The 143,855-nt window shown below is 38.6% G+C and overlaps 5 protein-coding genes across 8 annotated transcripts in view; 1 reads left to right on the forward strand and 4 right to left on the reverse strand.

Moving 5' to 3' along the window:
- Positions 1-11,277: 11,277 nt before the first annotated feature.
- On the reverse strand, positions 11,278-18,908 carry SLC30A10 (solute carrier family 30 member 10). The gene is made up of 4 exons (XM_042894148.1): positions 18,369-18,908; positions 18,079-18,162; positions 14,674-14,913; positions 11,278-13,950 (listed from the first exon to the last, which is right to left on the reverse strand). The coding sequence occupies exons 1-4, from the start codon at positions 18,859-18,861 to the stop codon at positions 13,475-13,477; spliced, it is 1,293 nt and encodes a 430-aa protein (XP_042750082.1). The 5' UTR covers positions 18,862-18,908; the 3' UTR covers positions 11,278-13,474.
- A 14,003-nt stretch (positions 18,909-32,911) lies between these two features.
- On the reverse strand, positions 32,912-71,313 carry EPRS1 (glutamyl-prolyl-tRNA synthetase 1). 2 transcript variants are annotated; one of them, XM_042885714.1, is made up of 34 exons: positions 71,209-71,313; positions 69,377-69,461; positions 66,696-66,795; positions 64,033-64,189; positions 62,789-62,928; positions 62,047-62,141; positions 60,561-60,687; positions 59,868-60,060; positions 58,948-59,119; positions 57,973-58,206; positions 56,801-56,885; positions 56,394-56,453; positions 53,993-54,103; positions 52,476-52,612; positions 51,546-51,753; positions 51,020-51,132; positions 50,262-50,379; positions 49,825-50,181; positions 48,776-49,006; positions 47,858-48,106; positions 46,849-47,079; positions 46,238-46,503; positions 44,803-44,854; positions 43,738-43,947; positions 43,542-43,614; positions 42,680-42,759; positions 42,213-42,314; positions 41,418-41,573; positions 41,098-41,295; positions 40,553-40,726; positions 37,634-37,794; positions 36,658-36,736; positions 33,560-33,624; positions 32,912-33,294 (listed from the first exon to the last, which is right to left on the reverse strand). In XM_042885714.1, the coding sequence occupies exons 1-34, from the start codon at positions 71,252-71,254 to the stop codon at positions 33,144-33,146; spliced, it is 5,016 nt and encodes a 1,671-aa protein (XP_042741648.1). In that variant the 5' UTR covers positions 71,255-71,313; the 3' UTR covers positions 32,912-33,143. The 2 variants fall into 2 exon arrangements, with proteins under 2 accessions (XP_042741648.1, XP_042741656.1); XM_042885722.1 differs by lacking the exon at positions 48,776-49,006.
- Positions 71,314-74,669: 3,356 nt separating this feature from the next.
- Positions 74,670-84,998, reverse strand: BPNT1 (3'(2'), 5'-bisphosphate nucleotidase 1). 2 transcript variants are annotated; one of them, XM_042883450.1, is made up of 10 exons: positions 84,853-84,998; positions 84,008-84,089; positions 82,495-82,619; positions 80,297-80,401; positions 79,945-80,052; positions 79,398-79,446; positions 78,287-78,378; positions 77,090-77,287; positions 76,248-76,353; positions 74,670-75,307 (listed from the first exon to the last, which is right to left on the reverse strand). In XM_042883450.1, exons 3-10 carry the CDS (start codon positions 82,609-82,611, stop codon positions 75,159-75,161), a joined length of 924 nt encoding a protein of 307 aa, XP_042739384.1. In that variant the 5' UTR covers positions 82,612-82,619; positions 84,008-84,089; positions 84,853-84,998; the 3' UTR covers positions 74,670-75,158. The 2 variants fall into 2 exon arrangements, with proteins under 2 accessions (XP_042739384.1, XP_042739379.1); XM_042883445.1 differs by lacking the exon at positions 84,008-84,089.
- A 92-nt stretch (positions 84,999-85,090) lies between these two features.
- IARS2 (isoleucyl-tRNA synthetase 2, mitochondrial) lies at positions 85,091-110,134 on the forward strand. The gene is made up of 23 exons (XM_042895234.1): positions 85,091-85,315; positions 85,463-85,585; positions 86,874-87,030; positions 88,063-88,211; positions 88,306-88,355; positions 88,454-88,563; positions 88,649-88,739; positions 89,074-89,189; positions 90,758-90,927; positions 91,443-91,533; positions 91,743-91,894; positions 93,085-93,245; positions 99,630-99,732; positions 100,297-100,390; positions 105,138-105,246; positions 105,412-105,514; positions 106,441-106,566; positions 106,955-107,086; positions 107,681-107,787; positions 108,639-108,784; positions 108,951-109,141; positions 109,470-109,614; positions 109,767-110,134. Exons 1-23 carry the CDS (start codon positions 85,091-85,093, stop codon positions 109,916-109,918), a joined length of 3,003 nt encoding a protein of 1,000 aa, XP_042751168.1. The 3' UTR covers positions 109,919-110,134.
- A 181-nt stretch (positions 110,135-110,315) lies between these two features.
- The window catches only part of RAB3GAP2 (RAB3 GTPase activating non-catalytic protein subunit 2), a 41,761-nt gene continuing 8,221 nt past the window's right edge, over positions 110,316-143,855 (reverse strand). For both annotated transcript variants that reach the window (XM_042895233.1, XM_042895232.1), the window contains exons 3-35: positions 142,220-142,343; positions 140,705-140,786; positions 138,627-138,674; positions 138,441-138,516; positions 138,192-138,293; positions 136,993-137,092; positions 135,745-135,843; positions 134,662-134,810; positions 133,646-133,725; positions 133,436-133,525; positions 132,524-132,663; positions 131,363-131,579; positions 130,922-131,065; positions 130,608-130,690; positions 130,011-130,075; positions 129,566-129,656; positions 127,341-127,468; positions 126,341-126,554; positions 124,739-124,836; positions 123,627-123,732; positions 122,436-122,596; positions 120,779-120,995; positions 120,252-120,425; positions 120,005-120,111; positions 118,973-119,039; positions 118,362-118,432; positions 116,609-116,644; positions 116,000-116,074; positions 115,541-115,759; positions 113,702-113,791; positions 113,406-113,621; positions 112,747-112,905; positions 110,316-112,207 (exon numbers count right to left, since the gene is read on the reverse strand). In XM_042895233.1, coding sequence (XP_042751167.1) covers positions 112,061-112,207; positions 112,747-112,905; positions 113,406-113,621; positions 113,702-113,791; positions 115,541-115,759; positions 116,000-116,074; positions 116,609-116,644; positions 118,362-118,432; positions 118,973-119,039; positions 120,005-120,111; positions 120,252-120,425; positions 120,779-120,995; positions 122,436-122,596; positions 123,627-123,732; positions 124,739-124,836; positions 126,341-126,554; positions 127,341-127,468; positions 129,566-129,656; positions 130,011-130,075; positions 130,608-130,690; positions 130,922-131,065; positions 131,363-131,579; positions 132,524-132,663; positions 133,436-133,525; positions 133,646-133,725; positions 134,662-134,810; positions 135,745-135,843; positions 136,993-137,092; positions 138,192-138,293; positions 138,441-138,516; positions 138,627-138,674; positions 140,705-140,786; positions 142,220-142,343 — 3,975 coding nt within the window. In that variant the 3' untranslated portion in view covers positions 110,316-112,060. The remainder of the gene's footprint in view (positions 112,208-112,746; positions 112,906-113,405; positions 113,622-113,701; positions 113,792-115,540; positions 115,760-115,999; positions 116,075-116,608; positions 116,645-118,361; positions 118,433-118,972; positions 119,040-120,004; positions 120,112-120,251; positions 120,426-120,778; positions 120,996-122,435; positions 122,597-123,626; positions 123,733-124,738; positions 124,837-126,340; positions 126,555-127,340; positions 127,469-129,565; positions 129,657-130,010; positions 130,076-130,607; positions 130,691-130,921; positions 131,066-131,362; positions 131,580-132,523; positions 132,664-133,435; positions 133,526-133,645; positions 133,726-134,661; positions 134,811-135,744; positions 135,844-136,992; positions 137,093-138,191; positions 138,294-138,440; positions 138,517-138,626; positions 138,675-140,704; positions 140,787-142,219; positions 142,344-143,855) is intronic.

The raw sequence follows: 143,855 nt of genomic DNA on the forward strand, positions 1-143,855 counted from the left end.
TGCACAAACGTTTAGAGCCATGGGTGTAGTTGAGGATGGCAATGGGGAGAAAAAATGTTGGCTTTGAAAAAGAGCAGGATGGTTTTGTTTGCAACCATTGACGGTTATTCATAGACAGGATGATTCACTTCACCTTTGACCACCAGCTTCTGCCTTCCTATGAATCATTATTATTAATTATTAGTGAATCAAGAACCAATCATCTGTTGATAACAAAGGTACATGAATCACTGCAAAACTTAACTTTGACCTGGTCCAAAGCCTAGTGAGATCAATGAGATTTAAAATCTGTTCTAATTCAGATTGAACGTCTACTGAGATTTCAAGATACAGTGGTACTGATTCTACTCTGATTTATGCCAGCATGAACCAAGATTGATTCCATTTATATCAGCAACACGAAGCCAATGCAAGTAAGAAAGGCTTAGCTCAGTACAGCAGTTAGTAGGCTTGCATCTCTGTTGCATATTAAGGCAAAGAGAGCAATACCAAGGGCCAGGCTCCTACATCGCACAGGAGATTTTGTTGATTGTTGAGTCTAAAGGTGGAAAAGTATGACTCAGCCTTCTCGTCCCACAGTTCAGGAACAATTCCTAATTAAATTCTATATTTTACCGGTATCTTACCTTTCCCCATGGCATTTGGTACATAGGTTTGGGTTGGGGAGGAAGGGTATCAGTCATCCACCATTCCCCAGAAATAAACTCGAGGTCTAAGCAAGCTGCTTGCAGTGTCTTAAAATGAGGTCTATGTTGGATCCTACTGGAGAGGTGTGTGATGACACAGCTTCCTTCTCTTTTTCACAGAAGCATATCTGGCAACATCCTATGGAAACAAGATTGTTGAGAGCCATGGTGAGATAAGTCCTGCTCCCCTACACAAGGGATGGAGCTGTGGGGTTCCCACCACAACGCTACTATGTTCCCTGAGCTAATTTGTAAATCAAAAGCTATCTGTGCTCCTCACAGTGACCGAGGAGACATGGTTCTAACTGTCAAGGCTGTGAACCCAGTACTGAAAACATTGCGGCCAAATCAGCTTAGAAGAGGGAGAGAGGGAAGGTGAAATGTAGGAAGTGGGAATGGAATGGGGAAACTGCAGAGGGAACAAGCCTTTCTGGTCTGTTTAACCTTAAAAGGTGGAGGGATGAAGTTTCGGACCTGATAGGGTCAAGGTGGAAGAAAAATTCAAAACAAAAAAAAAAGCATGGAAGAATTGTTAACAAGAGTTTATGTCCAACAGATATATTTATTTTCTCTCCTTAACCCTCACTAGCAAAAAAAGTCATCCTACTGCAGTGCAGCAAATCAGGTCTCTGTTCCATTGTTCCCCTTCAGACCTGAGGGCACTGCTATTTCACTTTGCTCCAATATAAATTTGAAAATCCCTCATAAATTCTGTAATAAAGTAAGTTAAAATAACAGGAAAAGCACTAGAAAAAGAAAGAAGTTCAACAAAAAGAGCTGGAAAAGATAAGAAAGAAGGAAAGTTAAAGTTTATTTGTATGAAAGAGAACGTTTTTAAACAGCAGACCCCATGTGCCATACTTTTTTCTGTTTATTTTCATCAGGCCCAAACAGCTGCATGTGTAACCAAAGACATCATTAAGATAATAATGATATCATGACCCATTCTGATTTTGTAAAAACTACAGTGTGGCTCAGTTCATATCAAATTAGTTTATTTCACTCAGGGTAACATAAACATCTGACTGAAACTATACAGCAGGTATGGGGCAGGCCACTTAGGAGCAGTTTTGAAATACCATCCAAGACTGGCACGGAATTCCCATACAAAGTCTATGCTTTCTTTACCACTAAGCAGCTTCTGATCAGGATAACAAGTCCAACAGGAATTGCTAAGTGCCAGTTGCTTCTCTCTGCCTCTGCAGTTTCTCTTGGTGTGAAGATCCAGCTCTCCAGGGGGCACCCTGTCTTCATGTCGATCAAGTGGGCCCAAACCAGAGAAATCCTCGTGCCCCCTTGCTAGTGGCTTATCAAGAAACCCCCACCATTTAAAATAAATGTGCAAGTTGTTTTGTGTGATGTGCAAGCTTTGCATATTTGCAGCTGCATGTGTAATGAGCAGACAAGAAAAAAGGGAACTGGTTCATGTGGACAATAAAATCATACAGAACATTGAGCCTATACTTCCAGACAACTGCGTTTTAGCCATCGCTAAAGGCTGTTTCCTGGCTGTTCATGTTTGTCTTTCACATGAGACTTCATGCAGTGTTTCCTGAAATACGTTAATTGAACTGTATAAACGAGCCAAATTCTACAGATGGGTGTTGTCCCTTGACTGTCAAAAGCCTTGGACTAGGGACTAAATAAATGACTTCCCAACCCCACAGGTGAGGCATGAAGCTGATACCCAAGGCATCTGCCAAGACTGAAAGCCTCCTCTGAGCACTCCAGTCTGCAAGCTGAAGATTGGACTCATGAACTTCTTAGTCTCTTTACTAATCCTAAGCTACTTGCACAATTACCAAAATCATTGAGTTCTGTGATTAAAATATACCTACACACATAGATTCTGATGTTGTAACTTGAATTTGACTCAATATCATGAAGATCGAAGTCAAGATGAAGCAATCAAAAAGTTACGCATGCTCCTTAGATCCCTTTCACCTAAGCTAGACTACCTGGATCACACCCTGCTAAATGCAAAACTCACATTAAAAAAACAATTAATTTATTAATTAATTGACAGGCAGTTTGAGAATATTGTCTACGTTCCAAACTCGTTAGCTCAAAAAACAGCATTCATGGCTTGTTTTTTTTATAGAATGTCTGGCAAAACAGGGCTCTGACCTTCGCTGATTCTCAGTTGCTTTCCTAATAAGAGAACAATTCACAATATTAAGTGCAATAAACTTTAGGACGTTTCTATAGAGATTAACATTTTTAAACATTTACTCTTCAGTATACATTCAAACAGCTTCAGAGAGTTTCTTTACAATGCTCAGCTGCACAAACAGAATTTGGCCTATTTCACAAAGTCTTATCAATGAAAGCCCAGAAGAAGGAAAAAAAAAAAACAACCTCAGAGGATAGAGGAATTGTATCAGTTGGATAAAATGAGCAGAAGTTGTGAGTGATACAGTAGAGGTTCATGTGGTTCATTTCCACATATCTTGCCATGTCCATGTTTTCAGAGACGGAAGAATCATCACTCTTACAGACCAGAAGAACTTCATTTTTAATTAATTGGAGTGAAAGGCTAAGTGCCTGGAATCTTTGCTCAAGATCTGTTTTATTTTAAAATGTATGCCAGCAGTTAAATTAGCCATAATTGTTTAACTATTCATACCAGAATAGTTACCTATCTTGAGAGAAGTGCCCTTGCAATCATTTCAGTAAATACAATTGTATTAATCAGGTTGAGGATAACAGGTTCAAAGTTGTAAATCCTGACAATCTTTTACCATACAAAATGTTATTATAAGCATTAACGCATTGTTAATGCTTGTTATCGAGACAACAGTGGTTCCTCAGGGGTCAGGAAGTTTATGTTAAGGCACATATCCTTAAGGGCACTGAGTAAAGAGCACAAATAAATCGCTTTTGTAACTCAACCCCAACACCTGCTTGCTTTCCTCTCCACTGACACAAGTAGTTGATATCAAGAGGCACACACAGATGCATCCTTAGAATCATAAAGTCACCAAGGTTGGAAAAGACCTCCAAAATCATCTAGCCCAACCATTCACCTACCACCAGTTCTACCAAAAACCATGTATTTTAGTACCACATCCAAATGTTTCTTGAATATCTCCAGGGACAATGACTCCTCCACCTCCCTTGGCAGCCCATTGCAGTGCCTTGCCACTCCTTCAGAAATTAAATTCTTCCTAATTTCCAACCTGAATCTTCCCTGGGTGAGCAAGAGTAGAGGACCCTCTCTAACTAGAAACAGGATGAGAGGGAACTCCTACCTCACCACAACCTCCTTTCAGGCAGTTGCAGAGAACGATATCTTCCTTCAGCCTCCTCTTCTCCAGACTGAAAAATCCCAGCTCCCTCAATCGCTCCACATAAGACTTGTGCTCCAGACCCCTCAACAGCTTTGTTGCCTTTCCCTGGACGTGCTCCAGGGCCTCGATGTCTTTCTTGCAGTGAGGAGTCTGGCACTGAATGGAGTACTCAAGGTGCAGCCTCACCAGAGCTGACTGCAGAGGGATGATCATCTCCCTGCTCCTGTTGGCTCCTCTATTTCTGATACCAGCCAGGATGCCACTGGCCTTCTTGGTCACTTGGGCACATTGCTGGCTCATGTTCAGCTGAGTGCTGGCCAACACCCCCATTTCTTCCACTCAGTCTTCCATTCACTCTGCCTCTAGTCTGTAGCATTGTCTGGGGTTGTTGTGGCATTCACATTGATTTACATTCACTCCAAGCTCTCCAGAATGGTTTTGATATCTGGAGACAATCAATGAGCCATAGAATGGCTTAGGTTGGAAGAGACCTTACAGCTCATCCAGTCCCACTCCCAGCCATGGGCAGGGCTGCCCCCACAAGTTCAGGCTGCCCAGGGCCCCATCCAACCTAGCCTTGAGCACCTGCAGGGATGGGACACCACAGCTGTCTGGACTTTTGGCTTCTTAGTGACTTTCTATGCTTGGTGTAGCACTGCTGCTGTGATGCAGCTGGCTGGTTGCAGGTCAGCTTCCTTGCAGCTCTCTCTGGGATGAAATTCTTCCTGCAGCCCTTAATTTGCCTGGTTCTTCACAAAATTTTTGAGACTTCACAAGTATTTCCTTAACGAACATTATTGCGGGCTCTTTGTATTGATCTCCTTCTCCAAATGGCTTGAAACTAATTACTCCTACCTTTTCTATTCATTGTTATTATTATTATTTTAAAACACACCTCTCCGCTGTAAGTTGTCTCAAATATCCCATCCAACTGACAGAACTGAAACCCAGCTCTGTCAAGAACGAGTTAGTGTTTGAGCAAAGTGCTCATTTCAGTCCTAGACTTGGCTGTGCTGAACTCTTTCCAACTTTCAACTTTTCCAAACTCCCTTAACACAGAGAGGAACAGCTGGAAAAATTGAAAAGGGCTCTGTATGGCATCTTTCCTGCTTATCCTTATCTAAGCTGTGGAGAACACAAAGCAGACAGACAACAAAAGCTGGGTGGTAAGCGGTGCAGGAACAAATACTGCAGTGTCAGCAATGAAAGAAGGGCAGCCCTGGATGAGTGGGCAAGGGAAAAAGGAGACTAGAGAGGGGAAGGAATCTGAGAAGAAAGAGCAGGGGGAAGGCAAATAATCGAAAGGGTCAGCTGAGCTGGAAGCCCCCAGATAGAGCCTGGGTGGAGCAGGGACTGATGGCTTGAGGAGAATGATAAGAGTGTGTTGTATTAAGGAGTGGTTGCCAGACAAGAAATGCGTTGCAGGAGCAGCAGCCTACTGGATCCCCCTGAACCAAGCTGCAGGAGGACTTCCCCTAGGCAACTGCCAACTACCTTCCACTGCCTCCTGCAGCCCTTTCGGTTTTCCCTCCCACGGAGACCTCACTAGCATTGAAAGTCCGCTTTTATGCCCTTCTCCACCCAGATCAATCAGAACAATGAAAATCAGCATGAACCTCATGAACCGACTGATCCAATTGGGTGATAAAACGGTGACAGCTATGTATGGCAGTATACGTGAAGTACGCTCATATATACACACATAAGCGCATGTGTGCTCTACAGAATAACAAGCTTTCTTCTCAGACTCTCCCTGCCATCTCCCTTTCAGTAGCACTTGCCACGGAAACAACATAAGCCTGCTCTCCTCTGTCACTTAGGGCAGCCTCCAGGCCACCTCCGCTTCAGCGGCTTTTTGCAGTGAGTGCACGTATCCCATCCCAAGAAGGCTTCCCTCAGCTATGTTAGCTCTGTGCATGGCATAGGCACACTGCCAAGCTCCCAGGCCCTCTGAAAGGGCTCTGCTTTGCACCCCATGGCCCCCCTCTGCCACTGCCTTACACCATTGCTCTTTGGCCAGGACACAGTGCTCGAGAGAGCCACTATTTGTCTTTCAGAAGGAAACATAAGTGCTCGTTGGGGGTTGCAAATATAATTAGGAGAAGCCTTTGACTTCAGCCAGAAATATATACTATTTAAGCAAATTTGAAAGAACGACCAGCACAGCAATGCTCAGCCTGCTGGAGGGCACAGTCTTGCTACCAAAATCACCAGTGTGTTTGCTGGAGAAGCAGAGCCCAGCATGGCTAGCAGGAGATGGGCGGACTTACTGGCATCATTAATGTAAGGAACTGCTTGGTTAAGATCAGATTTCATACAGTCATCATAGAACCATTTGGGCTGGAAGAGTCCCTTAAAGGCCATCTAGTCCAACTCCCTGCAGTGAACAGGGACACCTACAACTCCATCAGGTGTTCAGAGCCCCATGCAGACTGACCTTGAGTATCTCCAGGGACAGGGCATCCACCACCTCTCTGGGTAACCATTCATTTGACATTGTGGATACTAAAGAGTAAAGATGGCAGCAACAAACCACAGACAAAAATGCTCACATCTATAGACAACAGGTGTTAAGGGAAATAATAAAAAATTAAGGGAAATCATAAAAAAGCCTCAGCACATTGCAAGTTGCATCTTCATGCCTCAGTGCCCTTCCTTCCTGTCCCTTCCTTCAGCAGGACAACGTAAGTACCACCGCATTCTGCTGGATGGACCAAAAGGGAAAAGATCTGTGGGGCTTTGGCACGGAGCAGCTTGGGAGCAGCTTCTCAAGGTACCCCTCCCAAGCTCACAGTTATGCTGGGCATCCCAATTGTCTTCCTGCACCATGACTTATTAAGCTATATCCAGATAATTTAGGTCTGTCCAGTTTAAGTCTTAGAAATTACATGATGCTGGAGACATTCACAAGAGAAAGGTGATCCCCAGGCAGCAGTGTCCCAGAATCATTTGGGTGCAAATGCTGCACCTCTTTTTGAAGTACAAGAGCAGCAGGGATGGCCAGTGGGTAATTTGCCATGGGGTACATCCTGCATGCTGCTGGCCTCTTAAGGCAAACCATGCCATGAAAAAAATACTGCCTGTGAGCAATAAGGGCAAGCAAAGGATAACATCCCTAGTTCACAGCAATTTTAAAGAGAAATTGCTACTTAAAGCAATTTCTGTAAGATTTCATATTTGTTGTGCTCATCTGCAATAGCCTGGCGTGCTTCCTGTCTCAAGACTTGAGGGATCTGCTCATCTGCACCAGACACAAGATTAATTTCTAAGGTTTGAAAAAAAAAGAAAAAAAAAAGGGTTGTTTTCTTTCTCTTGAATTGTGTCATCCTTTAACCATCAAACTTACTGTACACTGTCTTGAGAGCCTCCTGAGTCATTTTGAAGACTTGTATAAGGTCTACATGAATTCATTTTTCCCTGTACATACTGCAAAGTCCTGTGCCATCGTTCCACTGCCATCTCCTCCCAAAAGGATGGGCAGCAATATGTGGTCAATCAAATACAGAGATTTATTAAAAATGGGTGAATGCCATAAAAATAAGTATAAAAAATTACTAGGACTGGTAGCAGGTAAAGCAAAGTGCAGTGCCATATCAACGTGACACTTGTCTTGCACTTCTTGTTTTCATGCAAGCTACCGCAGTGATAGCATTATCTGCATGCCATATGTGCATTGCTGATGCCAGCAGCCTTTCCCCTCCCAGTCCACCCTGCACTGATACAGCAAGGCATAGACGTAGGAGGAGAGCAATGCTTTTGGCCCCACTGGCTGCCAGATCTACTAACGTCCCAAGAAACCAGCACCAATCTCACCTCCTTTGCGGTCTGCAGCACTGCTACCTTAATTACACAGCAGAGGCTCAGTGTCTGAAGGCCACATATTGATTAAAAAATTAAACAGAGTCTGGGGACATTTCAGGCACTGAACCATGACCATATGCATTAGTAAGCTGTTTAAACATCTCACAGCCTGTGCCAACTAGCACTCTCCCAAACAGTTCCCGGGCACAGTCCAGAGTCAAGGACCCTCCTGCAATTGGCTGTTATCAGGCAGCCACCCTCTTTTGAAGTGGACAATATGCAAGCTGTACTATGCCAATGTATTTAATGTGCTACTACAGAAGTAGTTGATAATGCTCTACTATTATAGAAGTTGATACTGCTTCCCTATTAGACAAGTAATCAATAATGCTTAACTAAAATAGACAATAACACTTCACAGTTATTCAAATATCTGCTAAGTCTATAGACTAATATATGTGCTTTTTCCATCAGACAGTGCATTTGCTATCCCACAGAAGAAGAAACTCATCAGATCAAGGGACCACACTTCAAAGGCACTGCAACTTCCAGACTGCTCTGGAGAGCTCGTGCTGAGCATACAACTATGCTTGTACACCTAGATTTTACTGTGCCAGTAAAACTCAGTTAAGACTCAACAATAAATTTCATTTTTGTGCCAAAGGGCAAAGCTTGTGACCTCAAAGAGCCAGAGGCTGACTCCTTACCACAGGACACACCTCTCTCAACATTTTACCTCCTACCAACATTTTATCTCCTACCCTCAAGTTTACTGAATCTCCACTTTGTCCTAGAAGAATCACCAACTTCATCCTGGCTGTGCTCTAACTTTGACAGAGAATTTGACTGACCATTCATCACCCTTTTGTGACCACCAGCATTTCCCCACTTCCTACTACAATCTCAGAACAGGTTAGGCTCTCCACCACATCAGAAACAATTTCAAGATAGATACTGTGCACCCAGCTGTGGGGAATCCAAAGCAGTCTCCTAAAATATTCCTACAGACAGGCATGTGACTAAACCCACACATACAGCATGCAGCAACAACAACAAAAAAAAAAGTCTGCACAAGGAGGACACAGATATAGAGTAGGGGCCTCAGCGTGGAGGAGAAGACCTTGAATTCCAAGTACCTTATACCACATAGCTGACCAACAGAGAAAACAGGAGATCTGGGGAGAGGCTAAACACTGAATCAGAAGCATCAACTAGCAGAACTAGGTAGCAACACAGCACCTGTACTAGGTTGCAGCCAAGATACCCATTTAGAGAGTCTATTGTGAGCTAAAAACTCACTCCTTTGTTAGAAGAGGTTGGACTGCTCGCAAATGAAAAGTGTCTGGATATGTGTCCACTCTTCATCTAAATGCATAACAAAATTTACATTAGTAAGCTCCTGGGTTAGGGGGAAACTTTACTCAAAGGTCTCAAAGTAGTCCAAACTGACAGCAGCTCTCCATTGCTACCATACATTAAACAGAACAACGGGCAATTTATTTAAAAATGCACTTTATTTACAACACATTCAAACTTCATTTTGGAAAACAAATATAACTGTACATCAAACTTCCCATTTTTCTTTAACAGTGAATAAAACCATAGCAAGATTTACAACTCATTGGTTAGGCAATCAAGAAAATTACATTTTGGCACAGTATTTAAATCACATCATGAAAAGAAAAACTGGAAGAAGTTCTAAGCAACATAACTCCATACGTGTAACAACTTCATACAGTAACATCCTCAAACCAAAGCATCACTACTTAAATAAAGTATTTAACAAAAAGTGTTTCCATTGTACAGCAGAATAAGAGAAACCTATAGAAATTTTCATAGTGCTTGGATTATCTTTTCAGAATTGTCCCCTCTACTCATTTTTCTAATGAGAGATTCAGATTTTCTCCTAAAGTGTTAATGAAAGACTAACAAACATCTCTGATTTCATGATACCTTCGCAGGTTCAGAAATCAACTGTCTTGAAAAAGATGTTTCCAGTGGAGTGCAGGGGAATTTAAATACATATAATCTCAATCATATGACTCCTTAAACAGCAGACTTCTACACAGACCAAAGGACATTAAATGCTCCTTGGAACAACTGACGTCAAACTATCCATCCATCCACCTCGGATTCAGAATAAAAGGGAACATTCAGAAAGGAAAGTATTAAAGTAGAGCAGGAAAAAGGGAAAGTGTGAGAAGAACTAAGCAAGGTCAACAATCCGTTTGCAATGATAAAGTACCCTGTGCAGCAAAACCAAAGGGGGTGAACTTGCGTAATATGAAGTGCAAAAATTAAACCAATAAGTACACGAAAGAGGTATTCTAAATCATATTATAGGTACATGCTCATGACCAGAAGGATAGCAAAACTGATCTACTATTCTAAATGTTAAGAATAAATATGAACATTAAGAGGAAAAAAAATATAATGATTTAGTTACAGGTCAAAAAAAAAAAAAAAAGCCATGTTATTTTTTCTTGACACAGAAGAGCAAAGGCAAGATTTGCACTTTGGAGAGTTGTAATTGAATGTACGTGTTTGATGAAAGAACATATGACAAGGCGACAAAAAATTGAATTCCATTCAAACAAGGCTCATAATGATGAAAGCCAGCCAATTGCCTTTGCGTTCATTGCCATGTGAATTTGTTCCAGATTTAACTCTTTCTCCAGAACTATTGCTGAGGCTAGTAAATGTTCTGTTGCCCTACAAGTAGGTCACATGTATGGCTCATGGATCATGAGGACCACATGTTATAGATCAGAGGATCACATAACATGACTACATGTTTGAAAATTACCTCCTTACCTAAGAGCAGTGATGGATAGGTGGGAAGGAGAAAAAAAAAATCACTACAAGAGAAACTGAGTACTGCGATGGTGCACTCAGAAGGGTGTACTTGAAGAGAAAAGTTTGTGCAATCCATCCGCAGCAGTCAGAACTTTTCCATCACTGAATTGGAGGGAGAAATAAAGCAATTAAGTTTAACAGGACAGGAAGGAGAATTTATGACAATGCAATATGCTACAAAGCTGAATTTAGAACAAGTGCCCATAAGTAAGTGCAAATATTGAAGTATATTGTACTTCAAAATGAGGTAAGCATACTTCAAGAGCATTGGAACACCAAGAAATTAAGGGAAATTAGCCAAAACAAAATACACACTGATTGGAATGATGTCATCTATCAAAATAGAAAAGGACCACCCAGCAGAGCACACCACCCGCCACACGTTTGAAACAGGAGAAAAACATTTTGTTGCTGAGCTGAAAGGAAGGCAAGGATACTGGGTCAAAAACCTTTGCTGGGTACCCTGACAGGCCCTGCATGGAAAAAAAAGCAAGGTTCACCTCATCACTGACATAGCTCTGTTGGCTTTGCTTGCTAATAAAACTGCTTTGTTTTTTAATTTGCTCATTTTCTAGACCTGAAGATTTCTACAGTCCTTGGTATTTTCCTATTTATTCACAGTACATTCAACCAGACAAGAAAAATTGTTTATGTTACTTCATTGTATTTTCAAGTTACAACACTTCAAAAACTTAAAAAAATAGATAACCACTGTTTCAATAAACATTGGAAAGATGAAGATGGTGTATTTCATCAAATGCCCAACATTACACACACTCATTTTCTCTAATTCCAGAGTAAAACTATACTGACAGTCCAACCTTTAAACCATTTAATAAAATGCATATATAAAAAGATTACTTGATTTAAGAGACAAATGCATAATTAAGAAAGGTTGCTTGTTTTAGAGAGCATGTGAGCTGTAAATTCCTGCACAGATTTTGTTGATATTTTGGGAGCTTTCTGTTCCAGTTCACAGAAAATAAACCTATATATTTGTTATTGAAATCTAAGCCCCTTATTTAGATCTCATCACAGACAAAAATGAGGACAAGAAACCTGAAGTAAGGGCTGTCTTACTTCACATCCTCTCAAAGAGCAGGGCAGTTGTTGTAGTGCTTCCTGATTTTCATAATTTGTGCAAGAGCTGCAAACAGGATCAAACAGAATGGGAGGATGAAGGTTTTAATAGCATTAGGATACAGATCAATTTTTATATTTAAAACCCATCATAAAGGCTATGAATACTTTAATTCATCCAGGAACTGCTCAAGAAGGGTAAATACAAACTAGAAGTGTGCAATTTAAGCTGTTATCACACTGCTCGAGTAAACACAATTTTCCAAGCAGCAAAATACCCTGCTGTGTGTTTGAATATTCATTGATTTAATGTAATCATCCTTATTAAGGACTTGTCTGCTTCCAAGCCAGCCTTGCAAGGAAGCCCCAGTATTTCCCCAGCCCAGCAGGGGATTGATTTGCCCTTTCTACTGTTTTGTCCCTGAGTTAAAGATACCTCTATTTTACAAAGATGTCTTCAGGAATAGCTACCTAAATAGCCTGTCCAGGCCACAGGAGCACTGAAAAGCTGCTTTCAATTGCAAAAATGTATTTGAAAGCTTCTGGAGGCTAAGAACTACACTCAGCATAGATTAGGTAGTGGGACTCCCTCCCCCGAAAAGCTAGAGAGCAGAACCAAAATCCAACATTTGGTGACTGGGCATGCACAACTGGGCAGAGGGAGGGCTTAGATTTTTTTCAATAAATCAACAAATAATTAGGAATAAAATAGAAAAAGCTCCCAGATTTGTTCTTTTTTTAATATTAAAAAAGTTCCCTCTAAGTGATAACATTGTTTTATAAAGCTTCAAATGGAATTTCTCAGTGAATATAAAACTGTCTCAGTAATAGAATTGCAGAGTTTGCAACTACTCATAATAGACAGACTAGTTTATTTGTTCAGCAGGGATAAGGACAGATGCTAGAATTAAATATACTGCAATCGTTCCCCATGGTAATGAATTAACATTGTTTCTGTTTCAACTTCTGTTGTTCGGAAGGGAGGAGAAGGGTAAGAACTGAGTTGTGTAATCACAACAGTGAACCAGATCAAAAGTTAATTGGATGATTGCTTGCATTTTTATCTGTTAGAATCAATATAGACAAGGCTAAATAATTCCTTACTTTCATGACACAGTGCATGTTCTTAAGCATCGAGTATCTGTGATTAGGCTAAAGTTCCAGTATTACTAATAGAGAAGTAAGACCATTTCCTGCTCCACCCCCAAACACAGAAGTCAAGAAAATAATGCAAGCCAACTATTCCCGAGTGCTCTCCCATCATTCAGGCACCCTTAGTTTCGTTCACAAGCTTCAGAAGCACAAGTTACTGGATATGCAAAGTTGGTTCTGAGGATCAGTAAAACATCTCTGCTTAAGTCCATTATAAACACAGAGTACTTCAGCCCAGTACAATCATTAACTTGCTACAGAGCTCTCAGGCAGCAGCTCGTTTTCATTCCCAGTGGTACTGGCCATACACTGCAAGCATCAGGGTAGACAACAATACACCTTGCCCATTCAGGCAATAGGAACAAACACACAGTTTGATTAGGAACTGTGCTAGGCTGTATCAGAAAAAAATCTTAGATGAACGCAACACATTTTATGGAAATACTGAGCCTCATCTCAGATGCATGCTTTTTTTGGTGCATTTTGGTTTACAGCTACAGCACAGAAATCTTTTTGCCATACCACCTTCAGCTACAACCACTGCTGATACACTTCTCTGCCTGGCCATGTTTATTCTATGAAAATATTTTTCAGAGTAGACAGAACTGTTTAAAATCGTGTACTGCTCAACTGTGACTTATCATCAGACATTTCGCCATTTTTCATGTCTTTAACACCATTCTCTGCCAGTGGAGAGTCAACATGGATTTCAATATCACTTTTACTTGAACCATTTTCTTTACGCTGTGCAGAAAGGCAGCTATCATTTTTTTCAGTATAGCCATTAGTTTTAACCAGTGGTGCGTCCTGTTGACTGCAGCAGAGCTGAGAGTCACAAGCTTTTGAGATGCAAGGTGAGCTGCACAGGAGACTGGAGGTCTTGTGGTCAATGTACTCAGGTTGGATGGTCACAGAGTGAACCCCTGCTTCATGGAAAACCTTCCGTATTTTATAGGCAGCATCTTGGTAATCAGTAGGTGTTTGGCACTTGACATGAAGAGTAGCAATGCTCTTGCCACCTGCAAGCTCCCACACATGCACCTCATGAAGGCTGCTAACCCCTGGGATGCAAGCTAGCCTGTCAGCTGGAAAACATAAGAGAAAGGTGTTAGAATGTGTGGTGGTGTGCTGGTTAGTTCTCGTTGAGAACTACTCCAAAAGCAGCAGTCTCCAAGCAGTATTTTCTTAAGTACAGCTCTTACCCACTGCTTTTGGTTCACAAACACTATTCACCTAGTGTTATGAACACATAAGCAGGCCCTTGCCTTCTTTTTGGACGCATCTCTGCCCAAGGACCATTTATCTTCAGTTTGTAGCAACAATGCTGGAACAGCACTTTCTTGGCTAAGGCCCATATTTTCCGATTTGTTTAATCCTGAGCATGTGGAATTCCAGAAAGACCCACTACACTACAACTAACCAGTGCAAACAGTGCCAGAGAACTACAAATGTAAGCAGTCTTAATTCTAAGTTGTTTTGGAAGCCTTTCAAGAAGACCCTGCTGTACTGTTGAGAAATACTATAATTCAGTGCAGTTTCTTTCACAATCACTCCACACAAAGCATTAACAGCTCAAGACTGGGTATTTTTGATGTATTGTTGGAGTACCACATTCTCAAAATACATGCTTTCAGTAATCCAGAGAGATTTGAGTCATGTTGCTAGGATACAGGCATGCAACTATTTCACGGTTCTGGAGAATTTAGAACTATTATGAGTAAATAATCCAAACATGTCATTCAGAAATAACACACGCATTGAAATATATCATTAAAATTAATAGCATTTCAACAACAAATGTGACTTACTCAGTTGTTGCATATTAACACCTTTGGGAACCATCTGCAACAAAATAATTGAGGTCTCTTTGATGAGTGGGAACGCCGAAGACAAGATTATGAACACCATAATTATTGTCAGACTTGGATCAATGTAGCACTGCCAGTTACAGGGAGCACTAGCATCCAGAGGAAGCACTTGGAAGATTGTAGCAGCAATTACCACAACAACAGATCCAAGTGCATCTCCCATAACATGCAAAAGAACACCTGAAATAAATGACAGCTTCCGTTAGTCTTTTTCTCCGCCCACCCCCATAAAAAAAAAAAGGTGCAATATTCCAAACATTCACATCATAACTGGAGTTTTCAGTTACAGCTTTGAGAACAACATAGCAAAGAAAGTACTGACTCTGAAACACAGCTCTGTAAATAGGATGCATTACTAGGGCATGCTAGCAACTGTAATTCAACTGCAGTGCCATGGCAACAAAACGTGTCTTTGCCTAAATGCCCAGATTATGTAGAGATCCTGGCACATTCAATCTCAATTCTCAATTAAAAGTTGATGACTAAACCCTACCAATTCTACCCCAGAAGCTAAGTTAGTCAGAGAGACCATATCCAGGAACTTATAATTATTCTCCTCCATCAGTTTCTACCGCTCTGTTGAAACCCCCCCATAAACTACAAAAGTGAAAACTAAACAGTACCCATTCTTATGGTTTCAAGTGACTCCCACACTCCAGTTTTTTGGATCAAATTCAATTACTAGTTTAAAAACTTTTCCTACCAAAACTACTAGTCCTCAGACTCAAAAAAGATCAGAATCTGGTTCAACAGTTGGCTGTACTCAAGGTGAAGACAAACAAGCTCTTGTAATAGCACACTTTCAGCTGTGATTCAAGAGTAATGAAGTAGTGTTCTTGCTATAAATTTACAGTATTGTAAGTACAACTTTTGTTCTTAATTTCTTTCTCCACATAATCTTGCCTCTTCTTGTCATTACCACAAAATACCCAATTTTTCCTCAGTCGTTACTATTCAGACTCATGACTTAATTCCAACCCATGCCTAATCTGTAGCATCTCTAAATATGATGTTGATTTATTTGACTATACTTATTTTTCAGAGCAAGCGACAGAACAATACAGTTAAATTCCTTTTAATATCCCTTATACAAGCACTTTCCAAAGCTACTTCCAATGTACTATCCAATGTACTCCCTCCCTCCAGGCTAGAGAAACTGCTAAAAGTTTCTCTATGAAACTCCTCTAAAATACACCTTAGAGTTCAAGCTCTTAAAATGCTGGGCACTGGGATTTTTTTAGAGCTAGAACCACATCCACACTGCTGCTTCATGCTGGCTCTGGGCAGGAACATGGACCCTCTGCATGGGGAACGCAGGCAAAACTTACTGGAGTTCCTTGGAATCACTGGGATACACTACACACTGCACCCAGCTCTTTTTGCTGTAGTCAGGAGAGCTCTGTCCCATTTGGCAAACTCCCACAGGGTTTTATTGGCCGTAACAGTGATGCAGTGTTTCCTCTTTCATTTATAAAATAATCTGGATTCAGCGTGTGCCCTCGGTTGCTGCACTAACAAGAGGGATAGGCAGGATGCAATTTCTACAGTAACTAACAAGACAGCTGATTTCTAAAGAAATGTTTTAGGAAGACATTTTTTGAATTAAGAAATAAAGTAAGCACGTCAATTCTGATATATTAGAATTGAGCGTACTGAGTTTGGAAAATCCTTATTGAACTGACAGGCAGAGTTAACATGATTAATACAAATGGCTTGGTTATGTATCATATAATGAACCTATTTCCATAGGTCACCAAAGCTATGGCTATAAAAGAAAAGGGTTTTTTTTATTAAATAAAGCTGATACAATGAAATTATAGATAATATAGCTCCCAGCAGCTTGTGTGGCAAAGTCTGAGCTATTCTGCATGTGCTCAAGATGCAAAAAGGAATAATCTTAGACTACAGTAATTAATCTAGATATGCAGAATATCTGGATTCCTGTTCCTAACATTCTTACAGCCATGGAAGCTACTGTTCTACCAACCTTTCTGCCCAGCCATGCTTTTCAGGGTGGCCCTGACTCTGCAACATACAAACTTTTTACCAAGTGATTATAGCTATATAAGTAACTTACAGTAGCAAAACAAAAGCAGATTTTGAATAATTCTCTTTCTACAAATCAAACACTGGTATCTTAAAATAATTGATATAAACCCTCCTCATCCTACAGACATTTTTGACACTTTTCAGTATCAGAATACTGAAACACCATCGTTCAGACAAGCAAAGACTTCCCTAAAATATATTTGTTGGTTTCTTATTCTCCTTTTCTCCACCCCTGAAGATGACAGTTTGCTCCAGTACTTAGCACTCTAACACCATAAAATCCAGCAGTGCTTATGCCTAGCTATTCAGACAAACATTCCTCTAGCATGCGGTGTAGTTTGCAAGGTGTCCTCCCTTACACACGTTTGCATAACTCTGAAAACACATCTGAAGGGCAGACACGCACATCTAAAAGCTGGCTGCCTCACTGCGATGACAGCCTCTTAGGCTGAAATCATGTGACGCCAATCCACACAGCTCTAGAGGAACATCACATCTCCTCAGATGCTGATATGCAGCCATAGGAAATTTGTCCTCATCTTTGTAGCAATTCTCTCCTCAAAGGACAAGTCATTACGAAATACACTACTTTGGGTCCTGTGAGAAACAGGCAATATACATATAAACACAAAGGGACTTGGTTAATTTATCCCAAGAAATAACCATAACGTTTCTCTCTGCAGATAACAAGACAGCTGCCAAAGCAAGACACAGAGGGAGATGACTGCCCCAGCTTCTCTCAGGGAGAGGTTCATAGTTCAAGGACCTGGAAAAACACATGCAGAGCTACCAGTTTCAGCAACTTTCTGCTCATATTGACTGCAAACTTTGGGATTACTAACAATTTATTTAAATAAATTTAAATATATTTAAATTTAAATAAATTCTTTTTTCTGCCTAAAAGCATTTAGAAGTGGAAAACTGCTCAACTAGTCATGAAGTGACATCAAAGAAAAGCCTCACAGATGCCTGCTTAACCTTCCTATATGTTCTCTAGCAGCCTGTGCTCAGTGCAAGGAGCTTTGCCTCCTTTCCAAAAAGTCAGGATCACAGAACCATTGAATTTATCTTGAGCTAGAAGGGAACCACCAGGGTTATAAAGTTCAACTCCTGGCTCCACACAGCACCACCCAGAATGAAACCCCGCATCTGACAGAATTACAGCCCAGCTGCAGCCATCAAAAGAATCACAGCGCAATCACTCAGAGCTAAGGCAGCATCACAGCAACCGCTGTTACTCCGTTATCTCTCACAGCCTGCAAGTGCTGAACGTTAAGACAGCATTAGTTACCATACCTCTGATGTTCAAAGCTTCGGACTTTTTCTCTACTTTTCTCGCAGGCCCCTCCTCAGGGCTTTTTTGGTCATTAGGTGATTCACCTGCATTCAAAGAAGAAACGCTGTGTTGTGTATAAGTTCTACAAACAGAAAAAACATCAACCTCACAACCAAGTTCTTTTCAGAAGGGAACGACGAGCACAGCCCCAGCGCTCCCTCCCCCAGCACAAAGTACAAGGTGAGACGGCACGAAGACGGGGGAGAAGGGGACAGCGGGACGGGGAAAGCGGGGTGCAGCCGAGAGGCACCTGCTTCGGCGGTGCCATCCGACGGCCCGACCGCCCGCCCTGCAGGGGTCTCGGAGCGGTGGCAGCAGCGGCAGCAGGCGGCCCAGTTCTGGAAGACGAGCAGCCCCACTAGGTTGACGGCCAGCCCCAGGGCACCGACGATGAGCACCAGCTGGGCGTCGTCGATGCGCTCGGGCCGGGCGAGGCGCAGCACGGCTTCCACGAAGATGGTGAAGCAGAGGGCGGTGAGGAAGACGGCGTTGCTGAGGGCGCCCACCGCCTCGGCTCGGCTGTAGCCGTAGGTGGCGCGGGGGCCTCGGCGGGAGCGGCGGGCGATGCGCCCGGTGGACAGCCCCACGCAGAGCGAGATGAGGTCCGACAGCATGTTGAACGAGTCGGATACCAGCGCGATGGAGTTGCCCATGTAGCCCGACACCAGCTCGGCTGCGAAGAAGCCGGTGGTCAGCACCAGCATGAAGATGAGGCGGCACGTCTTCCCCGAGTACCGCCCCATGGCGGCGGACACCGGCGCCCCTCTCCGCGCTAGGAGCGCCGCCGCGGCCTCCGCCGGCCCTTAACGCCGCCAGGCGCCGCCCCGCGCCCAACCCCGCCCGCCCGCCGCCCCGCTCCGCCCCGCCGGGCCGGGGGAGCGCGGCGATGGGGCTGGGCCGGGGGAGGCGGTAGCCGTGGGGCCCCGAGCTGTTCCGCTGTGGGGAAGGCGTCACGGCGCCCTGTGCCTGAGGTTGGTCAGCCTGGAGAAGAGAAGGCAACAGGGAGACCTCATTGCAGCCTTCTTGTGCTTGTAGGGAGCTTACAGACAGGAGGGGGACCGAGTTTTTGTGTAGCCTGATAGTGACAGGACAAGGGGGAATGGATTTAAACTAAAAGAGGAGAGATTTAGGATAGGTGTTAGGAAGACATTCTTTACTCAGAAGGCGGTGCACCCATAGAGCTGTGGTGCTCGAGGCCAGGTTGGATGGGGCCCTGGGCAGCCCTGCCTGCAGCTGGGGGAGGAGATGATCCTTGTAGGCCCCTCCAACCTAAGCCATTCTATGAACTTCTCTTTCTAGACTTTTTAATTGCCGTGGTCCTTGGGCACACGAATGTCAGAAGAAAGCTGGTGACCACACAGCATTGGAAAGTGATGGGAGCAATCAGGTGATTGAGTAAAGAAGGCTCCAGAAGATTAGGCCATACTCAGCTACTCCACCCTCAAAAACAACAGCTAATGCCACTAATGCCATCAGATTTACAGGGGTCCTATTCAGGACTTGGGATCCCCTAGTGTTTTTTCTGTTTGACATCAGAAAAGAAATGTATCAGAAAGAAAAAGCTTATTGTAAAGAGAAATGCAGTAGTGGAGCAGGTAGTGTAATTACATCAACACACATTGCAGCTGTAACATTAAATCTACCAACATGCAATGAGAGATTTTAAAGAGTAGTGCCAAATAAAAAAGCAGCATAACTGAGCTAGAAAGAAGGGGGGAAAAAAAGAAAAAAAAAAAAAAGAGACTGAATGAAAGCATATACAAGTGATAGGAAGAAAAATATGACAACTATATCTTCTTTGATAGCAAATGCTGCCTCTGGCACTTTACAATGAGAAAAATCACTGAATCCCAATTCACTGAAGCTGCATAGAACTGGAATGAACTGTGTGTAAAGCTAGCTGGGACATCATTAATCCTCCTCTGCAAAACAGACATTAATTCTCTTTGAAAACTATAATGTGTCAGAGCCCGGAACTCACTTCAAAAACATGAAAATATCGTACTTGCTTTGAAGAAATAGCACTAAAATGTTATTTTCACCAAATAAGGCTGTGACTAAGTGCTGTTGGATGGAGCACAATTAAGGATGACTCACTGAACAAGATAGGAGCAGCACATGCTGAGAGCCTTGGCTTTGCGCTGAACCTTCCTCCTCCTTTACTCCCACCCAGTTCTACTTTCTGTCCTCTGAGCACTTAGCCAGTGTTCCTTTGGACCTGATCACATTCTCCTCTTTCCTGACTTCTGACCAGTTATTTGGGCAGGCCTCTCCATTTGCCCTGTGGCTGTCGTAATGCCTCTTGGGAGCCCACGCATTCTATCTCCCCAGGTCCATTCACCGGGGCACCACAGTCACGTCAGCCCTATCTAAAACTGCTGATGAGAGGTGCAAAGAGGGACTTGAACACCTGGCACATGAAAAAGCCTGGATATCCAAGCCTGGGATACCATTAGCCTTCTTGGCCTCTAGGGCACACTGTTGGCTCTCCCATGTATTTGTCCAGCCTTTCACTCACCAGTGTCAATACATGTACCCTAGCGTGAAGCATCCATCTCTGTCTCTCTGTTTTGGACCTAGATACTGCTCACTTCCTTTGCTGTACCTTAGCTCTTGTTTCAGAGGATGAAACGAACAGTGAGTTGGCCTTCCCTTTGCCACTCATGTTTTTGTAGACTGTGATCACTTCTACCTTGATTTACCACTTTTGGTAATTCAAGATGGCAGGTTAACATCTACTTAGTTGTTCTCTGCAAGGAAGCCATCACCAGTCATGGAAAAGAGAATATCACTATATTAGGAAATATTAGACAGTAACAACGGCAGTAATAACAATCACGTTTTTCCACTGCTGAATGAAGAGCAAAATTAACATTACTCACAGCCTTGTGTTGCTATAGAATTTAGATAGTTTTTAAAAAAATGCAAAAGTAAAGAATTAATTATGGACAGTATAATTAAGAGAGATCAGCTAATTGTGCTTATCAAAGTCCTAAGTGAGATTACTTTTCAACCCAACATAAAAGTAAGATGACTTATGAAAGCTATTTCAAGAACTATCTGGAAGAAACCAAAGGATGAAAGATACAAACACCCACACAACTGTACGTCAGGAAGGAGAGTCATGCCGCTTGGAGACTAAAGTGAGAAAACTGGTACACTTGCACTAAAAAGATGAGGCTGATGTCGAGCATGTCACATGTAAAGACAGCATCCCAATCTGTAATAGCCCACAGTCCAGCAGGTGGGTGAGATGGGACCTTTGCACTTGTGTTTCTCCTCTCACACAGAGCCCAAAGCATCTCCACTTCCAGTGACAGCCTTGTTTGCATTTCACACAGTAAATTGCTCTGAGAACCTTTGTAAGATGGGCTTTTGTGAAGCTTGTTTCTGTAAATTAGGAATATTGGGTAAAATCCATAACTAACCTAAACTGAAGCAATGTGGTTAGTTCCTGTCACAGATAAATTTGACCGCAAGATGAATCACAAAAGAATCACCACCAAACCTCAGTGCAGAGGACAGCTGTTATGAGACCACTCTGTTTGCAGGTCCTTTGTTCCAAGTTGTTTGTTCATTGCATTTTTATCTGATCTAATTCTATCAAATTAGATAGATAAAGAAAGAAAAATAAAGAATCAGAAAGGGGGGTTATTTTGGCATACACCAAAGACCTGAAGGACTTTGGGGAAAGCCATTAAATTTGCTTTATTCCAGGCAGCAGCTTCCTAAAAGATGTCCCTCCAGTACAGCTCAGCAGTTGGGGTGAGAGCTTGGCCAGCCTGCCCTGTGCCATGCAGAGGTCATGGCTCTTTCCAGCAGTGCTGGATATGTCCGAGGCAGAAAGCACATTTTACTTACTTTAAGACATATCCAGTCAGTATGCTCTAGCACTGGGCTAGTGCTTCCCTGTGCATTTCAACTACTTGGTAATTCATTTAGAAGTGATTCATTCACTTCCAAAAATGTGCAGTTCTGCTATATTTCCCATAGCTGTGTATTCCCATATAACCTTTCCAACCCTGATTTGATTTTGGTATCAGGCAGTAACGCAGCATGTTGCAAAGGTCATGTAGAGGAGTCAGCTAATCACTGATTTCAGCATCATAAATTATACTGAATCCTACTGCAAAAACTTCACTTTCTGTCGCAGCAGCATTTCTTGACTGAAGCTGATATCAAACCTGTGCATGCAGCAAACTATGCAGAATAACTGTCCAGATAAAACAACAATCAACATATATAACATATATAATGTGTCCTTAAAGTTGCCTCTTGTATTTAAGTGGTTTATGACTTTGGACTCAGTTCTGTTTCAGTCCTTTTATTTCCTTACAACTCACCACAAGTACTGTGATGTAACTCAGCCAGCCCATCTGCGACATTACTATGAAGCTGGTTCAAGGTTGAGAGCAAATGTCGGTAATCAAAGTTCATTAGTACCAGTACTGTTGGAATCTAGATTCACAAGTTTTGATCTTACCCTTATGCAATTATTTAAACCATTCAGGGATGCTTTTCTGTCTTTCCTGATGGACTTAAAAATTTTCATTCTGCATTTTCCATGTTGGCCAAAAGGTAGCCCCAAAACATTTGCTTCTACCTGTTTGGATACAAAATTTTCTCTACAAAAAAAAAAAAAAGACTGGGGGCAGTAAAGTGTCTCTCTTTAGATTAGTGTTTGAGGCTGCTTTGAAAAGAATAAAGCATTAAAAAAAAATCTAAAGAAAATTCAGAGAAGCATGCTGCTAAATAGACTTACACAGCGTCTTCCCATCTGCCTTGTCCTTCTTAAAGACTGGACTAGAGCTTCAGATTAACACAGATCTGGTTAACTTTTGGTATAACTGCTCAGAATAGCTTTGAAAGGCTTTGGTGAGGATTATTTGTCACACTGTTAAACTAAAGACGACCTGCAGAAAAGATGTATTCAGTCGTAGCTATCTGATAAACACTTTAATTCAAGATTCCCTTGCTTTCTTATTCTATTTGAGAGCTCCATTTCCAGTGATGCTGTAGAAATCAAAGCCAGAAAGTCTAGAGATGGGGTTACAGTAGGCTTTGCTTACTGCCATACCTAACTAACACCTCTGGTACTTATGGGGCTAAATCCATATATTGTTTGTCCCCTCGTCTATACAAATTACTCTAGTGAGCATCTAGGAATTGGATTCTGTGGTGCACTACATGGGAAGCATAAATCAGTGAGGATTCATCGTGTGAATCGTTGGTAAACAAGTGCTGTACATGTGACAAGAATTTCTATGGGCTATTGACCATTCTTTACGAAGGTCCCCATGCCACTGGTTTGGCACAGTCTGGCACCCTTTCAGCAGTATCTTTGAGACAAAATCCTGCCCAGGTAAGGGAATGCATTTTTCTCTTCTTAAACGTAGATGAATGAAATGGTTTTAAGCACTCATAGGGAGACTTCTGCCTTCCAGGGACAGAGCAATCTCATGCATTGGGCACCAGTATCCTCTGTCCATTTTTCCTAGCAGAAAGACTACCAAGTTAGTCAAGTCACATTTTCATTACATCTCTACAAATGGGGATAAAGGAGCAGTCCCTTTAGAGAGCCTGTGAGATCTGCAGCTCAAGTCAGTTTGTAAGGCAGATTTCACGAGAAGAGGATGGAAAAAGAAACTAAGCGTACATATTTTCACATAGCACAGGTCACACAGCAGCATAGCTCCATATTTAAAGTAGTTTTGAGCATTTAAAAATATTTCTCATCCACAGAGCACTTTTGTCTCTGGCAGTACACATTGCTGGGTCTGTTGAGTCAAGAGAGAGCAGAGGAAAACTGCTTTTGAATATCTGCACAGCTCACCTGGTCTGCTCTGGGATGCCCCTTGGCATTAAGATACAGGTCAAGCAGCCTCTTATTCATTTCTTTCGGCCTATAAATGTGCTCACATACCCTAGGATCAGCATGTTTGCAACAATATACACAAAAATTGAGTTCAGAATATTACAGCAATGAAGCCTTCCCAAATCACCCAGCCAGTTAAAGCTGGTCCCTCTCTTCATCTCACTTCATTCACACATGAATCCCCAACACACACCCCTACCTACAAAAGCCTGGAAGAAGAGATATGCCTCACAGTGAGCTTCAGAGTAAACAATCTTAACTCTGCATAGGGTCCAGGAAAAGAAAGAAGGTATGTTTTCCATTTAAATGACTGCTAGCTTATATGTCACTTCTTATCTGAGGGGCAGGTTGCTGGTGCAGAGTGAGATAGGAGAATGGAGGTCCAATGGTCTTACCATATAAGAAGCTCACACACATCTGCTACATTGTGCCTATCGACATCAAATTAAGCCACCTGGCTGCAAACACAGAATGTGTTTTATTTAGCGAGTTGAGAACTGTGTGAGGACTGTGAGTCTTTTTGTTAGAAGACTAGAATGGTTTATCACAGCCCCAGACACTGCAGGCATGGCTCACTATCAGACAGGCTGAGTGAGGCAGTGTCTTCTTCTGTCCCTGCTTCCCCTCTGTACAGATCACAGGACAACAGGACAAATGTTTTCTCCACGTTAAATCTTTATTCATTTTCTCAAGACAAACATCAGAGAATTACTACATCCAGACTAACATGGTGCTTTTCAAACTGCAGTCCCTAAAAGCTGAAAATCCAGTAGAAATGAGTAGAAGAGACAATTGCACTGAGCTACACAAACAGAAGTAAGCTGATCTGTATATTCAGTGAAACAGACTTCTACATTTTTATGACAGACTATAAAGGATATGGCCAGTATTAAAGCTGTCTGGTATTTTATTATAAGAGCCTGAGGTTTTTTTCAGCTGCTTATTACACCGCCATAATCTTGATTTCTGTGCCAAAACTTTCTGTGTAAGATACCGAACCTCAAAAATGGTCAGAAAACTCTGGCTAAAGCTGCTCTGTCATTTCCAACAGCATCAGTAAGAGAAGTATTTTGTGAATGTTAAATTCTGGCAGAAGTTTGTCAGGGAAGCTTTAATATTTCTACTTTTTAGCAAGCGTTTCCTGCATTTTCAGTCAAACCAATAACCACTGCTGCCTTCCACATTGCTATGGTCAGCCCAGCTGGCCCACGCACCTCTGCACAGCAGCTCCAGCAGAATGCAGAAATATTTTATGCCTGTAGTAGCAGCTCTAGGCAAGTAGCAAGAGAAAGAAGAGGGGCACGATCTTCCTGTACTCTTGCTGACCTCTACCTTTAGCAGTCACGGAGCATAGAGAACTAGACTGCCTGAATCGAGTGTAGGGATGGACTGAGATGTACACCTCTACCTCCAGGGTGGAGATAGAAACAAAGGAGAGTGCAGTAGATGATGACTTCAGAACTGGACAGAGAATCAGTGGGTAGCAAGAACCAGAGAAAAGACAGGAGAAAGGGGAAGAAGTGAGAAGTGAGAGGCCTATGGCTGGAGGGGGGTCAGTGAGGTAGGAGCACTGCAGAGGCTGTGGCGACAACTCAAAAAAAGCACACCTTTTTTTTTTTTCTTGACAAGAGTGCCTTTACTAAAATGAGAACCTGAGGAGAAGATGCCACAATGGGCTGAACAAGGAGAAGCACAGCAAGGGAGAAAGATAGGGAGATATATAGGTGCTTATGAGCAGCACCCTCAGGGCCCACTACCTTGTAGATTTAGCCTACAACAAACCTTGACTGAACTCTTGCTGTCTGAAATGCTCTATTTTTCACATGGAATTTTTCAAAGGAAACAAATGATCACCTGGAAGAGAGAGGAGAGCTGTTTAGATCGACTCCCTGCTTGGGGAACGGAGATTTGAAGCAAAGTAAGAGGAGGTCTCTGAGTAACTTCAGTCTTCAGTGATCACCATAGTCAGACGATTGCACAGGTGTCACCAAGGGTATCCTGCTTGCACACAGCTGGATTGCCCCAGTGAGGTTCAGAGATCATGACCATCCCCCTCGATTTCTGCGAGAAGTGTTGACACACTAGAAAATTTGCCTCGACAAATATCTCACGTGCAAGATAACTGAGTGAGATTGAATCCCTCTTATTCCATGTTTCATACATATTTATATACATATGCATACTTATAGACTGAGAGAGCTGGGGCTGTTCAGCCTGGAGAGATCTCCAGGGAGACCTGATAGCAGCCTTTTAGTATCTAAAGGAGTGCTGTAAGAAAGATGGGGACAGACTCTTTAGAAGCATCTGTTGTGATAGGACAAGGGGAAATGGTTTCAAACTAAAAGAAGGGAGATTTAGACTGAATATAAGAAAGAGGCTTTTTACAATCAGGGTGGTGAGGCACTGGCACATGTTGCCCAGAGACATCCAAGATCAGGCTGGAGCACCCTGATCGAGCTGTAAGTGTCCCTGGTCACTGCAGGGGATTTGGACTAGATGGCCTTTAAGGGTCTCTTCCAACTCAAGTGATTCTATGATTCTATATATACACAAGTAGATTGCTCCTAAAGTAATCCCTCCTAGTTATTTCCATGGAAACCATAACAGATACAAAGAGCACAATATCACTATTTGATAGAGCAAATACTCAGCTACAAAACCCTATTTTTCAACAGTCACCACCACTAGCTGTGCATCATCACCATGCTCATAAAAATCTGTATCAGAGGAAGTGACAAACTGTCATTATTGCCACTGCTGAGATACACCACCCACGGCCTCACTGTGCTCCCATCCACTGTTAGGTCTCCATAAATGTCCTGTCACAATGGGGGCCATTTTTCCAGCTAGGAGGAATTCAATGACATACCTTTGCTTCATACGCACTTACAAGTCAGTCACCATTTTGTCAGACTGCCCTTCTGCTGCCATCTGTTGCACGGCAGCAACGTAATGGGATACTGGCAGGAAGATTCAGTCTCTGCTGCCATACCACCAACATCCACTTCTGATACCATAAAATGGGAGGCATTACTTTTGGAGCAGCCCTTTTATTATCATATGCATATAAAGCACATGCATACGCTTTGAAGACTAGAGATTTTTGAGGAATAGCATTTTAAAAATTTACAAATCCTACTCAGATTGAATGTGGAGAGAATTAGAGGAAATAAATACGAAATTTCACCTAAACTGGAATTAGAAAATCGAGTCATAGAATCCTGGAATGGCTTGGGTTAGAAGGGACCTTAAAGATCCCCTAGTTCCATCCCCCTGCCATGGGCAGGGACCACGTCTGATTGACTAGGTTGGCCCATGAAGAAAATGGCATTGCTTTGCTATTACTGACAGAGAAGATTAACGTTACCAGAAACAGAGACAAAGCCACAGACAGATGTATGTGCTCAGTTTATGAGATGGTACAACTCTCATCCCTGTCTTATGTAACTGAAATACAACTGAAAATAACACAGAGCTTCCAGGCATTTCTCAGACCAGAATCTGGATGTGCGTCCATGGGAGGGAGAGGGATGGCTACGCAGACACACTGAGTTGTTGGAAGCAGCAAAACCAACATTTACCTATGCAACTGCATTAATTTCCGTTAGTTCCCTAGTTGCCTGGCACTCTCCATCTGTGTCTGCAGGTGCTGATCTGTTTCTCCTCCCTGACTGCACCCAGAGACACAATTTTCTTCTAGAGTGAAACAGACTTTCTTCCAAGAAACCATCACAAACAGAGGTTATGCTGTTGCAAGGAATTGGTGACAGTCTGAAAGGTCCTAAAAACCCCAATAAATCCCTTTGCCACCTACACATTACTGCGGCTTTTTTTCTAAGAACAGCTTAAATTTTAAAGAACTGGGCGTCTAAACAAACAGGCAGACAAAATAAGCTGTACACGTGGCTGTGGTGTTGCACAGTAAGGTTGTACCTTTATGAGTAAGTCAAGGTAGTTTTCATAATGATTAGAAATATTTCCCACTATTTTCCATTAGACATTGAAATATAAACTGACAGACTTTAATTTCATTCAGCACAGGCGTATGAGAACATCTAAAGCCCTGTCCAGCCTTAAAGTCAAATATAAAACGTATCATATATCACCTATAGCAGTACATAAAAGCAGCAGCTTTTATATGGGTCTCTCAGCTTCCCCCCAGGATGTCCAGTAAACGTTTTGCAAATGCCTGGTTCCTATCCCAACTGAAATATTCCTGTTTTAAAGAACTGTGCTTGTGTGTATATGCACATGCATGTAAATTACATCAAATAAATGAGGCATTTTCTGTAATAATAAAATAAAAGGTCCCCATCCCTTTGGATTTGAAATTCCTATGCTGTGATCTGAAATCTGAAAATCATATTGCTGAGGGAAAAAAAAAAAACGAACTAAAAGGTGAAACCCTCCATGCACTCAACAGAACCTCCTGCAAACTTTTGACAGAGCATGACGGGCTGTTTGCAGTCAGTGAGATTTTTGCAGCCATGCAAAGATTTAGGAAGATTTAGGTCAGAGTACCACTGCTTCTCCCTTCTCTCTTTAAAGCTTGCGCTAATGATCAATAGCAAAGACTATTTCAGCCCTGTATCCACAAGTTTTTCAGAATTCAAATGCTCTCAGAATAGTTGTCTTTAAGTGTCTAGCCCCAAATTAAAGAAGGCTGAGAATCCCCTTTTGTCCTGTACAGAATATATCTCTCAAAAGATAACCAGGTCCTAGACAAAAGTTAGAACAGAATTACTCAATTATTGGCAGTTATTGGTTGTGGATAACTGACATTTCAGAAGTAGTTTTTTCCTAGTAAGTATCTCCTTATGGTCATAGCACATCTGTACAACACCTTGTCCTGTGTTTGGCCAGCCAGAGAAATAAGAGGAAAATGCATCTTGCAAATCACTGTTCTCTACTTAAAGCCACCAAATACACCGCATGTTACTTACTCAGAGGCACATATATTTACAGCTGCCTTACAGAATAAGCAGGAAACACATACAGGTTCAGACACAACATCCATTACCTTGCTAAGTAAGAATGAAGAAAATCATGGTGCCATATGTGGTACTCACTCATCTCAGAAAAGCAGTAAATAGTCTCTACACAAGTCAGTAATTAGAAACATAGAAGGCTGAGATGTGAAGTGGCTGCATGAGATTATTTACCTGTCTCAGGGTCTCCTTGAGGTGCACGGCAGAAACAGCAGTCCATGAAGATAACATAGTTGACCACATTGAAGAACAGACCTACGATCCCGATAATGAGGACAAGCAGTGCTTTCTCTGTCTTCTGAGGGTTGATGTACCTCTTGATTGCCTCAATAAAGATGCTGAACATGAGAGCAGTGGCAAAAACAGAGTTGCCAAAGGCTCCCAGCACATCTGCCCGGCTGAAGCCGAAAGTGTTTGCCTTGTGCCATCTGATGCGACTGAACCTCACACCGAGCAAACCGATGATCATGGAGATGAGGTGAGAGAGAACCGAGAAAGCATCTGAAGCTAGGGAAAGAGAATTGCCCATGTACGCTACTGAGATCTCGACAGCAAAAATAGCGATATTTAGAAGAGACATAAAGATGAGCCTGATGCTCCTCCCTGTGTAGCGACCCATCTCTACAGCTCCCTTTCTTTCAAGCTGCGGTTCTGCGGGACCGAGCTGTGCAAGGGACAATTCACTTCTATGCTTCTGCCCTCCACCTGTCAGTGCTGCTCACATGCATAAGCTGCTTTTATAGGCAGCGGTAAAGCCATAAATCAGTTTAAAGGGCATGTTAGCAACATTCTTCATGTGAAGGTAGCTTAAAGGCTACTCTCCTGTGAGTGCCCCACCCTCAGATACTTTTTTTTATGCAAAACTAAAAACAAGATAGGCTACTGGGCGCGTCGGTGCTTGCTGCTGAACCCAATGGTATCGAAAATAAGCCCAGATAGGAGAGCCTAACAAGGTGACGCAGAATCTTAATCAGCTGTGGAAGAAATTTCTTTTAGATAGAAACATCATCTGATATCTGTTTTGTACATTTTGATGTCAGGAGCTTCAGGACTAATCCTATGTACTTGAAATCCATGCTTGGTTGACATTACTTTTAAGAACACAGTGAACATGAACTGCTTGGGTAGGTAGTTGAAAATGTCTAAAGACAAGGGATTTGTCTTCCCATTTTAGCAACCTAGATTTCTCAAATGCTTGTAATTTTGGCATGTTCTAACATTGCTCGTGGAAACAAAGCCAGGCTGGAAGCCATTTTCTAAACATGCTGCCAGCAAATACAAAGGCTGAACAATAAACCCAAAGTGCATTGTTTATTTCCCATGTACAAATCTCTGCCCAACTCAAAACACCGTCATAATCCTCTTACGCTTGCAAGGAAAAGAGACAGATTCGAGGAAAGCACAACAGAAGGTAAGGGGAAACTAAAAGACGCAGAAGTTCAGGTTTATGCCATTTCTGGAACAGATCAAAAAGAACCTGAAGCAGACACCCTTCTTGTCAGTCATTGCGGTGAGTGTAATGTTGCTGGTTTTGCACACTCCCCAATCCCGGCGGTTAAGGAAATCTGGCCACTAAAAGCACACCAAGCAGTATAGATAAGAACGAGTGCCTTCCTTGAAAAGTTTATGATCCAGTTTTTGTTTGTTATGTCCATCTGTGTAGATACATAACACAGTTACAAGATAAAACGGAAGGAAATGGCATGCGGTACCTCCGAAGACAGATAAGATAATAACACTGATAACCTGAGCTGACCAATTGTCCTTGCTGGCCTTAGACTTCCCAAGGTGAATTAACTCAAGGTAAAAAACTCAAACACTCACCTCTACTTTTTTTTTTTTTTTTTTTTTAATTTCTTTTCTCATGGGGATTCAACAGCCAAAATATTTATGCTTAAAGTTCAGGCTGCTATGCTAGAAGCAATGCCTGCCAACAGATGTAATTTTTAACATTTGGCCATTTGTCTACCTGAACGTTGCAGCCACAGCTCTTGAGGTTTTGTTCTCCGAACACCAGTAGTCCCTTTAGAGGGAATCAGGAAAATAAATGAAGACGCTGAAACCTGTATACATTGTTCTTCTTCTTCATCCTCTCCCATTTGTGCTACCATTTTATTTCCAGCTTTTTCCTTCTTGGATTAAAGTGATTCTGAACAAAATCGTTTCATCATCTGAACACAGTGCGGAAAGTGAGATTTTTTTCAACAGTTACTCTCCTTCCATTGGGAATGGGCCAGGTTTCATTTTCAGAGCTCTGAGTCCCACTTTATACAAGGTTTCAATTCCCAAAATACGAGCTCAAGCATTCTCTTTGCAGTAGAGCTACAATGCTCAAGTGTTCTCAGTTTTGTCAGTAGAGAGCAGCACTACTTAAGGCAGCTCCACTAAATCCTGCCTTTCTATAGTATTTAATCCAAATTTATCAGTGTACAAGTGTAAGAAATAACACTAAGAGGTCTGCAGTTCTATTATAAGCACAAAATAATATCATTTAATCATCTGCATTATCTTATTCTACTTCATATAGTGAGTAACTAACAGATGAGTTACTTTTTTTTTTTTTTTCTCATATCAGTGCAATTAAGTGTGGCTGTTTGTATAAAGCTTTGCATGCAGCTCAGACTGTGCATGTGGTGGAAGGATACCTGACAGTAGTGTGTGTCAGACAGAAGTTTGTCTCTCCTTTGTGGAAGATGACCACAGCAAAGACCTACAGATGAGTCATCACATTCCAGACACTCCAAGCTCCAGAATGACCAGAAAGAAATGTGCTATGGAAGTGGGGAAGGAACAACAAAAAAAATCAAACAAACCCACTGCAGACTGAGAGCGACTCAGTTCTGAGAACGGCGCTGTCAACATGTTTACTCATGACTGTGATCAAGCCAACTGGTTGAAGGTTGGCTGTTTGTTCAGACTGATAAGGTTTCAGTGTTAAAGACTGCATTTAGTTTTGCCTTTTCTTTGTTCTGCACTATTAGAAGCTTACATAACGTCAATTTTAAAATACTGATGTCATAACGCATTTTAATGAGAGCTGAAACTGCTCATGTGTTCTTAATGACGTGGGGTTTTTTTTCTGTAAAAAAGCAGGGATTCACGTTGCATACAGTTCCAGGAAGAGTTTGGGGACAATCTTGCTGGTTCTATTTTTTAATTGGCAAATTTTCCCTTCAAGTCAAGGGGTTTAGGGAAACAGCCTTCAAACTTAGCAGAAAGCAAGGAACAAGTTAAACATGTGCCATGCAACTGTTACCATTTTGTGTATTGCTGAGACTTTTTCGTTTTTTTTAAGCCAATCCTATACTATTTCCTCTCCCCAAATTATTTCAGACCCTCTGCAACATGTAGCCTTCCCTGTGGAAGCAACACCTAGTAAGTGAAGAAGAAAAAAAGACTTTAAGAAGCTTGTAATTAACAGAACCACAGTCTAAAATCTTCAGCACTGAAAACAGCTTTTCAGATTGCCTATAAACAACTGATTGCAGTATCTGCATAAGACAACTATAAATGCCAGGTTGTAAGATAAGAGAAACAGACCTTTGCAAAGTCATTCACCTACATCTCGCTAACAACGTGACATTTAACTAAAGACAGGCTTTCAAATGTGTTTCACAATGGGATGAATATATTCCTTGGAGCACCTGGCTCAAAAGAGAGTTTTCAAAAAGAGTAGAATTCATCTCGCCTAAAAGTCTGCACTGAAAATTGAAAAATTTACAAGCTTTGAAGGCAAAATTAAAAGCAGATGTCTTATCTAAGAAGTTTGCGTAGGAACTGTATTGGAGTGTTGATGACGTTCTCTCCCATCTTTTAGGCACGTTCTCATAGAGTACAAGAAAACATATGAACTAAAAAATGAAATATTAGACATGAACAAGGCGTATTCTGTCCCCTCCACTCAGCAACACGTAAAGAAACAAAAGCACATTACAGTTCATAGTACATGTTTATTATTAGAGGTGTTTACAGAAAAGTCTGAGAAGTACTGCTAGTCTAAGACTGACATTGGGGGTGTTTATGGTTTATGGCTTTGCTGTTGTTGGTTTTTTTTCTGAATTACCTAAAAAGTCGCAAAACTGATTACGTTTGGGGCCTATTTCAGTCTTATTTTAAAAAAGTTCAATTCACAGATAAAGGAGAAGGTGCTTCCATTAGCAGTTTAGTAACTACGACCAAAGAGGGTGTAAAACTTGGCAGGGTTCTTGCCGCAGACACATCTCTCCCCACTCTGTAGTTCACGGAGAGGCTGGAAAGGTATGCAAAGGCTTTTTGCTCCCATGGAGGGGGCACCAGGCTCAAGATCTTGATCTCTGAAATAAAAGCATATTCGTAAATAAAAGCACTTCTTATAAAACAGAGATGCAAAGTGTACCATGCGTAAAATCTCGAATGCACACTAGCTACTCTGAAAGTGTCAAAACTAAGGGACTAAGTATGCTGAATTATGCAGGACAGCAAGGCTCAAGGGTGAAGAGTACATTTCTGCCATACCAACAGGTATCCTACATACTGTTTTACATTCAAACATCTTTGTTTTGATTCCAGCAGACGCTTTCCAGTTCACTTATATTTTACCTGGCAGTGGTCTTCTTGATCCAATCCTCACACTCGCTTTCTCCACAAAAAGGGATTTGTACTATCTGAAATGGAAAGGAGCAAAGGAGTGGAGAAAAAAAAAAGTCAGTTATAGATCCACAAAAGAACTCCTCCTTGTCTCTGGAACAATCCTAAACCTTAAGATCTCATACGTATCTCAAAGTAGGAACATTTCTGATTGCTTTAATTAAAATTTAATAGCCCATTCCCAACAGAGAAATACGTAAGCCTAGTCATCCTTCCACTCCATGAAGAAACCCGACACAGAATTTAAATGAAGACAGGGTGCTAATATTTTTTTTTTCTTTTAAATGTAACACATCTGCTACGTGTGGAAAGCATAAATTTTGTTTTCTCTTGGAAATACCCCGTTTTTCAGGAAAAGTTTAAACTTTTCAAACTGCAGAATAAACATCTGGTTACACAGTGCAAGACAGCACCTACCCAGTTTAATTCCAGTACAGTGACTTTTCGTATTTTCTGAGTAAGACAGTAGTGTATTTAAAGATAAAACTGAACCACCAAGCGCACATTTTTCTTGTAGAAAAAAAAAACGGTGTATGATTTCAGTTGGTTTCAATGTTAGATAGCTGAAAACTGAGAAAGTAGATGTGAAGTCTCATATAATCAGTATCCAGCTTGGCGAGCATAACAGATCTCTTTCAAGTGCTGAACCTCATTTTACAGATGTTTTATATTTTTAGTAGATTTGTAGTGGAAATTATGTTGACTCCTAAAAATTAAGATTACTGGTAAAAAAAGACACCCCCTGCACCCACACAAGCACTCATGTAATGCTAATAGCTGAAGGCAATAAAGCTACTAAATTCTGACTGCACAGTCATTTTCATTCTATCAACACTATGAATAAGGCGCACTGATCGTAGAATGGCCAGGGTTGGAAGGGACCTCAAGGATCACGAATCACCAACCCCCCTGCCACAGGCAGGGCCACCAACCTCCTCATTTAATACTAGACCAGGCTGCCCAGGGCCTCATCCAATCTGGCCCTGAATACCTCCAGGTATTCCAGGGCTTCCACAACCTCTCTGGGCAGCCTGTGCCAGCACCTCACCACTCTCTGTGTAAAGAACTTTCCATAGCAAAGAACTATTCTTACAGCTTGAACTGAACTTTGCATAGAGCTTAAAAAAAAAGATTAAAAAAAAAAAAAACCACAGAAGCAGCCCATATGTTTGAAGAGCTAACAGACTACATTTCACTTACAGTCAGGGAAAGGAGTAACAGCAATAAAGCAGGAGTAGTTCAGTTTAAAGATTTTTTTAAAACCATACCCAGTGCTAGCGGTATAATTTAAAGAAATTACAGAATACATTTGCCATAATATATGGTCCATAAAACATCTACAGGTAGACAGGAAGTCATAAAATAACGTAACTCAGTTTTCTCCATACAGATATGGTGATTAGAATAAACTTGTGGAACCTAAGTACTAAAATGGTGTAAGCACCTTCAATTTGGAAGATTTTACTTGTTCATATTTCCAAGTTTCACTATATATTAAACTACATTTAAACTATATTGAACGAAGAGTGCAATTCCTCCTCTAGCCGTACACAAAACTCAGTAACTGCCCATTGAAGATCACACTGTACAGTATCATTTGAGATCATCTGCAGTAGATGGGGAAAAAAGGGGGTACCTACAGCATTCATCAAAACTATACTTTTTACATGTACATAAATCACCTTTTAGAATTAACTTCACACTCCGTTTTTGCAATGAACTGAACTCTCCATTTTAATAATTTTTACACATAAGTTTACATTTTCTTTGACTGTCTTTGTCTTGAAGATAGACAAATACAGTTTCAAGCAGTGCTTATTTCAGAAAGTGAAAGATAGATAATGATATATCCTGAAATCACAACACACAGGAGTGGTAGTACTATTTACACACCAATACAGATCAGAATTGTTTGCTAATCAAAGACTAAAGATTTTTTTGTCTTTAAATCTACCACCAGAATTATCTGATGCCTTACAGAGACCTGCATGAACAAAATTGTACTTTGCAGTCAGTAGGAAGAGCCTCAACCTATTTGGAAACAGCATATTTCAATCTTGTACTTAGTTTTGTAGAGGAACATTAGGCAACATTACTATTATTATCTATGCATAAAGAATGTCTAAAAAAAAAAAAAACAAAAAAAAAAAAAACAACCAACCCCATATCCTCCACTCCATAAGAATGCTAAAATCAGCCCCTCCTCTGAAGTTCACAATTATTCCTCCAAAACTTGTTATAAATTGGATTCAAGTGCAATAGAAGCAGCAATAATAGAGCACAATGGATTGCCAAGGCTAAGATTAACTTATAAAGATATATCTGAAGTCAACTGAAGTAACTGGGTTTATGACATGCTAGCATTTTCCATTAGAAATTCTGAAATTTTCAGACTAGATCTAATTGGTACAACTCTGTAAAATACACAGCCTTAATGATTCATTCCAAGGCTCTGACAGTACTGCCTCCTATTTTACATATCATTCCAAGGTGAGTACTGACTCCCAGTAATTCTAAGTGAACCCAGTGGCTTTGACCTGGATCATAAAGGCAAATCTTTGACAAAAGTAGAATGTACTTTAGACTCTTAACTTAGACACTATTACAAGAGAAGTGCTCTTCACTGTTTTTTATTAACATAGTAACAGTAGCTTATCACAATCTGAACAAAATATTTATATTAATATATCTGAAAAGCACTTAGTAATAAAGAGAACATTTTAAATGCAAATCAAACCGCAGCGATGTAAGTTACCTCAGGACTTGATGTCACTCCTTACGTTAGCACCAGAATTTGTAATGAACACAGTATTTCAGCAAGAATAAATACATTAAAAAACTTATCCAAAAAATTTGGAAAAACTAATCTCCCTTAGCATAACTCCATAGGAAACACTTCCATATCCTTTTTAGGGGAGAGTTCCATAAAACTACGAAAGTATGTATGTATGTTTACAGGCTTTGAAATTTCTAGCCTCCAACTATTCGTTAGAGACAGAAAGCAGAGGAAGGCTTTTACCAGGATTTTGGAATGAAGTAAGTTTCCTTACCTTTCCTGAATCAAGCTCCTTTTGAAAGTCTTCCATATTATTGGCCACCACCATATGATTTCTTAAGTCTTCAGAAGCTCTGTAAAAAGGAGATGGGGGGAACTCAAGGTAGATTAACACTTAACCTCATTGGCCAACAGAACCAAATTTTCAGAGTTTGTCAAAACAAAAAGTTAGAAGAAGAAGAACTATATATTCATTCCAATTATGTTTTTCTACCAGTCCTGCCACCAAAAAGATCAAATTTTGAATGACCGCTAACAGGCTATACAGGCTGCTGCGTATTTTACTATGCTCATTCACACTGTTTTGCATATCAGTTCAATACTGGCCAGCTGTAGATACAAACAGATAAATACTGTGGAGATAGGTTTTCTTTCAATTTAGTTAGAAAGCATTCTAATATTCCAATTCTGAATAAGTAAACATATTTTGCTTGTAAGTAACTGGGATCACCACAGATGACAGTATATTCCAGCAGTACAACTCTGCAGTGATTGGCACGCAGGAGATTTGGCATATGAAATAACTGCAGACAGTTTAAAAGCATTGCTTACGAGCAAACAATCATATGAAAATCAATAGAACATATGGCCTTAACACAAACTTCCGAAAACAGATCTTCAACTTCTCGTCAACTTTGTGTCTTCCAAAATTCCCTACCAAGAGCATATTTCAGGAATGAATCTTGTACAAAATTATCCTGTTAACTATTTATTAATTAAAAAAAAAAAAATACTTCACTGAGTTCTTGTAAGGAAGTTCATAATCTTTGGCGTTCTCTTTCATGACCTAAAGGAAGCTTTTAATCACTGCGGGTGAGTAAGTTTCAGAGGTAGAAAAATGAAATACTACTATCAGAAAGGTGGTCCAAACCCATCTTTCTGCACAGTTCAATCAATGACTTGAGGAAATAATTCTATCATCTTAAGAACATCTGTGATTACCACAGGCGTTTCTACCTCTCTCAATTTACCTGTTGTATAGATTAGCGTGGATTTCCTCCAAAATCTGCTTCAGTTTCTCTTCTGCCTCATGTTCCGAAAAGGTCAGCTTCTGTCCTGTGTCTCTTCTGACAGCTACAAACTGTTGGCTCTTCATGTCTCGTGGTCCCACTTCAAGCCTGACAGGTACACCCTTTGTGAGGGGGAAAAAAAAAAAAAAAAAGTGACAAACTATAATGAGTACACAAATCTCACAGGAGTTACTTTCCTCCTTTATTTTGCTTTAAAGTACCGTCATAACATGGAACTCCTTCAAATATTTAAGTTCTTTGAAATAAATGAGTAAAATAAATAAATTAGTAAAAATACGAAAACGTATTAGTAAATACATTAGTAAAAATATAAAAATGAAATAAATGAGTAAAAGCAGTACAATGATTACCAATTTCTGTCTTTCCCATTCACAGCCTTTTCACTTGTGCATGATATCTTGCTGCAGTCATGCTTTGCTAGTTTGGAGACTGCATCTGTGCCAACATGTGATATCAAGAGTGTTAAAACACTGCTGATACTACACTCAGTTACCCCAAATAGTGCAAATCTTGTTTTTAGAGCTTTTATTCCCCATAAACTTCAGTGATAGGAACTATGTAATTTCTCATCTCTCATGTACAGGCAAGCAAAGATTTCATTTTACTGGTCAGTTAGGAGTCTACCAAGTCTCATGTATTTTCCTTTACGTCCTGCTAATGTGGATTGTAAGCTGTATGCAGAGTCCATAAGAGCGTAGGTAGAGGTTCATGCAGTTTTATTCCACGTAAAAGAAATCTCATCAGTAAGCTAAAAGTTAAAAACATCACACAGATATTTAGCCAAGCTTCCCATTAACTTTGTTCTCAGAAATTTCTTCAAGTTCACAGCGTCTAAATGATTCTCCATAACTCAAAGTCTTTATGCTAAAATGTATGAACAATGGAGTGAAATCCATCTGAAGGAAGATTTATGTACTCCTCCTGCAAAGCTACAGAAAAAGCTGTTCAAAACTGTAAAAATAACATCAAAATCATTTTAATTTATGGCACATAGAAAAAATGGCCTCCATAATTAAAACTCAGCCAAAAATATTTAGTGCTTCCATGTCGGAAATGTGCTGAGAAGCAGATAGGCAAAATACTTTACAGTTTCCTTTTGTATTTATAACTTTAGTACCCTTGTATATATATTTTTGTACCCTATTATACTTCCTTATTAGTACTCAGTAAAATGACTGCACTTTGCCTGCAGTTGAAGATGTAGTTTGCATATTCTGACTGTTCCTGTTCCTCAAAATTTAAGCCAAGAAGATAAAATGCCAGAGCTTTGTTTGTGAGATTGTTTTGGGGGGAGAAGAGGAAATTCAGGGAGTGTTGGGAACACAAGACAATTTTATAAATATATAGTGTGTATATGTATACATACACACTAATGACATTTAACTACAATACAAATATAAATTGTAAATATAAATAAAATATAAATTGTAAATATAAATATAATATAAATTGTAAATGTAAAACATATATAAATAAATATAATATTGCACATATAAATGACTTATGCAGAATATTCTCATCAATTTTATAAAAAGCATCAATTTTGCATCCTGCTGCACCTCCTTGGTAAACCTGATTTTTGTTGTATTTTTAAAAAGCTTCCTAACATGGACTATTGGTATTACAGCTCCACTTTAAAAAACAGAAGAGGTTAAAGGAAAAGGAAAGAGAACCCGAACACAAAAACTTTTAACAGCTCAGGGAGTTTCCATCAATTTATGCTGAAGATGAACATATTCCAACTAATTTCAAATTCCAGACGTGGCATTACTCAATATGTTGTCCATTTCTAATTAACACTGTTTCACTCAGCTCTGCTATTTTTATTTTTCAAAAGACTTTTATTTCTGATGAAACAAACAACTAACATATGAGGGGCAACATAAGTGTTTTAAATCAACAAAATCACTCTTTTCTTTGTTACAGCTGTACAGGTTTACCTTCTCTGTTCCACTGTGTGCAAATGACATACTGTTGACACCCTTAATCACTTCATACAAATTTTTAAACATGCAGTTGATTTTCTAGGTATATAAGGTAGGTTCAGGATGTGCTAATAATATGCATATCCCAGCAAACCGTGAAGTCTCAGAAAGCACTTCATTTATCAGTAAGCAGAATACTCAAATCACAGATTAGCTAATGTTGCAGAAGACCTTAAAGATCATCTAGTTCCAACCCCATTGCTGTGGGCAGGGCTGCCATCCACCAGATCAGTCTGCCCAGGATCCCATCCAACCTGGCCTTGAAAACCTTCAGGAATGTAGCATCCAGAACCTATCTGGGCACATGTGCCAACACCTCCCCTCCCTTTGAGTAAATAATTTCTTCTTAACATCTAACCTATCATCTTCCCTCTTATAAGTCATTCCACCTTGTCCTTGTCCTATTACCATTAGACCATGTAAAAAGTCAGTTCCCCTCCTACTTGTAAGCTCCCTCCCTTCAAGTACTGGAAGGCAGCAATGAGGACATCCAGGAGCCTTCTCTTCTCCGGGCTGAAGAAGCCCAGCTCCCTCAGTCCTTCACAGGAGAGGTGCTCCAGCCCTCCGATCATCTTCCTAGCCCTCCACATTCCTCCTGTACTGTGGGCCCCAAGCCTGGATGCAGCACTCCAGACGGGGCCCCACAAGTGCAGAGTAGAGGGAGACAATCACCTACCTTGCCCTGCTGACTACCTTTCCTTTATTGCAGCCCAGGATACCACTGGCCTTCTGAACATGCAAGAGCATGATACAGAGGTGCTTATCAGGCTTCATTTAGAAAAAAAAATTACTTTCAGAATACAAGGCACAACATATGTGCCCCCTATGTATCTCCCAGAGGGTATTTGAAATCCCCCCTAGGAAAAAAACATACCTTAAGTTCCCAGTGATTGAACTTCCAGCCAGGTGAATAGTTGTCTCTTAAATCAGCACGTACACGGACATTAGCACTAAGCAGCCTTTTACGATACTCATTACATTTCTTCAATAAAGCCTCTTTGTCCTCTTCAGAAAGGGTATTGGTGATACCACAGGGAATAATTACAACCTGCAATGTAACGTGACAGATATTTCACATTCTATAATAACTAGGTTCTATTTTTTTTTTTTTATAAGCTTAAACAAATATTGTGTCCCAGTAATTTCTTTCATGATCTCAGAAGTAAGGAATACATGTCCCTATTCATCCAAGTGAGACAATTATTTTCAACTGACGGATTATTAAAGGGAGATTGTTCATCACAAGCACCTGAAGAAAGTGTATTAACTTCGTAGAGAATGTTCTAGAATTAGCTCCTGTTCTACATTAAAACATTTTCAGTTCCCAATATGAAAACCTCACGAATTCCAAGACAGGAAATGGAAAAAAAAATAGTAGTTAAAATAGTTAAAGGCATACTGTAAACAATTTCTACACACCTGAACACAAGCTACTCGAGGTGGGAGCACCAATCCCATGTTGTCTCCATGAATCATTGTCATTACACCAATAGTTCGAGTTGTAATGCCCCAGGAATTTTGATATGCATACTGCTTTTCTCCTGGTTTCTTTGGATCTTCAAACATGACTTCAAACATCTTCGAGAAGTTCTGTCCTAGGTGATGTGATGTTGCACCCTAAAATAGTTGCACACAAAAAAAATTCTGCTGGTTAACCTTAACAAATCTAAAGCTTTCATCATCTTGCCATTTTTACTGGAAAATAACTGTTAAAAAATATATATATATTCAAGAAATACCTGGATAGCTCTTCCACTGGCAGATATAAATGCCTCTACAGTTGTTGTATAGTCACCCCCAGCAAATTTCTCCTTTTCTGTCTTCTTTCCTTTCACAACAGGTATTGCTAGGAGATCTTCATACACTTGAGCATAAAGATCAAGTATCTGCATCACCTACAACAAACAAACTGCTTTAGGAATTACTCAGTATTTTGCATTTGCTAAAAACAGAAATATTTTTATTCCCAGAATACTGGGGGAAAAAAAAAAAAAAAAAAAAAAAAAAAAAGCAATACCTAGAACTTCCAAAATCCAATATTTTCCTCAAGATTGTGATAAAAAAAAAATTTCTTCCACTGCTTTGAATTTTATCTATTCTGTGAATGAAAACAACTATAGATTGTGAGAGAAAACAAGACAACTCATGCTAAAAAGCCGTGGTTATATTGACTTTTAGTCCCCATGTTAAAGTTTGAACATCTGCTAGGGATCAACAATATTCAGTGAAGCCTGTCTTTAAGCGTTACAATTTTTAGCAAGTAGTAAGTGAACTTGCCTGCTTTTTAAGGAAATAAAACATCCTATTTAAAGATCACACTCTTTAAACCTATCATATTGTTTGAAATAACTAAAGACCCACCAGTAGGTTACACCTGAGAAAAAACAAAGGTTCTAGCACAGCTGACATTTTTCATGAGGGCTCTCAAAGAAAAGGAGACTGATTTTTTCACCAAGCTCTAGTTAAAATGTTTTGTTTGCATTGCTATGGAGTAAGATAACTTTCTGAAAGCAAAAGCACATTTGCTTTATTACTTCCTCTGCAGCTTCTTCATATGTTGCAAATGCTGTGTGACCCTCTTGCCAAAGGAACTCACGAGTGCGAAGGAAAGGCTGAGGATGTTTGAACTCCCAACGCTGGAAACAAAACACAACAGGAAAAAGAAAATGAATGTCAAAATGAGCACCACAGTCTCAAATTATTTATTAAAAATAAACTAACCTTTGAATTTAAAGCTCAAAAATTCCGAATAAAGCTAAAAAAATCAACTATTCATAGATTCATACTCACATGATATCATCAACAGTTATCATCAACAGTATACATTAGCAAAGAGTTTCACTAAGAAGTAGGGATAAATAAAGTCATATAAACCACATTCATACTTCTGCCATGAAATATGTTCTGTAATTAGTATCATTAAGCCATATCCACATGGGACAAACGATCTACAGTGCACTTAAAATAAATCACTTCAGTTAGAAATTACATGCTGACATACCACAACATTGCACCACTGATTAAGCTTGATAGGAAGATCTCTGTGTGACTGCACCCATTTTGCATATGCAGGATACATAACTGTGAAAAGAGGAAAGCAGTCTGGGTTCTCTGCATAATGCAGTCACTTTACACCAAAACTTTCTCTTCGCTACACATAAACAATATTCTCTACTTGAGAATCACACTTTCATGCTATAGTTTTCTTTGAAACATATTTGTTTTAACATACATTTTTGGTGAAAGAAGTATTTTCATTTTATCCTGTTTTGTTAGAATTGCTTGTTCTTATGCAGGATGTGGATCAAATCAATCCAAAGCTTAACTATCTAATGACACACTTTCAGTCATTGGCTTATAGTATGTAAATATATTCACATTCACCAATAAAAATCCATTGATATCAAGATTTCAGGATACTGTACCAGGCTTGACTCATTTAAAAATTCACCCAGCATTAAGTCTTAAAGTGTTTATATAAATTACTTAAAGGAAACTTTAGTAAAATTTAGTTGCGCAACTGTTGTCAAAAGACCATTACAAAATGAATTATGAGATGAAGAATTTTATGTGCAAAAATACTTTTAAAAACAAACAAACAAAAAAACCAATGTTTTTCTCAGTCACAGTTAGTTGATCATCAGGATATTAATAAAAAGAATTCTGAGGTGTAAATTTTCAAAAGAAGTCCATTGTGACTGTCTGTGACATTTGCTGTAAGCTGCAGCAGAATTTATGAAATATGGTAAGGATTTAAAGAAAACATTCTAAAAGACAAGTTTCCTCTTTCCAGAAAGGACTCTCATTTATAACCTTTACTGTACTGTTTCCTTTACAGCTGAACTGCATGAGAAGAAGTCTACCTGTTTCACTTGTGGGGCGTATAGCAATCGGTTCAGCGAGTTCTGTTTTCCCAGATTTTGTGACCCAAGCAACCTAAAGGAAAAAACAGATAAATAAAAGAGAATCAAACAAGTTTGAAGAAAACCTGCTTTCATGCCCAGCTGTGGACTAATGGGTTGGGTTTTCTTATACTCATATTAAAGTTTTGAAGTATACCTCAGGGGCAAAATCAGCAATATGACTCTTCTCTTTCTCTAGGGCAGCCTGGGACACAAACATGGGGAAGTAGCAGTTTTCCACACCAAGTTTCTTGATCTCAGCATCAAAAAAATTCTTGATAGCTTCCCAAATGGCATGAGCCCAAGGACGAAGAACGTAACAGCCACTCACATCATAGTATTCAATCATCTCTGCTTTTGTGATCACCTTTCAAAAAAATCAGAAACTTAAGTTCCAATCTCGTACAGAAAGAATAGTCAGTAATTCAAGCCTATGGCATGCAACTCAAGAAAAATCTCCTATTTAAAAGTATTTGGGCTCAAAATTTAGCAAAGTTAGCCATAGAGACCATTTTTGTTACCTGTGAGAAAAGTTTAACCAGGAACATTAAGTTAAATAACAAATCTGAAGAACAAACTCAGAAACTGAATTTCATGAATCTAAGAGACAGGAACCAAGCTTCCAAAAACCAAATAACTGTGTTTCCTTAAGAACCTTCTCGAGCTCATGTTAAAAAGCATTTTTTATTTGTTTGTGTACATGCAAAGGTTGGAGTAGTAGGAGTAAGAGATAACATACACTGATATCTGATAACACAGCACAGATATCTATTTACAATCTTTCATAGATAGGGTAACCTAAACAAGTAATTTCTGTTCTGATTGTTTTGTACCTTGTGAGCCAGCAAACTCCTTCATTACCAACAGATGATCACTTTTGTTACCTTGGGATGAAACAACATTTCCATGCCTGTGACACTCCCATTATCTCACTAAAGTTTTGTGCAGCACACACAATGTGGAAACACACAGATATAGTGGGAAGCATGAAAGGGTTGACACACCAGACTGGGGTTTTTGTTGTTTATTTTATTCCCCAAGAACAGCTATCTTGGTCTTCAATCTATCACTTCTGTTTAAGACAGTGGCAAGAACACAAGAGTAGGCATATTGATTTGCATGGAAAAAAAAATAGAAATACTAGATAAGATATAAAATCAAAGCAGATCCTGATTAACAAGAGGATGAAATAATTATTTTATTAACACTAGTGTGCACTTACCTGAGAGAACCACTCTGCGAGATTTTCTTCCTTTTTAGCTTCTAGACCCAACCTATGGTTTTAGAAAACAATCAGATTAGAGTCACTGAGCATTTAGCAGTAAATTTTATCTTAATCTTTCTTTTAAAATTTGGGAGTGGGGTATGGACCTTAAGTGGGCAGAAGGAGGGTGCAGAGAACAGAATGCAATGCTTGAATTTCACTTCGTAATGCCAACTTTTCCCAATTTTTTTTTCCCCCTGACAGTTCAAATATGAATTGTTTAGTATGGACTGCTAGCAGTTCCTCACCTGGCATAAGAAGAATATTTTATAAAAACAGATCTATTTCTTTTTCACCGTTTAAACCCTTCTAATTCTCATCAAGGTTGCATTAAAGATTCTCATAATATTGCACTAAAAAACCCAAGCACATTCCCTAAGAACATAAAACTAACACATGCAAACTATGTTATTCCATTTTGTTTTGTTTTGTTTTTTTAATTGTTTGTTTGCTAATTTGTGAGTTTTTCCTTGGTTTGGGCTGTTTGTTTGTTCATTTCTTACCCAACCTGGAACTATAGTTTCAAGCAAAAGAAGCAACTTGAATTATCCAATTAAACACATCAGTCACTCTAAGATAGAAAACATTCTACAATCAAAATAAACAGTCAATCTCCAAAATCCTAGCAAAGGCCAAACTCCCTCATTTTTTTTTACCAGGCTCAAATAACAATAGATAAAAGCACACTTTGCATACCTTGATGAACAAAGAAAATTAAGAGTGAATTATCCCAGCATAATTTCTATTAAAAAATAACCATTCTCTAGCTCTACTACTAAGGATGTTGAGTCCTAAACTATAAATCTGAAATAGGAAACAGGCAGTGTTGCATAATATATGCTGTAATATATAAAAAACCTCTACACTTTCAGTATGGGAGCAGGAGATGGAATGCACAGCAATCATCTCTGGAGAGTTCTAGCATTAGCATCCAAAGTGCCTTGCTCTGGATTATATAATTCTCAAGGTAAACACAGTAAATACTTTGTAAACCTGATATAACTGGAAAAAAAAAAAAAAAAAGCACAAGGCTTTGATTTCTCCAACTCCAACCCATGGTTTTGTAGTGAGGAAGACGCAGCAGAACATTTGCAGAAGCAAATAAAACACAGCAAGTTCCCAATGACAGCTGAACCATAGTAACAGACTGTGCACATTACCTTGTGCTATCTACAAGCTAGGGGCTAGGCAGAGTTCTGCTCAGAGGGATTCTGAGGTAAAACAGACACTAAGTAAACTTCAGTAATTTGCTTTTGCTTGATGCTGAATATAAACTATTATTTTGTAATCTTTAATGCTTTCAAGTGAAATTAGAAACTTGCAAAACTCTGAAGTCTGAATGGAGGTAAACAGTGCAGGCTTTTATCAAATAGATTAAGGATCTAATCTTTACCTGGTTTGTTTCTTAGGGCCTTGACCCTCTCCTGGCCCATTTGAAGAGAGCTCATTACCACTCTGTCCTTGCAAAGGCTCTTTTTTTGGTCCATCATTTTGTTTCTGTTGCTTACACTGCTTTTCTGACTTGTTCTCTTTCTCTTTCTTCTTTTTGTCTTTGTCATCAGCACTACTAGCAGAAACAGGTTTATAATCAACTCCTGCAACAGACTTGTACTGGGCCTTCAGCTGGAGAAGCTCTTTAACAGCTGCATCTATCTTTTCCTTGAAGAACAAAAAATGAAAGTTACACAGAAATCACAGGAATAATATGGCTCCATCAAAAAAATAAAATGGATCTATGATATGGCATTATAGACTTCCACACAGCGTTGGGGAAAAATCCTCAGCAAAAGTCAATACTTAAAGGTTTTAATACACCAAGGATCATATCTGATAGGAAAAATTTTAAAAGCACATTTCAGATACAGGCTGCATTTCAATTCTGATAATCGCAATTGCTGTGAAATTTTAGATTTAAACTTGAAGTTTTCAGATTTAAATACATGCACTGCATTTTGTATTACAGTATTTTGGGTTTTTTTGCTTTGTTTTGTTTTTGTTTTTTACCTTTTCTGCTTTTTCTGCTTTCAATTTCCTAACTTCATCTCCTTGAAGAGCTACTTTGTTAAACAGTGCTTTAGCTTCAGTTGTGTCAGGACCACTTGCTACTGTATTTGATGCTTGGGGCAAAGAATTCTGAGCTACTGGTGGATGGCCGGGCTTGTAGTCCTGTCCAGTCTTTTCCTTATAGTCACCTTTTAGAGAAAGGAGGAGTTTTACTGCTTCATCTATTTCACCCTGTGTGAAGGACAAATAGCAAGATAAGAATTAAACACAGAATTGACAAGGAGCATTAATTTTTAGGCTAAGAAAATAAAATCTCCATCTAGCAATAAAATAAATGCTTTGCAGTTAAGGAAGGACTCAACAGCCCTCCTCTAAACACTCAAACAAACACTTGTGTTGCTATCTCAACCAGAATGTTTCTCCTACCCCACCCAGCCAGCTACAACCTGCTAATAAGTGCAGCAGAATCTACACTGAAGAACATAAACTTGTTTTGGAAAAAGGCTTAAAAAAAAAAAAAAAAAAAAATCATAGAAAAGCAATTTTGCTATGCAGAAATATAAAGGGGGGCAGGAGGAGTGAAGGGGAACAGAAACAATTCCCATAAACATAGTTTGTCTCCTTTTCCACTGCTATAACTGAATTTGTCAAGCTCTGAAAAGCCTTGCTATTGTTGCAGTACACTAACTACATTTATCTTCACTTGTTACAAATACATCAAGGAAAAGTAAAACATACTAAAAAATTCTGCAGAATAGACATCTACCATGCTTGTGTCAATTCATCCAGATGTCAGAGTTTAGCTTGACTTTTTATATTAGTAGAATTTAGAATGCATATCTCAGAATCAGGAAAGCATCCAGCAACAGAATGAACTTGTGGGGCGTTACCAGAGCATGCAAGTTTGACGGCTAAGCCTTGACCAGGACAGGTGCTTTGTACCTGGTGAAAGACTTCCCCCTAGTGGAAAAATCTGGTAAGAATTGCAATTGATTATTCACTACGGTACCTTGGAAGCTTTCTCCGCCTTGAGTCTTCGCACCACTTCCCCTTGTTCAGCTACATTATCATAAAGTGCTTTGGCATCCACTAAGCTAGAAGGTCCCAAGTTATTGCAGCATACAGAAGATGGAAGGGCAGCAGAAGATACACAAGGAGGAGCTGAAGGTGGATTTCCAGGCTTGTAATCTTGACCTGTTTTTTGTTTATATTCCGCTTTCAGATTTAAAAGAACTTTCACAGCTTCATCTACTTGTTCCTGAAACAAAAAAAAAAAAGAGAAAAAAAGCAGTTGCAAAGACAGAAGCAACACAGATGCAACACATAGCTAAGGTAACATAACCCTTACTAACATACAAACAGTCGTTGTAATAAAAATTCTAGAGCTAACATGCTAGCAGCTGTGTCATTACTGAGTTCTGTTGTAAAACTTCCTAGCCAGAGCATCTATAAGCTACATGATACAGGATCTAATCAGGCAGTATACATAAAGGCTGATTTCTGAGCCATGCAAGTTTTCCATTTAAGCAGCTCAGTTCCATGCAGTTTTAGCAGTCCATGCACCGGAGAATGGGAGTGAATACTCATACTCTGAATGAAAAATTGTTTCTTCGTGACTACCAAGTCACCATCAGATTTATTACTGTTCTCTAGACTTCAAGTTACTGCCTATATTCTGCTTTGCTTGCTTTTATCATTTAAAAAAAAAAAAAAAAAAACCTGTTTACTTCTTTTTCAGGTTCTCCATGCTCACTATCACAGAAGCTGTGAAGTCATCCATACCAGCTTAGGAGAAACCAGAAAAGCACTTTATGGAAACTGAAATTCTTTGCTATATTTTATTCCCCAAATTTCACAAAACTTGTCATTAGGCTTTAGTCTCAGCTGAAAATACTGTTCCATTCAGAAATATTAACTGCTATTACACCTTTGAAGCCTTCTCTGCTTTTAGTTTGCGGACCACTTCGCCTTGTTCAGCTACTTTGCTGTATAGAGATTTGCTGTCTATTGGACATGAGGGTGGAAGAGTAGAAACAGGAGAAGACTGAACAGGGACAGAGACTAGAGGTGGGCTTCCAGGTTTGTACTCCTGGCCTGTCTGTTGTTTATATTCTGCCTTTAAGGATAAAAGGACTTCCACAGCAGCACCTATCTGATCCTGTAAAAGAAAGGAAGAGACAGAAAAAGGGAGAAACAAAGATGCAGAAATATGAGATTCTGAAGTGCAAGTCACGTGTTTTACGAAAAGTCCTTATGTTTATGCACATCATTCAATTTTCTTCATTATTCAGTAGAGCTTTTCAGAGTCGTTTAGTATGTTTCTACTATCCTATTTTCTATTATCCTGTGCAAAATTGTAACAATAAACTAGTTTAGATCTTCCCATTTCGTTTTATGTTGCCATCAAGATGCTACTACAAACAGTATTTGATTAGTAGGCACAAAATGCATTATTTCACAGGCTTTCTTGCTCTGCATTAGCAAGAATAAAAAGAATAAAGTTATTAATAACTGTGTTTTCTATACTCAGCCCATGACAGGACGGTGTCTAGTATACATCTGTTGTATTTGGATCTTTTTTTCCCTCTTTCTTGTTAAAAGGTTCTAAATAAATCAATCCTGTGAAGTCAGTAATTCAGTCTTATTTTACTGAATAAATAAATACTGTGGGACATTTTTACCCCAAGGATGAGATTCAGATACCTCGTCAACTCACATGTGAGGAGAGTGCTTCTGTCAACATTTCAGCACTAAAAAAGTGTAGACACTTACTTGCATCTTTACAAGTATTAACAAAGACTTTATCATATACATCTAGCTAAATCATAAGCAATGAAAAAACACAAGTCTTGCCAGAACACAGCCCAGTCAAAATTACCATCAGCATGAAAACACTAAATCAAAAGAACCCATTTGCCTACACAGACAATGAGCTATGCAAACCCAAACAAGCAAAAAAGCAGTATAACCAGCCACCTTAGGTGCTTTCTCAGCTTTCAGTTTTCGGACTACTTCTCCTTGCTCTGCTACTTTATCATACAGAGCTTTGCAGTCCAGGGTACCAGAGTTCTCATGCTTTGAAGCTGCTGGAGGATTTCCAGGCTTATACTCCTGGCCCGTCCTCTCCTTGTATTCTGCTTTCAAGGCCAGCAACTGCTTCACAGCTTTATCAATATCTTCCTTTGCTGCCTTCTTAGCTTTCAAATCACGAACAATATCACCCTGTGCAGTCACCCTGTTGTACATAACCAGGTGGTCTTCTGAGGCAGTACAGGTTGCAGTAGAGGTATCACCAGCAACTGGAACAGATTTTCCTTTTACAGCTGAAACAGCCTTAAAAAGAAAAAATACATATTTGGCAGGCTGATCCTGTACATTAATACATTCTGCACTTTTCTAAAACAAAAGCTTACCTCTTTCTTTGCAGTTTCAGCTTTGGTCTTCTCTTTTGATCCAGATGTTGGCATTTCCTTAGTGTGTCCATCAGGTATGTAAATCAAAATGCATGGGGCCTCTTTACAGCTATATGGACTGTAAAAGGATTTATGAAAAATTCGATCCAACAATAAAAAGAATACAAAATAATACATATAAAACATTTATTGAAGCAAAAGTTCTGCTCTTCTACAAGCTGATCTCTCACAACTCCATGTTTACCTTCATATACAACTGCTATTATCCAAATTTACATAACTGGGGATCAGCACTGATTCCTGTTAGGAACAGTAAGCTTTCTTTGTAATGTTACACGGCAGTGTAATTTTACATGTTTGGCAACTTGCTAAAGAACTGCCACAATACACATTACTGCACACACTACCTAGGCAACTGTCTGTTCTATTCTGTAGCACTGTTCCTTGATTGATGTACTTCGAATCACAACAAGTAAATCTGATCTCATTACTAATTCTAAGCTAGTTGGGGTGCACCAGAAGTGCCACATGCCTGCCTTAGACAGACTTGTCTTAGACAGATGGGAGAGGTACACAAAAAACAAAAGCCACGTCAGTTCACAGAAATAATATCTGGTAGTGCTAAAGGGTAAAATATTTGCAGCATTGGTACAACATTAGTAACGTTAGCCTCATCAAGAGATGTGTGAAAATTTTAAAACTCAACAAGTTAAATGAAATTCTGTGAAGTTCACTTGGGTCATTCTTAGGTAGCTTACCTCACTGGCTCATAGGGTTGATCACAAATAAAGAATCCTCTCCTCTGGAGTTGGATGATGTCTCCTTTTTTTAAGTCCTTAAGGCAAGGATCACCTAACATCAGTTCTTCTTGCTGTAAAAGTTAAAAGCAATCAGTGCAAACCTAACAAAGGACAAGGAACGTATAGCAAGAAACATGGCAGAGCTGTTGTAACAGTGCTTCCAAGTGCTGAAATGTCAGTTAATTCCGGAAGCAGAGCAGAAGTGCTCAAAAGAAAATGCAGTATTATAAGAGTGTAACACCATAAAAACTCAAACTACTGGTCCCTGAAGGGTAAGAATCAGGTAATGCATTAACATACAGAAAAAAAATATCACAGATTCAACTCCTGTTATTATAAGAAACTGAATGGAAAACACAAGAACGAGATACACACGATTTTCTTCTTTAACAAATGAAATTTAATGGTCAAAAAACATAACAAAATGTAGTAACGGCAAAAAATAAAGCTTTGTAGAATATAAAGAGGAAAAAAGCCATCTTACCTTGCTATTTCGGTTGATATATTGCTTGAAATCTTCATCTTTACCTAGAACTGGCTTAGTGATCAGATGTTCATAATTAACACAAACAGTTGGGATGAGTGGTGCACGTGGAGTTTCTGCTAACCAAGTGATCTTAGTGGTTTTTTTGAAGTCTTTATTTTCTAAGTTCAACTTGGTATCAATGGACACAATTTTTCCACTTGAATTTCTACAGGAAAAGATAAACGATTAGAGCAAAGTCAAAAAGGTTTGTTTTCATCTGATACTACAGACCATCAACAGATTCACTGAAACAACTGTTAAGAGGTCATAAATGAAATATAGAAGACACGAGAAACAAAGAAGAGAAATCACTTCTGTTGGAAGTTCTCCTTTACTTTTGATTTCTTAAAGTATCAATAGACACTGCAAGACATGCAAAAAATCTCTACCTATTTGTTTTACATTCTGCCTCAGCTCAATTCATTCTGCCAGTGTCTCAGGCATTTTCCAGATATTATGATGACATTAACAGCCTCCTTTTCTCACTCCAACAGTTCTGCAACTAAAACTGTGATTTCGTTGTGTTTTTTTTTTTTAAACCTTGCAAAAGCAGGTAACTGTTGCAGAACAAAGCTTTAAAATTCCAAGCGTTTTTTGTTTGTTTTGTCTGAAAAAGTTCTTTCACAGTGGAAATACTACCACCTATGTGGAGAATATGGGGCAAAAGGAACATGCAGCAGTAGGACTGATTGCTGATTTCAGACCTGGACTACCTGTACAATACACTTTATGTCAAATACCCAGTTTTGTGACATATTTCAAAGAGGATATCTCTATATACGTGGATAACTACAAATATTTTACTATTAGAAGCTACCTACTACAAAAAAAAAAAGTCAACAAAAAGTTGAAATGCAAAAGTTAATTTCATCTGCCAGTATTGCTTACCTGTTTAATTTTGTGATGATAATATTGCCCCAATTTATGAATGTAACCACCTCTCCCTCTGTCAGGGTCTCTGCATCTGCACCTTCTATCAGCACTCTGGAGCCATACCAAACAGGTTTCAACCCGACATCAGCATTCTGTGAAAAATGATTTTTATTTCAAAGGAGAGGCTGTCAAAAGCTGACTAAATTTAAAGCAGTGCTAAAACCATGCTTTCTTTATGACAGCTATAAAACAGATAAAGGTGTGAGACTCAGAATAACAGTAACAGAAAGCTATGGCATTCCTCTGTAACTGTCTCACAGGTTTCTGGTTCACAATTGCTACATGTATTCCTCTGACAGCATACTCCAAAAACACAACCTGTATCAAACACCAAGTTCAACACAACCAACAGCATACTAATACTTCCTTAAAGTTCACATATCTTCAAATTCTTATGTGTACAAACTAACTTTTTGATCAATTTTTCTGCTAGCCATGCAAACTCCCTTCAAAACAAATTTCGTAACTCTCAGCCTTTTTAATTTTTACACAGTTAAAACTGAAGCAAATGTACAGCTTTTTCCAGCTGCATAGAATTTTTAAGACAGTAATAAAAAAAAAATGTATTTTAATACGCAGGCTTGCATCAGATCAAATTTCTTTTTGACTCCAAGGGTCACAATTCTCACTTGCATCTGCTCAAAACATGTTTCCTTATAGAAACACCACAGGGAAAAGGGTAAACCAGATCTTGACCTCTCAGATACAAGAAATTGTTACAGCAATATTCAGAGCAACAAAATGAAGAAACTAAGTAAAACCACAAAAACATTTACGAAGATGCTTTCAGAGAAGCTGAAGTGTAACTTGAGATGTCATAGTCAAAGTAAAACCTCTTCCCTACACGTAGCAGGGAAAAAAAAAAACAAACCAGGCCCCTTCTTAATGGATATTATTCTATTTACTGATTACTAAGAGTTTTAAATTACTTGAACTCTTGACAGTAACTACTTGCTACCTGAATTTAGAAGTCATATTAAAAAAGATCTAAGTAATAGAATTAACAGGTTAATATTTCACTTTTCTACCTAAATCGAATCCTTCCTGCATCCCTCACTCTTATGGATAAGCTGTGATTACTATATACTAACCATAAAGCTTTAAATACATTTTATATTTAAATTTCTCTGTGAAAGTTTGTGTCAAACAATAACAAAAGCTGTCAGAGTATCCAGATTATCACTCCAGACCTGTGATACATCACCTCTTCTGAGGTGCCTCCCACCATGACTTCATCTATACACATTGTAAATATTTACAAAAGCACTTTCCTAAATCATTCTCTTAAATGAAGAAAGGTGATTAGTAGTTACTGACTTCTTGACAATTTTGCAAAAAAGCACACCTTGGTTTTATCTCATGCTCTCCAAGCAAGTTAAAACCAGGACTCTCCTTGCTGACTGCTCTAAGTCAAGGGACTTCCAACCTTACTGATCTGAAATACAAGAATATTAAAGAAGTAAATTGAGAACCTTTGGATGTTTAGCCACTTCCTTCATCTCCTCTTGAGCTTCAGGAACGTTTACTGGAACCACTGCATCTTTCAGTAAAGCAGTGTACCGAGGTGCTACTGGATCTATAACCTACAGGAACCAAACAAGGGGAGGGTCATGAATATATGACATCAACAGAGAAGTAAAATACTGCATAAAACAACAACTTAAAAAAAAGGATATTAACTGGTACTCTTTATGTTACTGCATTTTTTTTTAATGTTACTGTGTTAATCTCTTAATGCAAAGCTATAGAAGTGAGAAAATAATACTTCCATTTTTCCTCTTTACTGAAATACTTGAAGTAAAAACTATGCATTGAGTATTTCTGATGTTAGAAGTAGGAAAAATTATGAGCTACTGTCTCACAGGGAAGATAGTAAAAAAAAAAATCCAATTTTTCTACTCATGAATAGTACTAAATCTGGACCACTTTCTTTCTAGGTAGCTGAATTTAAAGCAATAATTTATTGATGCAGTTCTTTCTTTTTTCAGCAGCATGAGAACTGGTCCCATGCTCTTTTTCCAGATCAATACTCCAGCAGAATCAGGGACAGACATGGCTATAGAGGAAGCACCAATTTAGTCTGCAATTTAAACACATCAGCATTAGATACTATAATAAGGCAACACCATAATATTGACTTCATCAGGATTTCTAAAGCTTGAGTCTGGCAAGAAAAACCTACAAACTGCCTTCCTATATTTTCATCATCCATTTTAAATCTCAGCTAAGATCGTTTCTCACAATTCTTTTAATATGTAAAAGATTGGTTTGACTGTTCAGCCACTTGATGTAATTCAACTAGAAGTTGCCTAGGACCAAAAGAGATCTTCCCAGTTTAACTGGAAGCTAACATAAAGACAAACACCTGCTGTTGTCAATACAAAGTGGCTTCTTCTCCCCTAGTTTATTCCTGCTAACGTGAAAAACTGCATAAAAAATACAGAAAAGATAATTTAACATCTATCTACTGACACAAGCAAGCAAACTAATGATCACATTCTTAAAGAAGTCATATATTTGTAAGTTGACCATTACTAAAGCTGGAATCTTAGGTTTTATATTTTAAACGAGGATTTGTGTATGCATTTCAAAATACATGTGACTTAATAACATAGTTCTGATAACTAAAAGACTGAATTTTATTAGTAGACTTTTTATTTATTGTGATTAAAATCCACAATCCTTCCTCAGACTACAAATGTTAAAAATCTTGCAAATACACTACTGATTAACATATGAAATGAGTGGCTCATCTCTCACAGTAAGACTAAGCTTAGAACTACCTGCACACAAACAATTGCTTTTGTTCATCATTCAGATTGCAATCTATCTGAACAGACAGATGTAAATGTGATGCTGTCCAAGGAGTCAGATATGTAAGAAACTCAGTTCAAAAGTCAATTCAAAGAAAAATGAGCCCTGACAGTCCTTCGTGGGTTCTTCCCCCAAATCCAACTCTTAATTATATCTATGCAGCAACAGAAAGAACCAATTCATAAACCTTTGTGCACATAGCAAACCAAACACAAAATACGTGAATAAATACAAGACACATGCCAGACAAGCAAAAGCTACTTAAATGAACAGATCTGGGTACTATCTAAGCAAAATCAAGCAGGAATCCCAATGCAAAATAACAGGTGTTTCCACAATCACACAAAATATGCAGTCAGCATTCTAATAATTCGCCTTATTATAGTGTCCAAGCATCCGCTGCCAAAAAGCAACTAACCATGTCAAGATGCAGTATTCCTTATCTGACATTCAGTCAGAAACATCAGCAGTGCTGGCTTTATCTACACAGGCAGTATACCCAGCATCTTAAGACAAAGCCACCAAGAGGAAAAGCGGCCAACAATTTGAGTAAGATTTATGTTTACATTAACAGATAAGCCAAACCAGAAACAGGCAGCATTTTAAAGCCAGGAATAATGCATTTTCAGTGGGTTTGTAGAGCTCCTGTTATATAAGCAAATATGACTGTGCTATAAAGCTGCAAAAATGATAGCTTGTGCTAAGTACGCTTACAGCACTGTAAGCTATGGCTAAGGTAAAAAAGCTTTAAGTAATACCTTCTTACAGATAGCTCGCAGCTTGAAAGCAGAAAAATGAAATGCAGTTTTCATATCAGATTTACATATATCATTATCTTTCCTCATATTACTAAGTAAGGCAAGTAAGTATTGGCATAGGACAATCAATAGGATTAGTGCTAACTCAGGTTAGAAACAGCAGGGGACATTCCATTTTCCTGAAAGTGTGCCAAAATGATGCAACATATTGCAATTGCTACTTGTTGTAATAAGCACTCCAATTCTCTACATATTCCTGACAGGGTATCAGGAGTAGCATCAAATTCAAGTAAAAGCATACCTTTTTGTTGAAGGACCAAATTTTATCCCACTCCATATTCACAACAGATCGAGAGGAGCCCTGGAAAATTTAAAAAAGAAAAACACAACAAAAAAAACCACAAGTGCATGTAGTCTAGCTGTCCAACTCACCTAAAAGAAAGTCCTTTAATGGCTACAAACCCTCTATTTGCATTTATCAAAACAATTTATAAAAGAACTTCTGAGCTTGCAAAGCAATTTATTTTTTTTAAAGAAACCTGCTACTGAGTTTTGCAAGGACCTGCTCAGACACATTGAAGCACTACACAAGAAAGCAGTAAATCTTCAAAAGGAACCTCACAATCACAAGAAATTTAAATGAAACTTTATGAAAACTTGTCCTTACTATATAAGACTCAAAGAATCAGAAAAGAAGGAAATGCCCACCTGAGCAGCAATGAATTGTTTTAGCCCTTCAACTGTCATGCCCCTTCTCAGGACACCACGCACAGTGGGAAACCTTGGGTCATCCCTAGTAGAAAGAGAAGTTTTATCAGTATCACACACTAAGTTTTACCTGTAAGATTTCTCAAAAAGTTTAATAATACTGCCACATGTGAAAGGCAGCTTCACTGTATTTTATTTTTGTGAATGAAGAGCTAGATGAGAAGATCTAACTGAGAAGGCTGAGGGAGGTAAGCCATCTCCTGGGGAAGAGGCCCTCTTCTTATGTCTATTCTACCTTCAGTCTCTCAAAAACTGATATGAGGAGAGGACTTCAGATGGTGGGATCCCACAACAAGATCACTGTGGGAAGAACCAAGAAGAACCCTCTCCAGACTCTGAATTAATTGCAGAGGTGCAGAATCACTGGTCATTCTTTTCAGGAAAACATCTAAGCTACCAGGCCACCAAGAATCATTTATCTTCTGCAGACATCCACTTAATCTCTTAATTTTTCACTTCTGACAGGTGATTCTCACTGGTGACAGGATGAGGGGAAATGGCCTGAAGTTGCACCAAGGTGATATCAGGAAACACTTCTTTACAGAAAGGGTTGTTAAGCACTGCAATAGGCTCCCCAAGTAGGTGGCTGAGTCACCATCCCTGTATGTGTTTAAAAACTGTTTGGATGTGGTGCTCAGGGACATGACTTACAGGAGGGTTGTTAGGGTAGTTTGGTTAGGTTGTGGTTGCACTCGATCATCTTTAAGGTCTTTTCCAACCCAAGTGATTCTATGATTCTAATACAAAAAATAACCTAAGTCCATAAAGAAGTGGGAGACAAGAGGAGGTATGTTTTCTGGCATTGCTCAGGAATGTATCTAATAACTCAGAGAGGGAAACGTATAAGTAGCACCTGAAGCAAGAGCCAAAGCCCAAAAATAAGATCCTATAATAAACATGAAATACCTGAACATGTATGCATACAGTTACCACAGCACAGTAAGCAGACACATTGTACATTCAGAAGCCACTGTAATTAATCTGTGTTCTCAAATTCCATTTAAATATTCATTCATGCTGCTTTGCTGCTTAAGCACACTGACTAAAACAGAATGAGATGCATCAGTGCAAATATCTACAATAACAATGCTGAGCTACAAACAATAACGTACCATCCATCCACAAGCCCTTCATTGACAAACCATGTAAGCTTTCTTTTGGACAGCACAGTGTTGTTGAGGTTTAACCTGCTGTATTCCCATATGTATGGCTTCCTTATGCCCAATGCCTCAATGATCCAATAGAATTGTTCATCCCTGTCGTGGTATTCTGTTGTTCTAAGTGCATGTGTGACACCTTCAATACTGTCAACGATGGGGCAGGCAAAGTCATATGTAGGATAAACCCTTGAAAATAAGGAGCCTTGGTTAACAAGGCAGAAGAGCAAAACACTTTCCTCACATTCAAACCTCCAAATTAAGTATCATTTATATTTACATACTATAAACTTTTATAGTCTGTGATCTGAAAACCTTCAGATCAAGCCTTCTTTAAAAACAGCATACAGACAATACAGAATGTGCAAAGCTATCACATTTAAAACAAAATCCCTACACACAGGAATTGCTTTAGTGTTATACACACATTAAAATCAGTATTTCCAAAACCAACATTGTGTGGCTGCTCACAAAGGCCCCAAATAAGCAGTGAATCATAGCCTCCAGCAACTGGGTAGGCTGATTTCAAGGCACAACGCAGTAATTCTTCATTCTGTACAAAGACAGAGGCTGTTATGAAAACTGTAGTGACGTAGAATTGTCACAATCCTGTTTAAGTTTCAAGAACTAAAGGAAACAACTTTTTTGTCCATGATAAAGCCATTAAGTCTTAATTCAACTTTCGACTCCGAGCTCTTCACTGACAGATGATGTATTTATAGACCAGTGAAATATTCACTGCTGACTATGACAACTAACAAACAGGTTTTAAAAAGCATCTGTAAAGCTCCTCACAGTAAAGAGACTCATTACATTTTCTAACTGAAAAATGCAAACAGATTCCAAGCATTAACATAAGTTTACCAAGGAATGGTAAATACTCTGAAAAAAAGCAAAAAAAAAAAAAACACACAAAGAAATTGAACATACTTGTAGGTAGTTCCTGTACGTGGGTGAGGCTGGTTTTTACAGCGATAAAGAGTCGGATCCCTCATACACCCATTGTTACTATTCATATCAATTTTTGCTCGTAGACAACAAGTTTGTCCATACTCTGTTCCCTTTTTCATTTCTTCCCACATTTGTAGATTCTTATTAACACCTAAAAATAATAAAAATAGTTTTCTAAGGTGTTTTGAATTTGACACAGAACTACAGTCTACCACTGCAGCAACAAAAAGCAATGTGACCCCCTCTTTAGATACATTTTATATTTTGAATTTTTTAGAAATTGGTGATGAATGATGATGAAATACATACAGAAGTTTCCTGCACCTGTCTAAATGTACAGTTATTCCAGCCACACAGAACAAAGCACTAAACATTTGTGAGTAATAGCAGATGAAAAGCCTGGGAAAGAGAAGGCTCAGAGGTGACCTTGTAGTCTTATAATCTTCTAGCACCTAAAGGGGGCTTACAGGAAAGATGGGGAAGGACAATTTAACAAGGAGTGTTAGGACAAGGGCTAATCATTAAAAAAAAAAAAAAAAAGTGTAGATTTCTATTAGATACAAGGAAGAAATTCTTTATTCACAGTGTAGTGAGACTTTAGAACAGGTTGACCAGAGAAGCTGTGGATGCCCTATTGCTGGAGGCATTGAGGCCAGGCAGGATGGGGCCATGGGCAGCCTGATCTAGTGGGAGGTGTCTGCCCATAGCAGGAGGATTGGAATGGGTGATCTTCAAGGTCCATTTCAAACCAAACTTCTTTAACATTCTATGATTTCCAAGTTCCTATAAGGACCTTACAGTTACACAATCAGTTGTCTCCTTCACCTTTTAATAAAAATCAAGCTGTGATGCCAAATTAAAATGCCACAAAACCAAAAAGGAAGCATGAAAAATCTTACAGTTGTTTCTGTGTTTAGATTCCGTTCTTTGCTCACGCTCTGCTTTCATTTGCTCTGCAGGAGTATCATCCACATATGCCTTCCCTTCTTGAATGAGCTGCTCAGCATATTTCATTATTGTTTCAAAGTGATCTGAGGTATATGTAAACTGATCTGGTTTGATGTGCAGCATTGCGACATCTTCAAGAATAACCTGCAAAGTGTGGAATTGTCTACTGTAATATTCTAGAAAGTTAGTTTTCTTAAACCTCTATCCTCACCATGCCAGATTAGGTGCTGTAGCACTCCACAGTCCAGGAAGGATGATCAGTAAAAATAATATGACAAGCATGAAAGAAAAAAAGAGGTAAGCACTTACCGATTCAAAGCCTATGATTATATGAGATCAGGGAGAACAAGAAAAGGAGATGAAAATTGAAACAAACTACTTCTTACAGTCAAATAGTACTTATAAAATGAAAACGAGTATGACAGGAGTTGCATATCTACATACATGTTGGAGAAAGGAAAGAAGCAACTGACAAAAGGCTTTTATTAAAGATGATGGAAATTTCTTCCAAGCGTAAAACTTAAGTGCAATACTGATGCCTTAAATATCTAGTGCAAAAAAAAGTGTACTACAACAGATCTCCATGTAATTTAACTTTGAATTAATTTAATACAGTGAATGATTTCTCTGTTCTCTCATCATACCTTTTCAAAGTCTTCTTTCTCTTTTTCGGGATTTGTGTCATCAAACCTCATAATAAGTTTTCCTTTGAAGTTAACTTGGTAGTGCTGATTTAGCAGAGCAGCTTTGGCATGACCGATATGCAGATATCTAAAAAGAAAATAAATAAATACATCAGCACCACTTCAGTTAGACTTTAGTATTTCTGAAAGAAAGATAAGAAATAAGCAATAGCTAAGTCAAACAAATGAAGAAAACATGTCAAGATTTGGTACATTTATAAAAGTAGATTATGTTTTTTTCTACCATAGAATTACCAGGTAATTGTTAAAATGTGGCTTATTAACTGTCACTATGCATATAAAAATAGGACTTGATTTCCAGTTTTACAGACTAACTTAAACTGACCATGTTGATAACATTAAGTAATTTCTACCAGATAGACAATCTGAACCGACCACATTCAGAAGACTGGAATTTTCTAAAACAGCGGATGCTTTCCATTTTAATGTGAACTAAAAAGTTATTGCTGATTTAAACCTAATTTAATACATAAACATTAATTCCAAAAACCTAAAAAAATACATGCTTCTAAAGAAATAATCTGTGCTACATATATACAATACAATGACAGTTCGTACAGGACTTATAAAGTAAGAAACATAAGCACAGAAATAATATGATGCTGAATGGACAGTTTACTGAAGAAAGGCAGTAATGGAAATTTCACAGCTTATCAAGCACTTCTAAAATAAACAGAAAAAAAGCTGGGTGAAAGTTTTATTTATGAAATTGGTTATGCATTTTTTAATCCTCTTCTCCATGTATTGATTGATAAAAGTAAAGCTTTACTTACTAAGTGTGTCATGTACATATGTTTGCTGAATAAAACACTTCCATACTCCTACTGATTTCTGACTGCTTCTGCATTAACTATATTGGCAATTAAGATGCTGTAATATATGTGGATCAACAGATCAAAGAAGCTGGCAGTGAGATTCATAACATCTCCCATTTTCTGTCTTTATGAGTTTGTATCTCAGATTACATATAATCTGACCCCCTGAGACAAAGGTCTCAATTACACATCTATTGTAAAGTTTCCTGAAAGGAGATTATCCCATACACCTTTCCCTTTCCAAATTTAAGCTTCCTGATGAAGTACTGAGCACACTGCACCCAACTCACGAAGACTGTATTCACTCATCACAGCTTCTGTTAGAACACATCTCCATTATCCATGCAAATCCCTTCCACTTCTCCTCCCACTGCTGACCACATTAAAAAACCACTTCTGTAATTCAAGTTTAGCTAATAACACAATGAGTCACAGAGAAACAAACATACAACTCTAACGCAGTCACAGACAAAGCTTTAATTACTCTTTTGACTCCAAAGACTTGTCTGATAAGCTGATGCACGAAGCTGATTCTCACCAAAGCACACTTCTAGTTTTCTTGAAAACAAAAATGAAAAATAGAAACTTTTCAAAGCATCTATGCTTCTTACCCACTTGCTTCAGGAGGAAACCGTACAATGACCTTTCCCATCTCTGCACCAGGAAGTTCAACAAACTTCCCAACATCCGCTTTCTTTTCAGTTGCCTTAAAAATTAACAGAGATTATAATTACAGATCACGTTAGCTGAATAAACAAGAATAAAACTTCAGATACACTCTTGTGCTCCAGTATCTTCTTTCAAAACAGACAGCAAGAATCCATCGTATTGCACCCCAAATTCATCTCTTCACAACTTTCACATTACCGTCAGTACATCAAAACTAGACTAATTTTGCAGCTCCAAGTTAATCTTTTTTTTCAGTTGTGAACTACGACTGAGAAGTTCTAACAAGTTATTTAATTTTCTAGATAGAAGAAAACCAAGTTTATCTTGGTATTTTTAACCTCACTGTGATTAACTACTTCAAGCAACTGCAATCTCTGCAGGTCTTCAGAATCTTGAAATCCTTGTTAGAAAAACAAATTGATACAGCTAAAAATCAGTGCCATTTTTCCATGATTCCAGCTAAGCACTGGACTACACTACTCACCTTTCTGAATATGACATTGGTAGCTGTTTTGTTCCTCCTTTTTAAGAGGAACTTACAAAAAAAAAAAAAAAAAAAAAAAAAACTACTTGCAACTGATCCCTTTTTATTTGCTAAATGTAAGGAGATCCTTATAGGGTATTCATACAAATAAAGCTACTCATACAAATAAAGCTACTCTCCCCAGTCAAAGTAGAGCTTACCATTTTGACCTTTGGAATGCCAGAAGCCCACTTGGCTCCTACAGACTGAAAAGCTTGTTGTACGTCAAGAAAGCCATACCATCGTTTTGCATGGATGGGAGCTTTATTTTGCTGTAATTGCTCTTGCCAGATGTTATTATCTGTTAGGAAACAAAATTTTCAAGCTGCTGAATCATTAAAATAGAAAGAATACCAATTGCAATTTTTAAGATCAGCACAAGATTATGGTTTTTAATAACCTACTTAAGTCTCTGTTCTGAAAGGATATTTAGTCATGAGGATACAAGTCATTTTAAAACAAATAAACTCCCTCCAAAGAACATAATCCATTCTTTTTCGTTTCAAGAAACAGAAGGGATGGGGGGCTGAGCAACATTAAGTTTTGTTTTTCTCATCTAAAACTCAAAATTAGTAAAAATGTGGGTTTTTTCTTCCAAAAACAGACATACAGGATATCCTTCTAATAGGTCTACCTTTGATGTTTTTCAAGCTTTCTCCAAAGTGAAGCATATACCAGTACTAGCATTTACTTTCCAGGGATCAGTTCCCAAAATCTAATCTTGAAGGAGTAACTTCACTAAAGGGATTCCAGTGGGAAAAGGCAGAAAACAGACATAATGCTCTGATTTCAGATTTCTCAGAGATACACCTTTAAAAAATTATTCAAAGATGTCAGACTTTAATCTTGAACATGTACATTACTTTCAAGGGGCACTCAGTCACAATGAATGACAGTCATCTATTAATTTTAGACATACACCTGGGATACAAACTCATATAAACAGTTCAGCAAAGCTTGTTTTAGCTTCTGAAGACTATTTCTTAGAGTAACACTTTTCAGTAACTCAAGCTAAACGCCAGTATATTAAGGTAACAGCTGAAAGGTCCACGTATACAATTTTATTCTGTACTACAAAATTCAAATATTCAAGTCAAAATTCTGGGCTACAACACACTTTCCTATTTAGGAAGCTGGTAATAATGACATTCTTATAGGTAACACAATATAAGTTAGAAATATTACCATCCATAAGCACATCATGTAAGTTTTCACATAGAACAATTCTAAGGCTTCCTAAGCCACGCTATTCCCATCAGTGATGCACAGGACAAAGCAGTGTGAACAACAGTACAGAGTCTGGCATACAGCTAAGAATTGCTACTAGCAACCACAGAAAGAGAAATTTGAGAACTCCTAGTATGTATGATAGCAAACCAATGAAAGGGAGAACATGTACCAATACCTTTTAGTACAGCCCAGACACAGACATCTGCAAGACTCAGAGAGTTTCCAACCAAGTAGGTTCTCAGAGATAGGCAGTGGTTGAGCTCTTGGACTGCTGAAAGAAACTGGCTGGCAGAAGATAACTTTGAAGCACTAAACTCTAGCCAGTGGTCAACCTAGTTTTAAGGAACAAAAGATATTAAAAGTTAGTAAAGCAATGAGAAAGAAGTGAAAAATCTGAATATACACTTAACAGCTGAACAGAAAATATTAGCTAGAATATCAATGTTAAACATATTGGACATTAAATCACAAGGGATGCTTAAATAACCTTTAAAATCAAGTACACCTAAACATTCATCCAGAACAACAATACATGATTAAATTCAGCTTCTTCCTTCAGAATGTTTTCAAACTGTTGAAACTATACTGACTTCATTGAAATTATTCCCACTGGAAAAAATAGCAGCTCTTGGGCATTTATTTCATCACACACAGCATACAATAATGGGTGTCCTCCAACTATTTAGGTATAACATTTGTGCGCTATTTGATCTTTCTGGTATCACTACTGGATAAGTATGTCATTTTCTCCTCAGTTCCTATCTTCTCTGCCTCGTATTCTTTTAGCTCTGTAGAAACCAAATCCCTACCTCACCTTATTTCCCTTCCCTTTCTTTCGCAGAAGTCTTTTCCTACAGAAATACATCTTGCTGTATTTAAAAAAAAGAAAAAACAATAAAAATCAGGCCCTTGGTTGATGCATAGCTCTGCCTATGAATCAGATCCTTCAATTCTGTAAGAGATCAAATACATCTTAAACTCCTCTGTCTGCTTCACATTCAAGTGTTTGGTAAACTGCACAAGGAATCCTTGCAATATCTGAGCCAATGGGGCAGGCATAAACATAATTACATTACATAAACATAATTGCTACAGAACTCAGTTCAGTTGTTCAAAGTTACGTTCTGAGGTATTTGTCCCACAAATATTGCTGCCACTGTATGTCCCAAAGTACAGCACTACTGTTGAAAAAAGAACAAAAGAAAAGAAGCATTCTACTAGAACTAGCAATCTTGAAAGCATATTTACAGAGGCCTTAGGGCTTAACTTCAAAACACATTTTTTCCTCAGAAAATTTAGGTACCTACACAGATTATAACTTATTTTTAGTGCCTTACAAGGAACACACTATGACAACGCTTCCCTTTAGACCTGCTGTTTGGGATGAAGCATATACTATAACTCCAAGCAGTTGTAGAAAGGAGAGTTGAACAGATCCTTCAGTTTCCTCCCTACATTTCAGAGAATACTAATTTTAGTTCATTTGACAGTTTCAGTCATCAATTTAAAATTTACCAGGACTCAGGAAGAACTGCATCTCATTTTGTACCATACCTATAGTTTATAACAACTTTTTGTAATTTGTATAAGGAATGATGACCAACAAGCTCCCTTTCAGGCATAAAGAATTTTGGTGCCTTCATGGCACCGCTAGGGAAGTGCTATGGAATGCAAGACTTTATACAACAGAACATCTCATCAGTGTGGCAAGATATCTGAGCCAGAAGGCATTTAACATGGATCTCAAGCACTGAATGAAACCAGGTTAAGGGTTCCGTCCATCACATACAGCAAAAAAAAAATTTAGTACAAAATCACAAGTTCTGCACGCAATGGCATATTTTGCCATTAGCTTCAACATGATTTTCTGTTAGTTGCTGAAGGTACTGTAATACAGTGTTCCTTTGTACTATAATGAATTACATTACACAGGAGTAAGTGATGGCAACCAAGCAATAGAAAGTGAAGAGAGAAAACCATCCCCTGAACGGAGGCATTCAAGGCAAGGCTGGATGTGGTTCTGGGCAGCCTGGTCTAGTGGCTGGCGACCCTGCCCATGGCAGTGTGACTGAAACTGGATGATTTTGGAGCACCTCTCCTATGAAGAAACATTGAGGGAACTGGGCTTGTTTAGCTTGGAGAAGAGAAGGTTCTGGGGAATCCTCTCTGTGGACTCCCAATACTAGAATAAACAGGAGAGGGTATGCCTTTTTATGAGGGCGGATAGTGATAGGACAAGGGGGAATGGTTTTAAACAAAGACAGGGGAGGCTTAAGTTAGATATTAGGAGGAAGTTTTACCACACAGAGGGCAGTGACTCACTGAACAGGTTGTCTAAGGAGACTGTGGATGCCCCATCCCTAAAAGCATCCAAGGCCAGGCTGGACGTGGCTCTGGGCAGCCTGGTCTGGTGGTTGGCAACTCTGAACATAGCAAGGGGGTTGAAAGTAGATGATCATTGTGGTCCTTTTCAGCCCAGGCCATTCTATGATTCTATGAACCACAGTCCTCATCCTCTAACCTGAACTATTCTGGATTAGTGAACTGCCAGCTTAGGAGTAGTTGCTGTGGGGGGTAGGAAATGGCAACTCTTTCTGAGATCAGATTTATGACTCTTCTTCACAAGAAGCTGCAAGCTTAACAAAAACAAAACAAAAAATACAAACAACTCAGCATTCTACATAACAGGAACCTCAGACTAATAATAAAATGCACAAGCAATACACAATAAAATGCAGGAGTATAAAAAAGGTCCTCCAAAAGAAAGAAAAAAGTGGACACTTTGGTCACAGACAAAAGAGGGAAGGAAATAGAAAAAAAGACACAGTTCTTTCTCACCTCAGTGTGTTCCAAAAGATTCAAACCATACAACCCAGCAGAAGCAGCAACTCTAGCCAAATAACGAACTATAGAATTCACATTGGTAAATGAAACATGCCTGAAAAAATACGCGAAATAAAGGTATATTAAATTACTACATCCAGTTTTATTTCACCTGTACATGCAGTTGAAAATGAGCAATAATCATCCCTACAGGTTCACACAGGTGTAGTTCACAAAAAAATAGCTCCATATGCTTCTAACCAAGCACTGACATCAACAAGGAGGTCCTGTAAGTGTTCTGTTCCTCTCATTTTAATTGACTGAATGCTACACTTTAATTTGTCTGAACGAGGTTTTTTTCAGTCTCTGCTACTATTTTTCTTATAAACAAGTTATCTACCTCCTGCTACACATATTTCATCCTTTACAAACTTACGAGGAATTTTTGATAGCACAGAAAAAGCCTTGCAAAGACCAGTGAAAGTCCTGAGAAAGAAATAAAAGGCTCCTTGGTACAGTAATAATTATAACAAGTCCCATTTCTGATACAAATGGATCTGACAGTCACACTTGGTTAACTGCACCAAAATTAAGGAACATAGCTTATTTGTGAGGTTCTCTTTTCTTCTAGCTTTTCAAACTCCAGGCATCCATTTTTAATCCTTAAATTGTTATTAAAAACAAGACCTATGGGGGAAAGGAGTTACTATATGCAAAGTATGTTCTGTTCTCATTTCATCATGCTGCCAGACTTTAAAGAAACTTTTCCAGAGAAACAAGACATCTTTAATATATGTGCATCTACAGAAAGTTTGTGAAATATGTTTTTGTTTTCACTAGTTCGTACTAAAACAAATGCCCTTGATCACTTAAGCAAGCCATTACAACTATTGATTTCAACCCTCCCCAAAAATAAAAAAATAAAAAAATAAAAAAACAAAAAAATAAAACCAAGGTCTGGAATATCCCAAGTGAATTTCAAGTCATGCCAGAATAAGATGGCTTCAGCAGAACTGATGCCATGAAATCCATTTACCAGAAGCATTACTTGAGATCTGAATTCAGCTGATGCTTCTCCAGTTACAGATATACTTTTAACAGACTTTAAAGTAGAGAATCAATCTTTTTTAATGATTGTACAACTAAGCAAGAGAAAATTAATGCAATATTGAGGTTTGGAATAACTTCTTAAACATAATCCAATAAGAGAAAAGAGATGATACTAATGCACAAAAAAAAAGCCACCGGATAGAAATGTGAATCTAGATCTTATTCACCTGGGACCAAGGAGCAGAAGAGCTTTTGAGCTTTTGCTTCCCATTTCTAACCTTTTCCATAACAGCTAAAATGAACGTGTTTGCAATGCAGATGGTAACATAAAACTAATAAATTTAATAAAATTTAGAAAACATTGTTCTTTCATAGCTGAGTATACAATATTATTCCAACTTCATCTTGAAGTGATAGCTTTTATACCACAGAGCAAAAGACAACACGTAGGAATAGAAATTATAATGAGGAAAGAACTCTTATTTGAGTCTAAACCTAATATCTTTTAGCAGAAAATGGAAACAGAAACCAGTAGCACAGTCATTACGTTTGAAGACTTGTCAAGCAGCCTGTGCTTTGATTTTCTGCCAAAATATGTATACAGTGACAAGCTCACTCTCTAGGGTTATAGGAGTGGGGAAAAGATCAGCTGCTGTTAACTTGTAAGGATCTACACAACATAAAAATACTGTGTTTGCTTTTACAATCATTCTAAAGCCATGCAGGAATACCAGCTTATGTTTCACTGGTAACCTCAAGAGAATCTTCCATGGGAATAACACAAAATGTGAACAAGTATGGTTTTTGGAAGATTATGGAAAAAATCTGTGGTTCCCAATCAAGTTTTTCAGTCCCTACTCAAAAGGTAGGTACTGTAGTTAACTGTAGTTAAATGTAACTGTAACTGTAGTTCAATGATTCTGAATTTTAAACAGTATTATTATGTTTGATAATATGTTCAGGGGCCAAAATGCGTTCCTTACTGTTGATTCTAGATAATCAGAGGTACCACTGCAATGTCAGTGGTATTTAAATGCTGGGATATCTTCCCACATTATATTCAGACATCTTACATGATATGGAATCTGAGATTACAATCCAGTTTTCCCAAACCAAAAGAATTAGTCCTGCATTTCTGATATGCACATGATCCTACCAAGATCATAAAAATCTCCCTCCCACCCCAAACTTGAAAATATTTATTGCAACAGTTTTAGTTTTCAAAGGTCATACATTAGCTTTCTTCAAAAATTTCTAAGAGTATTTCCACATTATGCAGATAGATACAGTTATAGTGGATAGTGTGGTACAGTTATTTAGCACTTTTCTGAGATGACATCATTCACTTACATTCACAATTGAGCACATAACAATGCCACATAAGCCTTAAAATTAATTCTATCACATATGTATGAATGCAAGGAATCATGTATATCACTCTTACATAGTATAAAATGGCCTTACTCTTGATAACTCATGGTACATCAAAGAAGGCAAATACCTAAACAATACAGTGAGACAACAGTAATGCAGTCATTAATAGAAGTATTCTTCTCCTACCAGAAAAGGTTACTGTCAATGTTACAACCATGTGATTTTTAAAACTGCTGACCCAAAGCAAGACGAAGAGATGCAAAGTCACTTACTCAGATACACGAAGGATGGTTTCCTTGCCTTCTTCCACTGAAATTTTGACATCATTCTTCACAAGCTCTACTGTCAGCAGAGCTCCTTTAAAAAAAAAAAACAAGAGACAAACATATTCATCTCTCTTGCAGTAAAAATACCTTTCACAGCAGCAACAAAACAGCTACACTTCTCATCTAATTTGACAAAGCGATTGAAGTGCTCCTTCAAGTAAGATTGCTCAGGAAAGAAATCAATGTTCAATCTCATATGCAGGAGAATTATTCTTGGCAACACTCGTGGTTTAAAATTGATAATGCCCAGCATACAGTAATCTGCAGTGCGCCCAGTAACTGTCAGCAGCAATTCATGGTGCTTCCTGAAGGTACTGTAGAAATGAGTTCTGCACCTGACTACATAAAGAGATCATAATCAAACAGTTTCACCTGAACAGTATCGAAGTATAAACCACCACAGCCCTGACAATATTTTTAACACTATTTAATGTTTACAAAAAGACGTACCGAAAAATTCTATTCAAGACAAACACAAGAAACTTACACAGGCTCCTCAGAGTAGCTCACCAGTGACAGTGCAGAAATAAAAGAATCTTCTAAGGCTATTCACCAACTGGAGGACAGCTCTGTCCATATCCAAAGTGGCTCAATGCAACCTGCTCAGAACTCAATGCTCCATAGCACAGTGGAAGGGCTTGAACAAAGAACTAAGCTAACGTGGCTGCATTATTTCTGGGCTGGCTCTGCTCCAGACCCTGCCTGCTGAGCTGGAGGAGAGGAGCTTATGTTTGTGTGCTTTCCTCACAAGCATATACAAAGACAGCAAGCTTTGCACAGGCATTACTTCAATGAAAGTAGCCAGAGGGCCATGCTGTAGGTCTGGAAGGGCATCTAACCAACCTGTTACTTCTTAGAATCACAGAATCATTGTAATTGGAAAAGACCACTAAGACCATTACGTCCAACCCACGTCCACAGTGCCCTATGGACAATGACTCCACCACCTCCCTGGGCAGCCTGTGCCACTGCATCACTGCTCTTTTGGAGAAGAAACTTCTCCTAATATCTGAGCAACCTGAAATCTTCCTGCACATTTCACCTTCCCTGAGAGCAACACAGAGTCTGCCCAAGGCTGACAGTGCATAGCTACTAATACGTTGCCCTACATACAAGTCACAGGAGCTAGAAGCTCCCAGCTCCCACCTCAGCGCAAATGCCTCCTGTGGCATTAAGAACAGTAAGCTAACGTCCTTCTACCCCTGTATTCCACACGTGAAAGTCAGGGTGACATCGCTCACGCAATAGATCTGAAAGGCCCATAAGTACGCTAATAGCACGGAAAGGCTTTGGAAACGACAAGGATTAGACTGAGCAAGCTGTGTAATTAATACTAGGGACATTAATAGCTACCACACGCCTCCAGCGCAGCCATGATGAGCAGCACGGAGCAGGCAGGAGTGGGACGTGCGCCCGGCCGCCTCGTACACACGCTGCCAACGTGCTTCGCTCGTAAGATGTAATATCTCTAGCATCCTTACATAATCCCCTCAACTAAACCTCTAGTGCCAATTATCAGCTACAAAAACAAACGCTCCAGAGCCCCTGCGTTCGCAGCTCAGACCGCACCGCCGCCTAGGGAGCCAATGAGGGGAAGCAGGCAAGCCGAGGATGGGCCGGGCAGCGGCCGCCCCTCACCGCTCGCCGTGGAGCGGCCGCTCAGCGCGCGGAGCCCGCAATGCTCCGCATGATGCAACGCGGCGGCACCTTGCGCGACCACAGGCACCCCGAGGGAAGGAGGAGGGCCGGCGGAAAGGAAGGGCCCGGCCCGCGCTTACCGAGCGGGGGGCTGTCCGCCTGCACCGTGAGGCTCAGCGCCGCCATCCCCGCCGCCACGCCGGAACCAGAGGAGAGAGAGGGAAGAGGCGAGGCGGGGCGGGAGGCAGCGCCAGCGCGGCGGCAGCACCACCTCCGGCGGCCCCGGCGTGGCGGGGAGGAGCCGGTGCGTCACTTCCCGCAGCGGGGCTGGCTTGGGAGCTGCAGTCTGTCGTGGCTGGGCCTTTCTACGAAGCTTTACTCGAGTTATCCGCCAGCATTCTTAGGGTTGGGCTCTGACGGGAGCATCAGGGTTGTTTTTTTATGCCGCTTTTGTGTCACGTCAGCAAATAAAAAAGAGCGCAGAATCGTCGAATCATTAAGATTGGAAAAGACTTCTAAGCTCATTGTATCAGGTCATCAACCCATCCCCACTGTGCCCTCAGTGCCACATCTCCACAGTTCTTGACACCTCCAGGGACGATGACTCCACTACCTCCAGGCAGCCTGTACCACTGTATCACTGCTCTTTTGGAGAAGAATCACACACAGTTTACCCTGTTCTCTTACAGTGGTACATTTCTCACATACAAGCCTAGCAGTGAATCAATCTAGTCTCAGAAATAATTACAAAACTAGTGCACTAGCAGTTTTCTCTAGGAGGCGGGCTCCGGCTCAGACTGCTGCAAGGACATTGCAGTGTCCCTGTGCTTTTCTGCAGTTTTACAGCACCAATTTGCTGGCAGAAGAGCTCGTGAATGCATGATTGGTGGAGCATGGCAGTGGGACAGCCAGACTAGATGATTTCCAGAAGTCCCTTCCAACCCCTACGATTCTGTGACCGTGTGTGTGACTGGACCTTCCCTGCCAGCCTGCGTCTGACTCCTGCTGTTGAGTTTTGCTGTACATTTTCCATATATCTAGCTGTATCAGGAGGCATTCCAGTTTCCATGAGCGTGGGAAACAGCTCCACGCATGTCTGTTTAAACATTGGATGGTGTATGCTCTACACTCAGTGAAGCAACCATAAATGAGCACAGAGATCAGTATGCATACATCAGGTAGATTGAGGATATAAACACACAGGTGAGTGTTACCAGCAGTAGGTTCTGGACTTGACTTTACATTTGAATGACTATTACAAGGAAAGACTTATTAGCACAGGTTTTGTCTTTAAATCATTCTACATCTCATTTTAAATTGTTTCACAAACTCACATACCAATTTTGAAATGAATACGAAAGTAGCCAAGAATCCTGGAGAGATGAGAATTACAGAATCATAGAATCTTTAAGGCTATAAAAGACATCTAAGCTCACCAACTCAGACCCACCAATCCCCACCATGCCCACTAACCACGTCCCTCAGTTTTACACCTCCATGTTTCTTGAAGACCTCCAAGGACAGTGATTCCACAAACCCCCTGGTCAGCCAGTGCCAGTGCATTATCAGTCTTTCTGAGGAGAAATTTCTCCTAATGTCCAACCTGAGCTGGATGTATAACTGAGTATGAAAATTAATCTGTACTTGCTAGGTGGTTCATTCCTCAGTCACAATCAGCCTGTGGAATGACTAAAGTTATAAGGAGCCAAAATATGAGGAAGGCTGTAATTAAAACAGGCTGAATCTGTCGTATGTGCTATTACTAGTCATGCACTTGAAGAAAAAGAAGACAAGTAGGCTCTAGATGAAAGGATTAGAAGCATGTGTTGTTCTTCTGTATGCACCTTTTAGTGTAATTACAGCATCAGACTGGCTGATGATAGGGCAAGTGAAGTGACAGTCTCACTAATTTATCTGTAAATGTTGTAAGGATAAGCTGTGCTCTCTGAGGAAAGAGCTTCCCCAGTTCCTTTCCCATGTTTGCACATGAAGAGACTGGCAATTCTTCAGCAAGAGTTGTCTCATTCACATCATCTGGCATTAAGATGTCCCTGCTTGCTTTAAGCCATCTAGCCCTAAGAACAGAGCAAGCCTGGAGGTACTGCACTGAAGTCAGGTTGGTGCTACCAGTGCAAGGAAAGGATTGAATCCAAATTGCATGCAGTTTGAAAAGTAAATTGTAGGTGTTAAATACAAGAAATAAGCATAACTTCACCACTGTTGAAAACTGAATTTTGAAATTTTCATCTATATGGAAAATGTATTTTTTTGTATATTACAGATCAGAGCTAACTGAAAGACCCAGAGTCTGGTTATTAGGAAGACACTGAAGGGGTTTGGCAACTTTGCATTCACAGTGTCAGCAGGGGTTAAAGAAAAAAAGTCATGCTGGGCATTCAGGCATTAAGTAAGCAAGGGCTGAGTTCAGGCACCCTGCCTAATACCACAGACCTGCGAGCTTGACAGATGCCACTTTTCTATCCATACAGAGAACAGAGAAAGAAAACAGCTGTGTAGTCCATTGGAATTGGCAGCCACTCATGGCATGCCTCAGTATGAGTCACAGTCATTAATTAATGGAAGTGGCATTCTTCTTCTCTGCCTTCAGAATAACAAAGGACACTTTAAGCTGGCAGTTTGACAATTTAGGTCACCAATAGTTGTTCAGCAAAACTAAATTGTTATCTCTGAAAGAAAATTGTATGTTTCCTCTGTTTAAGCTCAGTCTACCATCTTTTCCTGAGATAGCTGGATAACAGTAGCCTAATGAAGCATTGCCCTTGGATTCTTTGGGACCAGAAAGTGTTTTTAATTGTTTGGATCTGTTTAAAACTTTAGAATTTGGTAAGCAATCTTTGTTCCTCCATTTGTGTCTAGAAGCACATTGTATTACATATCTCTTTTGGGTACAATTAGCGCAAGTAAAGATTTGAGGCATTAAGAAAATCCAATAGCCTTACAGTATGATGGCAGCAGGTCAGAAATGGGGGATGGGAAGAAATACAGCACAACACTGTTTCAATTACACTTTGAAACTGACTATTTCAAATAAGTCATTTCAGTAACTGGATGATTTCAAGCTGCTCCCTGCATGTAAGACCTCCTGTACTTAAGTTTCCTTCTGCTACACTGAAGGGAGAGCATCTCTACTTGCATGTAACTTCATCTTGGTTGATATATAGCTTGAACTGATTGAAAGATGGTCTTTCAAAAAGTGAGAACAGGTAGAGGAGAAGTTTAAGAGACTCACTAAGTAAAATAAAGTATATCATCCTAAAATAGTCTGATGAAAAGATTATTATCAACTGCCTAAGTTCAATGAATCTTCTGCTGCAAAAATGGCTTTTAAATAGCTAAATCATTTTGAAACTAAGAACCCCCTAGAATTAGCTTAAAAACTACCACAGTTTTGCTAGATAGAGAGAACCACAGTGTACAATAAATGCTGCTACAGATATATGACAGAAGTCCTGCTAGAAATATATTGCCTCAGAAATTGTGTGTATTTAAAGGAGAATCTTGGCCTATAACTATAGGGGAAGCCAAACAGCAACCAAACCAACTTCACTTCATTCTCAAATACATGCATTGAAAGATCACATTTCACTTCAAAGAATCAAAACCATCCACTTTTATTATAAATGTGATCATCCATCCATTTAAGTTCCTACTCCATCTGTATTTAACACAACAAAATCTTGTTGAGTACAAGTGAGAAAAAACACTAAACAAAATTTGGTAGATAAGTTAAAATGAATTTGTGCCCTGAATACTAAGATGGCTTTTGAATTATATTGTTTAGCAGTACATTAACCACAGTCATATTACATGGAATGCATACTCCATTTCCAAAGAATATGGAAAACTAAAGTTGAAGAAATGTAGTTATTATATTATTTGCTAAACATAGCAAAACAATTTGATCCAATAGTAGACAGTCTGCAGGTAATTTTGAGATTATTGAATGGCTTAATGTAAGAATTAGATTCAGATTCCATAAAATAATTTCAAACTTGGTTATCTTCCTTCTTTAATTTTTCTACAATCTCACCTTCTCGAATTTCCAGGCCAAGTGAAGACACTTTGTACTCTAAGGCACAAGAGATTGTTTAACTGTCTTAGGAATACGACTGGCATAATAGTCATAATTTCTCAAAGTGGCAAGGACCCCAGCTGAATTCATGTGTTTCACTTCTTTGTTATATTGAAAAGAGTTTCCATGGATATCAGTTATCTTGCCTGCAAAACAAAGAAAAAAAATATTTCAGTAAAAATGAGTTGGAGAGAGATAATCTAATTTATTAGTACAAGTGATAAAACAAACAAACAAAAACAGCCCTTGAGAATCACGTACCTGTCTTTAGGTGTGAAATTTAATCTTTTCTCCCAGTTTGTGCACAATAGCTTTTTCTCAACTGATGCTAAATAACTAAGCAGTTGTGTTACCTATCAGCAATATTTAAAATTCCTTGTTCCTGGAAAACTACAGCTATCGCTTATGGATGAACTAAAATGCTTCCTGAGTAGATCATACACTGGCAGTTGATAGATAGAAAGTAAAATCCCAAGTTCAAGTAAGAGACAGGGTACGTGTATACCACCAACTCTAGTATAATATAGAAATACCCCAGCTGGTCTTAAATGAGTTTCTGGAAATCACTTAGCAAGAGCAATACAGACCCTTATGCAAGCTAATTTAACCACGAGATACCTGCATAACAAGGAAGCTAAATACAGCACTGTGCTGCCCCAGATTGGTTGTTTTTTTTTGTGTCTGAGTTAACCTGCTTAGAGCTATCCCTGTTCTGAACACAGTAGTGTAGATAACAGAGGAGATAAATAAATGATGTTATGAAGCACATCATTCTACCTACAGTGTGGGAGTTGCAACTAGATGATCTTTAAGGTGCCTTCCAATTCAAACCATTCTATCATCCTGCATAATTTGTTGCCCCTTTGAAGTTACTGCTTATTTAAAAGGGCTCAAAGCCCCCTAGTGAATCACGATCATTTAAAAATACATACATACAGTCATTTTTCTTCCCAAATACATGTTTTAAAATTCTTTTTTTTTTTTTTTTTTTCTTTTTTTTTTTTTCTTTCCTGTGATAAGCTTAAATAACCTACGTTGATGCCATTTCACTTACCTTGGAAAGGATTTTGAATGCTATTAACTTACCTCCCACTGCATGTAAAATAGCTTCAGGTGCACAGGTATCCCACTTCTTGCATCCAGGACTGGCAAATACATAAGCAGATGCTTTGCCTTCTATGAGTTGAATGATCTGTCATGAATAGACATTTAGAACCAGGGAAAACACCAGGAAACAGGGCTTTTTGTTACTGTTAGAAAATGAGATCCTTTCAGGTATAACCATACATATATTTATAAGCATTGAGAAAGACACTCTATTACCATCCTGAATTATCTATTTTTGTGATTGTTATAAATACAGTCTAAAGGATGAAAATTTGCTTTCCATTTCAGGAACAAGATTTCCTATCTTGTAGTACTTAATAAGGAAAAAATGGAGATTGGCTCTGTGTTATCTTGGAGCCATTTGGGCCTGTGCACATGTTGGAGAAAAGAGACAGAACAGTCTGTTTTTGACAGCCATGACAAAAGGAAGTTTCCAAAATAACAGCAAAGGAGACATCACTTTGTGCTGTTCCTATTTTTATCCTTAGATCCTTGCTTCTAGACAGTTGGAGCAATAGCCTTATTATGATCAAACTGTATTCTCATTTAGTTATTCCAGTCTTTTTATAAATTTTACTGTATCTGCCAGAAATGGGACACAAGTGAAGATGGACCTCAGCCATGACCAGCACAGCCCTTGTTACAAATCTATCTGTACTGAATTTTGACTCCCTACCACATGGCAGACTGTGCTAGGAGCAAAGGAGGAAATTCATTGTATATTCATGTAGGTAAACAAATGTTTTCATTAAAAATTCTGTTTCTTTTTCCAAAGATATAACAACCTCCCAATCAAACCAAAAGATTTAAAGTTTCCATACCTTGTTTCCTGCTCCTCCAACTCTGATAATGCTGTCTGGGTTCAAGGCACTGATGCATTCGTTTACCAGAGTACTGCCATGTGAACGGGTGGTAACAATGATGTGTTTTCCAGCTGGTACTTCTGTGAGCTGAAATCCAAAGGCACCTATGCCCAGGACTCCCCAGATTGTTCTGCCCAGTACAGCATCAGCTCCTGTCTAAGGAAAGGTCCAGATGATGGTTAACAACAGTGACCAGTGTTTAAAGCACAAATGGAAAAGAGTGGCTAGAGACATTGTTCCATCTTAGGGAATATATTATTAACACTGAGATACATTTACATGAGGCACATAAAAAGAAGTACTCTACAGCTCAGACAGAGGAATCAGAATGCCTCAGCTCTCTTTCCGTCTATGGCAATGACATGTTGTCCAACCTTCAGGGGATTGTTTACTGTTTTCTAATCTGTGACATTATGGTGATGCATGATATTCTGTTTGCTATGGCTGACAAACTAATATCTGCATATTTCTCTATTTAAGGCACAATCTGTTACTGATATCTTCATTGTCATTTTGTTACGTTTTATCATATAGACGTAGAACACGTAGAATTAACTGATGTGCATTATATTAGCTTGAGATTTTTCTTTAAATCTACTAAGTTTAATAAATCAGACTACATCTTGAGGCTTTTCCTACTAACACATGTAATACTGCATTCATCTTAATATATGCAAATGTTGTAGGTTGGCCATCTTGGACTTAAACCTGAGATGTGGCCTGATACACTCTAACCTACCTACTACCACTGATAGGTTTATGGCTGCAGATTTAGGACAGTTACCACATATCACAAATTGTACAGATTTAGTAAAGCATCTGTAGCCTAGACTGTAAAAACACAGATATATTCTTTTTTCTAAATAGGAATTTGTTATGTACTGTAATAATGTGTACAGTACATATGTGATATATACTGTCATACTACACAAGCCTCAAGATTCACTATAACTGTTACCAGGTCCTTGAGATTCAGTTTGTGGAAATAAACATTAAAAACTTTGCTTATGTGAAACAAAACAAAAAAATTCTTTTGTTATGTCATCAACTCCAATACACACTGCTTTCCAGTTGAAAGCTTGCTAACTGGAAATATCACTGAAAAGACAATTACAAATCACCTAGTACTGTCAAACCAATGAGTGCCTTTAATACCTCATAGTTGTAATATGGCTGGTTAATAACTCCTGCTATTGCTTTGCCTCCATAAGCAATTCCAATGAGAACAGTGACATGGTCAAGGAGACCTGTACAGAAATAATATGAAGGTAGTTATGCTTGAAAAAAAGAAAGCATTAAATGAATAAATGAATGAAAGTAAACCTTCAATAATAGTCCATGAATTGATATGCGAGGTGGTGTCTTAAAAATGCAAATACTAATCAGGATTTTCTGGTGTAATGGGTTGTTTGATATAACGCAATCTTTTTAGCCTCAAGGTCTTCAGTGCATGTCCCAGAAAGAATTTCTCTAGTGTGGACTATGCTCTAATTAACACATAATGAGAAAAATTGAAAGATACATCTATATAATGACATGTGATTATATTCTTCTAAAAATGGGAGTCTAGATTCTTCAGTGGTCTTCAGAAACAGCAATTTCATGGCAGTGCTACATCTCATCCCCTGAAAACAGGAAAAAAAATAACTAAAAGATTTGATGTTAATCAACTAAAAGATGCAGCAGGAAATTAGGGCACAGTTTTGGCATACATTTTACAAGGTTTTTGTTTGTGTTTTCTTCTTTACTGTAAAGTCTATTTCTATGGGCACAAATTGGGCTTTTCTGTGAATTATTTCTTTCCATAACCTAATAATAATGATTTTGGGGAGGGTTTTATTTTATCTTGAAATGATGATGAATACAGCCAAATCATTTGAGTAATTTGAAAAGAATGGTGCACATGTAATTAAGCGTACACTTGTATAAACAGGAGATTTAGTTCTCCAGTTCAATGTATGTATGAAAATGTAAATTTATTTGACTAAAAACCTTTTAAGACAATCTGCCAGCAATTAAAAGCAGCCTTTTGCTCCCCGAATTGACAAAAACTGGTAGGAACTTGATATCCCATCAGGTTTATTCTATACCTGTTAGGACTGAGAGGTGATGGTTAAAAATTTCCATTGCACTCCCAAAGTACAGAAACAAAGTCAGCCTTATGAAGTAATATTGTATGTAACTCCTATCATGAACCAATATACATGTACGTAATACTTTACTGCACTGCAGTAATTTTTTGAATCAGCAGAACTGAGAAGCCAACCTTCAGTGTACTCTTTGGTTCCATCCAAAGGATCAACCCATATTACAAGCTGTTAAAAAAAAATAATAATAAAGAACAGCATAAACAAATACAAATAATGTAGTTAAACATGCAAAGCATATATATTTACTTTAGTATATGTATTTACTTTTGTAAGGAAATAAAAATATTCCAGTTTTTCAGTCAGTGATATGACTGAAACCTACATTATTAGTATTTTACAGAAAACCTAAAAATCTCATGAGAACTTGTTAGGAAATATCTTAACAGAGGTATCAAGGCTTAAATTAAACATGGGAATGATATTCTCATGTCCAAAGTCAGTTCATTTTTAAAAATTTGAATCAGAAGCAAATTTCCATTTCTCACTATTGCACAAGGGGATACTCAGTGTTTCCAGCTCTAGAAGTGTGATGCTCATGACTACACAAGCATCATGTATGAGTATCAAACCAAAAAGAGAAACTGACAACACTTTTTTTTTTTTTTTTTTAATTCAAAGCAATAGAGAGGAGCGTAAGATACAAAGTTATATATGTAAAATTACCTCTTCCTCTTTAATTCCTGTGTACTGAGCAGGACAAGTTTTCTTCAGTATTTCTTCACAGTAGCCATCTTCAATTAATTCCTCATTTACTTCTTCAGGAGGCAGCTCCTACGAAAAGGAGTCTCAAAATTATTACAAAAAGGTGCTGCACTCACCTCAGTTAGAGCTGTTGATTTGCTTGCAGCTTACTTGACAAAGCTAACATACTGAAAGATAAAATGGGACAGATTCCTGGTGGCTTTTTTTTTCCCCCCTGCAAAGAGATGATTTTCTAAAACCTTGCAAAGTATATTCCACTGCAAGTCACAGCAAGCTAAATAGTTAGTATGTTAGAAACAAATAAGGTACTTACTTCTTCTCCTATGATTGTTGCTTTGGGAAACTTCCGTGTCAGTGAAGCACAAATGCTCATTTGTACCAGTCGGTCAGCTTTGGTCTGCAAGTCATCGGCTCCACTCTGCCAAAAGGAGGAGAAGAATTCATGTACATCAAAACATAACAAAAAGAGTATAATGGAATTCTAGCCTTAATCTTCATGAAACTGTTTATTTGGTGACATAAAATTTCTTTATCCAGCTACAGAAATTAACCACAGAAATGGAAGATAATTATGGGTTACTTTTTTGCATGCTCCAAGCCTAGCCCATCCCTTATCTAATTGCCTACTCTTATAAGACTTGATATTTAAGTTTTCTCTGAAAAGCCCCGCTTATCCTCTAATAAATTTTGGTTGAATTTGATGCTGATTTCAGACCTTGATAGATCAAATTATTGCAGATCTCCTTGTTTCCATGACACGTGAATAAAACCAGTATGAAGTTGTTCTTCAAAATGGTCATCAATAATGTAAGAATAGCTTGACAAAATATCTTTGTAACAAAAAAGTAAAAAAAAAACCACTGCAGAAAGGTTACAAAGAGAAGCATTATAAATGGTGATATTAGAGATGACTGGGAGGAAGGAAACTCTGAAAATCAGGAGTGGAAGAGCCAGCTAAAAGTTCAGCTGTCCATGCACCTGATTGTGATTAATGGATCACTGGGAGCTCACCGTTGTGAGGGAAAAGGTAGAACATTTTCTTCCAAACTTTTCTGAAGCTTTCAATCAGTAAGGCCAGCCGGAATTGGTCTTCATGTTTGTTAATTGCAGAAAAATGATGAATTATGAGAACTTTGCATTCTTTTACATATCTCTTCTCTCCAGACTCCTACTGTTGCACTCTTTCTTTCCCAGCCAAGTTTGATTAAAAGGATTGCAGGAGTTCTCTGAGATTGCTAGCTCCTCAAACATCTTTCCTGTTGCTCACTGTTTTCAATCTGATTTTGACTGTTTGTAGCATTCATAAAAATAAGGTATTTAGAAGCTATATCACCTGCTACTTTTGATAGTTATGTTATACTGTACTTAAAAATATTTATTTGATATGAGTTCAAAATGTGCCAGTTTTCTTACATTAGAAAATGACTGAGCAATCTTTGTTGCACTGGGAAATAATATTAAAACTTTCACTTTTTATTTCTTTAAGTGAAACTGAATTAATCAGTGAAACTGATAAAAGCAAGCATTTACTTTTGTATTAAAATTACCTTAAGCTAGCTGGATCCTCAAAGAGAAAATGAAAGCTGCACAGGGACTCTTTATGAAGGAGTATAGTGACAGGACAAGGGGTAAAAAGTCTTTAAACTAAAAGAGGATAGAATTAGATTAGATATTAGGAAGAAATTCTTCACCACAAGGGTGGTGAGACACTGGAACAGGTTGCCCAGAGAAACTGTGGTTGTCCTATCCCTGGCAGCAGTCAAGGCTGGAATGGATGGAGCTTTGGGCAACCTGGTCTCATGGGAGGCATCCCTGCCCATGGCAGGGGGTTGGAACTAGGTGATCTTTAAGGTTTCCTCTAATCCAAACATTTCTATGATCTATGAAATAATACAGACCCTTCATGCAGCATATAATATTGTAGCATATTCATAAGGCTGGAACTAACTTCAAAGTTCATTCCAGCAGTTCTAGTACTGCAGCCAAGACCCAGATCCCATTTCATCAGTGCAGCATAATAATAGAGCAAATTAAAAACACTGTGCAGATGACTGTCACTTCATGCTTCTTTTCAATTTAGAATAACTCCAAAATTACTTTGAAAAGTCATTTCATTTTTGTTTTAAGAAATTAAACATTGATTTGTCGTAATCCAAAATTACATGGCATAATACTGTACCCTGTACTAGAGATGTCAGGACACACATGTGGAAATTAATGGGAAAGATGCACTATTATCAATTCTGACATGCTATCTGAACATTGTGCTTTGTGAGGGGAATTGGAACAGAATTATGGTTTCTTTTCAGTTCTGAAAAACCTGTAGAAATACAATTTAAAATGCTCTTCTCCTCCAGCTCTTTTAATCCTTTAACAAGGAATAGTTCTCGATTCAAAGAGGTGAAATTTGGGATTGACTGTATTTCCTTCCCCTGCTGTTGACCTTCAAAAATACCAGTCTGACTTGCATCTTGATAAGAGAAATGAAATCGAAACAGAGTTAAAAAGTACCTTCTCCACTATGCCCAGATCCCCTCCGGCCATTACTTTTCTAACAATTGTTGCAGCTTTTTCTGCAACAGAATACGCAGAGGCGACGACACGCATGAGCAGAGTTGGAGAAGCCATACTGAATGCTGAAAAGAAACAAAAAAGACAACATTCACGCTCACAGGGAAATATTTTACTTAACATTCCAAGCAGATGCAGTTTGTTTAAGCTGAATAAGAAGGGGAAAGTGAATTACTTTCTGAAAGTAGTAATGGTAAGCTGTGATTTTTAAATACAGTGAAGAAGTACACAGGGATAGAGTATTATTTTAGGCACAAATTTCTAATATCAACATACTGACATTGGAACTACCTTTCCACACTTAATTGGCATTAAATAAAAACTAACCAATAAAAAACCCCAACACAATTACAGCAGCAGAAATTCTTCATCATAAAAGCTATGAAAAAGTACAATCCGTACATGTACTAAGCACTCATGTACTAAGTTCATTTTTTCAGTTCTGAACCTACAGAATTCATTTGTGGCCAAACTCAAACACGAAATTACTGGACAGGATGCCAAGACCAACTTCACCCTTTATTTTATTGTAAAGAAATGGATTTTTGTACGTGGACTGATTGTGGACAAAGTAGGCTAATAATGCAAACACTGCACTTGTATGTGAAAATCTGTTCACCTAAATTTTACCATTCTTTCTATATTTCTAGAACTTCTCTTGATTTCTTTAAGAAAATCTATTACATCTGCATTCCTCTTCTCAACACTGTAAGTCCTGTCATTGCATTGTCTTCTACATCTGTTCCCTAGAACATTTCAGTGCAATCCATTATGCCTTCAGTTCCCAAACTAAAGAATAACTACAGCTGTAACTAAATAATCACCCTTTCCTCCAAGGTTTTCTCTGTGTTAGGAGTAAGATGTACTGACAACCGTTCTGTATTCTTTAAAATGCAGAGCTGATTGTTTTTTGTTTTCCTATCCGTTCTTCTACTGCACGCTTTTTGAGTTGAGCTCACATACATTACTTACTTCCAGGTAAAACACATGAGCACAGAGCTAGAGAAAAGACAGAGGAAATAATTAATCCCTGAACAGAACACGATAAGCATCTGGCTTCTTTCAGAGTCACAGACTGTTAGCAGCCATTGCAGCAAGTATTGCACAAGTCACTGTACAACAGGTCACTACACAACACACCTCCTTTCTTGCTTATCTACTCAGTATAATACAAGGTCTATAATGTGGTCTACAGCTACTGTATATGATGTGACTCTAATTTCACCTCTGCCTAGAGCAAATGCAAAGAACAATGTTAGAGGTATCAAAACCCTAAATGCAGCTGGTTTTAGAACCTTCTCAGCATTTAGAAACACTGTATAGGTTTCTCTAGAAGTCAGAACTCTGAAGCTAAAAGAGTAGATTGATTGAGGAACTACTTTCAGAAAGCGCAGTAGCTAATGTTAATTATTATTTACTGCTCATGAATGGGAGCAAAGTGCTCCAGACTCACGTAGAATAGCCAAGGTCCAGCCCCAAAGCTGTCTGTCTTGGACAGGCAACAGCAGTCACAGGGCAGATTTTGGAAATGCTATCTGTGGCCAAAAAAAAAAAAACAGCACTGAAAGGACTGGAAAGTGATGGAGCAAATACATGTCATAGCAAGTTCTACATCATAGCAAGATGTAGAAAACACAGCCACATGAAATAAGTTAGCAGGAAGGAAAATTGAATGTAGCTCATTCCCACTCTTACAGAATGAAACCTACTTCCTCTCTGTAGGGAAATCTCAGTAACCCCTACAATTCAAATATTCTTATGAAAAACAGGATTTATTAAAGAGAAACAGAGGGTTCAACATTGCCTTCCCTAATACTGAGCAGCCAACAAAGTGCAAACGCACTCCTGCAGCAAGGGGTGCCTTCTATTTTCACAGAGCTGCACCTGCCGTGCGGCACCAGCCCCGGGGTGCCACACTTTTACACCCTCTTTCTGACGAGGACAATCCCAAACGTACATTTCTACACCACATTCAACATTATAACAGCTCGCTTTGGACCAACAGGTTTGGGCTTTGAAAGAACGCTTGCGAAGAGAAGTCACCTCCCGCTCTTAAATCTGAGCGTTCCTTTCAAAGCACGTTTAGTAGGCAGTCCATCCTTTAGCCCAAGCAACCGAATATAGCTGAATATAACTGAGTATCGCTGCCAAGTCAGCTCGCTTTCAGGGCTATTAAAGCAGACGTGTCCTGCAGCTCTAACTCACACTCATACCTAACGACACTGCCGTACAACAGGAAGGGCAGCCCTCAGCCCAGCCCAGCCGTTCTGTGAAGCACCGTCCCGCAGCCCCGCTCACCTCCACCTCAAAGCGGACGCCGAGCTCCTCACGCTCCCTCAGCTCCCAGAAGCCTACAGTATTCTATCGCAGCCTGCAGCCGCCCCTCAGCCCCGCGCTCGAAGAGGCGCTTCGCCGCGAAGGGAAAACAAAACGCGTTGCGGCGCGGCGCGTCCCTTCTGGCGACCCGTCCCCGCCTCCCCGCTCGCCGTAGCACAGCCGGAAGTGCGCTCCGTACGCGGCCCTTGGAGCCGTGAAGATGCTGGGGGCATGGCGGGCCGCGCCGCGGCTACGGCTCCGCGCCCGCTTTGGACCTGCATGCGGTTGGGCGCGCCCGGCCGCCTCGGAGGCCGACAGCCGGCAGCCTGCGGAGGAGAGCCGGCAGGGCTCGCAGTACCGGGACACGGTGCTGCTGCCGCACGGCCGCTTTGCCGCCCAGCTGCCGGGCCGGCTGCAGCCCGACACCGAGCTGGAGATACAGCAGGTGCGGGACCGGAAGGGCGGGGGTCGTGCCGCAACTTGGGCTGTGACTCCGCCCGGAGCGCGCTTCGTTTTTAAAGTGCTTCGCCACCCGACTTTGGAAAGTGCGCCGAGGTGTGACGGTTTGGGTGTTTTCCTCTTGTCTCCACAGAAAAGTGGTTTCTTGGAGCTGTACTCGTGGCAAAGGCAAAGGAAAGCCAAGCAGGAGTTCTGTCTTCATGACGGACCGCCGTATGCCAATGGAGACCCTCACGTTGGCCATGCTTTAAATAAAGTAAATACCTACTTGTATACATACTGCTGGGGGAAATAAACTCAGAGGGCAGTGAGGCCATGGCACAGCTGCCCATAGAGCTGTGGTGCCCCATCCCTGGAGATACTCCAGGCCAGGTTGGATGGGGCCCTGGGCAGCTGAGCTGGGGCATGCAGCCCTGCCCATGGCTGGGGGTGGGGCTGGGTGGGCGGGCTTTGCGGTCCCTTCCAACCCAAATCAATCTATGATTGTGTTGCTGTTATGTTTTGAAATGATAAATGCTTCCTGTAACACACTGCATACTCTCCATTACCATTTATTATTAATAACCCTTCTAAATGTTTGGGCTAATTTTGGTATTCAGGGCTTTTAATTTTCATTTTGTGGACAAAAACAAGTGATACAGTGACAGAGATGCTGTAAGACACCAAATCGTTATGAAGACCCTACCACGACATAAACACCATATGCAGTAGTAAACAGTACCTGTGGGCTGAGTGTTCATTTGAGGTTGTTCCTGTAAAACAACAAAGTATTTTTAGAGGAAATCCATTCCTAGATTATATTAAATGCAGCTTGTATTTGTTATCACGCATTTGAGTGAATGTTTGTTTATATTCATGCACTTCTAACACATACATACACACAGTTACTGTAGTGCATGGTTGAGCTGTGCCTTGGGGTTCTTTTTCTCCTTAGGGTATCTTGCAACCTTGTTGTATTGCATTTGTTCTTTATCTTGGTACCCTCAATAGAACCACTGATGAAATGTTAGTGCCTTTTAAAATAAGCAATTCAGTTTCAAATAATGATGCTAAATATGCTTGGGTGTATTTACATTCCAGCTTGAGAGTGATAGTCTTATAAATGCTACTGAATGGGAATAAGTAAAATGTTTCCTGCAGCTTCTTAAGGTTCTGGTATAAAAACTTACATTTATGAAAGCCTCCTGTTTCAGTAGGTGGTCATTGATATCAAGAAGCAATAGTGTGCACTAGCAGACATTGCAGATCCTGCTAAATGCTTGAGGGCAAGTAGGATTTGTTCACTTCAAGTCCTGCAACTTTGTAACTGATCCTGCAACTTTGTAACTGATCTTTCATGTTTCTAAAATGTGATTTCTTTTGATGGGAGATCTTTGAAGTTCTGCCAAAGTGCAAAAAGATGAGCAAGAAGAATAAGAAACGTGTGGTCTTCGATGTAAATTAATTATGTCCCCTTTAATATTTGTTTTTAATAGGAAGATCTTTAGTCATACTGTCTTGACTCCACGTGGGGAAGCTGCAGAGCTAACCTTCTGTCCTTTCAGATTTTGAAAGACATCACTAATCGTTTCCACATGATGAGAGGCTATAAAGTGCATTATGTGCCAGGATGGGATTGTCATGGATTGCCAATTGAATTGAAGGCATTGTCAGAAGTGAAAGGAGCTGAAAATCTGTCACCAGTGGAAATTAGACAAAAAGGTAAAGTACTGTTTGCAATATCCATATTTGAAAAGTTGGCTTAAGTATTTCTACGTATTACTCACCATATTTTGAATTTATGTTTTATATATAATTTTTGTACTTTACTGTAAGCTGTTAATATCAGGTGTTGTTTATACTTTCTAAGGTCACTGTATCTATTTTCTAAGCAGACTGTGTACAATATAATACTAGGAGCAAAATGACTCAACACAGGCTGAATTTGTTGCTGTAATGAATGTGCGTAACATTGACTGTGAATTTAAAAATAAAAACAAAAGAACAGAGGGTTTAGTTTCACAGAATCACAGAATGGCCAGGGTTGGAAGGGACCTCAAGGATCATGAATCTCCAACCCCCCCTGCTGCATGCAGGGCCACCAACCTCCATATTTAATACTAGACCAGGCTGCCCAGGGCCCCATCCAATCTGGCCCTGAACACCTCCAGGGACGGGGCATCCACAACCTCTCTGGGCAGCCTGTGCCAGCACCTCACCACTCTCTCTGTAAAGAACTTCCCCCTGACATCCAACATAAATCTTCCTTCCCTCAACTTAAAACCATTTCCCCTCATCCTGCAGTTGTCTACCCTTTCAAAGAGTTGATTCCCCTCCTGTTTGTAGGCTCTCTTTAGGTACTGAAAGGCTGCAGTGAGGTCACCCTGCAGCCTTCTTTTCTCCAAGCTGAACAAGCCCAGCTCCCTCAGCCTGTCTTCATAGGGGAGGTGCTCCAGCCCCCTGATCATCGTCATGCCTCTCCTCTGGACTCTCCCCAACAGCTCCCTGTCTTTCTTGTACAGTTTCCTGCTTTACTGAACTGTATCTTTCTACCTCTTGCAGTTACTTTATGTAACTACTTCTCTGAAATATATGTTGTTAAGCTTGATTAATCTAATGATGCACATCAGTAGTTAGTGTATAATTTCAGTATGTTCAGCTCAGCCTCTTAGATACGTTAATAGTATATTTTAAATGTTTCTATATTGGCTTTAGTGGATGAGGGAATATAATTAATTGAACTATACCTTTCAGCTAAAGAATTTGCAGAAAGAGCCATTGAGAAACAGAAAGCTGCCTTCATTCGTTGGGGCATCATGGCAGATTGGGCCAACTGCTATTGTACGTTTGATCCAAAGTATGAAGCTAACCAGCTGAGAGTCTTCCACAAAATGTATGATAAGGTACACTAACTTGATCATGGAGTATGTATGTTTTGATTTGTTTTATGACTTTTGAATCTCTTAACGTTTGTTTTCCTTTCTCTTTCGTCGTTAGGGTTTCATTTATCAGGACTACAAACCTGTGTTTTGGTCTCCTTCAGCAAAGTAAGAATCAACTTACTGTTTTGCCTTCTAAATTTTAGCAAGGCTATCAGTAGCATTTCATGCTCAAGCATATTAACTTATGTTTGTTAACTACCCAGAACAGCGTTGGCTGAAGCAGAGCTTGAATACAATGAGCAGCATGTCAGTCGTTCTGTGTACATGAAATTTCCCCTGTTGAAATCACCACCTAAGCTGGCCTCTGTGATAGGTATGACTTCCATGCAGATATTAAGACTGGCAGTTTTTACTTTTATCATAATTGTAAGTAAAGTGCTTCCAATTTACATCTGTAGATGGATCATCTCCTACCAGTGTGCTGGTCTGGACCACACAACCTTGGACTGTGCCTGCAAATCAAGCAGTTTGCTACATGCCAGATGCAGAGTACGTGTGTTTAACTTAATCTCATAATTCTTATCAATATTTATCAGCAAAGTTAAAATATTTTGAACTACCATCACATTTTTAAAGGCATCGTTTTTTAAGCGATGCAATTGTAAACCTCATTCTTAGCTCAATTAATACATTAATTTCTGTTTTCATTTCTAGTTAATTCTTCTTTCTGATGCTGAGCTATCTTGAAATTCTTTGGGGATTTAAAAGTGAATTGGATATGTGCATCTTAAAAGTCTTTTGCTGTATTTTAGACATTATGTTCATGTTTGACCTTTCTGATTTTTGTAATTATTAGTATCATAAGTCTATATTTACATTGTAGATATTCAGTTGTGAAGTGTGCAACTACTGGTGAACACTTAATTCTAGCTGCAGATAGAGTTGAATCTACAGCGGCTGTTTTGGACACACAGTTTGAGGTTATATCAACGTGTAAAGGTAGATTTTAATATTGCTTATATTAAGTAGCTTAGAAATCTTGTAATTGAAAATTGCTTCTGTTTTGACTTTTTTATGTTATGTGAACATGTTTTACTTGAATAGTACAAAGAGTCGTCTGTCAGACTTGGTATTGGTGTATTGTAGCTGAAATTCTCAGTCATAGATTTCAAATTACTTTTTAAAATCTGGATTTGCTCTTGAAAAATTTAAACAAAAGGATCAAAATCTTATTTATACTGACTGCACTTCGTCTGTCTTTCAACCCAAGCCGATGAGAACGAGGAAGCAGTTACAAGTATGCTTTACTGACTGCCTGATTGCTAAATAATATGAAAACTACTGGAAAAAAATAGCTAGTGCAGTGTAACTGCGGGTGCTATCAGCCAGTACTGTCATTTAATACACTTCAGTTCTCACTGTTGTACTTTGTTGTCTCAATGTCTTAAGCCTTTTTCATGAGGATGATTGAGGTATTTGTACCGAGAAACTAAAGCAGTTAAGTTTGCATCCTAACATACTGCACAGTAATATTTTGTAACAGGCAGACTTCTGATTCAGTATTTTGAGTTGTTTATTGTGTCATTTATGGATTTTAGTCATTTGCCTACATGCGTGATTCAGGGAAATACATGTATGTAAAGGAGGTGAGAAATCTATTTCAAAAACTTTTTCTTTTTACATTATTCTGCTGTTTTTCCATGCCTTCTTTTTCAGAGATAAAAAGAAATTATCAGTTTCTCCACTTAATGATCTTGTTTTTACCTGATGATAAAATTAGCTGGAGGTGTCTTCCTCAGAGGTTCCATCTTTTTGAATCACATGATTTTCAGATAGCATCCAATAGTAGTACTGAGCCGTCTTGACAAGAAATAAATCTGTTCTTTATATTTACTTATATCATACCAGTTGTTGTTTATACTTGTTAGCTTTTGTATTTGTGTGCTAAGCTGTCTGACAGCTATTCTTAAACATACTCCCTCTAGGAAAAAAAAGGTCAACAGAGGTGATTTTGCAGCATGAAGGATAGTTCAAGCTCTGATGCTGGATTTTCAGCTAGGCATTAACACTAAGATTTTGTGTTTGTTTTTTTTAATTTTAAATGGTCACTGGCTTCGTTTGTTCTGTACATCGTTTGCACATACCTTAGAGAACTGAAATGAATTTTTCATGGTTTTCATAGTATTTAGTGGTAGAATGTAGAAGAAATCCCAAATTCAAGTTTGCTGGCCTACTCTGAGATCTGTTTGTAAAACACTGAGATAGCAGTCTCTAAGAAATGGGAATGCAAAGAGTATCTCTAAGTGGAATATCAGTGTTACTGGAATATTGTCTAAGGTAGAGAGAAGCTGTTATTTCAAAGAAAAAAGTGTGCAAAATTGAAAATACAGAGAATTTGAAAGCATTTGGGTGGGAACCTATGAATAAGATAAAATAGTACATATGGAAAGTATCCTGTGCATACAGTCACTTATTCCATTTCTGCTCTCTGGTAAGAAGCTGAATCCATGAATTGTTTCTCTGCTTTCTCCATTTTTCCTATTCATTTTTTTTTCTCCCTACCCTAGGTGTAGATTTAGCTGATGGTTCCTGTGCTCATCCCACAATTCCTGGCAGAGTATCTCCTCTGTTACCTGCAAATCATGTGACAATGGCAAAAGGAACGGGATTAGTTCACACAGCCCCAGCTCATGGTATGGAAGACTACAGTGTAGCTTCTCACCATCAGCTACCCACGGTACTTGATTACTTCATCTTTTGCTCTTGATTTCCTGCAGCTGTTGGTTAACTGTTTGAAAAATCATTCAAATACTAACCAATGACTTGATGGAAGATAATTGTGGTATTTTTGCAAACATTGTGAGGCTTGCTTCTTCTTATGTCAAATTAACTTGTCTGAAGGTAAACTACTAAGTTGCAGTTTGTTAAACCTGAAGCATACTCAAATCTAACATAATTTGCTTCTCATTAGAAAAGTAGCTACTCGGCAGAGTGCTTAACTCACTTTTGACTATCAAAAAAAGTAATTAATAGCCACTGGAATGGACTGCCCAGGGAGGTGGTGGAGTCACCGACCCTGGGGGTGTTCAAGGAAAGGCTGGATGTTGTGTTGAGGGACATGGTTTAGTGGGAGCTATTGGGAATAGGTGAACGGTTGGACTGGGTGATCTTGAAGGTCTTTTCCAACCTTGGTGATTCTGTGATTCTGTGATTTAGTATTTTATTGACATAATCTGTGTTTTTGTTTTTCAGGAATGTCTTGTGGATGAAAGTGGGCATTTTACTGAAGCTGCAGGTCCTGAACTTAAAAACAAGAATGTACTTGAAGAAGGAAATGAAGCTGGTGAGTATCTGATGTTTAGCCATTTATTACTTTGTGTTACATTCCTGCAGCTGTATCTTGACGGTTTGTATAAACTGAAGATGTTTTGAATATGGATGAGATGCAAGCACTTTTTTTTATGTGTTCTTTGTGGAAAGGAATTAATTGAAGTTAACATGAGTGTTGTGGTCAAACCTGATTTTCATCTTGCTTCATTTTTTTCCTCTTAGTCATTAAGATGCTTCAGGCAGCAGGGAGTTTGTTAAAAGAGGAGAAATATGTGCATAGCTACCCATATGACTGGAGGACTAAAAAACCAATGATTATTCGTGCCAGCAAGCAGTGGTTTGTAAACACAACAAATGTAAAGGCTACAGCACAGGTATCTTACTTTGCTTTTCTGTGGGACACTTAGAAGTGGCTGATAATACTTGAAATTGGGAAATGGTCTTGATACAGGTCACTGCAGACCTGTACAGACAATACACAGTTGTGTCGAGTATTATAAAAACCATTAATGTTGTCACTTTATTTTTTGTCAATATTGATATAATTCGGGATGAAAATAATGACTGATAAGTTTGTTCATTGTATTTGCAGGAGATGTATAAGATTCTTAAAGACCTGCTGAAATTTTTTCCCCAAAATGTTTTTTATACTGTCTCTTGTAATCTGACCTTGAAACATAGTATTTTTATCACTGGTAAAGTTAGCTTTGTCATTACAGTAGTCTTGCAAGGTAAAATGCCTTTGTTTGATTGTCTATTCATTCTGCCACAGTCCTATTTTAAATCACTTTAAAATATTTTATTTTTTTAAATGCAGTGCTCTTTAAAACTATGTACATCTGCACAGAAAAACTCCTACCAGTGCATTAGGCTGTCTTGGGTAACAGTGATTTTGCTCTACTTAGGGCATGAGTTGTTTATTCCATATTCATCCTTTTTCTAGAAAGAATTAAAACAAGGCAGTTATTCAGAAAGGTGGGCAGTGAGTGGTTACCCACACTCTGTAATACAGGTAATGTGTGTCAAGATGCAGTTTCAAAGCAGAGATGCTGAAGTTATTTTTAACTCACTACGGTATGTCTGTCAGAGTTGGCAAAACATATATATATGTATTAGTTGCTCTGGGACGTGACTTGGAGGTAACCTGATAGTGGCCTTTCAGTATTTAAAGGGAAGCTTCAGGAAAGAAGAAAACAGACTCTTTGTCTGTTGTGATAGAACAAGGGAAATACTTTCAAGCTTAAAGGTGGTAGTTGTAGATTAGATGTGAGGAAAAAGCCTTTTATAGTGTGGGTGGTGAGGCACTGGAAGAGGTTGCCCATAGATGTGGTTGATGTCCTGTACCTGGAGACTTTCAAGCAAGGCTGAATGTGGCTCTGTGCAACCTATTGAGCTGTGAATGTCCCTGTTCATCGCAGGGGTGTTGGACTAAATGACCTTTCAAGGTCCCTTCCAACTCTAAGGATTCTGTGATTCTGTGTTAGACTGTATGTATTGTATGTGAGTGAGGAACAATGTGTCTGAATGCTGAATCTTGTCCATCAATTTACTGTCTACTTTATAGGAAGTGCTAAAAAAAGTGAAAATTATTCCTACATCTGCAGTGAGCAGAATGCTTGAAATGCTGGACAGAAGGACATTTTGGTGTATATCACGACAAAGATGTTGGGGTGTTCCTATTCCTGTTTTTTATCAGAAGGACACGGGAGAAAGCCTGATAAACAGGTATTCCTCTAACTCTATACTGAGAAATGAAGGAATGAGCTCTGTTCTCCTGCAATTATACAGTATTATAAAACTTACTATAACTATTCCAGTATAAATATATGTTTTTTCTTGCAATCATTTATACGCACACCGAATTTAGCTATAAATTAAAACTGTCAGAAACTCATTACTGGAGGCGACTTTTTGTGGAAGAGGCAAGAATCAATCAACTTAGATACTTAAGTTATCTGAAGAGGCTCCTTTATAGTAACTGCAGCTTTCATTCTCCTCCTCCAAGTTAAATGAGATGGCAGTAGTCACTGACTTCTACGTTTAAGCAAGGAATGAAATGCAAGTTGTGACTAAAATAGATCCTAACTATAAGCTTAGCACTATACATTGAATAACACTGATATTTTGACAAAATAACAATTTGAAATTCACTAACTGGTAATGAGAAATCTGAAGTAGAATAACCAAATCAGTTGGAAAACAAATAACTACACTTGGTTTTAAAGTAAAATGAGTGGTTTTGAAGAGTCAGCTTTAGTAATGGGAGTGAGAGAACTCTGGGTGTATAATTTGGTAGGTCTAGAGCTGCAGGTGCTTTTTTCTGCCATCTTTTGTCAACAGTGCCCAGTTATTGCAAACATTGAATTTCAGGAATTCCAGACAGTGTAATGCAGAAGGAGTCCATCTGTGCTTTAAAAAAGGAAACTTCAGCCACATCCTTTTTGTCTCTTCAGAATTAATAGGTTACTGCTTTTACTCCTTTGGGCAGCAAAGAGGTGTTCAACTGCAAACACCCTCTAAGAGGTCATTCCATTGAAGTATGGTAGAGTTCCATATTCACTGTTTATTTCCATAATTGTTTTCTGCCTTATTATATGCTAGTAGAACTCCATTTTATACTTTTTATACATTTTAACTTCAGAAATGTTTGTGTAAATTCAGTATGGACAGTGAGATTACACAGCTGAAGACTAACTTAAATTGTGTTGCAGAACTTTCTTTATTTTGCTGATGAATAAATATTCCTGAAATTGTCCAGCTTGTTTTCCAGAAGCTGGACTGAGCACGTAAATATAATAGCTAGTGAGACTTGGGGTGTAGGCAGTAGGGAATGGACTTTAAGCAGCTAGTCCTTAGCTTTACCTGGTGTGACTGGGTGTGTAGGTGCACAGGTAAGTACTTTGCCTCCCACTGTAGGCAATAACTGTGAGAAATGACTACAATAACTGTAGTCTTTTATAGTACTTGAGTAATGCTGAGGCACATCAGGAAGTATGGAGGCCTTGTGGAATGTGAAATCATTTTACTTGCAGAAACTGTTACTATATCTTAAAAGAATATATTTTTGGTTTGAACGTATGCTATTTTTGAGGAATACTTATTATAGTCCATTTGCAGAGTAGGCTTGAGTGTGTTCCTTGTGCTTGCTAAAAGTCGTTACAAATGTGCTTTTAAAACAAACTTGAGTATAATGAAATACAGTTCAGAAGCTGGTAGTCAGACATGAAGGGCACTGTGAAGAAATTGCTCCTTCAGCAGTTAAAGGAGCTGATCCAGTATGGCAGTCCTACTTGGTACAGAGAGCATTTGAAAGGTGAGAGGTAAGGGAATTCTTTTGGGATACAGGAACGTTATCCTGAAAACCAATAAAATACGTATCTTCTGGAAATGCTTGAGCTGTGTGAGATGATTGCAGGGGTTGTGTATGTGCCCATTTTGGTGTGACAGGCTTTGCAATCAGTTAATGGTTCTCCCTTTCGTGTATGGGTGTTGGCCCAGCAGTCGACATGGTGAATGACAAAAAGATACGATGGCATGTTCAGTCAGCGTTCTTCAAGGGGGGGAAAAAGAGACTTATCCAACATGCTTGCAAAATTAGATTTATTTAATTCAATTGACAGCTTCTGATGCTCAGTTCTCCTTACTCCTAAAATGTTTTACAGTAGAGGTGAAGTTTTCAAAGTAAAATATGAAGCTCTCATTAAAGATTGAAAGCAGACTTTTAATAGCAGACTTTGGCAGCCAAAGTAGGAAAAGTGCACAGAATATTGGCCTATAGAAATGACAGGCACATTTTGAAAGCAGTCTGTCAATTCATAGGTCATTTTCCTGGACACCAGTTCTTACTGAAGTAAGTACAGAAGCCCAAATATTTCATTGCATTTGCATTGTCACGTTGAAAATAGGCTGCTGACATATTTCCACCTCTTGAGAAGTTTATCAGTGCAAATAATTCAATATCGTTTATACAGCAATAAATAATAACTTACATTTCAAAACTCAGGCTGTTTTCACATGTTGAACGCTGGATCGATGTAATTCCAGTAGCAGCTGATCCGGAGTCTTTGAGCCACTATCAAAAGTAACAGCATCTCCACTGGAAGTCAGTGTAGTCCACATGGAGTTGCTGTTACATATGAGAGCACCAGTGGTCTGTCTTGAGTGATCCTGTCTGTGCATTATCAACTGAAATAAGATAAAAAATAATTTTAGAAAAGATATTAGGGAAAAAAGATGCCTAAAAGAAACTGCTGGGGGCTTCTCTGTAAGTCAGAACACATGAATTTGTCATGTGGAAGTTTGCAGGAAATTCCTCTTTCAAGGTAGAACTGCTGGTCCCAAACAGACACAATCTTTGGTGACTGCAAAATATTCTTTCTGATTTGAAAGCTGAAAGTTAGATTATAATCTTTTATGCACCAGGTTTGATGCCAGATCTCCCTGTGAGTCTTGTTTGCTGCTGTGGCCCCACATAGTCCTTAAATAGATTTGAATTTATGATTCTGTTGTCTAATATTATAAATTTACTGCTCTGCTGAAGGCTAAGCTCTTTTTGTAGAGTACACCTTGTTGCATTACAATCAGAAGTTAAGTAACAATTACAGCGATACAAATCTAGAAGAGAGAAAACATTTTTTAATATTGCAGTTTCTAATAAGAATTAGGAGAATATAGAAATACAAGTGTGATTTTTTTTTTCTGCACAAGTGAATAGATGAATAGAATAAATGAATAGAATAAATGTCCAAATAAACAAACTTCCTCAACTTTCTCTATGTAATCACATTCTTGAGGAAAATATTCTGATTTGAGGAAATTGAAGAAGAGGAGAGAAAGAGATCCAAAAGTAAAACCAGTTTTGTAGTTCTAGACCAGGAAATAAATGTGAGATACACACTTTATTTTTATCTCATGAATTAGCTTGTTAATTTTACAAATACCCTGTTCAGATGATAATAATTGCAGTTTTGCCAATAAATATTGCAAAAGTTGTTACAGTGACAGAACTCTTGTCCCCCACTCTGTGCCTTTGATTTTCAAGTAACTTCCATTTCTAACACGCACACACAAAACAAACAGGAAAGAAAACCAACCCATTTTGGATATAGGTCTACTATTCTAATTAGCTTTTTAAAACACTGAATGTCTCCATTAGCTGCGAGCGATAGCAACTTACCATAACCTACATACTTACTGCTGAAGGATCACAATTCATGGTAGAAAGAAGATAAGTTGTCTTCTTTACTGCTGTTGAAAAGAGGTCGAGAGACCATCGGGAACTGTATTCTTCTCCTGTCTATATCTTAATGCTGCCTAATTTCTGTTAACACATTAAATAAGTGTTCAGCACAATCAATATCAAACTTGAGAGTGATTGGCTGGTGTCGTGGTAGCGTGAATTGCCGTAGGAGTTTCAGTGTTAAAAACGTAGCGAATGACACGTAATGCAAGTTCTTCCAGATACCGTGTATGAATACAGGGCAAAGTTTTACAATGGTGTTTATTGCTAACTCTGGGAATTACCATGCTCACGCTGAAGCTCACAGATTATAAAGTGATGAGTAGTTATTTGAGGAAGGTGGTTTTCTCTTGGTCACTTCACAAAAATACTTTGCAATAATCTTCCTCCTTACATTACTGATAACTTAAATATATTCATTTTTTCTCTCATTTGGTAGCAGTTAATCATAAGGATCCTACAAAAATATCACAGTGCCAGGGTGGGGTTGCTTTTTTGTCAGGGTTTTCTTTGAAAATGTAGGAGGGAAAAGGTTTTGTGAAATTACATCCTCAAAGTCTTAATTATGCCCTCTTCAAAATACCTGATTAGATGATTGTTAATGCTTATGTATTTTCTGCAGGGAAATGACATAAGAGGAAAAAAAATTGCACTGCTGAAGTGTTTATTACTCGATTTGAAACCATGATAGAACTTTGAAAATGTTGGCCAATAGCAAGTTGACCTGATGGTTATGGAGTCCTTATTTATTGCAGGGGATGCATAATGCAAGTTGGGCCTTCTCATACTTGTGTGAGAACTTTTGTGTGCAGCGTAATGAGATCATTTTCATGAGAAAAATGTCTTTTAAATTATTTCATGAATTAACACTGTAAGCTTGTGCGTTGCATAGCGGTGTGCTTGAAGAAAGCTTAGTTCATGTCATGTTTTGTAGAAATGGTGTATCTATGATGGCAGATAGCTGGTGTGTGGTGTTAGCAGCTGCACTTAGGTAAGTGAAAGCAGTCATTTTATAGTGGTTCCGCAAGGGAGATTGATAGCAAAATTGTGCTTCCTTCTTGTGCCTTCCCCTGCTGCTGATGAGGAGAGCAGTTTCCCTTCTCTACAGGTGATACAATTTGCACTACCACAGCGTTTCTGCCCCAGTTGTCCCCTCCTTAAATTCTCCAAATATTTGTCTGATAGACCATAATGTCCTCTGCTGAGGAGAGATGGGTAGCAACACAGTTTTGACAGCAGCAAACAGTAGGGTGTATTTCACGTTTCCCTCCCTCAAAATGGTTTTATTCAGATACTGCTGATGTAAATCATTACCCTACATAATTCCTAAAGAACAAGCACTGCACAGAAATGTACTGAACACGACAGGCCTGCCCACGTTAACGAATAACCATCAGTCTTCCTTAAAACTGTCCAGTTACTTTGCTTGTTTGCTCTGAAGCTGGAGGAGCTTGAAAGATTCAAAACTGAATGCAGACTTAAAGCAGCTTTGGCAAATCTGTTTTTGTCATTGAAATTACTCATTTGGAAGCCTTCTTTTTTCTTTCTTCCCCTCTTGATTTCTGGAGAACTCTGGGGTAAATCTATAGTTGCAATGTCAGAAAATTCTGAATCGCAGAATAATTCCAAATTGGAAGAGACCTACAAGGAACATTGAGTCCAACTCCTGGCTCCACACGGGACCACCCGAAAATCAAACCCTGTGTCTGATTGATAGTGCTTCAGGCTGTACCTCCCTTTTGTAAAGCTTAGAATTGGTCAGATGTTTGGCGAACTGATCTCTGCTGTCATTGAACTGTCTATTCCTGAGAGCTCTCTGAATTTGTAGATTTAGCCTGAAGGAGGCAAAGCATAAAGGATGCTTGCTGCCTAGCTTCCAGGGAATGTACCAGAGCTGGAGTTGTTTGCATTTGTCTTTGAGAGGTAGCACTTCACAACTGGAAGTGCAGACAAATAAACCTCTATGCAAATATTTCTGAAAGGAAAAGATAGCAGTCAGAAATGGAGCTTCTAAATGCTATTTTACCAAGATAAATAGCAGATGCATTACAAAGTCGTAAATTGTGTCCCAAGGGTCCTTAAAGTGGAAGGTGAATGGCATCCAGTCGGATCTTAAGGGTTAAGAATGATGGTGTGTTGCCATTTTGAAAGTGTTACTGGTTAGTGTGTTAGCGTGTCCTCTGTTGTTCTATGTGAATTTACTTTGTAAAGACCATGGTATGTCTGGCATTGCAATTTTATCCCCACACAGTCAACAGTCAGATTGTGTTTTCCTACCTTCTTACCTTGTGGTGTTACTATGTAATAATTTGTTTTACAACTTCTTGGATAGCTTAGGTCTTCGTGCTTAAACTTTGTAAGAGCCAAGTAAATGCTGTTGTGATACAGCTCAGCTTCATAGCAGCACAGAGAAAACATGCTGATGTCCAAATAGAATACTAAGCACTGACTCTAAGGAAGTGAGGTCATCAACCTTCTGTATTTTCAAGAGAATTGTGCCAGGTGTTTACTTTACTTGTCCCCCTTTTGCAACACCTTTTCAAGATGTACATTAATTGTTCAACTTGAGAAGTGAGGAATTAAAAACTTACCTCTGATAGTTAGGTAACACGGTGCTTTTAGTTTGATATTTTTGAGTCAGGATGATCTGCTGTATTCCTTTAAATACAACTGAAGTTTTAAAAGTTACCTCTTCATGAAATGCTCTATGAATCAAGAATACGAAGTGCAGTTTTTTGTTTGTTAAGCTGCCTCAGTGTATGTCTAAATTTGGCATTAAATGATGTCAAAAATTAATTCAACATCACCTTACCTACTGTGGACAGCAGCTGAATGTGTCATTTTGAATGTCTTCTTCTTTGCTAACCCAGTGAAACAATCACAGATATCATCAAAATAGTGGAGCAGCAAGGAACAGATGCATGGTGGACCCTTCCTATTGAACAGCTATTATCAAAAGAGGCTGTAGCAAAGGTAATTTTTGACTTAAATACAGCAAGTGCTTGAGATGGTTCAGTGGTGGGAAGTCATGAAAAATATACATTCTCATGATTGTTTTGACAGGAACATTCAGAAAGAGATACCTGAATATGGCAAATCTCAGATTTGTGCTGCTAATTTAGGTCCTAGATCTCCGTTCTCCTCTTCTTAGATGCAGAGGAAACTAACATTCTAATTAACTTAAATTATCAGCACAAATACATATTGAGTCTTTTCCATTAAAATAAATCTGAATTTGTATTTAGTTGTTCCCGCCTTTGTGTTGTTTGTTCCCTTTACAATTGTGTTAGAAAGCAAACAGAAACTGTAGTGTTACTGTGCCATCTCAGTTTTTTTGGTAATTCTCCTTTCTCTGTTTGGGTTTTTCATCAGAAATTATGTATCTGAATTACTCTGTGTTTTGTTCATGGAGTTTGGTAGCATAACCTGTGCAGAACTGGTCCAGAAATGAAATGTATTTTATTTCTGTGAAAAGCATTGATGATATGGTGTATTCCATTTGCATTTCTTAACATGTGTGGTTTTTTTTCCTAATAGGCTGGTGGTCATGATGTTTTGGATTATGTCAAGGGGCAGGATGTCCTGGACATCTGGTTCGATAGTGGAACTTCCTGGGCTCATGTTTTGGAAGGTACAGAATGAATGTGTTGATCGTTCTTTTATAATATTTGGAGAACAAAATGTAACTGTTTTGCATGATGCTCTTGGTATAAGCAAAGCTGAGTCAGGTAATGCAAGCAGCAAACTGGTTTTGACCTCCTTGAAAGCTGCTTTTGCTCATAAAGAGGAGAGTTCCGTGTTGGCAAACTCATATTCAGTGTAGTTGAAGGTGCCATTGATTTTTAGAACGCATTATTTGATCTGATCCTGTCATGTGTCATACAGCATATCTCCTAATAAAAGCATATAGAATTTCATGGCACAGATAGCCAAAGCATTTTGCTGCTAGCTGGTAGCTTTTAAATTATTTTTCAGCTAATAAATTTCAGTTTGTGCCAGGGAATTGCATTTGAAACAGACCAAAATTGAGATCAGTTGCAGAATCTAAGAGTGTTTAACAATGTAGGCATACAGTAGAACTTCATTCCTCATTACTTTCAGTAACTAAAGCAGTATATTGTTGCTTAAAATATTTTGTTGGCTATACGTTGTCTGTAGTTCCAGCTGTCAGTAGTTGCTACCCAGCAGGTCTGCTCTAAATGAAAAAATATAGAAAAGATTATAGAAAAATGGGCAGCAATTCTGTGTTTGAGTAATATACACAACACAGTGTGTATCTAGCTATCTACCCGTGTAAAACACACTGTTTGCCTGGAAGATAGTCCAAAGTCAGGAGTCCTTTCTAGAGGAGGAGTCTGATCCCATGCATTGAGTCTGGACTTTAAACTCTCAGTACACAATTACATGATAACAATCTTGTTGAATTATAAAACACGTTAGTACCAGAGGTTTTATTTCATAGCAACGTGGTCAGGCAACTGTACCATCAGCAAACATTCATTTTATAAGAAGACCTTTACATATGTTAAAGTTCATTCTCTTTAGAAAAGTTTCTGGCTTGGTTTGACTTTCACAAGTGTTGGGAAGTCGTGGTATTTGATGTGCACAGTTACATCCTCACATACTCTGAGGGCTTAACACTTCAGGATGCAAAAACTCTCTCTAATCCTATGTAAAGAAAGGATGCAGTGTTAAATAATAGCAGAATCAGTACCCTTGATTTGCTGTTAATTCGTTTAAGGCTCTCATGGATTCTATGGCATCCAGCAAATGTTTTGTTTTTCACAATACAGGCTTTTTTCTTCATGGTACTCTTAAAGTGTCTCTTCTCTGTCTGCTCATTTGTTTTCATGAAACTTGCTGGAACTGGTGTGTGAGGCTTCTCGTTTTGCCATGACTGGAGTAACCCAACAGGTTCAAAATTTGGGAGTAGGACTAACAAGAAAGATGATTTCATAAGCTCTTTACCTTCAGAAATGCTACAAAGGTTGCATTTCCTTTTCTTCTGTCTCCCAGTCACAGGCACAGATGTGGAAATGCAAAGCCAGAGATTCATATAAAATGGCAGATTTAATTTTCCCTTTGTGAAGAATGCACTTTGAAAGAGAATTTGTTGAATTAGTAGCTTTGTTTTGTATTTCTCCATGTGCCCCAGCTTTTAAAACCTTTTGCAGAATGTCTCCCTATGGTAGGAAGTAAAAGTAATTGGCAAAGCTTACAAACAGACTAATTGGTCAGGTTCTTTTTCCCAAATACTTTTGGGGGAAAAAGAAAAAGGATGTAATCCAGGGACAAAACCAGAATTGTTTTGAAGAGCTTTCTGCAGCTTAAAGTCATGAAGGCGCTCTGGCACGTGGGAGTTGGCATGCTACCTGCAAAGTGCTACCTGTTCATTTTGTGGAAGAAGATCAGTGATAACAGCAGTAATGCAAAGCCATGGTTCTGTTAAAGGGCTGCAACACGTGAGTTATTTCAGGACAACTGGAGGATGTAATGGATGGCTAAAACCATGTGACTCATGTTCGTAATTGTGGCTTTCTACACTGAACTCAAGTTACTGAGAACTATAAATTGAGAGTAACCAGCAGGAATAAACAGCTTTACGGGTTTCCCTGCCAAGACAAAACCATGCAGTTCTCCCAAAAATATCACCTCTGTGTGTTGGGGAACTTGGGTATGAGCTCACATAGGATTGAATGTGCTGTCTGTGAGTGAAACGCTCATCTAATGAGATGGAGCAGTGTGGGCTCCAGAACCAAACTGGGGGGTGACTGTGCCATTCTGCATTGTCACTGTGACAGTAAGGTGCAACACTCACACACTGAGATCATGCATTTAGTTGCTGTAGTCACAGGACCAAAACTGTACAAGTATCAATGGATCGTGTGTCAATTCCATTTGAAGCAGCTTGCACCATTTGGAGCAGATCCACATCTGTGATGTGCTCTGGAACCCCCTTCTGATGCTCAGGGTTTCCTGGGGATACTTTTTGCTTCTCTGTTTGCATAGCACTATTTTCACTGAGCAGTTTACTGTTATGAGATCTCATCCCATGCTTCTCCTGCTGCGTGTGCCTCGAGCACTGAAAGAAAGTGTTTCCACGTTTTTTCATGCGGTGTTAAAATTTCTTTGAATGTTTCATCCATGGGTAAGTGCTGCTGTGTTACAAGCAGAGTGTTAATACAGTGCATGCCAGAAGGTGTGGTAAAGGCAAAAATCTTTAAAGCTGTCCTATAAAAATCATCATTTTCCCCATGGGCAGAGCACCACGTGTAGTACAAACCTGAAATCAACATTTTTCAAAATGTTTCATATAGAAATGCACACTGAGCTCCATCTGTGTGTGATCTGCTCTTGGTAAAAGTCACACTGCTTTTCACCCTTAGTTTCGCACTGCAATGATGGTAATTCTCAGCATAACTCTTTCCCTATCTTATTGGCTAATATTTAACTGAATGAATGTAATTATTTTACAGCTTACCTATCTGTGTGCTTTAACTTTTGTGCTGACTGAGAGACTTGAATTTATCTTAGCTGATTCATTCCTGGCATTAAAATACAATACGTTTAATCCAAAAGTCAAAGTCTGTAAGATCAAAGATATGGAATCTTGAAATCCAAACCTGAAGGACCATAAATTGTCATTCTCCTTAATGACCTATGTGCTATAATTCAATGTGAAATAAGTAACTGAAGGCTCCGCTCCTTGCTGAATGTGTTCTTCAAGTTAGAAAGAAGTGTTCATGGTGCTAATTAATTTCTGTATAATCACTGTGACTTTAAAGAAACTGAGGTAGAGGAGCTGCCTGTGCACTTACAAGCCAGGCTTTGTATTTGCAAATCCAGCACTCATTTGTATGTTACACAGATGAGATGTTCAGGCCCCCATCAAACTCTCACGTTAGCTAGCTTGCCATGCGTTTGTGCTCCCATCAAAAAGGCCAATGCCAATTTACCATCAGTTGTTTGAACAAAACTCTTCACTTGCCTAAGTTTTAGCTTGTCATTTCCATGGAAAGGTCACTTCTTTACAAGCAACGTGGTAAACTGGCTCTAAAACAAAGCGCTGCTGCTGCTGTTGGAACAGATTTTCCACTTTCCTCCATAACCACAGGTGTGCTTTCTTCAAGCCTTGTTCTCACAACTCTTTTTTGCCATCTGTTAAGACAAAGACTGATCCCTACTTCTTCTGCTTTTAAAACCCAAACTTTGCAGATTCTTTTGCAGGAATAAATGTGTTAAAAACCCTTCCATCTGCCCACACGTTTTCCTTGCGCTAGCTGTAACTGCGTGGCCTTGACCTTTGTAATGTTGAACTTCCTTTTATTGCAGGATGGATCTAAATATCGAAACTTCCATTAGGTTAAACAAATAAATCAAGGGTGGCAGCAGCAGAAAGAAGCATTGTGTGAGGGGTCCTAAGAAGTGGATAAGAGGAACTATAAGTTAAAACCTGAGCAGAGAAATCTTTGTCGCCATATGTGGGAATTCCTGTCCCTGCATTCTTCCAAATACAGTGTTGCACATTTCTAGGCTTTGTGGCTTGCATGTCACGCTGTTCTCTGATAGTGACTTGACTGGAACTGTGTCAGACTAGGAAGGGCTTCTTGAATCAACAGATCTTGCTCCCTTTCATACAGTGACTGAATTTCATCAGGAAGGCCATTAAAGCTTTACTGCTCTGTTTCAGCCCTATGGGAAAAGCCAGGCTCCTCCAGAATCCTCTTTCACGCAGCATGTTCTCAAGTTGCCTCAATGCTTGCCTGAAATTTGTAACCTTCCTGGCAGCCAATGACCAGAAATGTAAATTCTGTTACTGGTGAACATCACATAGAGAGCTTCATGGTCTCTGAAGATCCCTGCTGCATTACACAGGCTAGGCAGTCATGTCACATCTGGATTTCAGCAGCTCTTGGATTTTAACAAATTTTGCAATACCAGTGCAAAATAATATCACTTGGATAATGTTGTTATCTCAAGTTGGTTATTAGGAAACTTTTCTTCTCAGGAAGAGTGGTGATGCTCTGGCACAGGCTGGCACAGGAAGGTGGTGCAGTCACTGTCTCTGGAGGTGTTCAAGTGCCCTGGAGTTGTGGCACTGAGGGATGTGGTTGGTGGGCACAGTAGAGGTGGGCTGCTGACTGGACATGATGATCTTAATGTTCTTTTCCAACCTAAATGATTCTATGATTTCATGATTCTGTGTTCATTTAACTGTGCACTGTTCATAGAAGTAATTAATCTACTGCATTTGAAGAGCAAAATAAGTTCTAGTAATGGCTTGCAGAGATTTTCTGTTATTAGTTGTTCAGAGGCAAAGACTGATATTTAAAACAAACTAACAAACAAAAATACTCACAAATCTTCTGTCTTTAAAGGCACAGAGCAAAGAGCAGATGTATACCTTGAGGGAAAAGACCAACTGGGAGGCTGGTTTCAATCTTCTCTATTGACAAGTGTGGCAACAAGGAAAAAAGCACCATACAAGTAAGTGCATAGATTGCAAACACGTTACAAGTTCCTTTACTGAATACTAGGCTTTTGATGGCATATGAAGAAGAGAAATGAAACCATTACTATGAAATAGTATATGAAATTCTTAACATAGATTTTTCAGTGATGTTCTTTTGTTTTGTAAAATCTTTTCTTCAGGACTCTGGTAGTTCACGGATTTACTCTTGGTGAGAAAGGAGAAAAGATGTCCAAATCCATTGGCAATGTGGTTGACCCTGATGTGGTAATCAATGGAGGTGATGTAAGTCAAAATCTTGAGTTTCCTACAATTGCTCATTAGAAGTTTTCACTCCCAGATTCTACAGCTGTCTTTTCTCTACGCGGATGTCTTGAAGCAGAACTCTATATAAGGTTTTTTCAGACGCTTTGGCTACTTTGCAGTTCCATTTGGCTGGAGTAAAAACCTTGAGTTATCTTATGTCAAATGTAGTGCTTTAAAAAAGCTGTTCTCAGCTAAGAGAAAATAAATTTTGAGGCAGATGTAGAATGATTTAAGTTAAGAATAATCACTGTTTGTGAAATGATGGGGAGGTGGGATTTGAGGTTTTAATTTAAATTTAGTTGTGCCTAGCAATATGGGAATCGAAACAGTGTTTGCACCCCAGAAGCCTTCTAGTCTCAACTGGGCTACTTGTAGATTTGAGGAACTTGATTTCTTTTGGGGATCAGGGAGGGTTGCACTGAGGTGATGCTGTGAATTTATTCCTTGCCCAGTCCTGCTCTTGTTCTTTCTGAAGCTGTTAAGCAGGTTTTAGACTTCTCTGGACAAAAGGACCAATCCTTACAAAGGTTTATTTATCTGGCTCAATGTAACAGGGCATAGTTTGCTTTCTTTCTAGAGGGAGACAGGTCCTTTCCAGAGCTGAAAACAGCATGAAGATAAAATATCTGTATCTTCAGATACTAACGTTGATGTTTTAATGTTAAGTATTCAAAGGATTCAAGGCTGTAAGGTAAGTTTATCTTACCTTAGTTCTAGCATTGCCCATACACAGTGCTGTAGTCCTGGCTCAGCAGTTAGCCTTGCCAAAGGAGGGGTGAAGGACTCCAAATGCAGTGGCTTCTGTGCACGATTGCAGATACATGCACAGCATTGTCAGTGTGGAATTGCAGTGGCCACTGTGCTGCAGGGCCCCCCTACCAGTTTTCCTCTCTGTCTCTCCTTAGGATCACTCCAAGGACCCCCCGTACGGTGCCGATGTTCTCCGCTGGTGGGTGGCTGAATCCAATGTTTTTACTGAGGTGCTGATTGGGCCTGTGGTACTTAATGCTGCCAGAGATGACATCAACAAGGTAAGGACCAAATGCACTAATACTCCTCATGCTAAGGGCAGGTCCTCCTTATATTTGGGTTTATGTTGGATAGGTAACATTCATTGCAAAGGTTTTCGGTTTCAGTTTTCTGAACTCACATAGGCGGGTGCTGCTGTGCTCTTTACGTGTGTGGATCAAACAGGAAATGTGTGAAGGATAAACACGTGCTTTGTGCAGCAAGCTTAGGTAACCCCCAGTCTTTACAATTTCTATAGGTCCTTTAGGCATATGTTCTCATGGCATTCTGTAATTATTCCATCAATCAATTTGAAAAGCAACCAGCTTTAATTTTTTATAGGAGATTCTCATTCTGTGTTTCATTCAAAGTGCAGAGCATCAGTGTTTAACTTGGCTGCTTTGTTCCTAGCTTCGGAATACACTACGGTTCATGCTGGGAAACATGGCTGGCTTCAATCCAGAAACAGATTCCATCCCTCCCTCAGAGATGTACATAGTAGACCAATACATGCTGCATTTATTGCAAGACTACGGCAGCAAGGTATGAGTAATTTCTGTTTAGATGAATGTATGTATGTGTAATGGTTTTGTTTGGCCATGGCTTCTAGGGGAACATGCTTCTAAGTGTATGAGCAAAGTGTGTAGCAGGTGTGCAAGTAACAATCACAGGCTTTTTTTTTTTTTTGAGACACAGTATGCTTCTTTTAGTACAAGTCAGCTTCTAAGAGGAAGGCTTTGGTTTTAACATTCTCACCTTGTTTTTGACATTGACCTCTGCCCCAAGGCCTCAAATTACAAATAGGCTCAGAACTAAAGAAACAAATCTAATGCTTATTCAGAAATCTGCTGCATGCCAGCATTTAGTATTATATATCATTCAGAATTATTTTGCAGAATGGGAAAGAACAGACATAATTTCTGATTTCTCCATCTTCTCCCTTAAAATGTGAACTAGAATTATTTCTGTCCTAATTAGTTAGCTGAATTAACACTTTTTCCCTCCAACAATCTTTTGAGGAAGAGTCTCCCAGACTCCACTTAGCACAGCCCACGTTTCAGATCCATTGAGGTGCTCACTGTATGCTGTGTGATAAAAACCAATGTGCCATTCTTCTCTCTCTGCTCCCTCTCCCAGGTTACAGCAGCATACAAAGAATATGATTACAGCAAAGTTGTGCGATTGTTGCAAGCATTCTGTTCCAGAAACTTGTCTAACTTTTATTTCAGCGTAATCAAGGACAGGTAAGTTCATTACTGCTGCCTTTAAATCATCGAGGCAAAAAAAAAAACAATAATGAAAATTAATCCCTTGGAGATGAAGGTAGTAATGTCATGCAAATGTTGAGAGAATACAGCTCTGGGTTGTGCTGTCGTGCACTCATAACTGCAGATGAGAGCTTAGTCACTGTCAGCTGAGTCTTTCTGTGATCAGTGTGCTTCTCTGGTCTGTCCTCTGGGGGCACTGAATCATTTTGGAAGGTAATTGAGCATTGTGCACATGGAAACTGTTTTAAGAAGGGATTTTTGAAGCTGTATTTCTGCCTAGAAGTGTGTACACCCATGGTATTTGTGAGCTTATAGGGAAGGGGCTTTAGCACCTAGCTGGGCAGCCTGATGTCTTTTACTGAAGACTCCTAAGGATGTCTCTTTAAGCACTGATTTAATCTGATAGCTTTATAAGTTTGAAAGGGCCGCATCGCAGGGGAAGGGAGTTGTACTGAGTGGGGGTTACAGTGATTTTTGGTTTCCAGAATGTACCTAAAGCAATGGGAAAAAAAATCCTAGCCCTAAACTTTATAGGTGAAATATAAGAAAGGCTCACCTCCCTGAGAAAAGATTCTTTTCTCTATAGTGAAGTCAGTTAACATGCAATGCACAAAGCTTTCCTACCTATCAAAAACGTGGCTGACTACACAAGACCTTCTGTACCCTTATCGCTTTACTGTAAATCAAGAATTGGGAAAAGCTTTCCTGCTACACACTAGGTCAGACTTCTGTGCTTTCAAGCTTCATTCCATTTGAAGTATGATTCTTGACTAGTAACATTAACTTGGAAGTACAAAGGTAATACTCAGCACTTTCATCTCTTGCAGGCTCTACTGCGAAGAAGAAAAAGATCCTAAGCGTCGTTCGTGCCAAACTGTGCTAGCAGAGGCATTAGATGCAGTAGTTCGATCCTTTGCACCAATTCTTCCTCACTTAGCAGAGGAGGTTTTCCAGCACCTCCCTTACAAGAAAGGTAAAATGTCATATCTAAGGACTTCTTCTAATGTGTGTTGAACTGCACAGTTGAAAGGAATACAAATACAGAGATAAGCCATTCTTCTTGATTTATTTTTATTCACTTAAAAGCTTACTTAAATAGAAAGACACTTAATTAAAATTTCCTTTGCTTTGCTCTCAAGACTCAGAGGGTGTGTTTCGTACTGGCTGGATTAATGCAAGCTCAGGGTGGAAGAAACCTGGGATTGAGGAAGCAATAGAAGGTGCATGTGCAATGAGAGATTCTTTCCTTGGCTCCATCTCTGGCAAGAATCCTTTGGAATATGAAGTCATCATTGTAATTGAGCCTGGATTGCTATTTGAATTAATGGAGGTAAAAGATGCAACTAAAAATTAGAGCTGTCTGTGCAAAAAGAAAAAAAGCTGATTTCTGTAAACTTGTTTCTGCTTCAGTATGTGGCTTTGTTGTACTCACCACAAAAAATATACACAGTCACAACCGAGTTGAGGTTGGGACTGCTGGAGATGGTATAGCCCAATGTTTCGTATAAGCAAACTTTGTGCTCTCTTCCTGGCAAGACTATGACAGCTACTGCAATCACACAGCAGTTCTTTGTTTGTTTGTTTGTTTTGTTTAACCTTTGATAGCAGGAGGATGCTGAGGAGCAAACCCAGGTCTGAAAATTAACTCTCTCCCATAGGCACTACAGGCTGAAGAATCTTCAAGAGTGTCACAGCTGAATGAAATAATGATGGCTTCTCAAACAACTCTGTTGAGTGAGATACCTAAAGAAACACCTGCAGATGCAAACATTGTCACAGGGAACTTTTTGATTAACTTAGAAGGTAAGAAAACCTGTCCAGGTCTGCTTCTCTGCCACGCCATGTTTATTTATTACTCTGTACTGTAACCCATTGGATTGCACCCTTCATCCATAGGATGCAATATGCTAACTACACCTGTGTGCAGATGACCTCAGCGATGTTCCCTTTAACAGGTGGAGATATTCGTGAAGAATCTTCATATAAAGTCATAGCCCTACCCACTGCCAAAGCAAAATGCCCTCGCTGCAGGAGGTACACTTCAGATTCCGCAAGCACTCCTTGCCCCCGCTGCCTCAAAGTCATTGCTGGAAAAGGAAGCACATGAGGATCAAGTGCCTACGTGCAGGCTGCTCTTAACATACTAAATAATTGAAAGTTGTAAAAGCAGTGGTCAGGCAACAGGTCTTGGAACCTTGAAACCTCAGAAGTGCTGCTGCTGAACCCCCAGCTGGAGCAGAATTATGTGCTTTGGGTGGAACTATATGTATATATTCAACTGTATATGAATTTTCTGCTTAATAAAAATGATGGTTCAAGAAAACTGATTTACTTGTTTTAGTAAGCCATCTTCTCTAAACGCAGTTATACTTGATATACCTGTACTGTATGGCCTACTGTTCAGGTCATATGGGCAGAATCCAAAGAAACAGTCCTTCAGGGCATCTCCTCTTAGAAACAAAGCAAAAAGGAATGGGCACCACTAAGAAGGAAAAAACACACAATGAAACCTCCTCAAATTTTATTTAATCAATTTACACAAATCCACAGCAAATTAGACACAAAATAGCACTATATACAGAATATTACTTACAATACATTACAGATTTGATTGGTGTAGAGTGTCAGCTCTGGCATGATATTTAGTTACAGTGAGGTCCTTTACACAACTGTACCAGGATACAGGAATGTAATGCAACTAAGAAATGTTTTTGTTTTTCCTCAGGCTTCAGGACTGATTCTCTGGCCTGTCTGTTTCTGCAGAGGGCTGAAGTTCTGCCAGGCAAGGTAGTACAGGCACTGCCTAGTCTTGCCTTCTCGCATTCTTCCCCTACACCTGTTTCAATTTCTATACTCCCTTCCATAACCAAACCTGAAACTCTTCTTTAGTCACACAACCTCATACCCTTATAGGAAGTCAAACACTGAATCAAACCTTCTCAGAAAGCCTTCATCATCTACATTAAAGTGCAGAGATCAGCAACTGGGGATGCTGAACAGCTGACAGTCTTACAGAACTAGCCACCTACAGAGCCGTTTCCAGGGGAGTCTAACCTAAGATGACAGCAGCACATACTTCAAAAAGGTAAGACCAAATTCTGTCTGTAACAGTGCAGTATGCTATGAATGTTTCTTGCAGGTTACAAGATGGAGTAATTTCAACTGACTTCAAGACGAAACAGCTTACAACAACACTTTTCCTTTCCTGGCTTTCCTTTAGGTAGAAGGAAAACTACTAATGATGTAAGATAATCATTTCTAACATCACTCCTGTAGTGAAGATATTCGCTACATGACTCCCTGCAGGTACTGTCCTATGTAATGGTTTTGTTGTGGTTTTGTTTTGTTTTGTTTTTTTTAAGGCTAAGGTATTCAGAAGTAAAGATCTTGAGTGAAGTTGGACAACTATTGAAGCAGGTTTTGACTACGAGTTAACATGTGCAGAGTCTTAGAGCATACTACATCTTCTACAGTGGTAAAACAGGGAACAACCTTACAGTACATACAGACCTACATAAACTCGGCAGAGCTCAATAATAAAGGACAGGGACATGAAACCAGTTTTAGCTGAAGCCCAGCACGCCCCAGAGACAATGCTGACTAAAACTGGATGAAAATGGGTCCATGTTAGTGTCTGGGGATGTGGTTCTCCCTTCCAAGCTGATTCTAACATGGGCTCTTCTCCCTTTGTGTAAGGCCTTGCCATGTTCCATTCTACTTGTAGTGCAGCTATTGTCGTCTGTGTGCAGGTAGCAGACAGGAGCCCAACACCAATTCTAGCTTCTGGAAAAGCAGCATTGGCATTACAGGATAACTTAAAAGACTGAAGTGTTTCCTCAGGTTTAACTCTACAGCTTCTTCTGATAAATGATGCATGGAACATTGTAACCGCAGCAGTTATTGCTAGCATGAAATACAAAAAATATCACAGGATGTGATCTTGTCAATTGACTAAAACTGCTGTCAAATATACCCAATTCAGACTACTGCAAGAAGCGCTCAAGTCAAATAAATAACTAAGCAGTTCAAATACTGACAAGTAGTGTACTGGAAACTAAACATCTCTGTACTAGTGCAGAATTTAAAATACACTCCAATTTAAAATTACCTTCTGGAATTGTGGGGTGGGGAACATTGTTCTTTTTGTTTAACAAAAGCCACACGAAAGTTTCTTTCTGTAAATGTCAGCCTTGTTGGGTAAAATCATGCATTGCAGCACTATGTAGCAGAACTGTTCTAATGGAGAATGTCATGATGAGATTGCTTCTACGGCCTCTATCAGATTCAAAGCCAGGCTATACTGCCCGTGATTCTCTGGTAAGTGCTCTATTACTCTGTTAACCAGTTTAGCTGTTGTAGCAATTGGCACTTGCACATTTTGAAGTTCCTGGGGGTCCTATATAAAAGAACAAACACAGCATTAGAGCATTCCCTGCAGATGAGCTTCTGCACATATGCCCTCCTCGTCTTACATAACAAAATTGCTATTTGGGAATTAAGCAGATGCTTGGACCCAGAAGTGTAATTGTACTACTGGTTATTTTGCCCTTCAGACTCTTCTTAACTGAATCTTCACTGCTAATCAATATTCTCAATCAAATTTATTCCTGCAATCTGGAAAACATCAGATCTGAAGCCTGGATAAACAGAAGCACTGATTTCTGAATATTGCCATTAGAAAAGATGGCCAATAGTTTTTTTTTTAAATTGAGCACAAATTATTTTGCCAGAACTTCAGGAGAAAGTATAACCCCCACAACAGAACAGTCACTCCTTCATTCCTCATGAAAGAGAACTGGCACCAGGAAAAATGAGAACTAGGTTCTTGCTTCCATTAGCAAGAAAGCTCAATTCAGATGTAATCTACATCTAAGTAAATAGAATCTTCTGTAAATCAACGTATGATTCTGTTTTCCTAAATCATGCTTAACTTACCATAGCTTTAAGCCAAGTACAAAGTGTTGGAGGAAGTCTAGCAAAGAGTTCCATTCCCTCCTTTGTCTGTATCTGAAGTAAAGCAAAGGCCAGTCTCTGTCCAGCCAGTATAAGCAGCTGCGATGCAAGTACTTCTTTGTCAGATACCTGAAGAAAGGCCTGAAAATGGAAACATACACAGAACTAGATATTATTTTGAGCATGACACAGATCACCCTGAAACGCTGAATCACAGGAAGCTTCTAGTTACTATAAGGAAAAATGGCTTTGAGACTCGTGTTACTTGGTTCTCTAAACAAAACATTTAAAAGCTTCTGAACAGTGGAAGAGAAAACAAAGCAAGACAATTACTCTGTACTTAAAAGCAAGACATACTCCTGAAATGTTAACTGCAGTACCATAAAAAGGGCTGTACCAGTTTAGACCAACAGTCTAGCTCCCCACTGTTATGTTTCCACCAGTTGGTATCTGCTAGGAAAGTGAAGATGACCCACCTTGAGAAATCACTTTTCCAACTTCTGATTTTTCATTGTGAGGATTTTCTGAGTATAGCAATACTTGCCTAACCCTTCTAGACATCTTCAGTAAGTGAAAATGTAACCTCAGCAGAATACCTGACAATGTCATATTGTTATAAAGTTATTAAAAGGGGTTATTACCTCTTCGCCGAGATGATCCATCCCATAACTGTACAATTCACAGACATAATGCATTTTGACCACATCCTCAGAGATTTGAAGATACTGAGCCAAATCCACAGCCAAAGTTGGCCAATTTCTTGCCTTTTCAAAGGGAAACAATTCCTCTTCGGAGGCTTCTTTGGCCTTTTGTGAACATAGCATCTGAACTGCTGCACTCACAACTTTGAGCAAGAACTTGAAAGCAAAAATTAAAAGTTACTTCAGTATCATTTGAAATTGTAGAAATGTAGGAATTCTCAATAACTTACACCTACCTGTTGCCGTATAGATAACACGTTTGGATCCATATCCCCACTAGGTAACAGCTGAATTGAAGTAAGGTCTTTGAAAAATGCATTTTTACCCTAAAATTGAGAACCAAAGCCAATCAGACATACAGTTGAAGTAATCCACACTGATCCAATTTTAAGAAGCCTCAATTTTTTTTACATTTAAATTGCACTACAACTCCTATATCTCTCTGAGAAGTAAAATGGATATTTTAAGTTACAACTATGAAACAAAATATTTGCTCAGGCGGTCACAATCTATCAAGGATTTGCTTTCAAACTTAACCTAATTTAGTAGGCAAGTGTTTGTACCTGCTATAATACCAGCTGGAGCTAAAGCCCAGATGTATTTCCTACTCCCTTATCCTTCAAGAAAGCATGATATATAGGAAGAAATGCTAACTATCTTATACAAAAAATGCATTTTAAGTATTACTTAATAATATAGTTAACTCCACTGAAAAGGTATCCTGGACTACAGATTCACCAAATTTAAGGTAAACTGCAAAATGATGGCATGTGGTAGCCCTTGTTTCAGCCCATTGCCACCTCTGACAGTAGCACAATCGATGCAGAGCACCACTGGCAGCCCTGCTCTGTACTAACACAGGGAAACAAAAGAAGTGTTGAAAGATAAAATCTTTGTAATATTTTCCTTACATACTGGGGCCCTTCTCCAGACTGAAGAGAACAGCCAAGAGAAACACCAAATAGGACTGCACATTACTCATGAAATCATGTACAAATGTATTACCAGTATTGGAAAGGTGCAGCTTACAATAATGTCTAAATTTAGACAGTGAGCTGCTTTTCAGAAACAAGGTAATAAATGGTCTTTGAAACGCTTAAGCACTTCTTTTCAGACACCAAGAAAGAAGATGGCTGAGAATTACAGTTGTATGCATAAGCACAGAGGAACAGGAACAGCCTTCAATTATATTATTGAGAAGCAACATGCAGTCTTAAATGGCATGAGATAATATGCTTGCTGCTAACAGATAAGCATATATAAAAGGTATAAAAACAACAGAATGCGATATATGGTAAAATGCTAAAACCAGATAAAACTGCTCCATCAGAGCATGCATACAGACAAGGACCTACCACAAACTGCCACATTCTGCATTTAGAAAAACCCAATCCATCATTAAGAAGAAATCTTCAGCACAATGCTTTGCAGATCTAAATCTTTTTCTCCTCAGCAGGAATTAGATGGTAGCCCACAGCAGTACTCTAATTTTTAATTTAATTTTTTTTTTTAATTATATTGTTTAGGAGGAAGAAAGCTCAGCGTATGGTACATTCTTTATATCTAAGTCAACATATGTCTGGTTGGATATATACTGCATTTTAAAATGTAGTGAGTCTTTTTTCCTCAGTGGTTTACAGGTATTTAAATGACAAACAGTTTATTCTCTTCAAGGTGAGAATTCCAGAACACTCATCAGCAAGAATGGATACATCAGCAACAGTAACAGAACACTTCTGAACTTAACTATGTTTTTCTCTAATCTGGCACTTCTCAAAGCAACTAGGAAAACCTGTCAACCAGTCGTTTTATCACGCAGTATTTCCAGGCCAACTAATGATTAAGGAGTGGATTTTCACGCAGATGAGGTCACTACAAATCTTTTATTCAAAGTAAAACACCAAATTCCTATGGCAGCCTGAATTCTGGCGACAGCTTCTTTAACACCACAGTGGGCTGTTTTCTTAAAACCATGCACAAACAGTTTGAAGAGTAGAAGGTAGCATGCATTATAGATGCCAAGAGGAAGGACAGCAGTAATGAAATGTAGGCACATCAGCATTCAGAAGACTTACCTTGCTATCAAACAGCGACAGAGGCTTCACACTCTTCAGAGAAAACCTCATGATGGCATACAAGACAGTACATAACACAAACTGGTGCTCAACAAGTGGGTAGTGAATGCGTTTCTGCTCAAGTGCCAGTTCTACTATCGATACCGGCCCTTCCACAGACATCCAGGCATCCTCAGTGTCCAGGACAGGAGCTTGCATTTCATCACTACTCACATCAGCCTAGCAGATGAATGTAAAAAGCTGTCACACACAAGATGTGATCTGTATTGGCCTTCTACACAAAAAACACATCTTTAATCAGAAACTCTCTGCAACGAAATTAAAAAATTAACAAGAGAATTTCGTATTTTCTAGATGAGATTGTGAACATTCGTCTGAATTAGGCAGAAATAAGGATAAGCATATGCCTTAATGTAAATCAGTTCCTTCTACAGAAAAAAATAAAAATGAAAATCTTACCTCTAGCAACGTTTGCAGAAGATCTGAGCAGCAGCCAAGGAAAGCTGTCGTGGCTGTGTCACTCATACCCACATCCTGTTAACAATATTAAATTCCATTTGTTTCAGACAGAATTCAAGCAGGCTTTTATTAGCTATATATATATATATATATCTCTCTCTCTCTCTCTCTCTCTCTCTGAGAAAACAGGTGTTGATATAACAAACACATTGTTAAGCCTATTATATATTTTAAGCTAAATAAACATTCATTTTAAGCATAGAGATTTAGAAGTAACAGGAAAAAAGTAGAAAATAAGCTTTCCATTATCTTGAAAAATAAATGTAAAGCTCAATTGGATATTTAAAATATTGCATTTCCACAGAAGATAGAACAGCTCAAGTAATCACATCCAGTACGTTTCATTTGCTGAGCTTATCAATTGCCTTGCAAGAGTTTAAAACAACAAAGTTATACATGAAAAAATGAATGAAAAATAACAGCAATTTGTCACATGACCTCAAGTTTCAAAACTTTCACACTTCAAAAACAAGTCATAAGCTAATATTAAAATAAAAGAGGATTTTCTTGTTAAATTTCTCCTCATGTGAGACAGAAGTAGTTACTTGCCCTTCTGCATAATCTGTCCTTCGGAGCTTTTCCAACCTGTTTAAAGAAAATTCCATGTTTCAGCACGTGAAATCACCATTATTATTATAGAGCATCTGTTATCTTGCAAATATTCTATTACTTAGAATATTCCTAATATTAAAAAGTTCATTACAGCTACATGATGCAACACACTGCATTGCTTTCTTTAAATATATATATAAATAAATATATGTATATGAAGAATGATGAATTAAATACTGGTGCCAGTGATGTATGATAGACATACTGTAGATGGCAGAAACAAACACCACCAATGCCAACATTTAGTTCATCATTCTTAACATCTAGAATTAAGGCCCACAGGTTCTTTCAAATCTTAAATCTGGTTAAGAAATTCCCAGTGATTACTATAATACAGAATAATGGCAAGTGTGATATTATGAGGAAACAAGGAGAATAAGGGAGAAGAAAAGGGAGAGCTCCAGAATATTCATTGGGATAGATGGAAAAAGATATTACAACATGGTTTTCATGCTTTGCCCATGTAAATTCTTCAGAAAAAGCCCCTCAAGTCATTCCTGTTCAGAAATGTTACTACGATGCCACTTAGGTTCCACTTCTGCAAGTAGAACCACATTTTGCATGCAATGAATCACGTATCAGTGGAAGCTTTCTTCAACAAGCAGAAAGAAATAAAATTCCTATGCATCTTGGCAGAGTCTAAATGCCTGAAGCGAGATAGCAGGATCCTGAGTCACTGTGGCCCATTGCGCTGATTCAACACCTGAACTGAAAACAACTTTCAGCTGTTGCTGTTGGGACTGATTAAACACCTGTGTGGCAGCTGTAGGCAGAAATAATGGTGATGGGTGTACGTAAAGGCATGCAGAAAAACTGGAAGAAACATCTTTTTTCTGCTTCTGCAGAAGAAGCATCTACCACAGATACACACAACTAATAAGCCCATTTGCTGAAAGAAATGAGGAAGATGGCATATTCCAATTCATACACAGTTCAGCCAAAAGCTAAAGCAGAAAATCAGAGGAGCATAGGAAGAGGAAAAAAAAAGACAAGATAGAAAATTATTGGGTGTGTTTTGTGTTTTGGTTGGTTTTGTTGTTTTTAGAATCACTGTCAACACCTGGACTTCTATCTTGTAGATAGCTGTCTACCAGTCAGCAGGTATGCTGCATATTGCAAGCACTACATTTAGCAGGGATAAAGTACTGATAAAACTCATAGCAAACAAGCTACAAGCCAGAGGGTGATTCAGCAATGTAGCATGAGTTTAAAATGCTCAACAGTACTCACAAAACGTTCTGCATTCTGCAGAGCTCATATACCTCCAACATTTGGAAGAGCTGCAGCTTGCAGAACCCAAGAAGCTTCTTGTCAACAACTTACCAGGAAACAGGCCCAGAAAAAATACTTACTTTGTTAAGTGAAAGCTTTATGTACAAATACATACATGCACACAAAGATAACTTCAAATGTTTTATTCAGTAATTACAAGTTAATGCTGCATATAAGGCTTCAGTACATCAGCCAGACTCCATTACTGCTTAAAGCAATACTCAGTTGATCATTCCAAGGAACAATTGAATATTCTAAGATATGCATTCCTTCCTCAGAATCCAAAAATTACCCGCACAATACACCTAACAAGCAGGAGATTTTTTGACCTTTACATTAAAAGATATCCCACTTTTTAATTTAAATCCACAGCATATAAATACTAGCCTCAAAACTACTATCATAATGCTACACTCACCTTGTCCATTAGATACGTAGCAGAAGAAAGCCTTTTTACTATGAATGTATTCCACATCATCAGAGCAATACCTAGAACAATCACAAACTTGTGAACTCCATGTGAATGCAGGTGAGATTTTAGGCAATACAAGTACAGACTGAAAAGCCATGGGCCAAAGTTCTTGTAACACTGGGGATTTTAAAATTAGATGGTGAATGAAACAAGAAGGAATTGTCAGTTATTCTCACTGCTTTATAGTTGGACTTCAGATGTCCTGGAGCAGACTTTCTTGGTGATCAAACATTCAGAAGTGCATTCATGAGTAAGAAATGCATGAATTGTAATTGACTACAAGGACTATGTGCTAGAATTTTAAATGCACATAAAATAATTAAACACTTTTTCTTAAGCAGCTTTTAGTTTAATGTTAGCTTTATGTAACCAACATACATCCATGTTTCTGATGGAAACTCTTAGCACATGAAAAATATGAGCAAGAAGTTTATTTGGGGTCAAGGCTGCTGACAAAACAGCCACTGCTATCAACTACTTGTATTTACACTTGTCTGTTGACAAAACTGTCGATTTGCAGTTCCAAAGATCATTTTTATTAACAGCTTCATACTTACCATGCTGAACGTGAGCATTAATGATGCATCGAAGATGATCTATAGACCTAATAAGAAAGCATGCTTCCTTATGTAAAACAAAAAAAGTGAAAGAACAAGTTAATATTATTCATTATGCAAAACTTGTTTTAAATGTAAACTATTGATTGCTAAGACACCCAGGTCTATTATAAAGCTCTTCATTTTTGACAGCTGTAGAACTTGTTCCGAGCTTTTGCAGTCTTCTCTCCTGCTACCTGACATACCTATATCCATAAACACACTGTCATTCACACCAGGGTTTTGTCAACAGTATGTACCACTAACCTACTCACTGCTGAAAGATATCCCCACTGAATAATAACAATCCACTTTCTTACATACAAAATCCATTTGTGCTAGAAAGATTAATTTTCACTTTCATTATGGTAGAGTAAGCTCTTAAAATTCTCCAATGAACCTTTTTCCCATAGCAAGATGTTGCATTGCACAGATACAAGCAGTGCTGACTGCATTTTTCATATCATCTAAAAATTCTGATAGCATTACAACTTCGGACAACATTCTCCATTTGCTTATAGGGAACCCATGGAAAACAGCAATTCCATGTTTGCTTTTTTCCCCTAACAATTATCCCCAACAGTGGCAAAATGAAGGAAAAAATCTAAAAATATTGAAGAAATCTCTTCCCTCTTTAAACTGAATGGATTCCAGTCTAAAAAGCATTCTATGATCTATTTAGACAAAACATTCATCACTCCTATGCAGTAATGATTTTTTTTTTTACACTACAAAATACTGATGGAACACTTCATGCTGCTTATTTCAAACTCCTGAGAATCTGACAGCTTAGAAGCACACTGTCCTGTCTTTGTGTGGTACCATTCAACCCTTGAACTCAATTTAATTTACACTTCCCCTCTATAGCAATAAAATTGTAACCAGCACGCTATCAAATAGTGTCTTCTGAAGAATTTTATCAACTAAAACTTGTGGAAGTGCTTCTAGAGAGTTATTCTTAACCACTGTTCCCTGCAAATGAAGTTCTTTTACCTCTGGATCCTTATTCCATTGCACTACATACTCCCAACAGCAGTGCGCATGGAGCACATCCACTTCAAGACTGCATGGAAACTGCTGATATGCAAGTTGCAGCAGCTCTAGGAAAAAGAAAAATATCAGGAGTTACAAGACAGGCCTCTTCTCATAATTTCTGCTATTTCACAACAGTAACAAAGGCATCTCTGAAAGGAGTCAAAATTTAAAAAAAAAAAAAAAAAAAAAAAGGTTATTTTCTTACCTAGGATTGTTTCCAAGTCTTCATCTATTTCTGGTTCCTCAAGAAAGATATTTGTATGCATTTCTTCAGATTCTTCAGTATTATCTGTATTGTTCCTGTGCTGTGCCAAATTCAGTACAAGAGGATTGAAGCCTTGCTTAAAAACCCACTTTGCTACAGTGTCAGCAATACCTCCTGGAACAGTAAAACAACAAAGAAGTCTTGAAATGCAGTCAGTGTACATCCCAGGAGATTTAAAGTTCACAACTGAAGAACAGAAAAGAAATGCTATTAACTAATATCATTAATTATATTAAGTTGATGTTGCCAATCAAAAATGTATTAACCAGCTGACTTAAGTTTACAATGCAGTCTTTATGGTAATGCCTTTTATCAGTTTGATACATGGTTTGCTTTGTTTTTAAGCTAAGAAAAGTAAACAGCAGAACAATTTCCAGTATAGTTTCCATTTCATGAAGTAGGTAAGGAAGGCTCAGAACTGCATTACAAAGACAATCAATCATCCTTCCAAGAGAAAAAAAACATACCTTTTCCACCTTCCAGCAATTTCTTTACAGAAAGCCTACCCAAAGGCTCACTCTGTAGAGATGAAACTCTTATTGTCTTCTTGCTCACTTTGCTGTGCAGCAGTGTCTGAAGTATCAGACAGTCCTCTAACTGTTTCAGCAGGAGCTTCCAATATTCAGCATCAAGGGAAAGTGCTTCCCAGGATTCCGTGTCTGAACCTACAACTATTTGGGAAAACTAACACAACATATTAACTGTTTCGTGTCTGTTCACTTTAAGTAGCACAGGTCTCTTTAAGAAAATGCACAATATTAAAATTGAAAGCTGTATCTCACGAGGTACTCTACTTAAAAAATTATACAGCTCAAGATACACACATTAACTATTATGGAAAGGTAAGTTAACATCCCACACTGCTCACAAGACACACAGATTCTTAAATAAAAGCATGAAGAAACAAAAGGACCTGAAAGGTCATCTTATTGCCCTATTTAAATTTTGTATTTGGTTGAAAAATGAATTAATTAAATCTTTTTGATGAGATTTTAAGTCCTCCAATACACACACAATATTTAATTCCTTCCATATATGATTATTTCACCTACATCTCTATTTCCCACCATATGAAAGAAAGTATTTCTGTTTTGCAGACCCAGAAGAATTGGACCATACAATATCAGAGTTCTGTGCACTATTTTGATATTCTCATGTTAATGAGCAAATACTTTAATAGGAACACCAGGAATTTCTCCAGTAGGGTGCAGATCCCACTTTTAGCTTATTGCACTAAAACAACAAACTCTAAAGTTTCTCAGATGCCTGGTCATTAGCAGTTTGAGGCTGTAAGCCAAAGTGTGGTAGAAAAAAAAGGAATAGAAGATAAACGGTTGTATGGAAGGGAAATTCTATGACTGTTTCTTTCAAGAGCAGAATAGTAAAAAAAAAGTAGCAAAGGAGAGAGTGTATGGGTAAAGCATAATATGTTGCAATGTACCAGTGTTCCTATTTGGGCAACACTGGAAATTTTAACCTACAGAATTGGATTAGTTAAGATGAAGGGAGAGAGTTACTACAACACTTCCCAGCAACCTAGGTACAACCTATAAAGCAACCTATTTACAAGTTTGAATATCACCTAAACTCCACCTAATCTTTCAAGACAAGCAGTAAAACTCACACATTTAGTGCTACTTCAAAACGGAAGAAGTATTTTCATTCTTAATGGCAATGCTGCATGCAGTTTCATAGTGATAACAAGTCTGTAAACACAGATCCTTACTGCAAAAAAAAAAACAAAACAAACCTCACACCTTAAAGGAGGTATAATAGTAAAGGCTAAGAAAATTCAGCAGTATATTAAAAATGCAGCTGTGAGCTTCTTAAATTTGTCTGAGAACTGCACAGGATTTGTCAGTATTATTTGATAGCAAGAGAGAAGTTGGCAGTACAGTTGCCATATAGTACGCATAGCAAACACTTCTGACATATCATTCATTTACCTCAGCACAGTACTATTCAAACACAAATACTGATTTTCAGGCTTGCAGGAGGGAACGCTTGCACCCATGTTAGAATGATAAGTGAACGCTGTAGGTGTTACTCCATGACAAAGACAGCAATTTGCTATGAAACTGACACAGTGAATACAACTGAAGGGAGAAGTACACGATGACTGACCTTCTTCTCTGTCACACTGTCAATTATCTGTGCCGTAACTGAATGTCCAACGTAAGCAGATAGTAAGGCAGCTGCATTATTTTCAGACTGAATACAAGCTGTTCGCATCTGCTGCCACCAGGGGGAAACAGACTGGGTGTCCCAGGACTCATCAATAGCAACTGTGGAGACCAGGAAAACTCATGCTGTGTCATGAGGTGTTAGAACTAATAAAAGCAGTAACCCTGAAAACAGCACTTACTGATACGCCATACATTAGGAGCAATTTCCAATTAGTCTAAATTACCTTTTTTTTGTTTTTTGTTTTTTTTTTTCTTAAGATATGTAACATATTTCTTAGATTACAACTCTAATTATTTTAACAAAAGCAGAACGTGAATTCCTCCTTCTCCAAGATTAACTCATAGAAAGCAGGCAACAGGTTAAATCACTAGGGAGTAAACCCTGCTGCACTCACTAGACTTAAGGAATACTATAATACAATGCTTCACAACACAACTAGCTTCCATGTGATTTTATGATTCCCCATGTACTCAATGTGCTCAATCTGGTTCTCTTCATGTTCAGCAGAATTAAATTGTTCAGACAACAGCAACAGCTTATTCATGCTTCCAGTTTCAATGATGTCCTATGGTGAAATGGACATAAGGGAACTTGATGCTAACATACCCATAGCAGCTCTCAGTGAGCTAGGAGAATCAGTAATTGTTTATTACACAACTTATCCAAAATAATGCAAAGCTGACCTCACAGATCACCCCTCAAACTACAGAGATGTTCAATGAACAAATGCATCTAAAATAGCAACTGTGTTGGTCTCAACACAAGTTAATGCAACTCAAAGGATTTCTGAGCACCCAGCACACAAGAGAGGGGCACAAATCCATACACTGCAGAAACAGAGGAAAAGTATCAGAACAGCCACTTTCTGATGCCAAATAGTAGCTGCATCCACTTAGAGCTGAGTGACATTGCAAGGAACCAAGCATGCTTTTAAATGTAACAGTCTTCAGACTTCAACTATATTATTGAGGTAGTTGCTACAGAATTTGTCAGCATGAAACACTGAATCCTGTCAGATTTTTTTTGGAGAGGAGGAAAACCTCCTCAAAATAATATAGACTCAAATTACTGACAATTTGAAATTAATTGGCATTAGTTGTGCTTTAAAATTCCAAATGCACATTTCACCTTTCATCTTGCTCAGAAGTGACAGCATAGTGTGAAGGTAACTGGTAGAATCTGGTTTCTCAAGAATATCTTTTTCTCTGGAAAGCCATAAGTTCAGAAGGAGTGACTAGAAAAAGAAACACAAAATTTAAACAACAGAACAAAGGATTTTTATACCGCAATATACCTAATGCAAACACTTTCTTGTGCAAGTTCTGTGTACAGAAAGTTAAAAATGTATTGAGCAAATCAGTATCTTACGGACTTTAAAGGAAGTAATACAATTACAGGGAAGGTTTAGGTTAAATACTAGGACGAAGTTTTTCCACACAGGGGGTGGTGACACACTGGAACAGGCTGCCCAAGGAGGCTGTGGATGCCCCATCCCTGGAGGCATTCAAGGCCAGGCTGGATGTGGCTCTGGGCAGCCTGGTCTGGTGGTTGGTGACCCTGTGCATAGCAGAGGTGTTGAAAGTAGGTGATCATTGTGGTCCTTTTCAACCCAGGCCATTCCACAATTCTATGAATACAATTCATAGAATTAGATACATTGGAAAATACTCTTCTGAAGGCACAGACAGGTCACACAAGTATACGAGCAATCTTAACTTGGTAAAAATTACCACTTAATATTACAGCTGAAAATCTTAAAAAGCTAGCTAATATTTAAACACGTATTTCAGTCATCAGCAAATATTAGAAAAGCAGTAAAAACAATAAAATGACAAGCAGATGAAAGAAAGATGAGTGTCTCAACAGCACTAGTGATTCTGACAGATTTACTTTGATTTCTTTTTCTTTTTAAATTTCTTTGCTTGAAACGGGATTTGTAAGAAGTGTCTCTGTCACTGCAGTTAACCACTTTACTGTTGCTTCTCTCTGTAAAAAATAAATCTTAAGAAAATTCTAAAAGAACATTGCAGGCCTCCAGACATCCTCACATTTTCTACTCTTTTTTGTTTTTGTTTTTGTTTTTTCCTTTGACACCTTTTAAGTCGCTTATATTTAAGCTTAGCACTTAAAAGATGAATATGAGGACATGGAAAACAGTCCAAAAATAAAACACTCAATTTTCAATTCAGCATTTTGTTTTCAAAACCAGGAAGTTTTAAAGTGTGTAATAAATACCTTACCAACAAAATTTGAGGGCTAAAACCTGCTGATTCCAACGCATGGCACATTTCCTCTGTAGAGCTCTCTCCACACAAACACTTCCAGAAGAAAAAGCTGCCTGAAGTAAAATTCCATCAACATGATGAATGATATCAAGAGACATCACCTCTTCCTTAGAATTATAGGAAATACTACCTGCTGGTCAGGTCCCACTGACTGAATACAGAGGACTACTAAGCATTAAGCAGGACACTCTGACACATAGTGGAGAAGGTGGTTCATTACAAAGGACGTAAACATTCCTACCACACTACAGCACACACAAACGGATTTATAATAAAACAAAGGTTATTATACTGCCTGGGTTATGCATTTATTTCAATTCAAAGAACGGCTTGAAGAGATGGACAAGTTTATCTGCTAAGTAACCCCTACCTGAATGGCAGAATGTTGCATCTTGTACAGAAAACCACAGACACTTCAACCAATTTAAAAAAAAAACAAAACAAATCCAGAACAAATTAATTGGATAATTCACTCTCAGTACTACAAAAGCTATGGGTATAAATTCCTCAGCACAACATTCATATTTCAGTTATTTTTGTTTTACTTAGAGCTGAATATCCTACTGATGATCTTCATTCAAAGGGGTGGGGAGAAGTACTTCTATCCCAGTTCGTAAACCCAAGTAAACCGTAACAGTAGAGAAAATGCAAGTTCACTTAAGTAGGTTAGTAACAGTTTTACAGACAAACCACACAGACAAAAGCCAAGCTCTTCTGCTTCAGTTTTCTATTCCAGTTTCCCTCTAAGTCTGACAACTAAGGCCAAAAGAAGCAGGGGACCACTAGGCAAACACCACATAACGCCCGTGCACAGAATTCCATTCTTGCACCAGGAATCCTGAAGTTGGTGGCCCTGATTCTCGCAGGGGTGTTGGAACTTGATGACCCCTGAGGTCCCTTCCAACCCAAGCCATTCTTTGATTCTATGATTCCCCAGAAAAGAAGTAATGTAGAAAGACAGAGCCTTTGAGACAGTTATTGAACAAAAGCCACTCAAGGCCAGCTCTGAACAAATCTGCAAACTAAAGGTGAGTCCAGACAGTAATCCCAACCCATAAGCCAACATACAGCCCAGCCACGTTCAGGACCTGCATCACCAAAATTTCAGATCAACACTGTCAAAAACCTCCCCAGTTCCACCAAGGAGGGGTCTCTGCTCCCTAAAACTAATAGTTCTATACTGCTTCTGGCCAGCTCCCATTTCTGAGGTCCCCATCACTAACTCAACATTTGAGATGCAGTGACCAGCAAGGACATGAAATACTTTATAAGGTACCAGTGTCCAACTAAGTGCAGTTAACAGATAAATGGAGAGTGATAACGCTGCTTTAGGGTAAACATATCTACACATGTAATTAAATTGCATTAATATCCTTCTAGACAGAAAGACTTGTCCCATGCCTAAAGGTAAGAGCCTGGAGCTATTACTGTGAGAAACTTTGTTGATGTAGGCCAGCTTGTTACATGCCACCAGGTTAAGCTAAAATATGTATTTATAGCATCTTAGGATATAATTAGTCTTAAAGGTATTCTGACAAGCAGCTCAGTAGCTCTTACCTAAATTCACACATTCGTTGTCTTCCATATTTTTTACATTAATTGCATCCTTTTCACACTCTAAATACTCCAAGAACATTTTCACAGACAATACATCACCCTTCTCGTCAGCAAACTGAACAGCAGTTTGGGCATTTTCTTTCTTGTACTTTTCCAGCAATGTTTGGAGCCTATGAAAATCTTTTTCTTCCAGCCGAAGCAGTTTAGCCAAGTCCTTGAAAGCAAAAACCCCAAAAATCCCATATCACAAGACTAATGCAATGTTTTACAAAAGGATGTTACAAACTTAAAAAAAAAAAAAACAACAAAAACAACCAAACAACAAATCAGAAAAGTCAAAATATTTCTGACATCAAAAATGCCTTAAAAGATTAAAATTACTGAATAATCACAAATTCAGTTATTCACATTGGCTAAAAGACCTTAGGTAACTTCATATTTAAGCTAATTCAATAGGAAACTGTATTTAGATCTTGCTAATGACATACAGGCACGTTTGCTGATGGATGACTTATCACCCATCTGTATAATTCCTAGAAAAGCACAAGCTTTATTTTAAATGATAACAAAAATAAGGCAAATTATTATGCGACCATAGAATTCTACTGAAATGCCTAAAAACCTCACATAAGCAAGCATCAGGTCTTGTGATTTCTATCGGTTCTAAAATACCTCTGCAAAACTCAAGTTAAGAACGCACTATGTATTCTGCATAAAGAGCTGATATCAGGAGATCCTGATTTTATTTTCACTTCTCTTTCAAGTGTACTTGACTGCCAAAGACTGCTAGGTATATTATTTGCAAAAAATTTGTACAGCAAATAGATAAAACATTTAAAATAGATAAAAAATATTTATAAACAAGTACTTTATTACAAACTTTAGCCTACAAAAATGGGTAACTCATTTATCTGCTTATTTTCAAAAACCCTAAGAACATCTTTTCATGCTTAAATCATCACTCAATTCTACACGATAACTGAACTTTGAATTTACTCACATTATCTGAGGACACAGTGCCTTCTTGTATGCCTTGGGAATTCAGCTTGCTCACTATTTCATAGAGATGTAACAGCTTCAGCTTGTTTGCACAGAACTGCAGTAAGCCTTCATCCACACACTCGAGCTCTGAAGAAGAAAAAGAAAATCTGTATCTTAATTTGAATACATGGCCTGACACACTTTACAACTGCACTGAAGTCCTGCTTTGGGGAATTACACTGAAGGCCTTACATCTCACCATAATTTTTTGATGCAGCGCTGCTTGCAATGATTATGTTTAGCTCATGGCAGAATAAAACAAGAGTTATTTTTATGGTAAGTATTAAAGAGAAAGAAATCAGGCTCATTTTTAAAATGAAGGGTGTTGATAAAGTGGAACTGAGCAAACAGAAAATCGCCTTTTCCTGATTTGAAGTCAAACCACAAACTGCCAAAAAATGAAAGACGCTAAGTCTCAAATTCCTTTTTTTCTTTTTTTAATCAAAACCTGAATGTCGGACTGTAATCTTTTATTCGTCCTGCAAATATTTTAACAGCACATCCCTTACATCAGAAGAGAGTTTGATATTCGAAGATAATACATCATTTTGATCTCTTCAAGACACTGCCTTTTCATTTCTTTCATCTTTTTAAGTCGTGGAAATCTAAGATCTCGTTGTTTCTGAACTTTGTCATTAAAGCAATCAATGCTTGCAGCTAACATCAACACAGCATGGAAAAAAAACTTATCTGTTGAAAACATTTAACACAGATCCTAATAAGATGTTTCTATACAGAAGGTATCTCTGAACACATCATCTTCATCTAGAAGAAGGGCTAAACATGGTTTTCTCCCCACGAAGCTTAAACGCTATTGCCACATTGCTGTTCAAAACCCTACAAACACACAAAGCTTGCTAGATTTGGACCTCTTCTTCACAGCCACAACATTCACACAGCCCTGGCATGTTTCTTGTTATCTTTTACCTAGTAAACACAAATGGGAGATACGATACTACTCTTTTGAAAACAGAAGGCTAGAACATGAGCCAACTTTGTTCTTCATTGTGACTGTGAGGAAATAATGTAACACATGACCATAAGAGATTAATGAGAAAAATACACACTGAAATAAACCACCATAATTATACGGTTCTGTCAACCTCTCTTTGGTACTTTTTTTTTTTTTTTAAGGACTTCTTACAGAAGTTTACAGTTTCCCATGGGAAACTCATTCTACTCACCACTTCAAGTGGACAAAACAAAAGATTCCCTCAAAGCCTCTAAACTATAAAAATGCATTGCTACATTTTCACTGAGGCAGGATAAGGGACATAGCCATTCTAATTGAAAAATGATTTATTCAGAATTTCCACACAGCAGTGGTGGGGATTTCTTGACTCATCTCCACCTACCAAGCTGAAATGAATCCACAGAAAATAAAAACAGAAAAACGTGCAAGCTTCTGCTGCTGAGAAGTCCCAACACATGCAAAGGAAGTGGCAGGCACATGCTTCTCCACTTTATTCCTCACCTCAATATACCCAGCTGTGCTTCCCAAAGGGGGGTTACCTCAAGCATAAGGAAGGCTCTCACCACTTGGAAAGATTCAAGTGTATCATTTCAAAGAGGAAAACTTCACAGACTTTCAGCAACTTTTTTTTTTTTTGTGGTGGTGGGTTTTATTTCGATTGTTTTAAATGAAAAATGACAATTCCTGAGACTCTTGAGAGATTTCCAGCAAAACATGGAATAAAACATCAGTGAAGTTTACCAAGAGAAGATATTATGCATCTGGCCAAAGCTCAGATCTTCAGTGATAAGGATTTTGTGCCATCAGTACATTAAAATTTACAGATCCAAAATACCATATCTTTACTGCCTTCCTAGCAAAGAGAGAAAAGCAAAAGCCTTCTACACAAATTCTGTGAAGCCTTCTTTCTGAAGGCAATTTTTTTTCTGGATGCAAGCACTCAGCCCAGTCACTTCATTTTTATTTTTAAATATAATCACAAGTTGTTAGGTACATGGCAAGTATAGCGAAGCATACTTGTTAGCAAGCTATCTGCTGTCTGTGCAGAAAAAAATAAACGTGTAGAAGCAACATTCTGTGATACCTAGCACCCAACCTAAGCAGATCTAATTTGGCCTCTCTGTGGAACAGAGCAGTTCTAGAACTGTCCTACAGCACTGCAGATATGGTGGAAATGCCTCACTGTAATTGCAAAATAAATATCCACCTACCCTGTTTTTCTAAATTATCCATTAACGTCTGAGTGATGTTTGTGAGAGACGAAAGTGGCACGCGTTCACTTGTCAATATACTTTCCAGAGCCTGTTAAGCAGACATTCAAAAGAATTAAACATTTGCTTCACTTTACTGTTAAGGCATAAGGTAAGCCAACAACAGTACAACTTTGACAATGATTTACAGGTTTTTTTTTGGTCTTGACATATACCTGTGGCATAGTTTGATCCTATAACAAGGTCTGCTGGCCTGCTCTGCTTTTATTATTTCAGCTTTTACTGTGGAAGATACCTTCAGGAAGTCACAAGTCAGAGTAACAGCTCCATGATTTGCTTCAAGTAACTCTTGGAACAAGTGAGGTATTTTAAAACGTTTAAGAAAGATTTATCAAAACTAATAACTTTTTTTTAATGTTGAAGAACACTGGCATTAAATATTCACCTGTTTCTTTGTAGCAGGGTATTTAATATCAAGTATTAATTCCTTTGCTTCAGCTTCAATCAAGTCTGTGAACAAGGAAAATTACTACATTAATTCCTATTTTTCAAGTGAATTATGAAAAAAGCAAGTCTAGTTGCACTGCAGCTGTGATGCACATTGGCTTATCCTACAGAATTTAAGATACTTTTAAAAAGCTGCCAAAAATAAGCTTGGTGAAAATAAAACAGCTCAGTGGCATCTCTTATTCCAAATATATCTTTCATAAGAGAAGAATATTTTTCAAAGGAAGGAGGATACATTCATTGAAACACCGATCTCCATTACAGAGCAAAACTGTGTCGCAAAAGGCTCATGTTAAAAGCAAGCACTCAGAGTAGAGTTTAATCAAGATTTAAAGGGCAGATAACACTCATACTGGATCCTTGTATGAGATACATGTATTTCAGTAGTTTACAAAAAAAAAAATACAAGCCATTTCAGGATCATAATTTACAGCACACACAATTATCAAAACATCTGTTTCTACACTTACAGGACAACAAACAGAAGCACCACCTCATAACATACAGCTTGAAGAAATTATTTAAGAAGACCTACCTAGATCTGAGGTTTTAGCTTTGAGCAAAGCATTTAACTTCTTCACTAGATGCATATCTTTTGCTCGCTCACTCTTTTTATCACTGAAGAGAAATAATTTCATTTGTACGTGTTAATAAAATGGAATTCTTCTACTTGAATTATATGTAAGCTACTTAAAGGTAACACCACATTAACTATGTTAATGCACACAAACCAATAAGGCTATTACCAGAGAATCATTCAGTCTGAGAAGGAACACAAGAGTGGCTCTCTATAAATAGTTTCTAAATACAGTAACTGAAATTTAGTTATACAGAGCAAATAGTCCTTACCTCAATGCAAAATGAAAAGGTACATGGACAGTCTTCACACTTCCAGAAACTGGATCAACAAGACATATCTGGTAAGTCTGGGGCTGCCATCCTTGACTGGTAACATTGTTTAAGCCCATTATTTTATAACCAGGATACAACAGTCTAAAAACAATTAAGAAATCATGGCATTTATAGGAAATAATAAAATCAGCATCCTCCAATGTTCACATTTAAAAATTTTTTGTTCAATTAAGCAAAAGCTTAACATCTGCTGAATCAAGAAACTATACAGTGATAAAGCATGACAAAATCCCATTTATATATATATAATAAGATATGTTCAGTATAAACACTGCCGGTAACACAATAAGAGCCTGCCAGTGCTTTCTACTTCTGCCACTGGTATATCCAGGTGCTGCAAAAGCACAGAAAGCATGCCCACATGCTAAAATTTCTTACCTACAATGCTTCCCCACATTGAAGGCCCCAACACGAGGCCCTTGCTGCGTGCTCCAGACTTCCAGAATTCCCCTCCTTGGAGCATAGATCACAAGGAACTGAGCCACTCTGCTTGGACACTGTGCATTTCCAAATGGAGAATAATCAATCTTCTCAGTCTCCCTCTCATGAAGGTCTTCTACAGTCTGTATCCAACCAACTTCTGCATCACGGTATCCTTTGTAAGAAAAAACAGATTCTTTAGTGTACAGAAATGTAGATGTGATTAAGATTTAAACTGCACATCTCTGGCCAGTAGCCAGACTCCTGCTAAAAACTAGGGTACACATTTAGAACCCATCAGGATTCCTCTCTGCTGCAGTGCTTTCAGAAGGAACAAGTTCTTCTAGAAGAAACCGTAAGAAAATGAAACCCATCAGGTCTGTACTTTCAACGTTACAGTGATGGAAATGCTTCTCAGAAGATCTGCAGTAAGCACCCATATTTCTTATTTCAACACAACAAAAAAGAAGTGTTAGGGAAGAAAACGTATATTGTAATTAAGTAGAATGTAAGTTTGCATTCATATGTTTTAATTATTAAAATGCAATTTTTAGTAAATCAATAAAAATGTCTGTTTACTCTGAGTAATGCAAGTATCTTCTCCTACTACAAACTTCACAAGTGTTTAAGTAGAGATGCTCCTCATTAAACTGTGTAATTGTTTTAGCAAGTATGAATGAGGATTTCAAACTACAAGCAAAATTTGAACGTATAAAATGAGTCTATAACAAAATATATTATACTAAGTAGGTGGCAAAGCAACTCTATCAATGAGAAAATATAACATTTAACTCACTGAGTGTTATTTGCTTAAAAATCCAAAAAACTACTTCACATTTCAACAGCCTCACTCAAATCCACAGCAGGGAAAGGCTGGTAAATACATGTCTGACAACCAAAAAAACCTTGAGACTCTGGCACTGCAATCTAGACAATAGAAAGCTCTCAGTAATGATGAGAAATAGGTCCAGGAACATTAGAAAGCACCATACCATACCTACAAACTTCAAATATGAAGAGCAACTTAGATTATTGAGAAACTCTCGGAATTGCAAGTCTGAAAATAAGAAGCCACACTATATTGAAACATTATTGCTATATTGACATACAATATCTTACCTTTCCACATGCGAATTGCAAGTCCTCTTGTAACATCCAGTAAAATAACTCTTCCAAAATCATCTGTCACTGCCGCCAAAGTATTACACGGGGAAAGACATATTTTTTCACCATGACGACGGGAATCTGGAATTCCAAACCTAGAAATCAAACAGAAAATCACTAGATAGATTTTTCTTTCTTCAGAAATACTAAACAGTAATAGATTAGCTTTTTATTAAGGTACCAAAAAGATTTGGGTAAAACTAACAAATAACGATCAAGTTTTTGTGCTGTCTAGCGAGAGAAGCAGAATTATCTTGAAGGTCTGTTAATATCCTACTGAAAACCAGAATTCAGGAATTAAGATAAATAACTGCCTTGGGAAGCACTGTCAGACAAGGATCTCAGAACAGTGGGTTTCTTTACAAGCCCTCTTAATTCCAAGTAGTCTTGAACATACTTCAAGGAAAAAAACACACGAGAAAATCAACCAAATTTAGTCTCTTACCATCTGTCATGAAAAACATTACGTTACAACCTGTTTTTCCCATTCTCCTCTCTCACTATCCTACAGGGAATCAGTGTACTTCCTAATTTTTCTGAGATGCTTTAAGTTATCATCAGTAGTAAGCACGTCACACAGTTTCTTTGAAGTACTTCAGTGATAAATTTCAGGTGATATTAACATATTTATACTAACATTGAACTATGCAAATTGTTCTTTCATATCAACGAGTTGAAAGAGATGAGTAATTTGCACAGAATGACAAACTGAAATGGAACAAAGCCTAAAACAAGTGATCTACAAACTACTATCGCTGTTTAACACTGGGAAAAACACACAGGCTCATCAGTTATACCTTTCAAAACCATTTAAATAATTAAGAACACAAGAGCTTTCCAGCAATTGAGACAGCATATCAAACTTGCCTCACTGCTAATGGGGTTGCAGGTTCAACTTTTGGCTTCTGTTTTTGGACAGGTTCTTCCTCATGTTTGCTCTTCCAACCAAGCCAGCCACTTGCAAAAGAAGAAGGCATTAGGAGAATTATACTAACAGTTTTGAAAAAAAAAAAAAAATCTCAAATTATTATGAATCTACTAAAACATATCACTTAATATAATCTTTTATTTTGTTACCTGGCAGCATGAAATAATGCTGAGGTCAGTTTACTTGCAACTGCTAAGGCAACATGAGACAACAGGGGCTGTGAGCTACCCTGAAAGAAAGGAAAGTGTTTAGGTAGTCAAGAAATAGCTGTGACCTACCCTGGAATGAAGGAATAGCATTTACAATGCCAAGAAATAGTTCTTACACTGAACTCAACTGCAGAATAGTTTTTCAGTTCTCTTATGGACTTTCAGCTCAGAAAGCATAGCTTTAACACTCTGCAAAATTTTAATTCACTGCCCCAGCAAAGCCATTCTGACATCTCTCTACCATTTCAAAAATCCTCCTGCAAGTCACTGGTGGCTCAGTATGTTTGTCTGTAACAAAAGTTAAAGAAAGTCTGTGTATGATTTACTATAGAGTTATCTGGCGCATGGCTTTGATTTCCTTGCAAACACAAATCTTAGCAGTTTTGTCTTAATCACACTGCAGAGGCAAGCACATAATAAAAATTTCAATTCTAGCATTTTCAGTCAGCTTCTGACCCCAATAAGGCTAGCAGTCCGAATATACAAGGCATACATAAGTACACTGGCATTCTTTTCCTCCAATACAAGGTTAAAAAAAAAAAAATCACAAAAAAACCCAACCAGGAAGCATGAATGTATCATAGGTATAATTAAGCAAGAATTGTTAGTTCTCTCCCACATGTAGTGGTTCTGTTTGTACATAACCAAAGACAGAAGGTCTCCAAAAATGCTTAAGATGCTTGTGAACAGAACCACAATCTAATTATTAATAAATAAAACCTCAAGGTACCTAACTGGCAATAAATTAACAAATGACTGTGACATTTGTTTTGAGCTAAGGAATTAACTTTTTCAGTGACAGAAACTGGTAGACATTACTCTCCCAATCATTCCATTTTCTGAAGGTCAAGAAAAGGGTGAAACATCAGCATAAAATGAATATAAGAATACTGATACTGAGATGACAAGGATTAATCATTCAAGCAATTTCAGCAAGTCAGCTTCGAGGTACATACCTCCAGGGCAAAAAAGAAACCAGTGAAGGGATTGGATCCAACTGTAACATACTGAGACATAGCAGGTGGGCTGTTCTTTATAGCTGCATTATATCCACCTATATTGGAGGCAGTCTTCATTTGATCAAAAGGAGATAGCGTCATAATGCCTACCAAAGACATAAAAGCAGGTGTTTTATACAAAAGTACATGATTGATTTAAGTCTAAATACGTTCCTGCCCTGTTTTCTTGGCTGATCATTCAACGTTTGGAAAGGAGTAGCCCTAACCACACTAATTCCAAAGAACTGAACAGAAACCTAATGTATTTTAGTTAATTAAAAAAACATAATTTGCTCTTGTAAACCAAACAACTACGACAAAGTCTCCTAGATTTCATTAAAAAAAAAAATTAACAAAACTTGTTGCAGTGATGAAAAATGGGAACAATCTGACATAATGAGAGAAGTGCAGCTTCCACATGTTGCCCAAACATTAACTACAGAACTAGTAGAGACACGTGCTGAAGGGCAGTATCAGTACTGTGCAGTCTAACAGCAAAAATACATGGTTAACAAAACCCACTTCACTTGTCTACTGAGCACCCTTCCAACTTAATGTTTTTAAGGAAAGATGGAAGAGTAATGAAGTTTACTGTCTGCCAGGCTTCTGCAAATTCCTAAGGACTTTAAGACTCCAGGAGTATAGAAGTATGCTGCTTTCTTTTGGAAAGGTACAATTCCAAGTTTTCGTTTCTTGATGTGCTGGAGCATACCAATATCAGCCTTAATTTGCCTACCAGATGGTGCTTTCAACTGGCAGAAACAGAACTGCATCTATCCAGTCTCTTTGTTGTTTCTTACCAAATGAGAGGACAAGACAGCTAGAGCTGCCTCCCTTTCTCTCTCCTCAGACTGAAAGGAGAATGCTCAAAACAACAAGAAGTACGATACACTTCTGGTGACGGTTAATCAGATTATTCACTACATCAGTCTTCTCCCACTTATTTCTACCCAAACAGAAGTAAGTGCTCTCACCCCAAGTTTAACTCCAAAACATTCAATTTCATTCAAGCCAAATATGAAAGTACACAAAAATGCTTACCAACACTAGCATGGTCAACAATTGTATCCACGTCCTGCAAACCCCACTTCTTATAAGCTAGAGGTGGTGGCTGAACATTCTCATTGCCAGATGCTGCAGCTGACAAATGTTGGTAAGTACAAAAAAAAAAACACATCTACTTAGTCAAAGGAAAAGAATAACAGAAAGAAATTGATAGGATCTGAAGAATAATTTAATTTTAATTTAACATACATTTGAATAGCTGCTGAAGTAAAATGGCATTTTGAAATACTTTCCATAATGAAATTAAAACACCATTAACTGGATAGAATTTCACAATACCCATCACAACTTTATTTACTATTTACAGAGTTTACAAATTATGCATGGTTTACTATTCTACACAAATTACAGAGGCTACTACAATTTATTTCTGTGGTCTAGGCATATTTATGTGGCAACTCACTAGCCAAAGAATTACTTTAACATGCTGTTGTGAGTTAACATGGCTAAGCACCACACAGCTGCCACTCACTTCCCCCACAGGGGATGGTGAAAAGAACTGCATGATTTGAGATAAAGGCAGTTATTAGGTAAAGCAAAAGCTGCGTGCATAAACAGAGTCAAACAAGGAATTCATTCACTCCTCCCTACCAGCAGGCAAATGTTTGGCCATTTCAAAAAAGGCAGGTTTTTTTCACAAAAAAAAAAAAAAAAAAAAAAAAAAAAAAAAAGGCATTTCAGAAGACTAACACTACCTCTGAACATCCTCCCTTCCTCTTCCTTTGCCCCATCTTTTACTACCGGCACAACACCACATGATATGAGAAACAGGGAGCTCTCTCGGTTGTGTCCCCTCTCAAGTTCTCATACACCACAGCCTATTCTCCAGCAGGACAGTATGAGAAACAGAAAAGGCCTTGACACTATGTACTGTCCAGCACCAGCTAAAACACTAATGTGTTATCAACACTGTGCTGGTAACAAATACAAAACAGCATAACATGAGCTAATGTGAAGAAAACAAATTCTATCCAAGCCACAACCAGCACACAGCACTACGGTGAGAACGTACACAGTAGTCAATGGCACTCAGACAACTTGTGCTGAGGACATTTTCTGTGGTGTAAGGAATTACCACAAATGCAAAAGATGCCTCCATACTAAAGGACAAGGAAAAAGATTTGAGTTTTACCTTGACTTGATATCTGATAAGTGTAAGTAAATAGTATTTCACATTACACAAAATAAAGAGACTCAGAAATAAAAACTTTCTCTTAACTATACCTCTTGCTACCTGGTTGCGACAAGCACGTAGGGACTGAAAGAGACTGAAACCATCAATTGTCACAATTGCTGCTGGATACAGGATACTTAGCTCTTCATTCTGTAGGAAAAAATTAAAGACAAAAAAAAAAAGAGAAATCACTGCAACTGTTACAACACAGTAGCTAGAAAATAAGCAGTGAACTACATGAAGACAAGTATTACACCCAAAGAGTTAATTTCTAACAAGCCCCAGGCAAAACAATAAGGCAGAACTAAAAGAACTAAGTGTTGTGCCATCCCATAAATAGTTATTCAGACCTAACATTTTATCATTTTGTCTTCCTTCAATGGCTCTTATGCTTGCTTAGTACATTTTATGGCTTAGGGAGAAAATATAAAATCTACAGTGGCTTGTGAAGACCACAGAAAATCAGGTCTATCTAGAATACAACAATGCTTCATGAGCCAAATTTTTAAGTGGATTAGCACATGCATTACCACTTGGGCACAAAAACATTAACTTGGTCACACAAACTCAGGATTCAAATTCCTTAATGTTTCTGTATTTCAAAACCGATCTCAAAACATCATGCTAACAATGCACAAACACATGCATAACGCAAACTCAGAAATGTCTTTAACTTCATTAGGTTTCTGCACACAGCATGCCTACTCAGCCAAAAGCAAAGAAAGCTGGCTTTTCTACTAAGTAGCTTGAGCTCTACAAAAAACTTCTCTGTAGGAAACAGTCATTATGCAGATTCTTAGCACTCTCATAACCATGGCTTCAATTTTTAGCTATCTTCTCTGTGAAAGAACATAAATGCTTGTGAATGCGTACATAGAGCTCCTGGCACCTACCTATCAAGTTTTGTTTTCTCCTTTCATCATCAATACATTATCATATTTTGTGCACACAAATGAGAAATAGGAGATGAATTAAGCCTTCCTTTGCAATGCTGCTGCTGAGATAACCACAAGAAATCTACAGAGTAAACTAAATACTACTAATAACAAGAAATGCTGAATTAGTAATAAGAAATGCTGAATCCTCCTCAAACTATATAATATAATTCTAGAAAAAGAAATCTGCAGTCTCTTGTAAGGAATTTTCTACCCATGGAAAAACTGGTAAAGGACGTAGAGGATTCACAGAGAAGACTCCCTTCCATACCCCTTAACACTGCCACTTCGCTTTTGAAATAATCTGACAAAACCTGTTCTGTGACACCAGGATGCCTGGGAATTTCATAGGTTCTGCACTTAAGCTGCAGGACAGGATCTTCATTTAAAAGCTGTGCAAGAAGCAGCACTCCGCTCTAAAAGAGAAAGAACAATAAGTGTGACCATTACTGTGCTTTTTCTCAGGGAAGACAAAAAACATTGTCTGTGAAAGTAGATGTTTTTTAGAAATAGGTATTTATTAGAATGGCTTTCTTGTGGGCTCGCTGTGCTGAGAAACATACCTCAGTGTAAAAACGAACATAGCCAGAGGTGAAGCCAACCACAATGCAGGTCCAGTCAGGACGACCTGTGGAGCTCCTGTTTCATAAAGATACATTAGAAGTTAAAAACTAATCCTGCTCTAAGTCATAAACATATGAGGGTGTAATGTAAGGAGAATGCATATTCATAGGAATATCAATCCTTACCTCTTCTGACTTGCCAATGGGATACACAACACACTGCTCACACATTCACTAGAAAGAGAAAGATAAAACTAATAAGCATATTTTACTTTCCAGTTGTAGAAGACTGCTCTACATGACATCTTGTCAACATTTTAAACATATTAACAATATAGTAACGCAGCACATAATTTATCAAGCTCAAATGAGAAAAAGCAAAAAAAGAAAACCTTCCTTTTAAAGACATTTTGAATTACAAGGTCATGTAAGTACCTAAACAGATTGCAGTGAGTGCCTATTACACCTTGTTATTGTTCTCCTTCATCACTCAAGACTGATCATTCCGCCAGTACTCTCAGTAAAGACTTGCTGCTTAAAAAAACAAATACTACACCTGGACCACACTTCTCAAAAACACAGTTCTGAAATACATTATGGAACCAAATAGATTTTTACATCCATTGTATTCATCATTACAACTGGATAACATTTCAAGAAGTAACTTGGTCTTCCCAAGTAACGGAAACTGAGCATGGCAGGCACAGCACGCAGAAGGCAAGCAGAGGAGCAGGCTTCAATATCTCAAATCAAAAATTATTTAGCTGTTTCTACAACAGAAAGCTTTACACAGTCTAGGGAAACAGAAGAAGTACAAAGATTTTATGGAATACCATATAAATTCAAGATTACATCCTGAATAGCATTTGAAGCATAAAAGCTTCCAGTACTGCAGATTATTTGCATTTCAGACCACCTCCATTCCCCAACTAGTAATTAAATAACCAGGCTAGAAAATTATAGAAAAAAATTCCTAAACACAAGTTTGACATGAATTGCAATATAACCACAACTTAATATCCATTTCAGTGAAACCTCATCTTTAAGAGGAAAGCTTAGCTGCCTCACAACATATCAGCTAAAGACAGCTCTGGGCAAAAAACGCCACAAGGCTTTAGACAATCTGGCAGAGACTGTCCTACTGACACCTCCACAGAAATAGAACCCTCACCTACAGGAAACACTTGCAAACCTTAAATCAAGCTGTAACAAATTTAGCTGTGTCTATCTAAAGAAAGCCACCCATTCCACAACGGATCTCAAAGAACAGTACTAAGGCTCTGAACAGAGGGGTTTGTTCATTTGTTGTGCAGTTGGTTTGTTTAGAGTAGAAGATGACATAGTAATTTCAGTGGTAGAATGGGGAAAAGCCCTGAAGGGACACGTTACAAAATAGTTCAAATTCACTGCAGCAGCAGGCTTATCATACAGATTGGAAAATGGCTGATTAATTCAGCACCTCCTGCAGCATAACAGAAGGCTGAAGCCAACAGGCATACTCAAATGCAGACAACTCAAGACTGCAAACTTGATAATGAAATCCAAATCCTACTCCATATGGGAGATTCCAGAAAGTGTCAGTCTGGTTATTTGAAGACAGATCCAGCAGAAATTTTGTATAAATACCAAATGTATTTCCAAGGCAAATTTTCTAACTGTTCTAAATGACTTAGAGCACCAAAACCATTTCAAAAAGTGACAAAAACTGGTAACAGGCTGTTTACTGTACTGTATTCACAGATAGATAAATTCAATGCATCTGAAAAGATGAACACAAAAAAAGCACATGAATGTTGCTCACAGCTTGTAATTTGGACTGACTTCTTAACCAAAGAGATCTTCACATTTACTTGAGATTTTGAAAATGGAAAGAATTATTTCTGGAACAATTTCATGCACTTCCAGTAGCAACATCCCCTACCAAAATCCCACCTCTACTTGAAAAGCAGATTTTCAAAAAACATTCTCCTAGTACTTATATAAAGCTTGAAAACCCAGATTTGATTTCTAATTTACATGTAAATACATTAAACTGCACTGACAGAATTCCTCCTAATTTATATGAGCATGTCCTGAGACACAGTACCCATGAGTGGTGACCTTCGCAAAGCTCACCCAGGTTAGTCCATTTCTGTTTTCAACATATGAATGTCTGAAAACATAAATGCACTTGGACAAAAGCAAAAAACAAAGCTGACAGTACAAATTGTTAATTATTAAATAGAAAAACAATGTTTTAATCACAACTGCATTCCAACACTTACCCTTCTTCAACACTCAGACAGCCACTCCAGCCAACAGCATACTGCATTTCTTCTTTTCCCTTGTCACTCTGCTTCCATTTAGCTATGATTAAAAATAGATGCCATCTATAAAACTGTAATGTCTTACATCTCACAGAAGTCTATTCCTAATAGCTCTTTCATAAAATACATCTTATCACACTTAGATTAACCACGAGTTACATATACTTAGATTAACCACAAGTTACATATACCTTGAAGACTAAAAAGAATATTATTTTTACTGACTTTTCTAAAAAACTCGTACCTTTGTACAAACTTGCATAGAACAATCATAGAATGGCCTGGGTTGAAAAGGACCATAATAATCATCAAGTTTCAACCCCCCTGCTACGTGCATGGTCGCCAACCACTAGACCAGGCTGCCCAGAGCCACATCCAATATACTATTAAAATCATTATGAAATGACTAGTTTTGTTCAAAAAATTACATATAGTAATACCCACTTCATTAAATTTTAAAAGGTTCAATTAACGCAAACTTCTTCTGGGATGATTACTGAAGCTTAAATAAATAACAAAATTTTAGAGCTAACCCTGAGAACACGAAAATCCTACACTAAGGCGGGCAAGTTTTAATCAGCATAGTGCTAGAAAACACAACACTTTCCTATTCAGAGTGCTATTACAACTGACACTTTGTTTCATCAACTTCCAGTTGCAGACGGACAACTAAGAAAACTAGCACTGTGTGGCATTTGATTGATGCCTAAAGTTTAAGACACAAGGACACTTCTGGCCACTGTGTGGTATAGTTACTGCTGAGCATTCTAGCAGCACCCTCCAGCAGATAAGCTAAATCATCTCCTTATTCTTGATGCAATAGGAACTTTCTGAGGACCACTGCTGTCCTATTTTCTTTGAAAAATTAGCAACTAACCCACATGGGTTTTAGATCACACAACTCTTCAGAGAATAACACTTGCAGTGTATGAACTTAATGCAATCTAACTACCTAACTCCTTTCTTTTAAAGTCATTACTCCTTGGCCTGCCACTGTACTTCCCCATAAGGAGTCCCTGTACATTTTTATTGCAGGTTTCCTTTAGGTAACAGAAGGCTACTGTAAGGTATCCCCAGAGCTTTCTTCTTCTCCAGGCTTAACAATCCCAGCTCTCTCAGCTTCTATGCACAGGAGAGGTGCTCCAGTCCTCTGATCATTCTCATGACCCTCCTCTGGACCTGTTCCAACAGCTCCATGTCTTTCTTATTTCGGAGATCCCAGAGCTGAATGCAGTACTCCAGGTGGGTTTTTACAAAGGCAGAGTAAAGGGAAAGAATCACCAACATATCATACTCATGTACTGCAATTGTTATTGGCAAAAGCAACCAGGCCATTGCAAGTAGATAAATGGGAGCTGGCTCTTCAATGTTCATATTCCTAAGGATAACTCCAGAAATAGGGGGAAAAAATAGATTTTGCCCTGACTACTCTTAAATGTATATGCTTACATACTTAGCAGAACGTATACTTACACACTAAAAAGACTGCCTTCTGCTCATTAGCTATTACCATCAGGTCATTTGTTGGTGATAAGGATAACACACAGTCTTGAAGCCAGTAATTTCTCTGGTTCTTAGAAGTAGATTCCTCTTCTTCCTACAAGTAAAGCTTTAGTTAATGTATGCAGTGACTTTTAAACACAGCACAACCTGCAAGATTCAGATTTACACTTTGGCTTAATATCAATACCACTGCTGAATGCACAACTACCTATCAAATTGCTAAAGCACAAATTTGCATTAAGAAACACGATGCACAAAAAGACATCAACCTTACACTAATTACATCTGCAAGTCTGCAAATTAGTAATGAAGCTGCATTTGTTTGGAAGAAATGCAAGTCTCGTCCAGAGAAAAGCTGCAGGAAGAACCGACAGACCACACTCATGGTTGCCTGTTACATTCATTTCCTTTCATAATGCCACAGCATTAGAAAGTCACTTTGTGCATATAAAGAATACACTGAATGTCCATCATCTGGTCAACATCAGCACAGTGCAAATACTCTGATAACTACCTTCGTCCACGCTATCACTTGATTCATACAAGTGAATCTTTCTTTCATGTCATTCTTGTCTGTTTACGGATGCCAAATTCTATAGTAATACTTTTTCCTTAATCACACTGGGAGCTAGGATTGTAATATTTATTTTCACTTTTCCCTTTTACAGTTCAAACATGGCAAAAGATTTAGAGCATATTTACTAGCAAACCACATGGTTCACAACAAGCTACACATCCCAGTTAAAACTAGCTCCAACTCAACTAATTATAAGAAACATATGAGGATTAAATGCAGAGCTGTTTTCACCTACAACTCCCTAAAATGAAGAAGTAGGAAATTCCTCTAGAAGAAAAACATGTGTATATATGTAGAAACATACTTCAGACATCGAAACATTGGGCATGGAACAGGCTGCTCAAGGCAGGGGTTGTGGTGCTGAGCTGGCAGAGTTCAAGGGGTGTTGGCACAGTGCTTTCAGTCATATGGTTTGGATGTTGGGTGGTCATGTGTGGAGCCACAAGCTGGACTCAGTGATTCTTAGGGGTCCTTTCAAACTCAGGTTATGCTAAGATTCTATGAAATGCTCTAGGAAAAGATCAATTACAATTCAGTTACACTTGCTGAATCTACCAAATTACAAAAGCTTATGACACTTGTAATAAAAATGTGGCTGAGAATTTCACTTCATTGAAATGAGAGCTGAATATCCATCCTATTTGAAAGTTTTTATACTCCCTTTTATTCCCTGACATCAGCATGGGACTGACTCATCCCTAAGACACACCATGCTCATTCAAACTTTTCACCTCAGCTGTAATAACATATTTTTCCTCATAACACAGTTTTCCTCATTCAAGTAAAAAATTGAAGATTCTGCCCCATTCCTCAGGCATACTTCCTGCACATTGAGATAAATACAGAACAGGGTTTTTTTTTAGCAAGGCGAGGCCTGGATTCTTCAACTTCTCCTATTAGCTCTAACATGGAATTTATCAAGCAGTTTTCTTCAGATGATTCATTCGGATGCAGAGGATTTCTATACAGAAACAGCTTCCCTAACACCTTACGCAAGTCATCCCTGACAGCTACAAGTCTCACCCTCAA

Source organism: Lagopus leucura, unplaced genomic scaffold (genome assembly GCF_019238085.1).
Source record: "Lagopus leucura isolate 7727_CA_CO unplaced genomic scaffold, USGS_WTPT01 Super-Scaffold_73, whole genome shotgun sequence".
NCBI lineage: Eukaryota > Metazoa > Chordata > Aves > Galliformes > Phasianidae > Lagopus > Lagopus leucura.

Excerpts from the sequence above, each read along its gene's own strand:
- SLC30A10 (XM_042894148.1), bottom strand. The coding sequence starts at position 18,861 with ATGGGGCGGTACTCGGGGAAGACGTGCCGCCTCATCTTCATGCTGGTG. Across the intron at positions 18,163-18,368 it reads GGATGGCACCGCCGAAGCAG|GTGAATCACCTAATGACCAA; the intron begins GTGCCTCTCGGC and ends CTTTGAATGCAG. Across the intron at positions 13,951-14,673 it reads TGTTAATATGCAACAACTGA|CTGACAGGCTAGCTTGCATC; the intron begins GTAAGTCACATT and ends TATGTTTTCCAG.
- EPRS1 (XM_042885714.1), bottom strand. The coding sequence starts at position 71,254 with ATGGCGGCGCTGAGCCTCACGGTGCAGGCGGACAGCCCCCCGCTCG. Across the intron at positions 62,142-62,788 it reads GCATTCCAAAGGTCAAAATG|GCAACTGAAAAGAAAGCGGA; the intron begins GTAAGCTCTACT and ends TTAATTTTTAAG. Across the intron at positions 41,574-42,212 it reads ATGAAGAAGCTGCAGAGGAA|GTGATGCAGATACTTGATCT; the intron begins GTAATAAAGCAA and ends TGTTTGTTGTAG.
- BPNT1 (XM_042883445.1), bottom strand. The coding sequence starts at position 82,611 with ATGGCTTCTCCAACTCTGCTCATGCGTGTCGTCGCCTCTGCGTATTCT. Across the intron at positions 77,288-78,286 it reads AGCCATATTACAACTATGAG|ACAGGAGCTGATGCTGTACT; the intron begins GTATTAAAGGCA and ends ACCTTTCCTTAG. Across the intron at positions 75,308-76,247 it reads TATTTTACATGCAGTGGGAG|GCAAGATAACTGATATCCAT; the intron begins GTAAGTTAATAG and ends TTTGTTTTGCAG.
- IARS2 (XM_042895234.1), top strand. The coding sequence starts at position 85,091 with ATGCTGGGGGCATGGCGGGCCGCGCCGCGGCTACGGCTCCGCGCCCGC. Across the intron at positions 88,740-89,073 it reads TGCTACATGCCAGATGCAGA|ATATTCAGTTGTGAAGTGTG; the intron begins GTACGTGTGTTT and ends TTTACATTGTAG. Across the intron at positions 109,615-109,766 it reads CTTTTTGATTAACTTAGAAG|GTGGAGATATTCGTGAAGAA; the intron begins GTAAGAAAACCT and ends TCCCTTTAACAG.